The sequence below is a fragment of the Oncorhynchus gorbuscha genome, linkage group LG23 (assembly GCF_021184085.1).
Source record: "Oncorhynchus gorbuscha isolate QuinsamMale2020 ecotype Even-year linkage group LG23, OgorEven_v1.0, whole genome shotgun sequence".
NCBI classification, from domain to species: domain Eukaryota; kingdom Metazoa; phylum Chordata; class Actinopteri; order Salmoniformes; family Salmonidae; genus Oncorhynchus; species Oncorhynchus gorbuscha.
Genome location: NC_060195.1, coordinates 21,639,481 through 21,778,562, shown reverse-complemented (window position 1 = coordinate 21,778,562; position 139,082 = coordinate 21,639,481). Strand labels below are relative to the sequence as shown.

The following is a 139,082-nucleotide window of genomic DNA, read 5'->3' as shown; positions in this document are numbered from 1 at the left end:
TCTTTGTGTTGACCTCGGTGGCGAGAATGGCTATTTGTGCGGATAGGTCAGTGGATAGTGACTCCACCTTAGCCAGCACAGTCTGTCCAATTTGTAAGTCGCTCTGGATAAGAGCGTCTGCTAAATGACTTAAATGTAAATGTAAAATGTTCAGACTTAAGGATCGCTGCCATTACCTTGGCTAGGTCGGGGGGGATCAGAGTCGGTGTCCAGTGAGCCCGAGACTTCAGTAGAGGCCTGCTCTTTTGTGACTCGTGGCCGTGGTTGTTTCGACATTTCACAATGAAAAGGCCAAAAATTTCAGAATAAATTGCCAAATTAGTAAATTGGGTTTGATTCCAAAATAAATGTTACAAAATTAACATGGTAGGGGAGATGTTGGTCAAGTATTAATAGTAAATTGTTCACCCTGGACAGGAGCACTGAGAAAACGCATCTTCACATGTTGCTGCCCACCAGCACCGCTTCCCATTTATGCTTTTTGAGTTCATATTTTCATATAAAATCCATTAAATATAAACTGGTTAACATGTTTAAATGGTATTTATGGGGAACAGCCAAGTTGTTTTAAGATCTCTAGATCATTTAATTGCGACAAAAAATAATAATCTGTAAACACCAGGTTTAGCTGATTGCACTTTTAAGACAGTCCCTTAGCCGCCCATGCATAATATTCTCCCATTGAAACCAATATAAAGTCACTTTTTGAAAACGGAACAGAGAAGGAAAAAATGGCGGTACCTTGCTCTCTAGCATCATCTGATTCTAGATATATCACCCTAATCATCCTAGGACCTTCTGCCGAAGAGGTATTGATTAGCAAACTACAAATATCCAAACTGAAAACAAATTTAGCGTGGTATGTTGGACTAGAACACCAATTAATAAAGATTCTTACCTTCCACCTCCCCTGCTTAATCTGAGTCTGCAGTAGTGATAAGAATTAATGGAAGCAATGTTAATGCTTCTACACCTGCATTGTTTGCTGTTTGGAGTTTTAGGCTGGGTTTCTGTACAGCACTTTGTGACATCAGCTGATGTAAGAAGGGCTTAATAAATACATTTGATTTGATGGAGGCAGGGATGGGACGATATAGAATTGTCTGTCAATAAATCAGAATGAAATGTACTGTCAGCAAATATACAACAGATGAGTTGGACCTCCCAAAGATTGCTTAAGGCAGCCAGTCCAGTCTCTTCACAGCTGTTTTAAAGAGACTAAAGACAGTCCAGCACAGAGTTTCTCAACCTCTGGTCCGAGGACCAGCACTGGTTCCTGTGATGATGTTGGGATTGTCCAGCAAGGCCAGATTCTTATAGTGTTACTGATGCCCCCAATGGCACGTGCAAATGTTTAGAGAGCTACGGTAATGATTAAACTAACAGGCTGCCTCTGATATGTCAAGTGATAAAAATAACTGGCAATTGTCCTTGGTGACACCCAAAGTTACGTCAGTGAGGTAGGTATCAGGAAGAAGCTTCCATAGAAGTGTCAGGTTATTATACACTAGAACTTGGTCATTATTTTTATAACTTGTCCATATTTGTAGCAAAGTCCAATCACAAACTTCATACAGTACAGGGTGTTTTGATATTGTGCAATTAAGGTTTTCAAGAGTAAAATAAAAGTTAATGAATTAACATTTAAATTAAAAAATGTATCTTCACACAAGTCTTGTACATGAACAAATGACTGTTGAAAAGTGAAATGATGTGTTCCTTCCCCCTCCCCTGGTTAATAAGAATCTGCATAAGTGATAAGACTTCACGGAAGCAGGGATGGACTATATATAATAGTCTGGAAATGAATCAGAACTAAATGTACTGTCAGCAAATATGCAACGGAATGAGTTGGACCTCCCAAAGATTGCTTAAGGCAGCCAGTCCGGGTGATTTGCTCTTCCAGTGTCACCACTTTGTCGAAGTAAGTATTTGCACCTCCTTCCAAGCTATTCAGACAGGTGTCATGTTTCGTCAAGTCGTCTTTAACGGAGTCCATCTTTGTGTTGACCTCGGTGGCGAGAATGGCTATTTGTGCGGATAGGTCAGTAGATAGTGACTCCACCTTAGCCAGCTCAGTCTGTTCAGACTTAATGATCGCCGCCATTACCTTGGCTAGGTCAGGGGGATCAGAGTCCGTGTCCGGTGAGCCCGAGGCTTCAGTAGAGGCCTGATCTTTTGTAACTCGTGGGCGTGGTTGTTTCGGCATTTCACAATGAAAAGGACAAAAATGTTAAAAAAATATTGCCAAATTAGTAAATTGGATTTGATTCCAAATTAAATATTACAAAATTAACACAGTAGGGGAGATGTTGGTCAAGTATTAATAGTAAATATTTCGCCCTGGACAGGAGCACTGAGAAAACGCATCTTCACATGTTGCTGCCCACCAGCACCGCTTCCCATTTATGCTTTTTGAGTTCATATTTTCAAATAAAATCCATGAAATATAAACAGGTTAACATGTTTAAATGGTATTGTTGTGGGGGGAAACAAAGTTGTTTTAAGATCTCTGATCGATTAATTGAGACAAAAAAAACACAGTTTTTCTGTAAACACCAGGTTTGGCTGATTGCACTTTTAAGACAGTCCTTTAGCCGCCCATGCATAATATTCTCCCATTGAAACCAATATAAAGTCATTTTTTGAAAACGGAACAGAGAAGGAAAAAATGGCGGTACCTTGCTCTCTAGCATCATCTGATTCTAGATATATCACCCTAATCATCCTAGGACCTTCTGCCGAAGAGGTATTGATTAGCAAACTCCAAATATCAAACCAATATCCAAACTGAAAACAAATTTACCGTGGTATGTTGGACTAGAACACCAATTAATAAAGATTGTTACCTTCCACCTCCCCTGCTTAATCTGAGTCTGCAGAAGTGATAAGAATTAATGGAAGCAATGTTAATGCTTCTACACCTGCATTGTTTGCTGTTTGGAGTTTTAGGCTGGGTTTCTGTACAGCACTTTGTGACATCAGCTGATGTAAGAAGGGCTTAATAAATACATTTGATTTGATGGAAGGGCTTAATAAATACATTTGATTTGATGGAAGGGCTTAATAAATACATTTGATTTGATGGAGGCAGGGATGGGATGATATAGAAATGTCTGTCAATAAATCGGAATGAAATGTACTGTCAGCAAATATGCAACGGAATGAGTTGGACCTCCCAAAGATTGCTTAAGGCAGCCAGTCCAGTCTCTTCACAGCTGTTTTAAAGAGACTACAGAAAGTCTAGCTCAGAGTTTATCAACCTCTGTTCTGTGGACCAGCACTGGTTCCTGGGATGATGTTGGGATTGTCCAGCAAGGCCAGATTCTTATAGTGGTACTGATGCCCCCAATGGCACGTGCGAATTATTAGAGAGCTACGGTAATGATTAAACTAACAGGCTGCCTCTGATATGTCAAGTGATTAAAATAACTGGCAATTGTCCTTGGTGACACCCAAAGTTACGTCAGTGAGGTAGGTATCAGGAAGAAGCTTCCATAGAAGTGTCAGGTTATTATACACTAGAACTTGGTCATTATTATTATAACTTGTCCATATTTGTAGCAAAGTCCAATCACAAACTTCATACAGTACAGGGTGTTTTGATATTGTGCAATTAAGGTTTTCAAGAGTAAAATAAAATAAAAGTTAATGAATTAACATTTAAATTAAAAAATGTATCTTCACACAAGTCTTGTACATGAACAAATGACTGTTGAAAAGTGAAATGATGTGTTCCTTCCCCCTCCCCTGGTTAATAAGAATCTGCATAAGTGATAAGACTTCACGGAAGCAGGGATGGACTATATATCATTTTCTGGAAATTAATCAGAACTAAATGTACTGTCAGCAAATATGCAACGGAATGAGTTGGACCTCCCAAAGATTGCTTAAGGCAGCCAGTCCGGGTGATTTGCTCTTCCAGTGTCACCACTTTGTCGAAGTAAGTATTTGCACCTCCTTCCAAGCTATTCAGACAGGTGTCATGTTTCGCCAAGTCGTCTTTAACGGAGTCCATCTTTGTGTTGACCTCGGTGGCGAGAATGGCTATTTGTGCGGATAGGTCAGTAGATAGTGACTCCACCTTAGCCAGCACAGTCTGTTCAGACTTAATGATCGCCGCCATTACCTTGGCTAGGTCAGGGGGATCAGAGTCCGTGTCCGGTGAGCCGGAGAGTTCATGTAGAGGTCTGCTCTTTTGTGACTCACATATTACCTCAACTAACCCGTGCCCCCGCACATTGACTCCGTAAAGGTACCCAGCTGTATATAGTCTCGCTATTGTTATTTTACTGCTGCTCTTTAATGACTTGTTTTTTTTTTTTCAACGGTATTGTTGGTTAGGGGCTTGTAAGTAAACATTTTACTGTAAGATCTACACCTGTGGTATTCAGCGCATGTAACTAATAAAATTTGATTTGATTTAGCATTCACTAGAACTAGGTCATGATTTTATATGACCCTGGTTAGCCTATATAACAACTTCCTCTCAATAGATATGCAGAAACCCTTATAGTACTCAACGAACAGTGAATAGACTTGATTTTTTTTTAAATGTACAGACTATATTTATGGGTGTTGGTGACAGGCAACATTAGGATTTGTGTAGGCTACTGCTTTCATTCACTTGTAAGTATTGCACTTTACCCTATGTAATGCTCAATTTTCAATCCTCTGCCTATCAGAAAAATAGCATTATTATGATGTTGAAATGCAGTATTAAAAAAGTTCGATTTGATTAGTTGGTCAGGCATATCACAGTAAATTTTATATATTTTAGTACATTTTCAAACTGAAAGGATTAGGTCTACTGCTGTAGGTGTGAATATTTTAGTACATTTTCAAACTGAAAGGATTAGGTCTCCTGCTGTAGGTGTGCATATTTTAGTACATTTTCAAACTGAAAGGATTAGGTCTACTGCTGTAGGTGTGCATATTTTAGTACATTTTCAAACTGAAAGGATTAGGTCTACTGCTGTAGGTGTGTATATTTTAGTACATTTTCAAACGGAAAGGATTAGGTCTACTGCTGTAGGTGTGCAAATTTTAGCGTATTTCTCATTGTGATTATGGTTGCAGGCTACAGGTGTGTTTGTGATAGATAGTCGTAGACATGGAGAAGCAGACTGTGGACTTTGCCAGGGACGCTTTTCTAACAGGGAGGTCCCAGCCCCTGAAGTTCAGAGTTCAACAGTTGAAGTCCCTTCAGAAGCTGATCACAGAAAGACAAGGAGAGATTGCCATAGCACTCAAGCAGGACCTCAACAGGGTGAGAGTTTGAAAGTCATTGATTTTTTGTTGTTGATAAATAGACATACACTGAGTGTACAAAACATTAAGAACACCTTCCTAATATTGAGTTGCAAGGTGTCAAAAGCATTCCACAGGGATGCTGGCCCATGTTGACTCCAATGCTTCCTACAGTTGTGCCAAGTTGGCTCAATGTCCTTTGGGTGATGGACCATTCTTGATACACACGGGAAACTGTTGAGTGTGAAAAACCCAGCAGCATTGCAGTTCTTGACCAAAATGGTGCGCTTGGCACCTACTACCATAACCCGTTCAATGGCACTTAATTATTTTGTTTTGCCCATTCACCCTCGGAATGGCACACATATACAACCCATGTCTCAATTGTCTCAAGGCTTAAAAATCCTTCTTTAACCTGTCTCCATTTCCTATACACTGATTGAAGCGATTTTTAACAAGTGGCATCAATAAGGGATCATAGCTTTCAACTGGTCAGTCTATGCCATGGAAAGAGCAAGTATTCTTAATGTTTTGTACACTCAAATGTATCAACAAAGGGCATATATATATATACACCAAGCTTTTTAGATGTAATAAAGCCTTCATAAATCGTAATGCATTTATAAGACCTATATAGATGCTTCACAAATCATAAAAGTAACCAAGTGAATGTCTGAGTTTTCATAACTGTGAAGGAGAAAAGAGGGAGATACCCCTTACCATATTAGTAAAGTCCAACCACCTACCACATTTGAATGACTAATCCAGCATGTTTAGGCACAGAGTGTGTTGATAAGTAAATAATAACGATCCATATAGCCTCGATACAGACAGACATCACTGCCCTGTCGTTTTACAGAGCCAGTATGACACAGCCCTCTCCGAGCTGATTGGCCTGGAGAATGAGATCAGCCTGGCGGTGGGAAGCTGTCTCAGTGGGCTGCCCCTCGCCATGTGGAGAAGAACATCATGACCTTAACAGACCAGGTGTACATCCTGCCTGAACCTCTGGGAGTGGTGCTCATCATCGGGGCATGGAACTACCCCTGGGCCCTCACTCTGCAGCCCCTGATCGGGGCCATCGCAGCTGGTATATACCCCAGACCCTAGTTGAATTCAATTCCTTCAAATGTTCCCACTACAAGGGGAGCAGAGGGGTATACTACAAAGCAGGATCAATGAGTCACCTATGAGCCACCTAACGTTGATAAACAACCAGATATAACCACTTATTTGCAGGCTCGTTAATAAAGGTAACACATCTCTAAGTTTTTTGGTTGTTGAGTGAACTAGACCATGTATATACCAATATTTAATCAAGTTACCTGGCTAACTCATTGATCCTGTAATGGATGCATATTTAGTTTTCTAACTTTATCTCAGCAACCCTCTCACACACTGTTCATTCTTCCTCTACAGGGAATGCAGCAGTGGTGAAACCCTCTGAGTTGAGTGAGCACTCAGCCAGTCTCCTCAAAGCACTGCTCCCTCAATATCTGGACAAGGTCTTACATTTTGCTAACCTTGTATCAGTAATAAAATAAAACATCTAAATGTGTGGTTTTGGGGTAAACTATCACTATAATGTTGGGTTATTTTCCCTGACAGGAGTTATATCCTGTGGTGACAGGTGGAGTTCCAGAGACCCAGGAGTTGCTGAGGCAGCGTTTTGACCACATCTTCTACACTGGGAACAGCACAGTGGGGAAAGTGGTGATGGAGGCCGCAGCCAAACACCTCACCCCTGTCACCCTGGAGCTGGGGGGCAAGAGCCCCTGTTACATCGACAAGGACTGTGACCTCATCGTGGCCTGCCGGTAACAGCTACTTGCACCGTTGCTCAGCAACCCATTTTATCCATAGTCAAATGGCTCATATAGACATGTCTTGATACGTCATGTGTTTGTTTTTATAGCCGAATCACATGGGGAAAGTTTTTCAATGTTGGGCAGACATGCATTGCCCCTGACTACATCCTGTGTGAGCCCAGCATTCAGAACAAAGTGGTGGAGGGCATACGGAATACACTACAGGTCTGTTCCAGATCGGTCTTCCCACAGCAGAGTAGTCTATTACCATGGACAATATATCAGGGTTCTATATCTGTCTATTACACTGTGCGTATGGTTTGAGACCGCATCTAATCCTCGTTTTAGACAGCATCTAATCCCTGTTTTAGACAGCATCTCATCCTCGTTTTAGACAGCATCTCATCCTCGTTTTAGACAGCATCTCATCCTCGTTTTAGACAGCATCTCATCCTCGTTTTAGACAGCATCTCATCCTCGTTTTAGACAGCATATAATCCTCGTTTTAGACAGCACCTAATTAATGTTTTAGACAGCATCTAATCTGTTTTAGACAGCATCTAATCCTCGTTTTAGACAGCATCTATCTAATCCTCGTTTTAGACAGCATCTAATCCTCGTTTTAGACAGCATCTAATCCTCGTTTTAGACAGCATCTAATCCTTGCCTTTTGTTAATTCCAGGAGTTCTACGGCCCGGACCCCAAATCTTCCCCAGACTACGGTCGCATCATCAACCTGCGCCACTTTAGTCGAGTGATGGGTCTGCTGGAGGGATGCAGTGTGACACTAGGGGGAGAGAGCGACCCATCACAGTGTTATATTGGTAGGGAGAATCCTTATGTGGGAGATGATTGGCTGGACTCTTGCCAAGCTTCTTTATTTATGCAATGGGTATACAAATCCATATTGAATCAATTCTGGGATGAACTTTTGTCAGTGCTGTGATGTGCCGATGTAACTGACTGTACCGTCCTTGTGAATCTGTCAATAACAATGACTTTTCCCCCCCATCTGATGCTCCAGCTCCCACAGTGGTAACGGACGTGTCTCCTCACACCAGACTTATGCAGGAGGAGATCTTCGGACCTCTGTTGCCCATAGTGACTGTTGGTGATGTGGGTGATGCAATTCGCTTCATCAACGGGAAAGAGAAGCCCTTAGCGCTGTATGTTTTTTCCTCTGACAAGAAGGTAAGCTACTACCGTTGAAACAATAGGACTCCATATTAGGAGAGTATAGAGGATCACGCAGACTATATTATTCTTCTTTCTCTTTTTGCCAATGAGGTGATAAAGCGAATGATTGCCGAGACCAGCAGCGGCGGGGTGGTAGTCAATGATGTCATAATGCACTACGTGCTCAACTCCCTTCCTTTTGGCGGCGTAGGTAAGACCGATAACCAACAAGTATTTTAATAGTTTTGGCTAGCACATTGGTGAATTTTCCTAGTCTAATATCCTATCTTATAATGACCTCACTTGCTGCTCTCTGAACTCTGACCCCGTACAGGTCAAAGTGGAATGGGCAGGTACCACGGGAAACACACCTTCGACCAGCTCAGCCACCACCGGGCGTGCATGATCAAGTCCTTGGGCATGGAATGCATTAACATGGCCAGGTACCCACCCCAGGACCGCTCACGGGCACGCAGGGTCAGACAGGCCATGAGGAGCTCCCTGTGTGACCAATCTAAATCCACCTTCGTGTGGGCAGTTTTGGCCACCATCTTAGCCTGTGGTCTCCTTGTCGCCCTGATTGTAATTGTAGTCATGGGTGCCAGGTAGCCCAGGTTCTCACTACTGCAACTCATCAACTGGAAATTGTTTTTTGCATCAAATGCACTTCTTGAAGTTGCTATATTGTAATGTATCATCAATGTATTATGTCGATAATTCTGTAATCTTACTATGAGAGGGTTTACTATCTATAGATCAACCATGATTATCTATTTTATGACCTGATGTTTCCTTTTCTGTGGTTAAAAAGTAAACAAAACAAACCCCTCAGGAGCCAGAGATGAAAAACAAATCTTTACTTTCCATTAGTTCATTAGCACAGATTTACAAAAATATGTTAAATTATATGCACATGCCATGGATACACACAATATTTGAAATGTTGTTTTGAAAAGAACCAAAAAAACTTCAGTAACGTTATTACTTTCTACCTTTTGTCGTTAATGATAACATAAATAACTTCAATACTAGTCTATTGACATGGCTTTGATTTGTTCAGATGAAGTCCCAGGAAATGTAACATCCAAATGTTCCTAGTAACTTCATAATCTAGTAAACTGGCCCTAGCGCATTAACACATTTATTAATTCAAAGAGCAAAATGGCTTCCAGATGAGCAGCCTTGTAGGACAGCCTTTAGGCCAAAAGGCTGTTAATTTCCAGTGTCTGGACTGGAGGAGGAATGAGTTTCTACATAGAATACCTGAGGGTTAGGGCTCTGACCTTGTCAGGCACTGCAGCCCAGGGAGCTTCCAGCGGTTTCCATTGTGTATGCGCAGGTCCAGCCACTCTTGCTGTGCCACGGCCAGGTAGGACTCCTGCGGGGTGGAGGCCAGCAGCTCAGGGCTCATAGAGCCCTCTGCCTGGGCCAGGGCCTGTTGACATGCAGACTGTAGGTCCATGCTCTCAAAATTATTCAGACTGCTAGACGATTGGTCCACCATATTGGCACTACTTGGACCTGACGGGTAGAAATTACAAGATTGTCAACAAGAGAAACAGGCCAAATACATTGCTGTAAAGTGTTGTGGTACGTTTGACTTGCCTGTGTGGCTTACTTTTATAATTCCACTATAGTGGGATTCAACTAAAAATAATGTTATCAATGATGAAGGCACCCCCCCTGGTGGACACTTACAGCAGCGTCTGAAGGGCTCCCAGCCCCGCGAAGGCATGTAGGGCTTGGCCATGGGCTGCTGCAGCAGGCACACGATGGCGTTGTCCACCTGGTGGAAGACCCGGAGGGAGAGCAGCCTCTGGTGGATCTCCTCTGACAGGCTGTATTCCTCAGAGCGTATCAGGTTCCGGATCAAGTCAAAGTCTTGCTTCAGCTGTAGAGCCCCCTGGATACTGCAGAGAGAGAGAGTGAGAAGAGAGAGAAGAGAGAGGAGAGAGAGAGAAGAGAGAGAGAGAAGAAGAGAGAGAGAGAGAGAGAGAGAGAGAGAGAGAGAGAGAGAGAGAGAGAAAGGTTGGTGAATGGGTGTGTCTATCACTCCTCTTACTAGTGCCATGTTAGGAGATAACAGTAATGATAATCAGTATAATCACAGAAATAGAATCACTAGTATGGGCTTCCCAAGTCAGAGATTCTATGCCCATTCTAGTAATTGTATTTCTATGATATTCAGCACGGTTGTATTTGCTAATCTAAAATCAGGGAATACTGTACACATACCTGAACTTGATCTTCTGCTTGAGGATGTGCTCCATCCAGGCCTCCATGAAGGCTGTCATGGCCTCTGTCAGGGCGGGGATCCGAGCCTCCTCAGGCAGGGGCTGCACCCCCTCCAGTACCTGTCCTATTACACTCTGAGCTGCAGTAGTAGCGTAATCACTAGGGCTGCTGGGGAACTCTACAGATACAATAAGATGAAGGAAAAAATAAGCATCAATTATATTGGCTCCATACACAAAGTACAACAGAAAAAAACTCAAATAGTGGACATGTTTCTTATGTTTAGAATATAGGATATTTCAGTTCCATCAGTCTGTAATTTACCTGTTTTATAGTTCACTCTCCAGTGCTTTGCTGGGGGCATGGTCTGCAAAAAGATCTCCTCAGACATCCTCTTACAGTCCTTGGAGAAGATTCTGAGCACCAGTTCAGAGAATACCTTCAACAATGCAGATATAATAGAACTGAGTTTTTTTGAGTAATAAATTCAAATCGGTTATAAGAGATGACAGGTGGAACATTGGTCTAGAAATTGACAGATCAACCATTATATTGTCCCTCACCTGTAGATCTGTGACACTCTGAGTAAGCTGTGCAGCCAGCAGCTTGAGGAGATGATTTTCATTCACACTCAGGGCCTCCACATTCTGCAGTAGCCTCACCACTGATGCTCTCAGAACCTTAAAGCACAGAACACACTTATGTAAGTGCATCCCTCAATGTCAAAATAGGATTTCTCACTAAAGACAAGAAGAAAGATGGAGACCACCTGAAGCAAGGCCAACATACATTCAATAGCGAAATAGAAGATGTGTCCCCCAAATGTCATCGTATTCCCTATATAGTGCACTGCTTTAGACCAGAGCTCTAGTTCAAAGTAGTGCACTATATAGGAAGTCATTGGGAAGCATGTCAGAGTGAATCCTCACCTTGAGGTCTCCTAGGGTGACAAGCAGGAACTTGTTGAGGGACCAGGAGGAAAGGAACTGGTAGGCCTTTCTCATGACCCAGAAGGTAGAGGATCGGACAGATGCCACCACTCTGCTCAGCGATCCTATGTGAAGGGACCTCATAGTCCGAGCATTACTGTCACCTGATGAAGGATGAAAAGCAAGATGACTACCGTGTGGCCTGGTAGAATGTTTAAGAGGTAGAGAAGGAGAATTACCTGGGATATTTGGAGGTGATTTCCAGATTAATAAGCAGTTTAAATCATATGGATATGGGGGTTAACTTGGACCAGGTGGGCTGATATAGGTGTTAACTTGGACCAGGTGGGCTGATATAGGGGTTAACTTGGACCAGGTGGGCTGATATAGGGGTTACCTTGGACCAGATGGGCTGATATAGGAGTTACCTTGGACCAGGTGGGCTGATATAATGGGTTAACTTGGACCAGGTGGGCTGATATAGGGGTTAACTTGGACCAGATGGGCTGATATAGGGGTTACCTTGGACCAGATGGGCTGATATAGGGGTTATCTTGGACCAGGTGGGCTGATATAGGGGTTACCTTGGACCAGATGGGCTGATATAGGGGTTACCTTGGACCAGGTGGGCTGATATAGGGGTTAACTTGGACCAGATGGGCTGATATAGGGGTTACCTTGGACCAGATGGGCTGATATAGGGGTTACCTTGGACCAGGTGGGCTGATATAGGGGTTACCTTGGACCAGGTGGGCTGAAGTTTGAAGACACTGCAGCACTGTGAGGAGTGGAGGGGACAGCTGCATTAGTCTCTCCATGGTACATGTCATCACCATGCAGTTCTCACGCTCGACTCCTGGAAGACATTTATCTTTCAGTCCTGAGCCCAGTGACGCACACATCACTGCAAGAGAGAAATAAACACACACACAAAGATTAGAGGCAATACCTTAAAAGAAACCAAAAACATTGTGTTGTTATATTACTATAACTACATGATGCAGATGGATGTCAAATTACAGTGTATTAAGGATGTTTTAAACACAGAAACTGACCGTCATCCCAGTGCCTAAAAGCAGTGTTGGACAGGAGCTGTAAGATGAAGTCATCAACCACTCCTCTACACTCTTCAGGGATGAGCTCTGCAAGGCATTCAACTATTATTTATTGAAAGTGTCACAGTCACACATCAACTGATTAAAAACAGGCAGCATTTGTTACCTCCTCTACAGCCATGGTTGAGCCACATCACAAGCTGGAAAACCATCTGGTCGTTCCACTGGTTAACACTGCCCAAAGGGTCTCTCTTTGGCGGCTGGTGGAAGCGCTGAATGACGGCTTTGCCAAACTCCCTCCACAGCATTGTCCTGTAATGACCAAAGAGCTCCACACAGGCCCCAGACTGGACTGACTTGGGTCTCTTTATCTCCTGCCTGGCCTCATCTGTGGGTGAAGACTCTCCCTCAAAGCACCTTTGAGAATGTTCTGGGGTGTTGGTACACTCCGGCCTGGGTCTGTTGGGGATGTGTGGAGCCATCAGGTCTGTGGAGGACACCAGGGCCTGGAAGAGAATCTCTAGAGACTTTCGGTCCTGACGGATGAAGGCTATAAAGGGGAGATCAGAGGACCAGGAACAGGGTTTTCCCAACCTGGATTCATCTGAAGAGGGCCCAGGGAGGTTCTCCAGTGTGAGTCCATCAGGACTGGGCTCTGAGGGGTGTAGAGGGAAAAGCAGCGGGAATAACAGTTCTAATTTCTCCCACGTAGGGGCTGGGGCTCCAGTGTGCAGGGCCTGGGAGTGGAGGAAGCTCTGTTGGGAAGCCCATTGGTACAGCTGCTCTGCTGCGATCTGCCCCCTGTGCTCTGCTAGTATCCTCATCAGTTCAACCACTGGGAACGGTGCAGGAAGGCTACCCCTCCGGGTGGGCTGCCTACAAGACAGCCCAGGCCAGTCAGACAGCTGCAGGGTCTGAGTTCTCCACCGCGAGCCTCTATGCTGGAATTTCTGTTCCTCCAGTACCTGGTTAAAGACCTCTGCCCCAGCCAGCAGGTCTTCTAAGGCATCTCTAGGCACCCTGGCCAGCTGAGCTGAGGCCAGAGCGGAGAGGGCTGTATAGATACAACGTTCCATCAGAACCAGGGCCTGCAGTCCCAGCACTCTCAGTGTCCGCCGCATGACAGCAAGGGTCTCTGTCCTCTGGAACAGAACAGTTCTCAGCCAGACGTCAGACTGGGCTTTGGCACATAGAGCATCCCAATGGCTCACGTGGATACGTAGTTCCTGGCACAGGCCTCCCATCCCAAAGCTCCAGGCAGAGTTTGGTCGCTCCAGGATTCGACTCCTGTCCATCAACAAACCTAGCTCCCGCTCCAGCAGGCTAGTCAGTTTGTCAACGTACACAGTGGTGACTCTGGTGCGCCGGGCATACTCATGGAGGAAAAGGAGCTGAGCCCGCTGTTCCAGTAGGTACTGCAACTGCCCATAATGCTGGCTGAGGGTAGCGGCTGGAGGGTGGTGGTAGAAACTGCCCTCTGTAGTGAGGCCCCTGACACAACTCTGCAGCTGGCCTGTCCGTGGCCCCCGCAACACTTGGCACTGTGGACTGAGACCCAGCATGCCCTGGTCTAGCCGCTGCAGCCTGCTAGACGACTGAGAGGTGAGGTTCTGGCACGCTACGAAGGTATCCCGGTTCTCAAATTCCCACATATCATCACTTTTCTGCCTCAGTAGCCACCTCAGGCTGGGGTTGAAGCGAGTCCTCAGCAGGGCCTCCGCCTTCTGCAGAGACTTGGTGAAGGGGCAACTCTGGGACCAAGAAGCTGAATGAAGATGACAGAAAGTATAGTGCTACTGTAATGCCACACAAACAGCATTGTCCTCTTATCAATTTGTTTCTATTTACATAGCTCAGGTGTTAACTATCAAAACAGTAACAAAGAAGGTGTTGCCCATACCATCAAGCTTGTCCTTTGAAAGAAAGTCATCATCTGACAAAGCATTTAGTCTCTTCTGAAATAAGATGGTTCAGAGAATGGTCAATAATAAAACCATAACTTAATGTTTTTTACATTGACTTAAGCATACCACAAAATATTTCATTGAGAATGTTAGTCACTTACCTGTTCTTCTTCAGAAGAAAAGGGTTCTGGGTTCTCATTCACAGGGGATGTCTCTGTTTTATCTGGATGAAGACAAAGAGTAGTATCACACCACGCAACAGTGTTCCTATTCTGAAACAGAACACGAAGTAACAATAAACAACGTATTCACAATCAATGTCAGTGTAGACGTTAGGGAACAGAGGTGGTTACCTCCTGCCTTGTCCAAACCTCCATGCCCCTCTATTTCCAGAGCTTTCCCATTCTGGGTCACCTGGTAGGTGCATAAAATTTGAGCCATATCAAACAGGACGCAGCCTTCAGGGGTCTTTCCCAAAATGGCTCACATTGCTGTTGGAAACAACGTTATTAATAAATGCCCTCATAGAATAAATGAACACATTTCCAGGAAACAGCACTGAGCTTTAACGTTACTCAAGGTAACATGATCACCCTCTTTACATTTCGTATTCAGGTTACGTCTAGCTCTTAAACTTTAGCGATGAGGTCAAGCTCGCCTGCTGATGTTTTCTGATAGTATTCCTTGACAAGCTGTCGCCACCAAATACTCCATCTGTGCGATCGCTGATAGTAGACTATCGTATAGAAAGGCAACGATAGCCACCGTTCACATAACTAATACAGGTGTCTATTTGAAAACGATTTCACACTTGCCTGTCATTGCCAAAATCTATAGTGAGATTCATAACAACTCTATCACAGTGACACACTCCCTAACATGGTAGCTACGCGTTGGCCATCTGAAAAGTATAGGCTACTTACTGCCATAATAACACGGCAATAACACAATACCTGTGAAATCAGTATCCGGCGTAAAGGCCCAGTAAGAGAACCCCATTTAGCTGGCTAGTAAGTCTATGCTTCCTCTTCTTGACACCTGGCGTTGGCAAGTTCATTTGTCAACATTGCTTTTTACTCCACGTTGCTTGCCACTCTTGCTAGCAAATATTTTCTAGTTAGCAAGCGATGGCCAAAATGAAGAAATTAGCATCCATTGTTGCTAGCTACCGTTAAAGGTAAAACAAACATCACATTTGTACTTGAATACTTCCGTGTTTCACATCAACACTTGCTGTGAGGATTACAGCAGTCAACTGTTAGCAATTTAGCCAATCCTATTTTGAGTTTTAATCCTAGTGCTCACGAAAGTAGCGGGTTTGGTCCACGAATAGCATTGCTAGCTCAAAGCTCGCTAACCATCATGAGATACAAATAGCCAATGAAAAGAGAGCGTCCCTTGTTATGGTTAATACGGGGCGGAGCTATGGCGCTCATCCATGCTTCCGATAATCACTAAGTAATAAGTATTAATGTAATATGAAAAACTAGCTAAGAACATATACATTTCGCAGCTACAGCCAGGCAGAACGCTGAGAATGCATATACAGAAAACTGATCATAGAGTAAAATAACCTTGACGCATAACTTCATTTATTTTTTAAAAACTGCCTATAAAAATCTCAATGCCAACATTACCCTTCAAAATATAGTACAACATTGTATTTCAAAACAATTTACACAGGCTGCAAAATTCTGATATTTCTTTCTAATTGGTCATTTTTACCTACCACATCAGATCTTTTTCAGAGCTGATCTGATAGAGAAGAAAAATCTGATTTGGACTGCCTGTTTAAACGCAGTCAAATTTACACTCCCAACTACTCACAATAAATTTATTTTCTTAACATAAAGTCATTAACAATTATAAAATGCAAGCATCCACAGCACAACATAAGAAAATTGTAACTATATACAATTCAGGTCACTGACTTGAATTTAATCATGAATTTATCCTGGAATTTTAATTAAGCATTCAATCATTTTTTTCCAGCTAGGGTGATCGCCATGGATTGTCTTTCAATGCACAACAGTTAGGCCATGTCAAGATCAACTGATGCATCTATTTTCATCATCTTGCTGGGAGTCCCTTGGCAGGAGTCCTAGAACATAAAAAAAAGATCTAGATTAGTTTTATACTGAAAATGCAGCACAAAGTCACTCCAATTGTGTTTGGTAAGAGTCCAACAGTGCTTCCCAAAATGGCGTTTGAACATGGACCAATAGTTGTCTTCAAACATGCCAAGACTGGTTAAAGAACATACCGGTTGAGACGAAGAGGCATTGCTGACTTTAAGAGGCTGTGCGCTCGAGTCTGAATCCAGCTCAGGGAAGTCCAGCTCAATATCCATGACATCATCCAAGTCAACCTCCTCTCTAAATGATACATGAAACAAAGAACAACTGTATTACAAACTTGGTTTGAGTAAGCCATCTGGCACAAAGGTGTCCTCTCATGAAGGATTTTCCCTGAAACTAGGTAGATACATTTTTTCTACAGGATGGCTTTAACATATTTCCCAAATCCAATTGCAGGAGAACAACTTGTGCTTACAATTACTATATCAAAGGGAGTATAAAGTTCAATGGCAGGATATTTGAGGGGCTTACATGGCCTGCAGCTCACTGCCTTCCAGGGCTGGGGGATCCCACGCGTGAATCTTCACCTTCCACAGCTTAATCTGCTGGTCCCATGAGCGCCGGCTGTACTTCTTAAACTTGTTGGGAGTCTTAGGATGAACTCCCGGCTGCCGCAAATGCCTGGCAAAACAATGGAAAACAAATGGGTTAATATTAACTTTGATCTATTAGGGTGGTAGCTGAATGAAAACCAACACTATTTTACTCACTTGGGTACTTCCTTGATGTATCGGTCATAGGCGAGTGTGTTCTTCCCGTAGGTGATCTGTTTCTGCCTCCTCATCAGGACTTCCTCGTCCTCCTCCATGACCTCACCGGGGACAGGAGAGTCTCTGGACTCTGAGCTGAAGACAGGAAACAGATTAATGAATGAAATGCAAAGAATGGATGTACCCTGAGTGCCAGTCTGTTTGTGCTATCATGCCAACTCCTTGTCACGCACATTGTTTGTTTGTCTTGACAATGAGTGAGCAATGGAGTTGGCAAGAGCACAAAAATCTGGGACCAGGCTCTCATGCAAAACACAGTATGAGACATTAATTTTCAAACATACCTCCCAGAAGAGTTCTTTCGTTCCCTTGGACCAAAATCTGATGTTAGTATCCTTCGCCTGTAACTAAAAGAAACAATACCATAATCAATTGAAAGCTTTTACAAGCATATTTAACTAAAAGGGGAAACTCAGTGACTGCTGACCGTTGCATATCCCGACGGACACTTGAGCGCCTTTCGTCAGTCTCCACTTCACTCCCCCAATCTGCGCATCTAGGAACTGGACCTTCACTTTCAGGAGTGGTAAAACTGAAAGAGCAATGAAATGTACAGTTCAGTTATTATGAGATTTCTCTCCAGAAGATGTCTCAAAACACCTTAAGTTGGAGATGGCTGATGGTGTGAAAAAAACATTAAACACCATACATTTTAATTGTTTGTTTTTAACAGCATTATTCAGGGTGACATACATGGGGCACATTTGCATTTAGCAACCATGTCAACCTAGCCATTGTTCTCAAACGCACTTCCCTCATTTACGTGTCACAGGACAGTCTACTTAATTTATGGTTGTCAAGGTCTACATCCCAAATTGCTTGTCCCTATAAAGTGCACTATAAAGAAACCATAGGGCTCTGGTCAAAGTAGTGCACTATGTAGGGAAATTTGGGGGCTCAACAGAAAATCTACCTAAAATATTGGTTTGATTACTCCCAAGTGAGCAGTCTGAATCTTATCTTACCTAACAGGTCTATGGTTAGCATTCATCTTCAGATCACTGGTACCGGTTGAGTCCAAGTCCCCATTTGATCTCATACTGCCATCAGCTCCCCGTTTCCGGCAGTTGGACCACCTTGAAGGGCCCCTATTCCTAGAAACAATGATATATGGATCAACAAGACTGAAAGATCATGCCATTGTCAGGATCATTTTTCCGAATAACTTAACATTAAAACAGTACTAAAAATGCCTTGCTCCCTTTGATTTAGTTGATTATTGTCAATCACTACAGACTCAGTGGAGACACTAGTAGGTACACTAGTTGACTATGAGATATTTCAAGCACAGTACAATAGCTGCTTCGGCGCCATAGGATGCATGAGCGCGAAATGTTTTGTTAGTCAACCAACGTTACTATAGCTAGCTAGCAAGCAAGCTAACGTTAGTAGCTAGTTAGCTGTTGCATTTTAGCTAGCTACATTTTAAGGGAAATTGGTTGTTATAAAGTTGGCTGGCTAGCTAACGTTAGTTAGATAAACAAATTATTTGCACTTTCTATTTAGCTACTGTAACTAGTTACGGCAAGTTAGCAAGCTATTGTTAGCTGATTAGCTATCCAGCAGTAAACTTAGCTAGCTAACACCTGATCAAAATAAAGGTTAGGTATCTAGCAAACGCTACGTTACTGTTGGTAGCAAAACTAGTCAAGAATGCATAAGCCAGCAATGCAATAAATGCTCACATACTTATAACACGATATGAAACATACATTAGCTGGAAAAGCGTACCTAGAAACAATTAGCCAGCTAGCTAACCAGACCAGCAACAATTCCGGATTTCGCGGGAGAATGGCGCGAGAGAAAGCGAAAATAGATTTTTAAATATATTTTTGTCGCTAAATTACTTACAAACTCATGACAACTCACCTATTTTCATCTCCGTTATATTCAGCATTGGTGCGTCTGGATTTGTGGCGAAAAGACATTTTTTTCTAAACTTACAGAGGAACGAAGGGCTTGTAGCTACTTCCCTTAAAGCAGAGAGAGCTCTTTTGATTTTGATGTGAACGCGCCAAAGCTAAGGAATGGCGCTTCCCTGACGTCAGTCAACAATTGAAGAATTCATTTCGCATGGCCCGGTGCCCAAGGAGTGTAGAGATATCGGTTAAGGACCAATGGAATTGTCTAATTTCACAACCTCTGCTGTTCCGGGGCACCGTGTCATGTACAAACGAACATGCCCGTTGTTGTCACGTGACAGAAGGGGAGGGATTTGACGCACTTGTTTACAAAACCACAGATGGAACAGTGGTGGTTTAGTTATAGAGGCATATAATTTAGGGAGCTAGGCAAACTTTTAGAATATTATACAAACATACAAAGAGGCGCCGTATACATTCTGTTACATAGCATTGTTTAAATGTTCCTCGTGTAATGGTGAACTAACATGGCTGCCATAGAATGTTGTAGTGTCATGTAAATGCGTCATAATGCTCATTCTAGACAATCCGTTTTATAGCATTTTTTTAAATATTCCCCATGTTGTTAAAATGTGCAGCTAACGCCACGTCAATGTGCTATACTAGGAAACTCCGACATTTCCAAATTTTTAACTGGTAGTAGTTTTATACGTTCTGCGTTCAACAAATCAGCAAGTCGGAAATGTCGCGGCATAACATGGCTAGAATGTTGAAGTGTCGTTAATACATCATAATGCAGAAACCGCATTGGCCCAACTGTCTTGACGCATTCAAGACAACTGGGACCTCTGAAAAAATGGGGTCAAATCATGTCAATGACCTTCTGGTCAGAAAGTTAAGAGGTCTACAGAAATGGCAAAGTTTTCGACATGAAACTCACACTTAATTGGTAATTAGATACATTTCAGTTTTCTAGATCCGACTACCACGTGAATGCGGAATCATCTTTGCATCTGGGACAGCATGGGCAGCGCCAATGAGTAGAAACAAGTGTCCTGTACGATTGGCTGATCCCTCCTGATGACCCGATTGGACATGACTCCAGCAGGGTCACCAGGAAAGATCAGCCAATGAAGTTGGACGTCTCGCCCTGTTGACTACATTAAAATTGTGGAAGCCCCAATGGCGCTGCCCATGCTGATAACAGCATTTAGTCCGCTAGAGGGCTCTATATCATTCTCTTGGTTAAAAATAATTTCCCCAGTTTGAGCTCGTTTTTTTATCGAGCTCCCAGTTCTCTTGAACGCACTTAAGTCGGACATTTCCGAGTTCAAAATTGTTTTAAACGCGGCGCTAACACATGTTCTACTTATACATTTCGTTGATAAAAAAAACCTCATGTTGCCGCGTTCAAAACAACTGGGATCTCTGAAATCTGTCACTTCCAACTTCAGTGCGTTCAAGACAACTAGAAACTTTTAAAAAACGAGCAACAACTGAGAAAATTATTTAGAATGTTCATCCAAATCGGAAACTCCGGCATCTTTCTGGTACTCCGTCTTTCTGACTTGAATATCCCTGACGTCATGATTTGTCCCCAAGTTCCCAGTGAATGCGCCATTACTGTTGATTGCCACAAAGAGGCGCCCAAGACCGTCATGGTGGATCACTAGGCCCACTGATCAATGAAGTTCAGTAATTTCCTCATCCATTCTCGGCATTGTTAAAAACATGTTATGTGGCAATTCTCACACAACAATTCTTAACCTTTTTGTTCCCAGGTCAGGTTAGTTAATTTTCTGTTGACAAATCCTAATCGAAATGTGGTATCAAGCAGTGGACATTCAGCAACAAACAAAACAAATTAGAGGGTAGCTATATTTTAATAAAGGTAACATAATTGTGAAATTAAGTATATGGCAATTTTAAAAACCATGTACCACATCAGTTTTCCCCATGTCATCAACTGACTACTTCATCAATTATATTTTCATAGCCTTACTTGACAAAGTTCCGTAATTGCATAACAGACCGATGAAAGAGTGATAACAAAGAGATGAACAAAATGTTTCCATTACAGCACCCTTGAAAAAGAGACAGTAAAACAGAGTAAAGATATGTTGTGCCACACTGTCCAGAGCCTACTACATTTTGCCCCATTTGAGTCTCATCAGAACGATCAACTGGAAGATGTTGAAAACCACACAAGGTAATTCAAGGGGCAGACAAACGTTTAGGCATAAGTGACTCAGCGATATGACGTAGGTGCACAAAGTAAACAGCATAGTGGGTTGATTTCCACAACAACTACGAGCATTGACTCACGAGGCTAAACTTCTCAGCTGTTTTGGTTCGTACATACCACTCTAACAGTGTGACACGAACACGTGCACATGCACAGATACTGTGCGAGTCTTGCATCTCGCTCATCGCAATATCTTCGGTGCTGCTCATGGAAACATCATTTTGCTGAGACTAAATTTAACCTCTACTTAGCAATCTACCCAGCTTTAAAGTTCATGTTGTAGCCATATTGTGCAGGGAAAAATATTTGATCAAATCAAAATCATGAAGAGCAAAGTTAGAAAAAAACTAGAATATGCCAAGGTTTCCCATAGCAGAGTAATGGCACTAATGATGCAATAGAGACAAGGCACAATTAGAAAAGTAATCACAAGGGCTATCTGATGCACCAAACCACCAGCAGATTCCTATGCATATCTTTAGAATTGACTGAGAGGAAAACTGTATTGAGTGATCAGGGGACAACGCAGACATCCAGGATGCAGAACTTGGCCCTACAAGTGGGGCAAGGCACTCTGTTGCCCAACCAGGTCTCAGGTTTCTGCTGGTCCTGGCGGCTGGCAAACCATTTGCCCATACAGGTGAGACACCACATGGGTCTACAGTAGCACTGCTGGCACTCTCCTTCACCCTCCTCCTGGCATAGCCGTAACAGTTTGGTGTTGGCGGGCACCTGCATGCAACCAATGCAGGACTCCAGCTCCTAAGAACAGAGGCAGAGAAATATTGGGCATGATATTTCTAGTTTCTACTACACTGAGCAGAACACATTTTTTCATGACCATTTATCAAGCATGTTGGGAGAATTAATTTAAAGGTAGACTCAGCAAAATTATGTTGTCACGAGCAACACTAGAGATTGAGGTGAGCGCTTTGCGCTCACAGTCAAAGGGGGATACCAAGTCAGTTGTACAACAATGCCTTCAACTGAAATGTGTCTTCCACATTTAACCCAACCCCTCTGAATCAGAGAGGTGTGGGGGTCTGCCTTAATCGACATCCACGTCTTCGACGCCCAAGGAACAGTGGGTTAACTGCCTTGCTCAAGAGCAGAACAACAGATGTTTACCATGTCAGCTCGGGGATACGATCTAGCAACATTTCGGTAACTGGCCCAGCGCTCTAACCACTAGGCTACCACACACAGTATGTGCACAGGTTCACTTCACGCTGTGTCGTTTACTTTCTGCATCATATCGCTGAGTCTACCTTTAATGTTGAATACATTAAATGGTTCACCCATAGACAATATAACATGGGGGCACCTGTCCGCTTGTCAGCTGGTAGACTTGGTTCATTTCCACCTGGGATTTGAATGTTTCCAAGAAGAGGTCACTCATAGTCTGGTGAATGACCACGTTGGCAGCGTTCCTGATTGGTGCATGCAGCTTCTCTCGCAGTTCTGCATATTCTGTTGAATTGAGCCTACGCAGGTGCATAATTCAGAACTGAATATTTCACATACATAGTACAACAGCATTATGCATCAGAAAAACAATATTTGCATTAAACAGGTGTTACAATGGGAAATAAATATGGTAGTTCTATTTAAGGTTTTGAAAGGGGTTGGCATTTACGGTTTACTTCTCAAATGAGCTGACAAGACAACAGCAAGCTTAGCCTATAGCTCGTGTTAGCTACTGTACCTTATGTCAAACGGCTTGACGCTGGGGTTGATGCTAGCGACCCGGAGTGTCAGGATCTGAACAGGAGTGGCTGAGTCAGGGGAGAGCTGGTGTTGCCTTGAGTCTGTGACTGTCAAGTGAGTGTCTTGCTGCAGTGCAATATGTACATAATAGGTAGTGACCTTCATGATCCAGGTGTCAGTGATGAGAACCCTTGCACCAGGGGCACCCGTAGCAAACTTGTCAATGCGGCGAAATTCTGTGTTGACAGAGGAGGCAACTGCCCCCCAGCCGGACTGGGGCAATGCATGGGCTTTAAGGTTCTGCGATATTGGATGATTTCCCCATTTGTGCCGAGACCAGTAGATGACGAGCACCCAGCTAAAGAGCTGAAGAGCCAGTGACAATGTGAAGAAAGCCCTCCAGCCATCACTTATTAAGTGAACATAGGCCAGATACTTTTCTGGGGCAGCTATGCACATTCCCAAGTAGTACCCTGTTGGATACGGAACAGAAAGTTTGCTCAAATGTCTATAAACTTGACTTTTGAATGATGTGGCTAGCTACTAGCTAGGCAGAATTATCACAGATAAAAGAGACTAGCTATACTATAGTAAAAAACAACAACAATGCAATCAGTTAGTATGAATGATCACTTGACAGGACAGTGATCAATGTGGGTATTGCATGTCAATAGCTATTTTTCACTAGGCCCCTGGCAGCTAGTTAGCTGCTAGCTAAGTGACTTACCAAGTGGCAAAGTTGAATGAACTAGTAAAGTGACGCTCGTTCTCCTCACATGATACTGGATGAAACCAATATCTTCACTTCCAAGCCATCCTGAAAACAGATTTTGCACGGTGAAACCAGCTGATCGAAATTCATTTGGTGTGAATACAAAGCAAAACGCTAATACTATGTAGGCTAAAGAAAACGTTACTTCTGGCCGATCCATGTTAACAATGTATTTGTATCTAGTTAAGCTAACTGTCTAGCTAATTTTATTAACACATTAGCTAGCTAGAACTGAATAGGAAAAAAACAGACCAAAAAATGACAACATCCTGTGCCACGACTTTCGCTAACCCCTGAATTTTCAAAATAAAAGTCGGGTGCTGCAGTCCAAACAAGTTATTTCTTCCCTTTCATTTAGGGGATTCCCCGTTGAAACCGGATGCAGTTTGATTTCCATCTAAAATGAAGGTCCAATTCACTACTTTGCCCCCTCTGCCCTCGATTTAGATCAAGGGAGCGAGTGACGAATGTAGACTACTTATGGTTGATATGACCCACAATTCAATGCAAACGGTAGTTAAGCGTCATACTCCAGTGGCCGCGAAGTGTCACATTTTATCAACGTAGCTAGCTTTTAGGAATACTAAAATGTATTGGAATAAACGACCAAACTAAAAAACTATCTAGCCAGCTATGGGTAACTGTAGCTAGTTGTCTGGCACGAGTGCAAGCTAGCTACGTTAGCTTGCTAGGTACATTCATAGCTTTAAGTTGGTTGTTTTTAAGCTCAATTTCCAAGATTTCCACCAAGGACTTTGCCGCTCTGATCACCACTCTCCCTTGCTCTAAGGGCTCCCCAGTGGTGCAGTGGTCTAAGGCACTGCATCTCAGTGCAAGAGGCGTCGCTGCAGTCCCTGGTTTGAATCCAGGCTGCATCACATCCGGCTGTGATTGGGAGTCCTATAGGGCAACGCACAATTGGCCCGGGGTAGGCTGTCATTGTAAATAAGAATTTGTCCTTAACTGACTTACCTAGTTAAATAAATGTTAATTTTTTTTAATTGCTTGGGCAAGGGACATTTAAGGTACACTCAGACGTGATGATGTAAAACGTTATTCAAGGGCTGAGGGTTTGGACGGCAGCCTGGGTTTCGCAACAAACTTCTTCTGTGCATTTTATGGCACACTACAAACCAAAAAGCTGTACTGGGTAAAAAAATATATATATATCACATATGTGATAGGGAAACCTAACTTAATCAACCCAAAATAAAACAAAAAAACACATTGACAACACAAAAACCCCTACTTCTTCCTTCCTTCAAATCTCCATATCTTTCTTCTCGGGCTCTATGACCTGAGAGGGTGGTACGGCTTTTGACAATACTCCATGCAACCCCTCCGCCGAGAACTCTTTTAGAGCCAGGAACCGTTCCGCCACATCCACAATATCTATTTTCCTGGACTGTCTCTCCACCTTGGGAGTGCCATTAATCAACATAGCTATAAATACCACAAAGTCCACCTGCTTAACCTTGAACATATCTGGGTCCTGCTGTTGAAGGGCAACCCCCTGCAGCCTTCAGTGAAGGCCTATCCACCACCATGGACTCTTCAGGAGAACCATTTGAATCCTCAACCCTTTTAACAGGAGCTGCATATGAAATACTCTGAACAGCCCTGACTTTGGAAACCTCATTCTCTTTCACCCTTGTTGGGCATTCCAAAGACATGGCTTCATGGTTACCACCACAATTGCAACATGTCACATTTTCATCACTTTAAAACACATGATATGATCTTTTCCTAAACTTGAACATCTCGGTTTCTCCATTCTGCAAACACTTGAAACATATCCAAAAGCTTTACAATGATGGTCTTGGAACATGTTCTGGCTTGGTAGTTTATATATCCCAAATGCACTTGAGTAATGAGAGACTCCATATTTAAAAAACACAAGAAGACTTTTTCTTCATCAACCACATGATTCATCTGACGAGCATCATTCATTCCAGGAATATTTTTAATGACTGCAAGATATTACCCCCTTGAGGGATGCCCTGTTCCGAAGAGGCACACAGGACACATCAAACTTATCAAACCGGGTGAGAGGCAACACGCTCCCTCTGATCCTCAGAAGAACAAAAAAATCTAAACAAGCCCGCCTCTCGTGATCCTCACAGCCTTCACTTTACTCAGCACTCTCTCCACCAGTTTGGATATATCAAATGGATTCATTCATGCATTGTTGCGAAGCTTTGACATACAAACCAACAAACCATCGAACGGTCAGACAGGACACCGATACACCTGATGGTAATCATGGTCAGGATTCTTTCATTGTGGAAGGACTCGATGGACTAATGGAGTTGGATAGCACTGACCCTAATCCCCAGGCTTCCGGCTCACCTATAACATCTCCACCATAACCCTCCACCCTAAAACCCTTCCTGTTACCCTGTCCAGAGAGAATGGGAGAGGTGTCTCTGTGATCACTGGACAAATGGAACATCAATGGACACACACCAATCATAGTTTGACAATGCAGGAGAATGCCATTCGCAAACTTAGTGAATGTGTGGAGGCTCATCAGACAGATGTGCAGCGGAGGTTGGATGCTTACCCTCTACCTTCCCTGTCAAATGGAGGAAAACAAATTGTTCAGAGACAGAAATATTTACAAGATTCTCTGAAGCAGGATATTCAAGGGAAACTGCACCGGTTCAAAACACAAATGGAAACTAATCATCATCAAGTCATGATCTTTCTTGAGGAGGAACAAACACAGAGAGCAGAGGAGTCAGCCTCTGTTGTGAAGGGAGTGTGTTCTTATCTGAAGGAAGTTATGGAGGACATGAAGAACTCTCTCACAGGGGAACTACGATTTTTGATTGAACAGAGTCAAAAGGACACCGTTAATGAGGTGGGGAAAGCACAGAAGGCCACAGACCTTCAAATGGAAGAGCTGCACCAGGAGGTAATACAGTACTTTCCCTTCTGGACAAATCTTCTGCACCTCCCTTAGGTTTTACCTCTGCCACTGGCTTGGCCAGTAAGGGAATAGGAACAGGTAGCACTACAAAAGCCCCTCTGAAGATACTGTTAAACAATAGAACTCCCGCTGCCACTGTCATGTCTCCTCTAGAGCGCTCCCTCCCTATCAAACTTCTTTTCCCCACTTTTGGCAGCCCAGAAGATGATGTTGATCCACTGTTTTTCTTATCTAAGTTAATGATTTTCTTTCTATCCGGCCCCTTACTGACTTGGAGGTTCTTGCCACCCTCCGCAGTGTTCTCTATGATACAGCAAGAGACTGGTGGGAGATAGCCCGTAAACATGTGTCAACCTGGGAGGAGTTTGAAAAAATATTCCTCTTAGCCTTCCTCTCAGAGGACTATGGGGATGAACTGGCAGAACGTGTTCGTAACAGAGTCCAGGGTGAAACAGAGCCAATATGGGACTTTGCCTTCTCCTATCAAGTTCTATGTAGGAGATGGAAGGCTGACATTACTGAGCAGGAGATGGTAAAACTCCTTCTTAAGAACATGGTTCCCCGCCTTGCTAGTCAACTTCGAGAACGTGTGCAGAACGTGGATGATCTGGTGCTTCTTGGGACGTGGGGCTAAACCATCTCAGATATTTGTACCCAAGATCCAGGACAAAAGTCCAGTTATATGTTGGAGGTGTAAAGTCCAACATCCTCCAGATTCTTGCCCCCTCTATGTCTAGCATCAGGATTCAGGAAAAGCTCAGAAAGGACAGAAGACTGAAAGTCTAGACAGGCGTGGTGGCTTGCATACAATTGGGTCAGCTTTAATGCCCACCATAAAGCCTTTAGACAGCACAACTAGCGGTCTTATTCCTATTCTGCAACAACTATTGGTTCCTCTGACTGTTAGGAACTGGAGAGGTCATAATCGACACAGGGGCATCTTACACCCTGATGCAAGAGGCCCTTTGGCAGAACATGGCATTACCTCATGAGGAGCTACGAACATGGGAGGAGGGACCATTGTACTTGGCCAATGGAGAACCTACCACCCCCATGGGCTGGATTGGTATAATTATAAAACTGCATGGTGAGACTATTAACCTTCCTGTGACTATTCTTGCAGATTCAAGCCTTGCATTTGCTGTAGTCCTTAGACTAGATTTCCTGTTCTTCAATGGACTGACCATCTCTATGTCCAAACCCTCCTATCGGCTGCACTCTGACTATTCCCATTTCAACCTGGTAATGCACTGATTTCAGGCTGGAGCCTGTTACATTATGCAGAGTCCGGACAAGGTCAAGTCAGAGACAGAGAAAATATAAAGAGACAAAGACAAAAACATGTTCCACCAGTGAAGTCCGAGAACCCAACTATCACCCTGATTACCGCCGTACCCCCCCTTCTATCCGAGAGCAAAAGCAAACCTGATGCTGATTTCTACATCAAACAAGCGGTGGAACAGGCATGTCTTTCGGATGATGAAAGGTGTTAGCTCTCCCAGATGTTGGACATGAACAGTGAGGTCTGTACTCTTACACTCGGCCGTACAACCGTATTCAAACACAAAATCTATACCCGGCATGAGGTCCCCATTAAGCAGCGTCCCTACAGGCTGTCCCCTACAAAACTGGCAATTCTCAATGAACAGCTCAAAAGCATGTTGGAGAATGGAATTGTGGAACCTTCTTTTTCCGGATGGGCTTCTCCGGTTGTCCTGATTCCTAAGAAAGATGGTGGATATCGATTCTGTGTGGACTACAGGAAGCCGAATGCCATAACAGAAAGCGATGCTACCCCTCTACCAAAAATAAATGACATACTGGAATCTCTGGCAGGAGCATCCATCTTTAGTAATCTGGATCTGAACAGTGGCTATTGGCAGCTGTCAATGGATCCCGCTAGTCAGGACAAGACTGCCTTTGTCACCCCTGTTGGTTTGTACTCCTTCAAAGTCATGCCTTTTGATTTGAAGAATGCTCCAGCAACCTTCCAAAGGTTGATGGAGACTGTCCTGGGAGATCTGAGGGGTAGAAATTGTCTTGTGTATCTGGATGACATCATAATCTACTCCTCCTCTGTCGCGGATCATCTGCAAGACATACTAAAGGCTGCAGGTTTGACCTTGAACTTGAAGTGTTGTTTCTGTCTGCCAGAACTCAAGGTCCTTGGTCATGTGGTTAATGCTGAAGGTATTAAGTTGCAGCCGTGCAGGAATTCCCAATTCCCACATCCCTTCAGCGGTTTCTGGGTATGGCTGGATGGTACCACAGGTTTGTGCCTGACTTCTCAAAGGTTGCCGAACCCCTCAACCACCTTAAGAAGAAAGTTGTGAAATTCCAATGGACCCCTGTGCATTTGAAGCACTCAAAAACAGTCTTATTACTCCTCCAGTGCTTGGACATCCTAACCTGAATGTTCATTTCATTGTGTACACGGATGCAAGTCAAACAGGACTTGCAGCATTCTTGGCTAAACAAACAGGACTTGGAACAGAAGAAGGTCTATCTTATGCAAGTCGCACCCTTAATTCAGCCGAGAGGAATTATTCAACGAATGAAAGGGAGTGCCTCGCTGTGGTCTGGGCTTTGGAGAAATGGAGCTACTACTTGGAGGTGAAGATCTTCACCGTTGTCACATACCACGCTGCTCTGCAGTGGGTTCTGGCATCAGGCAAGACCAACAGCCGTGTTATTCGCTGATCTATCAGACTGCAGAAGTTTGACTTCATCATTGAGTATCGCAAAGGAAAACTGAACGTTGTACCAGATGCCCTTTCTCGGATTACAGAGACTGCCAATGATTGTCCTCCCTTATGCAGTACTTATACTACCGCTAAATGTCTGGATGATTCCTTTCCTCTGGATGATGAGAGTGTACAGAGAGCACAGCAGAAGGATGCTGCCATCATGGCGATCCACAAGAGTCTGTCTGAAGAAGACTCCAAGAGTTGCTTCAATGATAAGTATAGCATAATTCAGGATAAAGTGTATCGAAAAACTCCAAGAGGAGATGGAATACGCAGCACCCATTATCGTTGTCTTCATTCCCTCTACATTGAGTGACCAGATAATCCAAGTTTATCATGCTAATCCCATGAGTGGCCATCTTGGAGTTTTTAAGAGTTATCGAAGAATACAAGAGGTGGTTTACTGGCCAGGCATGTGGGTTGATACCCGGAAGTTTGTACAGCAGTGTGAAGTCTGCCAGAAATACAAACCAGACAATGGCAGACTTGCCGGGAAAATGCAGCAGACCGTGGTGAACCATCCAAATTAAATGTTGGGAATTGACCTCATGGGACCTTTTCCTCCCAGCCAGGGACCCAGAATTAATTTTTATTGGTGGTAGTGGACTACTACACACACTGGGTGGAGTGGTTTCCCCTCCGCAAAGTCACTGCATCAGCCATTGCTCTAATTCTGCGAAGGGAGGCCTTTACCAGATTTGGGATTCCAGACCAAATCCTCTCTGACCGAGGTCCGCAGTTCATATCAAGAATCTACAAAGAGCTCTGTACCTACTGGGGTGTAATTGCCAAGCTGACCACAGCCTACCATCCTCAGACCAACCTGACCGAGAGGGTAAACCGAACCCTGAAGGTGATGATTGCTTCATTCGTGGGGGATCAGCACACAAGGTGGGATCAGCATCTTCCGGAATTTCGCCTTGCACTGAACTCTGCCGTGCAGGAGACTTCTGGGGTCACTCCCGCCGAACTCCACCTGGGAAGACCACTAAAAGGTCCCGATGGACAGAGTCTTGCAAAGTTTGAATGTTTCACTTGACTGCCCAGCGTTTGATGCCACATGTCACATCATCTGTCAAAGGTGTCTAAGAAGTTCACTGCCAAGCTAGCTTTGAGATGGAAAGGTCCATACCGTGTAGTGCAGCAGTTGGGACCAGTGAATTACTTGGTCTGTTTGGAGGACACTGGGGAAGATGTCAGGACAGTGCATGTTGTTGACCTAAAGCCCTGCTACCCTACGGCAGAAGAGCTGGATCTCTGGCAAAAGCAACACCTGCAGGACCTCTTCGTGGATGACTCTAATGATGAGGACTTCCCTGGATTTGTGTAGCAGGAACATGAACAAAGCCTACATCCTCTCTGTTTCTACAGGCTTTGTTTTTTCATGGGGGGAGGAGTGTGGCGAAATCCTGCACGGAGCCTTCACCGTGGGCTGCCACTTTAAGAGAGCATCAGCAGTAAGGAAGGAGGAAATAAAGACAGCTTTTTCAGCTCTTTGGGGAGGAGCTCTTGGTTGGCGCGACAGTTTCATTGTGTGTGCTATGCTGCAGAAATTTGATTTATTTTCACCGTGTGTAGTTTATAAAGTATTTAACTCAATCATCGGTGTGACAGTTCTAGGTCGTGGTTGTTATCGTTTGGGACCGTGCCGGTTATGGATCGCATGGATTAGTAGCAACATTGTTGCCATGCTTTGACATACAAACCAACAAACTATCGAACGGTCAGACAGGACAGCGGCACGCCTAAAGACCACAGCTAAGATCTCTCTTGTTCTCTTTCTCTCCCCGCTATTTTCCAGTGTTTTACTCTGCAACCAGACGTTATTTTTTTCAAATGCAATTCCCATTGAAGTTCATTAGAGCTGGGCTATTATTGCCCTGCCACAAGTATTTGGGTGGACATTTGAGTTAAAAGTGAGGTTTATTGTAAGTTGTGTAATTGTTATTTGAACTGTATTGAGGTGGGGTGTACTAATGACATGTGGCCGAGAAGATTGTGGACATTTTTAAGGCCTTTGTGTCTATGAAGGGGTAGACACTCTACACAACTGTTATAGACCTATAACCATCCTTGCCTTACCTTACAGACTTAATAGCCTTGTTTTCTCAAATTACTGCCTCGTCTGGTTCACCAACTACTTCTCAGATAGAGTTCAGTGTGTCAAATCAGAGGGCCTGTTGTCCATACCTGGCAGTCTCTATGGGGGTGCCACAGGGTTCAATTCTTGGGCTGACTCTTTTCTCTGTATATATCAATGATGTCGCTCTTGCTGCTGGTGATTCTCTGATCCACCTCTACGCAGACGACACCATTCTGTATACATCTGGCCCTTCTTTGGACACTGTGTTAACAAACCTCTAAACAAGCTTCAATGCCATACAACACTCCTTCCGTGGCCTCTAACTGGTTTTAAATGTTAGTAAAACTAAATGCATGCTCTTCAACCTATTGTTGCCCGCACCCGCCCACCCGACTAGCATCACTACTCTGGACGGTTCTGACTTAGAATATGTGGAGAACTACAAATACCTAGGTGTCTGGTTAGACTGTGAACTCTCCTTCCAGACTCACATTAAGCATCTCCAATCCTAAATTAAATCTAGAATCGGCTTCCTATTTTGCAACAAAGTATCCTTCCCTCATGCTGCTAAACATACCCTCGTAAAACTGACTATCCTACCGATCCTTGACTTCGGCGATGTCATTTAGAAAATAGCCTCCAACACTCTACTCTGCAAACTGGATGTAGTCTATCACAGTGCCATCTATTTTGTCATCAAAGCCCCATATACTATCCACCACTACGATAGTGGTATGCTCTAGTTGGCTGGCCCTCACTACATATTCGTCGCCAAAACCACTGGCTCCAGTTCATCTATAAGTCTTTGCTAGGTAAATCCCCGCCTTATCTCAGCGCACTGGTCACCATAGCAACACCCACCTGTAGCACGCGCTCCAGCAGATATATTTCACTGGTCATCCCCAAAGCCAACACTTCCTTTGGCCGCCTTTCCTTCCAATTCTCTGCTGCCAATGACTGGAATGAATTGAAAAAAAAAATCACTGAAGTTGGAGTCTTATATCTCCCTCTCTAACTTTCAGCATCAGCTGTCAGAGCAGCTTACCGATCACTGTACCTGTACACAGCCAATCTGTAAATAGCACACCCAACTACCTCATCCCAATATTGTTATTTATCCTCTTGCTCTTTTGCACCTCAGTATCTCTACTTGCACATCATCATCTGCACATCTATCACTCCAGTGTTAAAACTAAATTGTAATTATTTCGCCTCTATGGCCTATTTATTGCCTTACCTCCCTACTCTTATACATTTGCACACACTGTACATATAATTTTCTATTGTGTTATTGACTCAACATTTTTGGGGGTAACCGTGTTGTTGTTTTTGTCGCACTGCTTTGCTTTATCTTGGCCAGGTCGCAGTTGTAAATGAGAATTTGTTCTCAACTGGCCCACCTGGTTAAATAAAGGTGAAATAAATAAATAAAATAAAAACTCCATATTAATGCCCATGATTGGTAATGAGATGTTCGATGAACATGTGTCCACAACTTTTGGTCATGTAGTGTATGTTATACCCACCTAGTTTTTGCCTGCTTGAACGGCAATAGCTCAGATACACATGAAAACATGAAATTACCCAGGGAATAGGTAGAACGTCGCTCAGAGATGCATAAAAACAATGGAACATTCAAAATGGGTGAACCTTTACTTTAAGTACTATGGAAGAAGTTAGTACAATGCTGCCACCTACTGCAGAAGAACACAAACAAATACAATTTTATTGGTCACATACACATGTTTAGCAGATGTTATTGCGGTGTAGCGAAATGCTTGTGTTCCTAGCTTCAACAGTGCAGTAATATCTAACAATTCACAACAATACACACAAACCTAAAAGTAAAAGAATGGAATAAAGGAATATATAAATATTAGGATGAGTGGCATAAACTAAAATACAATAGAATAGAATACAGTATATACATATGAGATGAGTAAAGCAAAAATATGTAAACATTATTAAAGTGACTAGTGTTCCATTAAAGTGGCCAGTGATTTCAAGTCTATGTATATAGGGCAGCAGCCTCTAAGGTGCAGGGTTACGTAACTGAGTGGAAGCCACCTATTGATGGCTATTTAACATGGCCTTGAGATAGAATCTGTTTTTCAGTCTCTCGGTTCCAGCTTTGATGCACCTGTACTGACCTCGCCTTCTGGATGATAGCGGGGTGAACAGGCAGTGGCTCGGGTGGTTGATGTTATTTTTGACCTTCCTGTGACATCGGGTGCTGTAGGTGTCCTGGGGGGCAGGTAGTTGGGCAGACCGCATCACCCTCTGGAGAGCATGCAGTTGGCGTACCAGGCGGTGATACAGCCCAACAGGATGCTCTCAATTATACATCTGTAAAAGTTTGTCAGGGTTTAAGGTGCTAAGCCAAATTTCTTGAGCCTCCTGATATTGAAGAGGCGCTGTTGCGCCTTCCTCACCACACTGTCTGTGTGGGTGGACCATTTCAGATCGTCAGTGATGTATACGCCGAGAAACTTGAAGATTTCCACCTGCTCCACTGCGGTCCCATCAATGTGGATAGGGGCGTGCTCCCTCTGCTGTTTCCTGAAGTCCACGATCAGCTCCTTTGTTTTGTCGACATTGAGTGCAAGGTTATTTTCCTGACACCACACTCCCAGGGCCCTCAGGCTACACTCTAGGCAGTCTCTTCTGCTGATGTGTGTGGGTCTGGTAGTGGTACTCTCTTATTCTACTCTTTTTTTTCTAATACCTGCCTGGCGCCCAACAAAATCTTTATCTTTACCCCTCTCAAATAAATACCGCCACAAGCCTTATCAGGTTATTTTGTTGAGTCTAGACAACCTATCTCTGCAGCAGTAGCATTATAAATTAGCAGAACCAAACCAAGAACCAATCTGCGTTCATAAACGTTATGTTGAATAAATATTGTAGCAACCCATCTGGGGTAGGGTGGGCAAACCATGGGCCAGAGTAGGTCACTCCCACTAAGGCCAACTTTGAGTGGTTAATATCCCCGAATTAGTGTGGATATAACTAGTGGGGAGAGCCCCATTTGGCTCTCTCGTGATTATCTCTCTGGGGGGATACTTCCCTCTGGACTGTGAGTTACGGTATGGCTAGTTAGGTTGTTTTGTGCAGCTCCCCATTACCTTGTGCAGTGTAACATTAAAATGGCTGTTGTTGGCATTAACTATGATTCTCTCTCCATTAATTTGTTCTTTAAGCTAGTAATATAATAAGATCGGGAACCCCGTAAACGTCACAATATATTCTTTCAGTATTAAAAACGAAAATTATGTATTTTTAAGAAGGTAATCTCATGGTCAAAAAAGTGAGACATAATAGCCAACTTTAAGTTTATTTCAACCTCTGTCTGCCAAGTGGTCTTGACCTTTATGACACATTGTAATGCTGGTTCAAGATCCACTCCTGTTCATCAATTGTCCAATAAAAGATAATTCAGTGTAATGTGACAAAGTAACAGTTAATATAGTATTTGTTGGAAAGAGGAAAACAAATGAACAAAACAATGTGCCTCCAAATGAGTATGATGAAAACTATATTTTAACTGTACGATCCTTACAAAAAAGTATTAATTACCTCACCAGAGCAGCACAGCAACAGTGTCAGCTGGAAATATTTACTCTTGAGACCTGGTGGCGGCCTGGCGTCAGCCAGGGCAGAGTACATGCCAGAGGAATTTAATATCAGGAGGAAGCAGCAGCAGGTCGCTCAGCGGCTGGCACTCTGCCCAGGAACAACTGGAGGCCTTTGTGTTAAATAGAAAATAAAGAAGAGCCCAAGCCTGTGTGTATCTCTTTACTCCCGAAAATGTTTATAACATTAAAGCCTGTCTATATATAAGGTCACTGCCTACATTTTTAATGTATTAAATAGTTATCTTGGATTACATGAAAGGCTGTATTTGTTCCAAATATTTTTTGAACTTCTGTGTGTGTACCAACCAACTGATCTATTTAGTAATACCTTCAAATATGACATTCACATTTTAGGCAGAAAGGGCCTACGTGAGAGTGACTTCCGGACAAGCTAAACACCTTCTTCACCCACTTTGAGGATAACACAGAGACACCAACGCAGCCTGCTACCAAGGACTGTGGACTCTCCTTCTCTGTGGCCAATGTGAGTAAGACATTTAAGCGTGTTAACCGTCGCAAGGCTGCCAGCCCAGACGGCATCCCTAGCCACATACTCAAAGCATGTGCTGACCAGCTGTCTGAAGTGTTTACGGACATATTCAATCTCACCCTATCCTAGTCTGCTGTCCCCACTTGCTTCAAGATGTCCACCATTGTTCCTGTACCCAAGAAACAAATGTAACTGAACTAAATTACTAGCGCCCCCTAGCACTCACTTCTGTCATCATGAAATGCTTTGAGAGGCTAGTTAAGGATCATATCACCTTACCTTACCTGACACCCTAGACTCACTTCAATTTGCTTACCGCCCCAATAGATCCACAGACAATGCAATCCCCATCGCACTACACACTGCCCTATCCCAGCTGGACAAGAGGAATACCTATGTAAGAATGCTGTTCATTGATTATAGCTCAGCATTCAACACCATAGTACCATCCAACTCATCAATAAGCTCAGGGCCCTGGGTCTGAACCCTACCCTCTGCAACTGGATCCTGGACTTCTTGAAGGGCCTCCTCCAGGTGGTGAAGGTAGGAAACAAGACCCCAACTTTGCTGATCCTCAACACAGGGACCCCACAAGGGTGCATGCTCAGCCCCTTTCTGTACTCCCTATTCACCCATGACAGTACTAGACCTGCTTACCAACAATAAGGTGACAGCCTACAGGGAGGAGGTGAGGGCCCTGGGAGTGTGGTGTCAGGAGAATAACCTTGCACTCAATGTCGACAAAACAAAGGAGCTGATCGTGGACTTCAGGAAACAGCAGAGGGAGCACGCCCCTATCCACATCAATGGGACCGCAGTGGAAATCTTCAAGTTTCTCGGCGTACACATCACTGACGATCTGAAATGGTCCACTCACACAGACAGTGTGGTGAAGAAGGCGCAACAGCGCCTCTTCAATATCAGGAGGCTCAATAAATTTGGCTTGGCACCTTAAACCCTGGCAAACTTTTACAGATGTATAATTGAGAGCATCCTGTTGGGCTGTATCACCTCCTGGTACGCCAACTGCATGCTCTCCAGAGGGTGATGCGGTCTGCCCAACTACCTGCCCCCCAGGACACCTACAGCACCCGATGTCACAGGAAGGTCAAAAATATCATCAACCACCCGAGCCACTGCCTGTTCACCCCGCTATCATCCAGAAGGCGAGGTCAGTACAGGTGCATCAAAGCTGGAACCGAGAGACTGAAAAACAGCTTCTATCTCAAGGCCATGTTAAATAGCCATAAATAGGTGGCTTCCACTCCGTTACGTAACCCTGCACCTTAGAGGCTGCTGCCCTATATACATAGACTTGAAATCACTGGCCACTTTAATGGAACACTAGTCACTTTAATAATGTTTACATATTTTTGCTTTACTCATCTCATATGTATATACTGTATTCTATTATACTTTATTTTAGTTTATGCCACTCATCCTCATCCTAATATTTATATATTCCTTAATTCCATTATTTTACTTTTAAGTTTGTGTGTATTGTTGTGAATTGTTAGATATTACTGCACAAGCATTTCGCTACACCGCAATAACATCTGCTAAACATGTGTATGTGACCAATAAAATTTTATTTGTTTGTGTTCTTCTGCAGTAGGTGGCAGCATTGTACTAACTTCTTCCATAGTACTTAAAGTAAAGGTTCACCCATTTTGAATGTTCCATTGTTTTTGTGCATCTCTGAGCGATGTTCTACCTATTCCCTGGGTAATTTTATGTTTTCATGTGTATCTGAGCTATTGCTGTTCAAGCAGGCAAAAATTAGGTGGGTATAACATACACTACATGACCAAAAGTTGTGGACACATGTTCATCGAACATCTCATTACCAATCATGGGCATTAATATGGAGTTTTTATTTTATTTATTTATTTCACCTTTATTTAACCAGGTGGGCCAGTTGAGAACAAGTTCTCATTTACAACTGCGACCTGGCCAAGATAAAGCAAAGCAGTGCGACAAAAACAACAACACAGTTACACAACAAAAAAACGTACAGTCAATAACACAATAGAAAATTATATGTACAGTGTGTGCAAATGTAGAAGAGTTGGGAGGTAAGGCAATAAATAGGCCAAAGAGGCGAAATAATTACAATTTAGTTTTAACACTGGAGTGATAGATGTGCAGATGATGATGTGCAAGTAGAGATACTGAGGTGCAAAAGAGCAAGAGGATAAATAACAATATTGGGATGAGGTAGTTGGGTGTGCTATTTACAGATTGGCTGTGTACAGGTACAGTGATCGGTAAGCTGCTCTGACAGCTGATGCTGAAAGTTAGAGAGGGAGATATAAGACTCCAACTTCAGTGATTTTTTTTTTCAATTCATTCCAGTCATTGGCAGCAGAGAACTGGAAGGAAAGGCGGCCAAAGGAAGTGTTGGCTTTGGGGATGACCAGTGAAATATATCTGCTGGAGCACGTGCTACAGGTGGGTGTTGCTATGGTGACCAGTGCGCTGAGATAAGGCGGGATTTACCTAGCAAAGACTTATAGATGACCTGGAGCCACTGGGTTTGGCGATGAATATGTAGTGAGGGCCAGCCAACTAGAGCATACCACTGTCGTAGTGGTGGATAGCATATGGGGCTCTGGTGACAAAATAGAAGGCACTGTGATAGACTACATCCAGTTTGCAGAGTAGAGTGTTGGAGGCTATTTTGTAAATGACATCGCCGAAGTCAAGGATCGGTAGGATAGTCAGTTTTACGAGGGTATGTTTGGCAGCATGAGGGAAGGAGGCTTTGTTGCAAAATAGGAAGCCGATTCTAGATTTAATTTAGGATTGGAGATGCTTAATGTGAGTCTGGAAGGAGAGTTCACAGTCTAACCAGACACCTAGGTATTTGTAGTTGTCCACATATTCTAAGTCAGAACCGTCCTGAGTAGTGATGCTAGTCGGGTGGACGGGTGCGGGCAACAATCGGTTGAAGAGCATGCATTTAGTTTTACTAGCATTTAAAACCAGTTGGAGGCCACGGAAGGCGTGTTGTATGGCATTGAAGCTTGTTTAGAGGTTTGCTAACACAGTGTCCAAAGAAGGGCCAGAGGTATACAGAATGGTGTCGTCTGCGTAGAGGTGGATCAGAGAATCACCAGCAGCAAGAGCGACATCATATATATATATACAGAGAACAGAGTCGGCCCAAGAATTGAACCCTGTGGCACCCCCATAGAGACTGCCAGAGGTACGGAAAACAGGCCCTCTGATTTGACACACTGAACTCTATCTGAGAAGTAGTTGGTGAACCAGACGAGGCAGTCATTTGAGAAACCAAGGCTATTAAGTCTGCCGATAAGAATGCGCTGATTGACAGAGTCCAATGCCTTGGCCAGGTCGATGAAAACGGCTGCACAGTACTGTCTTTTATTGATGGCGGTTATGGTATCGTTTAGGACCTTGAGCGTGGCTGAGGTGCACCCATGACCAGCTCGGAAACCAGACTGCATAGTGGAGAAGGTACGGTGGGATTCTAAATGGTCGGTGATCTGTTTGTTAAATTGGCTTTCGAAGAGGTAGGGCAGGATGGTTATAGGTCTATAACAGTCGTGTAGAGTGTCTCCCCCAGCGAAGAGGGGGATGACCGCGGCAGCTTTCCAATCTTTGGGGATATCAGACGATACGAAAGAGAGATTGAACAGGCTGGTAATAGGGGTTGCAACAATTTTAGCGGATAATTTAAGAAAGAGAGGTCCAGATTGTCTAACCCAGCTGATTTGTATGGATCTAGATTTTGCAGTTCTTTCAGAACATCAGCTGTCTGGATTTTGGTGTAGAAGCTAGATGGGTTTGGGCAAGTTGCTGCAGGGGGTGCTGGCCGGGCTAGGGGTAGCCAGCTGGAAAGCATGGCCAGCCGTAGAAAAATGCTTATTGAAATGATCGATTATCGTAGATTTATCGGTGGTGAAAGTGTTTCAGTGCAGTGGGCAGCTGGGAGGAGGTGCTCTTATTCCCCATGGACTTTACAGTGTCCCAAAACTTTTTGGAATTAGTGCTACAGGATGCAAATTTCTGTTTGAAAAAGCTAGCCTTAGCTTTCCTAACTGACTGAGTATATTGGTTCCTGACTTCCCTGAAAAGTTCCATATCGCGGGGGCTATTTGATGCTAATGCAGAACGCCACAGGATGTTTTTGTGCTAGTCAAGGGCAGTCAAGTCTGGAGTGAACCAAGGGCTATATCTGTTGTTAGTTCTACATTTTCTGAATGGGGCATGCTTATTAAAGATGGCGAGGAAAGCACTTTTAAAGAGCAACCAGGCATCCTCTACTGACGGGATGAGGTCAATATCCTTCCAGGATACCCGGGCCAGGTCGATTAGAAAGGCCTGCTCGCTGAAGTGTTTTAGGGAGCGTTTGACAGTGATGGAGCGTGGTCGTTTGACCACGGACCCATCACGCACACAGGCAATGAGGCAGTGATTGCTGAGATCCAGGTTGAAGACAACAGTGGTGTTTTTAGAGGGCAAGTTGGTCAGGATGATATCTAAGAGGGTGCCCATGGTTACATATTTAGGGTTGTACCTGGTAGGTTCCTTAATAATTTGTGTGAGATTGAGGGAATCTAGTTTAGATTGTAGGATGGCCGGGGTGTTAAGCATATCCCAGTTTAGGTCACCTAACAGTACGAACTCTGAAGATAGATGTGGGGCAATTAATTCACATATGATGTCCAGGGCACAGCTGGGGGCTAAAGGGGGTTTATAACAAGCAGCAACTGTGAGAGACTTGTTTCTGGAAAGGTGGATTTGAAAAAAGTGGACGCTTGAATTGTTTAGGCACAGACCTGGATAGTATGACAAAACTCTGCAAGCTATCTCTACAGTAGATTGCAACTCCGCCTCCTTTGGCAGTTCTATCTTGTGGGAAGACGTTATAGTTAGGGATGGAAATTTCAGGATTTTTGGTGGCCTTCCTAAGCCATGATCCAGACACGGCTAGGACATCAGGGTTTGTGGAGTGTGCTAAAGCAGTGAATAAAACAAACTTAGGGAGGAGACTTCTAATGTTAACATGCATGAAACCAAGGCTTGTACGGTTACAGAAGTCAACAAATGAGAGTGCCTGGGGAACGGCAGTGGTGCTGGGGGCTGCAGGGCCTGGATTAACCTCTACATCACCAGAGGAACAGAGGAGGCGTAGGATAAGGATACGGCTAAAGGCTATAAGAGCTGGTCGTCTAGTGCGTTAGATTCAAGGCATAATGTACATACAAGGGTATGGTAGGATGTGAGTACAGTGGAGGTAAACCTAGGCATTGAGTGATGATGAGAGAGGTTTTGTCTCTAGAGGCACCAGTCAAGCCAGGTGACGTCACCGCATGTGTGGGTGGTGGAACAAAAGGGCTATCTAAGGCATATTGTGCAGGGCTAGGGGCACTACAGTGAAATAAGACAATAATCACTAACCAAAACAGCAATAGACAAGGCATATTGACATTAGGGAGAGGCATGTGTAGCCGAGTGATCATAGGATCCAATGAGTAGCACTAGATGAGTCAGGGAGACAATACTGTAGTTGCTGCTACGCTAGGCGAGCTAGAGACACGGCGATTCAGACAGCTAGCGGGCCGGGGATAGCAGATGGGCATCCGGCGACATCCCAACGGAAGAGCCTATTGAGACCACCTTGGCCGGTTACATCGGCAGACCAGTCGTGATGGATTGGTAGTAAAGGGTCCAGGCCAATTGGCAAAAGAGGTATTTTAGCCAAAGAATCGGCTGGTTGACCTCTTTTGCTAGCCGGGAGATGGGCCTAGCACGAGGCTAGCTCCAGGCTAACTGATGCTTGCTTCGGGACAGAGACGTTAGCCAGGAGTAGCCACTCGGATAGCAGCTAGCTAGCTGCAATGATCCGGTGTAAAGGTACAGGATGGGACAAGACAAGACAAAGAAACGCGTCCGACTGCTACGCCATCTTGGAAGACCCATGAGTTGGTCTCTCCTTTGCCGCTATACTCTTCTAGGAAGGCTTTCCACTAGATGTTGGAACATTGCTGCAGGGACTTGATTCCATTCAGCCACAAGAGTATTAGTGTAGTTGTGTACTGATGTTGGGTGATTAGGCCTGGCTTGCAGTCGACGTTCCAATTCATCCCAAAGGTGATCGATGGGGTTGAGGTTAGGGCACTGTGCAGGCCAGTCAAATTCTTCCACACCGATCTCGACAAACCATTTTTGTATGGACCTCGCTTTGTGCACGGGGTCATTGTCATGCTGAAACAGGAAAGGACCTTCCCCAAACTGTTGCCACAAAGTTGGGAGCACTGAATCGTCTAGAATATCATTATGTTGTAGCGCTGAGATTTCCCTTCACTGGAACTAAAGGGCCTAGCCCGAACCATGAAAAACAGCCCAACAGACCCTTATTCCGTCTCCACCAAACATTACAGTTGGTACTATGCATTTGGGGAGGTAGCGTTCTCCTGGCATCTGCCAAACCCAGATTTGTCAGTCAGACTGCCAGATGGTAAAGCATGATTCATCACTCCAGAGAATGCATTTCCACTGCTCCAGAGTCCAATGGCGGCAAGCTTGGCACCACTCCAGCCGACACTTGGCATTGCGCATGGTGATCTTAGGCTTGTGTGTGGCTGTTTAGCCATGGAAACCCATTTCATGACGCTCCCAACAAAGCTCCCGACGTTGCTTTCAGAGGGAGTTTGGACCTTGGTAGTAAGTGTTGTAACCAAGGACAGGAGATTTTTACGCACTACAAGCGTCAGCACTCAGTGGTCCCCCGTTCTGTGAGCTTGTGTGGCCTACCACTTTGCGGTTGAGCCGTTGTTGCTCCTAGATGTTTCCACTTCACAATAACAGCACTTACAGTTGACCGGGACAGCTCTAGCAGGGCAGAAATTTGAGGAACTGACTTGTTAGAAAGAAAAGCAATGCATGGCTCTGTCCTCGATTTTATACACCTGTCAGCAACGGGTGTGGCTGAAATAGCTAAATCCACTCATTTGAAGGGGTGTCCACATACTTTTGTATATATAGTGTTACAATGGAGGCTGCTGAGGGGAGGGCAGCTCATAAAAATGTCTGGAACGGAGCGAATGGAATGTCATCAAACCATGTGTTTGATAGTTTATGATTGCGATAAAGCCGCTCTCACTACACTTGAAGTTAATAAGAATACGACTTTCAGATCGCGAAAACGTATATCATACATAGTCAATACGGGCCGATGTCATAACGCGGGAGGTTGTCTTCTCTCGAATGCGATATTCCCATCACGAAAAATTTGTAATTTAACAGAGGGTCTAACACATTTCTCCTCTCTGTGTGCCTCATCAGTCCAGGGTGCATTGCATTACCTTTGCGAATGTCAGACTACATTCGGCGAGGAACATATATCTGCAGGATGAACATGGTGAGATTGTAGTCCCCTAAATTGATAGTGCAGTTTGTTTAGGCGATTTTAGAGATAACTAGCTATTGACTTTGGTATTATTTTGTAGCTACGTTTGCGAGCTAGCTTGCCAGCCCGAGCATTGCATTGTGGGTTTTGTAGTCGATTTAGCTAACAACAGATTTCCACGATTTTTTCACTACCAAACTTATTATAGCGACCAAATTTTAAAAAAAGTGTTCACAAAAAATATTGTTATAACATGTTAGTGTTATGTAACACTAAATTATAGGAATGAGTGGTTTTGGGTGGATTTTTCCTGGACTGTCCCCCGTTGTCTGCCCTGTTCCAAAATCTTTCTTTGCTATCTAGACACATCAAAATAGTCTATGTTACACTGTTAGCGGTTACCATGTGCACCATTGTGCACTTAACTACAAGTTTTGCTTGCTAAATGAAGAACAAAAATAATATGATGGGTATGCTCCCCAGCTCTAGGAGGCTTATAGCCTAGACCTAAGTTGTAAGGCATACAGATTGTGATATAATAAAAAAAGTTGTTATTAAACTGAATTTATGACGATAATTATTGAAATGCAATTATAATTGTCCTTCTGTTGGCATGTCCATAAAAGTCACCAAGTAGCCATGCGCGTAATCAGTGGTTTAATATGTTATTACGCACGGCTAGAGATATTTTGGGCGGTCTCTCGCTGTCGGCGGCGTGGCGACTTATCTCACCGACAAGGGCTTCTATGTAAACTGAGGCAAAACTAAAACAGATGAAACTCAGAGCACATTCACAAAAAAATGCTGCCAATTTTGATGGCTCCAGAAGACGCGGAATCCACGGGAGAAACACGCGCCTGCACATGCGGTCTATTCTTTATTTGAGTTATTTAAAGTAAGCCTGTCGATGCTTTTAATCAGAGTGCTACATTGCATAGGGATTTGTCTGGCTATACTTTATTGATTAAGTTACAATATAATAGTATTGTACTTTTTCGCGATATTAATTAAGGCAGTGCTGTCGGTTTTCAATAGTGCCTTTTTTGTGTAGAAATGAGGAATCCACATCTACTCAGCGATGGCTGGAAGACAATCAATGCAAAGGATTCAACTGGGAATAAAAAGTTTAAACGGAAAGGTCGGGACCCCAAACGAGTCACCAGTGATGAAGTCAAACATTTCCAATATGATTCAATAATGGACGACGATTCTATGGGGGAACTGATGGAAGAGACATGTAGAAACATTGTCCAAAAAAGACTACAGGACCCTGGTTCAGTTCTATCTGTGGAGAAATCCATTATTTCATCTGGAAACCCGAATACTGCTCTTGACATGAGGATAAATGCTTTACCATCAACAGTTACTGGGAAGCTCCCATCATCACAGTCACAGCCTTTATCCGAGTCAACACCGACAAGCAGAGACTCTTTTCTCAGCACATTCCCGCATGTTACAAGTTATGACCATCAACAGTCATTTGGGACTGATCACACATTACAGTCCCGGATCGTCCTGTGCCAGCGCTCTGAGAAGTCCCTCTCCTCAGCCTCTCAGACACCCTACATCAATAGCAGCGACCCGGTTGAATCGCCAAAGAAACGGCTAGGAGAAACGTCTGGCGTCGTCACTGAGATCAAAGCCGTTCAGCAGACACGGAGGCTACTGGCGAATGCCAGAGAGAGGACCCGGGTGCATACCATCAGTGCAGCCTTTGAGGCGCTGAGAAAGCAGGTATTAACACTGAATTCACTAAACAAACAATCCGTACAATGACGCCTCTTGTTCAAAATGTGATGTTCATGCTGAACTCCGAGTAACGTTTTGCACTTAAATTCCCATTTCAGTATGCCACTGTATGGAGATATGGAAATTATTAAAATAACTGTGAATGTCATCATAATATATCATACTTGAGTATGAATGTAGGCTAATATATCCCACTTGAGTATAAATTGTATGGCCCCTTCTATAGTTTATTATAGTTTATTAAATTCATTTTAGTGTCAACAATTTACAATTTTGTATTATTGACATTATGTTCAAAATATGTGCTCAGTTTGCTACATTAAAGATACGAGAAAGAACAGTCTGTAAGACATGTCAGTCCAAACAGTTGAATTGTCACTCTGATTCTTATTCTGTTCTACATACACAATTATTTGTCTGGCCCCCCCAAAACTTGTTCCCCTTCTGCAGGCCTATGTAATAGTCTATTCATGTAATTTATATGCAATCAAAATATCAGTGGAAATCATATCCACAGGACACCTCTCACAATGACAGGAAAATATGTCAAATGCATATGAAACAGGGACCAGGCTTCTTAATGACAAAGCTCTTCACACTCCAGGTAGTCCAGTTGGTCTGATACTTGTAGGTGTAGTATGAAATATCAATATCAAATAAAACTAACTCTTAGTTGACCAAAACCAACATGGAATATCTATCCTTTGAAAACTAAATTAGAGAAGTCGTTGTGAACCATTTTTACTGGGTCATGTCATCACCAGCTGTTTTGGCACTTAGAAAGATATGTTGGAAAACTGTCACATGACATCACCTGACACCGGCAATTGTATCTAAAGAGCATGCATACCGTAGCTTAACTGAAAACTTCCTCAACTTGGTTCTACCATACTCTCATATCAGTATGATGGGCCTCCTTAGCCTAACCAAATGTTAACCCTATACAGGTGCCCTGCTACTCCTATGGACAGAAGTTGTCAAAGCTGGCTATATTAAGAATCGCCTGTAACTACATCCTGTCGCTAGCTCAGCTGGCAGACCTGGACTACACCCCAGATCACGGCAACATGAGCTTCAGAGAGTGCGTGGAGCAGTGCACCCGCACCCTGCAGGCCGAGGGACGCTCCAAGAAGAGAAAGGTAAATTGGATCTAGGGAAGAGGAGGAGGGAGGGGGATGCAGTATTTAGGCTACTGCCCTACGACGGTCTGGCCTGAGATTTTATCCTGTGCATGTCTTCTTTGGCTGAAGGCCTCATGTTGCAATGACTAGGTGGGGTGAGACATTGACATGGAAATGGACTCCTGAAAGTGAAAAATATTCAAGCACACGTTTGGAGACATTGCTGAGGCATTGCAATAAGTTTATTTAAAGTTAAAGGCTATCAAAAGAAGAGCATGGCCTCTGAGGCATCAGTAGTTACAGAGAGGGAATGGAAAGCCAAGTCAAAGCCAACTTCTCCTTCAAATGTGTTTATTGCAATATAGCATATCAATAACATGAAACATATTTCAGTGGATTCAACTATGCTTATAAACAAGGCCATTGATAAAGAGCAACCGGTGACCATACAAGGCCAATTAAATCATTGGTCATGGATATTTGACTTTAAAATAAAGCTACATGAATGGAGGTTTTCTTTCTGCTCATTTAACATCCTTCCTCCTACACTGTCATGTCACATACTAACAAATCTATCAGACATTTTAGAAGGACTGGTAAATTGATGACATAGCATTGAAAACTTAGCAGAATCGCATTATTGATTTATTTTATTTTGTTTGACATTTTGCAGGATGAAATCTCTTGACATGCATTCTCATTTTCAAGTGTCCAAATAAAAAAATAACTATACAAACTAACAACACTTAGTCACAATAATAATATGGCAACTACTGTCTAATAATAATAACAATGAAATAATACGAATGAAAATAAAACAACTTATCTTAACAGTATAAATAGTTGTTGTACAACTACTAATAGGCCTACAACTAATAAAAACTACTTCTACAACTGCTACTACAACTAATAAAATTTACTGCTACACCTACTAATAGAACTAATAAAACTACTGCTACAACTGCTACTACAACTAATAAAACTACTGCTACAACTACTAATACAACTAATACAACTACAACTAATACAACTACCAACACAACTAATAAAACTACTGCTACAACTACTAATACAACTAATACAACTACAACTAATACAACTACCAATACAACTAACACAACTACTAATACAACTAATACAACTACCAACACAACTAATAAAACTACTGCTACAACTACTAATACAACTAATACAACTACAACTAATACAACTACCAATACAACTAACACAACTACTAATACAACTAATACAACTACCAACACAACTAATAAAACTACTGCTACAACTACTAATACAACTAATACAACTACAACTAATACAACTACCAATACAACTAACACAACTACTAATACAACTAATACAACTACCAACACAACTAATAAAACTACAGCTACAACTACAGCTACAACTAATAAAACTACTAATACGACTACAAATACAACTAATACAACTACAACTAATACAACTACCAATACAACTAACACAACTACTAATACAACTAATACAACTACCAACACAACTAATAAAACTACAGCTACAACTACAGCTACAACTAATAAAACTACTAATACGACTACAAATACAACTAATACAACTAATAAAACTACTGCTAAAACTACTACTACAACTAATAAAACTACTGCTACAACTGCTACTACAACTAATAAAACTACTGCTACAACTAATAAAATGACTGCTACAACTAATAAAACTACTGCTACAACTAATAAAACTACTGCTACAACTAATAAAACTACTGCTACAACTACTAATACAACTACTAAAACTACGAATACAACTAATAAAACTATGAATACAACTACTAATACAACTAATAAAACTATGAATACAACTAATAAAACTAATAAAACTATGAATACAACTAATAAAACTATGAATACAACTAAAAAAAACTACTGCTACAACTACTAATACAAGTAATAAAACCTACTGCTACAACTACTAATACAAGTAATAAAACTACAGCTACAAATAAAATAAAACTACTACCAATACAACTACCAATACAACTAATACAACTACTGCTACAACTACTAATACAACTAATAAAACTACAGCTACAACTAATAAAACTACTAATATGACTACCAATACAACTATTACAACTACAGCTACAACTAATACAACTAATAACACTACAGCTACAACTACAGCTACAACTAATAAAACTACTAATACAACTACTAATACAACTACTGCTACAACTACTAATACAACTAATAAAACTACTGCTACAACTACTAATGCAAGTAATAAAACCTACTGCTTCAACTACTAATACAACTAATAAAACTACAACTACAGCTACAACTAATAAAACTACTAATAAAACTACCAATACAACTAATACAACTAAAAAAACTACTAATACAACTACCAATACAACTAATAAAACTACTAATACGACTACCAATACAACTAATACAACTACTGCTACAACCAATACAACTACAACTAATAAAACTACTAATAAAAATACAACTACTAAAACAACTAATAAAACTACTATTACAACGAATAAAACTACTGCTACAACTACTAAAACTGCTAATACAACTAATAAAACTAAGTACCTATAATATATGCATTCATTTTTACAAATATCTTCACATGGTGATGTTTCTATTAGTTAAAACACAGTTTGATTTTAATGCCCTGATTTCTATAGGTCAATTATTCCAATCATTTGGGCATTTGTATCCGGACGATAACCTGCTGCGTAAGTTCCCCTAACCTGCTAGTCAAAACTGGCAGATCTGCCCTGTCTACTAATGCAATACAGTGAAAACTTCCCATTGACTGATCAGGAAGCTGCAAATAGAAAAACATGGGGCAATGTGACAGACAGAGAGATGGTATTTCTAACAATAACGACAACAAAAGAGGGAAGAATACACTCTCTCCAATTAAGACGGGCATTCCTTTGCCTACTAAGGATCCCATTAAATTAAATCATCATCAACTCGTGTTTGAAAGGGAACTGGGTGTTTTGCCAGTTTTTTTGTCCAGAACAGAATAAAAAGTGCCCCTGATGAATAAAAGGGGTGATTGATGCCTTTGTGTTTTATGACACTGGGAGTCATGTAAACTGAGGCTGAACTTCCTCCAGCTCTCTTCTGGATCCACACATCTCCATGGCCTCTCTATAAATCAACAAGCTTTTTAATGCATGGATGAGACCCAAGTATGGAGAACATTCATTTACACATTAACTTCTTCACACTGATCTATCAATTACTGTCCTTCCAGTTCCTAATCTGTCCCCTGTCAGTCCTCTCCTCCAGTTCTTCATCTGTCCCATCAGTCCTCTCTTCCTCCCAGTTCTTCATCTGTCTTGTCAGTCCTCTCCTCCCCCAGTTCTTCAAACTGTCCCATCAGTCCTCTTCTCCTCCCAGTTCTTCATCTGTCCCCTGTCATTCTTCTCCTCTGTCACTTAATCTCTCTCATTTATTCTCCAGATTCCTCTGTCACCCTCTCATCCATTCCCCCCCTTTTCCTCCCATCTTTCATGGTGAAACAACATTATAAATGAATCTAATTTAATCTATAATTGTGTAGTTAAATCAAGGTTAAATAAAACAATATAATCTACATTTTAAACACACATTTAGCCATCTGTAATTTAATGTTTTAAATGTCATTTAGCAACTCACCTATTGCCAAAACCCATAACATAACATAGTAACATCACACAATAGGTTGATTACCCTGAACTTAAAAACTGTAAACAAGTTGTTTTTCACTTAAAATAACTACTGTAATCTATACATTTTGTAAATTGCAAATTACATCAAAGTTGATGCAAACATTTAAACACTTTTCTTAAAGATAAAAAAACGTGTCTAATATAACATAATGATGAATTAGGTGTTTGTTCATAGATTACATATCCAACATAATTACATGCATACAACTTTTCCCTGCACTCCCAGTTCTCTGCTCCCTCTAGCTCTCTCTTCCTCACTGGGAGCTAATGTGTTTCCCTAGCATGAAGCACATTCAATAGCTGAGCGGTTGTTTTCCTGGCAGTCCCAGACACCAGATGTTCGTAACGCTAGTTGGGAAGTCCTGCTGGCGCCACTCAGGGCAGAGGGCAGGGTGAAGGCACGCGAGCTGGGGCCCAGAGAACTCACTCGCTACAGGAATTGGCACATTCCCCAGTGCGGTACTGGCACATTCCCCAGTTCTCCCCTGGCCATCTGTTCCAAAAAAACACTTTGAAAAAAAAAATACACTGATCATCACTCTCTCAGGATACAGCACTGAGCAGCAGCTGTTACAGAGGCCGGGGAAAGAGAGGGAGGGGGAGAGAGGGAGGGGGAGAGAGGGGTGGGCTCTGTGAAAGAAAGAAATCCCTTTGTCAGAGAGAGCCAGTGAGTCTAAGGGGAAACTTTAGAGGGGATAAAAAAAAACTTTTTCCCAATGCATACTTATTAAAGACATTTAGAACTTATTCCTGCGCTTGCTTAAAGCCCTGCACTCTGCTCTGAATGACCTTATTGTCTACTTGTTGGAACTCTTTTCAATAACATTTCAAATCTAGCACTTAATTAATACTTTATATTTCACATTTTATCAACATGTTATTTAAATCACTGTTTTGTGGATATTCACATGCAAACTGGAAGACCTATTTTCAGAAGTATTTGGAAAACAAATGAATGGCAATGGAATCAGAGTTTTGAAAGTCAAGTCTTCAACGAACAAACATCAAGTCATAAACAAATGTTACAATTCCCTACCATGTGTTAAAGATGGGGAAGAAGGAGCTGTCTTTTTTGTAGACACATTAAGGAAAATATTTTGGTTGGTTTGCATCCAACGCTAAAGAGAGGGAGAAAGAATGTTGTTGTGTCCCACTCAGTTGTATACTACATCTGATCTGACCAAGCAGTTCCTTTACTGGTATGGGTTATATTCTTCTACCCCTTGTATTTACATAGACAACTCTGCACCTATGAAGTCATCGGATTTGCATGCTTTATTTTTACAGTTCTATTTCGTCTTGATATGCACCCACAAGAGATTGTGTTTTCAATGCCTGATACATTCTTTTTCGTCTCTTATAGGAGTAAAATTCTCACAACATCGGTGGCGTGAGCCAGGCTTTATAACAAGGCCCTTGAACAAAAGAAATTCTTTACAGCTCTGTTATTGAGGTTATTCAAGGTCACTCCTGGGGGAGACTACAACCAGTCACTTGGACATACAGTATGATGGACCTAATTTCATAGGCCTACTTGATACCTGTTGAGCTAGCAGAAATATCAAGAATCTCCAGTTATGGATATGTTTCTGCCCGTCGTGAGTTGGAATGAATCTCATTCGGTTGATGTTTGAACAGTTAAAAGTGGGAGACAGCATTGATGTTCTTTAAGCAAACAGGAAAACATGTCTGGTGGATGAAATCAGATTGTTCAATCATATGACAATTGGAGGCAGAGACAGCAGTGACTATAACCATTCATAACAGTGATTATAACAGTTTTATTCAACTATGAACCCCAATGCCTTTTCAATGACATACAGGTTTTTTTTATTTTATAGTATGATTGGTAATTTCTGCTTGATGGAAGCTAACTAGTGAAAGCTCTAGGAACATATATTTGATTACAAGATAACTTAAAATGACATAGCAATGGTATTTTATTCAGCAACTGTTTTTATGTGTTGAAATATTAATTAAGTTACATGGGTTATTGTCTGCTACCTGAGCTCAGTATTTTAAAATATCCCAGATTGACACATTTAAAAGTGACCTCCCTTTCAGCTGGCCTTTTCTAATGACAAATCTCTGACTGTTGTGTGCTAATCAAGCACTTTTTAACCAAAAATAAAGGAACTGTTGTTAATTTATTTCAATGGATATGCATGATCATTAAACACCTCTAACATCTTTAAATCATTATCTCAAGTACTGCCAACTTAAATCTCACACAACAATTACACGTTACACCTTTAAACAGCTTATAGCAGCTGTCAAGCTTCCCTCAAAACAAAGTTGTAATTATGACTAGGATCATGAAAGAACGTCATTTCATTTTCTATCTGAATCTACCTCGTGTATATGTGTCTAAATCTTGATGTGTTCATGTGTTGTGTTCTCTTAATCCTAGACTACAATACATATTTTTGAGGCACGTCATAGAAAGGACTTGTCAAGATCACCACTGTTGGTGGCCTACAAGATAATCAATCAGTATTTTCCAGTCCATTTAATAGAATTTGGTGACAGCTTAAAAATGTGTAATGGTAATTTGTATAGTCTATTTGCATAGGATACTGGATCCAAAGGTCAACAGAGAGGATTGAATGATGTTGTTCTGCATTACATTACCTTGTGCCTTTTCAACAAAGTACGTACTTTACATTAACAAGTTACAAATATTAAAATAACTTACTTTTCTAAAAGGGAACAAAAGTCACGACGTAATTGCAAATATATTCCAATAGATTAACTGAATGATCCTGTAATAAAGGGCCGATGTGCTGTATTATCAAGAAAATAAGTACTTAACTTTCACTTCTCATACAGAGGATAATTTGAATTAATAGTAGATATTTTATATAAATGAATAGTATATCTAACAACATTAGAAACAGGAAAACCTGGTTTTCAAGGTATTTACCCGAGCACATTGCTTTCACTGACAATCTGTTTTCTTCTAGCGTTGCTAAGCTTTGGAAGCTGGAAACCGTTCAGGCTTTTACAGTCCTTAAAATTGGGTCTGGAGCCGGAGAGGAAACACCAGTATCCTGTATATACAACTTCTGTCTGTCTGGAGAAAAAGAGGCAGAGCAAATGGAAAGCAAGCGGTGGCGGCCAGGAATCAATCTCATCTGAAAACAGTGATATACAAAACCAACACATTGTTGAATGTGTAGATTTAATTTAATAATGTTCCATTTTAAAGATAGTTTAACAATGTGCTCTCTTAAAAAATAAATGTATTCCCATCGTGATGAAGAGAACATTATGTATGAAATAAAAGGGGACATGTTTGCTAGTTTGGGACCCTAGGGAAAACTTGACCTGAGCGAACATCCTAAACACACACATCAATTCTAATGTTAATCATTATCGACTATAGAACTAATCCTGTGCTGGAACAGGAGCTTGGGATGATGAAAACAAGTTTTTGAAGCCCTAATATACACTGCTCAAAAAAATAAAGGGAACACTTAAACAACACAATGTAACTCCAAGTCAATCACACTTCTGTGAAATCAAACTGTCCACTTAGGAAGCAACACTGATTGACAATAAATTTCACATACTTTTGTGCAAATGGAATAGAAAACAGGTGGAAATTATAGGCAATTAGCAAGACACCCCCAATAAAGGAGTGGTTCTGCAGGTCGTGACCAGAGACCACTTCTCAGTTCCTATGCTTCCTGGCTGATGTTTTGGTCACTTTTCAATGCTGGCAGTGCTTTTACTCTAGTGGAAGCATGAGACGGAGTCCACAACCCACACAAGTGGCTCAGGTAGTGCAGCTCATCCAGGATGGCACATCAATGCAAGCTGTGGCAAGAAGGTTTGCTGTGTCTGTCAGCGTAGTGTCCAGAGCATGGAGGCGCTACCAGGAGACAGGTCAGTACATCAGGAGACGTGGAGGAGGCCGTAGGAGGGTAACAACCCAGCAGCAGGACCGCTACCTCCACCTTTGTGCAAGGAGGAGCAGGAGGAGCACTGCCAGAGCCCTGCAAAATGACCTCCAGCAGGCCACAAATGTGCATGTGTCTGCTCAAACGGTCAGAAACAGACTCCATGAGGGTGGTATGAGGGCCCTAACCCATCCACAGGTGGGGGTTGGGCTTACAGCCCAACACCATGCAGGCGGTTTGGCATTTGCCAAAGAACACCAAGATTGGCAAATTCACCACTGGCGCCCTGTGCTCTTCACAGATGAAAGCAGGTTCACACAGAGCACATGTGACAGACGTGACAGTCTGGAGACACCGTGGAGAACGTTCTGCTGCCTGCAACATCCTCCAGCATGACCGGTTAGGAGGTGGGTCGGTCATGGTGTGGGGTGGCATTTCTTTGGGGGGCCGCACAGCCCTCCATGTGCTCGCCAGAGGTAGCCTAACTGCCATTAGGTACCGAGATAAGATCCTCAGACCCCTTGTGAGACCATATGCTGGTGCGGTTGGCCCTGGGTTCCTCCTAATGCAAGACAATGCTAGACCTCATGTGGCTGGAGTGTGTCAGCAGTTCCTGCAAGAGGAAGGCATTGATGCTATGGACTTGCCTGCCCGTTCCCCAGACCTGAATCCAATTTAGCACATCTGGGACATCATGTCTCGCTCCATCCACCAACGCCACGTTGCACCACAGACTGTCCAGGAGTTGGCAGATGCTTTAATCCAGGTCTGGGAGGAGATCCCTCAGGAGACCATCCGCCACCGCATCAGGAGTATGTCCAGGTGTTGTAGAGAGGTCATACAGGCACGTGGAGGCCACACACACTACTGAGCCTCATTATGACTTGTTTTAAGGACATTACATCAAAGTTGGAACAGCCTGTAGGGTGGTTTACCACTTTAATTTTGAGTGTGACTCCAAATCCAGACCTCCATGGGTTGATAAATTTGATTTCCATTTATCATTTGTGTGGTTTTGTTGTCAGCACATTCAACTATATAAAGTATTTAATAAAAATATTTCATTCATTCAGATCTAGGATGTGTTATTTTAGTGTTCCCTTTATTTTTTGGGCCAGTTGTGATACTGCCTGGAATCAAATCAGGGTGTCTGTAGTGACGCACTGAGATGCAGTGTCTTAGACCGCTGAGCCACAAACACCACCACAGAACCAGGGTGTATGTAGTGACGCCTCCAGCACTGAGATGCAGTGTCTTAGACCGCTGCACCACTCGGGAGCCCATGTATGATACTTATAGCAGACTACTGTTCTTTCCACTCCATCTAATGGAAGAATAGAATTACTGCAGGGGGAATTGAACCCCTTTGGTCTACTACAAAGGCAAATGAAAAGGGTTCTGATATGTTCCATGACAAATATACATTGTTTAAGCCTATAGTTTGATAAAGACAGGGTGGATGGGAAATTTTATCACGCAAACCAGTCTCTCTACAAAGCACTAACTACCTGCATGTTAATCAACATGGTACAGATTGGTTTCCCACATTCTTGGGTGTAAAACAAGGAGATGCCTTATCAGACTATGTTTGCTATGTTTATGAATGATTTGGCAAAATAAATTAAACAGTAAAATATTGGAGTAAGATATGATATTTTAATGGCAGAAACCGAACAAGACCTACAGAAAATGGTATTATGTACAGTCAATTATTGCAAAAGATGGAGACGCATGATCAATCAGAAAAACATACAGATATTGCATTTTAGAAAACCGGGTACCAAGAGAAGCGTTTTTCAGGTGTGTTTTAGTGAAGAAATGCAAGGTTACTAGCCATTCTAAATATTTGGTCTTTATTTTGATGAACATATGACCTTTCTATACGGCACATCTGCCCGGGCCGACTCAGCAAGTAGAGCTCCTGGGGGAGTTCTAGGAAAAACAAAAGCACTCAAAGATATTGGTTATGCTACGTACTCCAAACTGTATCAGACATGCGTGTGTCCTGTCCTGGACCATTCAGCAGGAGTGTGGGGTGCTAAGAGGTATCTCAAAAATGAACACGTCCATAACAGAGCAGTACGTTATTTTTTTAGGTCTCCACAAGTTTGCACCTATACTGGAAATAACTGGGACATGGGCTGGGATTCCTGTGAGGTGAGATGGAAGGAGTGTATGGTGAGACTTTGGAATAGACTTTTGGATATGCCAATTGCCAGAATAGCCAGCAGCATTTTTCAATGGGATCTCTCTATAGGGGGAGCCTGGACAACTGAAATGTCTGACATTTTCCAACAGTCTGACTGTGAACAGTTGTACGAAAACCAAATGAAGTGAGACATAGACACTATTAAAACACAACTGATGATGCAATATGAAAATAAATAATTGGAGGAGATTAAATCATAAACCCTTTCATTAAGGGGGAATTTCTGTGTAAGAAATATAATGTACAACCTCCCGAAAAGCAAGAGATCGCTATGTAAGATTAGGGATATTGTCTCTGTGTATTGAAACAGGTCGGTATTGTGGTGGAATGGAAGAGGAAACACCATTTAACTATTGTGACCTCAAAGAAATAGAGAATTCTATTAATATGATCCTCTATGGCCCTTTCTACCACATTATGCACGTGTCCTTATTCCAGAAAGCCCACCAGATATACCCTGGCATTATGTGGCTCAGCCATGATGAGAAAGCCCACCAGATATAACCTGGAATTATGTGGCTCAGCCATGAGAATAAAGCCCACCAGATATACCCTGGCATTATGTGGCTCAGCCACGAGGAGAAAGCCCACCAGATATACCCTGGCATTATGTGGCTCAGCCATGAGGAGAAAGCCCACCAGATATAACCTGGAATTATGTGGCTCAGCCATGAGGAGAAAGCCCACCAGATATACCCTGGCATTATGTGGCTCAGCCATGAGGAGAAAGCCCACCAGATATAATCTGGCATTATGTGGCTCAGCCATGAGGAGAAAGCCCACCAGATATACCCTGGCATTATGTGGCTCAGCCATGAGGAGAAAGCCCACCAGATATAATCTGGAATTATGTGGCTCAGCCATGAGGAGAAAGCCCACCAGATATACCCTGGAATTATGTGGCTCAGCCATGAGGAGAAAGCCCACCAGATATACCCTGGAATTATGTGGCTCAGCCATGAGGAGAAAGCCCACCAGATATACCCTGGCATTATGTGGCTGAGCCATGAGGAGAAACTGTCCTTTGTGTATTTCCGTTTGTGGAATTCTTTAATAAAGCCTGGAATAAAATAAAAATGGTGACTGCTAATTAAATTATAAAAAATATTTAGCAAATGGCCCATACATTATAGTTTGTGTGTAGGCCTGCCTCCCATTTGAATCTTCTCTTTGTACCAAAGTGAGAGGTCAAATACTTATTTTCCACCATAATTTGCAAATAAATTCATTAAAAATCCTACAATGTGATTTTCTGGATTTTTTCTCTCATTTTGTCTGTCATAGTTGAAGTGTACCTATGATGAAAATTACAGGCCGCTCTCATCTTTTTAAGTGGGAGAACTTGCACAATTGGTGACTGACTAAATATTTTTTTGCCCCATTGTAAATATAATTAGTACCGGCTCCCATCTTAGTCCAAGTCAAGCATTGACAACATACATTATTATAATAAAAACAATCTAATAATTACAATAGAAAAATGTAAAAACACAACAAAATTCAGACATCTTGTGGACAAACTAAACATTCAACTTGAAATCGAAAGCATAAAAAAGGTAATGTTAATTATCTGTTGTTAGTACATCTGTTTATTAATCACAATATTTAAGTGTTTGTACACTTTTTAGCATCAACTTTATGCTAAGATTTAATTAAGTAATTATACATGATCTCTTAATAAATACAAAAAACATTTAAGTTTTGCAGTGATAATACTTCCCTTATAGAAGGATTTAGGCTTGTCGTTTTCAACTGCGCAGGGGAGAAGTGTACAGCTTCACTGTTCCCCATCATGTCAGCACATCTAGTCCATGCAGATTCAATATGCTGGCATGCACTAGAACATAGAAGAGTTTGCAGTCAAGTACCCAGATCCATAGACTCAAATCAACTTTTTGAATTCCAGGGTGAAAAGTATTGGAATGATAAGTCAGTGGAAGGTAGATCGTTGGTGTGTCGCTAGCTGCACTGCGGGCCCAGATCAGTCTCTTTCAGCTGGGGCAGAAGGTGCAGTGCAGGCCCCCTGTGAGGTCTGATACAGTCCCTTCCCTCACCAGGCTCCGGAGGAGAGCCCTTTCACGGTCCACGTTGTGCATGTTCTGCCCCAGCATAGCGGTCATGGGTATATTGTCATAGTAATGCAGGGGCGTCTCCTTCTGGCTGAGGTTGTAACCAAAGCCTGCTAGGCTGACCTCGTCACATAGGTAGGTGGCCAGGTTGAGGGCTGAGATGCCCATGGTGGGCACGTTCTGCACAAAGAGGAGAGCAAACAATGTCAAGTTAGAGGACAGTGAATACAAAATGTACACTGCTCAAAAAAATAAAGGGAACACTAAAATAACACATCCTAGATCTGAATGAATGGAATATTCTTATAAAATACTTTTTTCTTTACATAGTTGAATGTGCTGACAACAAAATCACACAAAAATTGTCAATGGAAATCTAATTTATCAACCCATGGAGGTCTGGATTTGGAGTCACATTCAAAATTAAAAGTAGAAAACCACACTACAGGCTGATCCAACTTTGATGTAATGTCCTTTAAACAAGTCAAAATGAGGCTCAGTAGTGTGTGTGGCCTCCACATGCCTGTATGACTGTATGACCTCCCTACAACGCCTGGGCATGCTCCTGATGAGGTGGCGGATGGCCTCCTGAGGGATCTCCTCCCAGACCTGGACTAAAGCATCTGTCCATTCCTGGACAGTCTGTGGTGCAACGTGGCGTTGGTGGATGGAGCGAGACATGATGTCCCAGATGTGCTCAATTGGATTCAGGTCTGGGGAAGTTCCTCTTGCAGGAACTGCTGACACACTCCAGCCACATGAGGTCTAGCATTGTCTTGCATTAGGAGGAACCCAGGGCCAACCGCACCAGCATATGGTCTCACAAGGGGTCTGAGGAGCTCATCTCGGTACCTAATGGCAGTCAGGCTACCTCTGGCGAGCACATGGAGGGCTGTGCGGCCCCCCAAAGAAATGCCACCCCACACCATGACTGACCCACCACCAAACTGGTCATGCTGGAGGATGTTGCAGGCAGCAGAACGTTCTCCACGGCGTCTCCAGACTGTCACATGTGCTCTGTGTGAACCTGCTTTCATCTGTGAAAAGCACAGGGCGCCAGTGGTGAATTTGCCAATCTTGGTGTTCTCTGGCAAATGCCAAACGTCCTGCACAGTGTTGCGCTGTAAGCACAACCCCCACCTGTGGACGTCGGGCCCTTATACCACCCTCACGGAGTCTGTTTCTGACCGTTTGAGCAGACACATGCACATTTGTGGCCTGCTGGAGGTCATTTTGCAGGGCTCTGGCAGTGCTCCTCCTTGCACAAAGGCGGAGGTAACGGTCCTGCTGCTGGGTTGTTGCATTCAAAAGTGACTAAAACATCAGCCAGGAAGCATAGGAACTGAGAAGTAGTTTGTGGTCCCCACCTGCAGAACCACTCCTTTATTGGGAGTGTCTTGCTAATTGCCTATAACTTCCACCTGTTGTCTATTCCATTTGCACAGCAGCATGTGACATTTATTGTCAATCAGTGTTGCTTCCTAAGTGGACAGTTTGATTTCACAGAAGTGTGATTGACTTGGAGTTACATTGTGTTGTTTAAGTGGTCCCTTGATTTTTTTGAGCAGTGTATTAGAAAACAGGCACGGCCCTCTCCTGTGCTACAGGTAAAGATTGCTGCTGGTTGCTAGCAGAACCATCAGTTTACAGAAAAGGCATTGACACATTTTTTACACCCACAATTTGAACAGTCAATATTGAGTCTCCTTTATCTTGCCAGGGGATGGCAAAGATAAACATTCTACCAATTGGGATGATTATGTGCATAGAATGTCCGACTAGTAGAGAACTCTTCCAAAACGGCCCATTATGTCTATACATCAAAGCTTTTTTTTTATTATTGTTCCTTTAATTTCAGTTTAGTTAGGGTATGAATATGTTTTGTAAGTCTTCAGTGTAATGGTGTAATATGCACTGTTTAACTGGTGAAAGGTTGTCTGACCTGGTCCCAGCCCCAGAGGCGTTTCTGTGGGGAGGAGTAGGCTAACAGGTCCATCGCCATCTGCCTGATGATCTCCAGATTCAATAAACGGAACTTTGATAAGTCTACTGGAATCTTCTCTGGCACCTTCTGCCAGAAAAACAGCCAGTCCCAAAGGGACTGAAACAAAAACAAATCTAATGTTAGGTAAAGTAGTAGGCAGTGTCTGAACTTGCATTTCAAATCACTCAGCCATGTCTGTGCTCCTTATTAAAATTTCAACAACTATGCCTACACATTACCTAATTTCATTCTCTTTAAATTAATATTTTGTTCATGTTTCTGGTGGTGGGCTTTACAACTCACAACTTTCTGTCTATTGATCATTGCTCTGATCCACTTGAAGTCTACAGCCTTGTAGACCACCGCCACAAACTGCAGCTCAGGGTCCACATCTTCCCAGACCTTGGGGCTTCCCTCTGGGTAGCTCATCCGGATAGAGGTCCGGTTCCCCACGTCTTTACTGTAGTTCCTCAAAGGACCACTATTGAGCCTGTGGTGCAGTGAACAGAATGTCAACGTGACACAGGTCCACTCATGTAACCAGTCACTCTTTGGATGAATCAACAATGATATACTATAACAGTTCTACCCTTCTTACTTAGAAATGTTATCATTATAGTGATGACTTCTGTTCCACAGAAAGTCTCATCCTGTTGATAAGCAGCAGGGGACGGCAAGTAACCTGATGGTTAGAGAGGCGAGCCAACAACCAGAGGGTTGCTAGTTCGAATTCTGGGTCAAAAGTGGAAAATCTACCGGGAAGTGAGCTGGCAACCTGAGGGTTACTGGTATCAAATTCTAGATGCCATTGCCTACCATTGTGCCTTGAGCAAAGCACTTAACACCCCCACAACAACTGCTCCCCGGTGCCTAGTGTGGCAGCTCTCCAAAGCCTGTATATGTACATGTATGTGTGTCTTACGGAGGGGTTGGGTTAAAAGCGGAAGTTATTTCGGTTGGACCTTGTATGCATTTGACCAATAAAGTGACCGTAATCTTAATGTGCGACAATAAATTGCCGGTCAAAGGTGAATTCACTGCCTGGTCTAGAGATGAGCCATTTGAAAATCCAGGTACACAAAGCAGGTATAGTCTCACCTAATGACAACATCAAACTGGTCAAGCAGGGCGCCCAGCTCAAGGCCACGGAGGATTCCTCCATTTCCCAAGACCACACAGCGTCTGCACTCTTTCTTCAGCTGCTCTGGTTGAGCAGGGAGGAGGTTGAGGACATCCTTCAGTTTGCCATGCATGTCACGGAACCCGAATGGTGGGGGGTACTTGAACATCTCTCGAGTCAGCAGTGTGTCCCGCCACAGGAAAGGATCAGTCACATGACTAGAGCTCTGGAGCCTTGCTTCTACTCCCTTTCTGGCAAAGGCTGGTCTGCACTGGTTCAAAAGAACACCCCGTACAAAAGAGTGCACAAGCTGGAAAGATATAATTGTATCAAATGCACCACTATAAATAAACACATTAAAAGAAGCTATCTACAATTGATAAATCCATTTTTGGTCTTTTCAATTCATGATAACGACACATTGATTCTTGAAGAATAACTTATAAATGCCTCATGAGCTTAGCTCAACTGTACTATACACCCCATCAGAACTCAAAATATAAGCTTGTTTTACTCCATTGTTTATAAACAAATACGGTATAGCCTCAAAACATGGTTAAAACTATAATTTTAACAACATGAATGGTTAGTCCTTGCACCCATATGGTTACATTTCTCCAGCCCCATCCCTGTGTTGTTTGAACAGCAGATTACCCCTTTATTTTGGGGCTCCTGAAGTTGCGCAGCAGTCTAAGGCACTGCATCTCAGTGCAAGAGGCACTGAGATGCCCTGACCTTGGTTCATATCCAGCCCGTCTCACATCCGGACGTGATTGGGTGTCCCATACGGCGGCACACAATTTGCCCAGCGTCGTCCGGGTTTGGCCGTTTGTAATGTTCACATTGTAATAAGAACTTGTTCTTAACTGACTTGCCTAGTTAAATAAAATTATTATAAAGTCAACGCTGAACGGTTACAAACATCGATGAAGAGCCTTACCTTTCGGTGGTTGGGATCCACGTGCCATGCCAAAGGCATCTGTGATTCAGTCTCAAACCAATTAAGGGTTACAACTGCCAGTAAGATCATCAACCCAAGGACCAGCAAGGGCAACAACAAACGTCTGCAAGAATAATATGGTCACTGTTACACAGTGAACAATGCTTCTTTATATATAATATCATACATGATCCATGATCATGACGTAATGCCTCCAGGACAAGTTATGTACAGTGTGCTTCTGAGCCAGGTAAGGAAATTAAGCTAGTATTTCTAAACAAATTTGTGGCTGCATGATGAAATGCCCATAAGCTCATTCCTGACACAGGGAAATGCAAGCATTAGTAGCCTAATAGTAACTGAGTAACAACTGAATAACTTATCAAGTAGGCAGTTGGAACTCTGTAAAACAGGGTTTCAATAGTCTTCATTTAGCTAGTGATTATTAATAAATAGGGTGAACAAGCTAACAATATGTACCTGTTGGAGCCACAACGCTTTGAAATCCTCATCTTGTTGTTGTCAGGAAGTTAATGTGCCTCCCTCTGTCCTTAGCGCTGATTAGCCTGTTCCTCATGGGACAGTTCCTACACCCAGTAGCAGGTCAAAGGTAATTCAGCACAGCCAATCCGAAACAGTACAGTATGTGTATGGGGTAAATCCATTAGAATTCAATCACTTTTTGAAAGCATCCCTTCGAATTTGAACGAAAGTTTCCATACACATTTGCCCATTGTAGCAGTGCTCAGAAAGTGACTCTTTGGACCTCAATGCAAAAACATTCAAGAGATAAAGGTGCTCAAAGTTTACCTATTTTGCATACCCCACCATACCATCTGACATCCATATCTTCATCACTGGAAAAAATAAACAGTTCAGATTTATATCACTTAAAAGTTTACAAACAATGTTATTCAACTATTTTATTATATATTTGAATACAAATGTTTTTTTGTTATATAAAAAAAATATGCATAAACGTCAATTTTTTTGTGTCATATTCGCATATGCTGTAGCTTAAACCCTATTTAAAATCAGCTGAGGTTTGTGTGTTGTGCCTGCCGTCGGTTGAGACACAACACCCTCTTGAATACAGGGTGGGTGTCATGTTTTGGCTGATAAAATGTACTAAAAGTGGAATACAATTGAAAAAAAATGTCTACTTTGAAATGGTACCACAAAGATGGTTGGAGGTCCACACAAGAGAATGTTGACTTGAATGGGAACATCTGTTTTAAATTATACTGTCAATACTCCATAGGAAAGATATTGAAATATAGATAATAGAATATAGAATAGACCACTTAAGTTTACATTCGACAGTGGGTGGACCAGCGGCCATCTTTATGCTAGAGATTAAAAGTAAAACTGTCCATTCAATTTCAAAATGGTACACCAGCTAAATTGCAGTGGTCTTAAGGGATAAGTCAATTCTTATGAATTATATTTATATGATTGAAATGACACTATATTGGATCACTCCAACATGGTAGCTTTCCATTCGGCAGGATACATTCAGAGTAAGAATTTCAGATTAGTCCTGTGTACCGGGTAGTGCTGCGGGGGAGTGCCGCCGCACTCCTTCCACCTCTTCCTTTTCACGGCTCATTACAGAGAGGATTTACTTGGTAAGAGCTCTGTTAGTGTACAGTGCATTCGGAAAGTATTCAGACCCCTTGACTTTTTCTACATGTTGTTATGCTACAGCCTTATTCTAAAATTTATTAAATTGTTTTTCCCCCTCCTCAATCCATCTACACACAATACCGGATAATGTCAAAGCAAAAACAGATTTTTAGAAATTTTTGCAAATGTATAAAAAAACAAACAGAAATATAATATTTACATAACTATTCTGACCCTTTACTCAGTATTTTGTTGAAGCACCTTTGGCAGTGGTTAGAACCTAGAGTCTTCTTGGGTATGACACTACAAGTTTGGCACACCTGTATTTGGGGGGTTTTTCCCATTCTTCTCTGCAGATCCTCTAAGCTGTCAGGTTGGATGGGGAGCGTCGCTGCACAGCTATTTTCAGGTCTCTCCAGAGATGTTCGATCGGGTTCAAGTCCGGGCTCTGGCTGAGGCACTCAGGACATTCAGAGACTTGTGCCTAAGTCACTCCTACTTTGTCTTGGCTGTGTGCTTAGGGTCATTGTCCTGTTGGAAGGTGAACCTTTGCCCCAGTCTGAAATCCTGAGCTCTCTGGAGCAGGCTTTCATCAAATCAAATCAAAGTTAATTTGTCACGTGCGCCGAATTGGGTGGTAGGACACACTGCAAATAGTCCGGGTAGCCATTTGATAATCGGTTCAAGTCTTATGGCTTGGGGACCAAAAGGCTTCTGTTGAGAAGCCTTTTGGTCCTAGACTTGGCTCTCCGGTACCGCTTTCCACGCAGTAGCAGAGAGAACAGTCTATGACTGGGGTCTTTGACAATTTTTTGGGCCTTCCTCTGACACACGCCTGGTGTAGAGGCTCTGGGTGGCACGCACTACCCTCTGTAGCGCCTTACGGTTAGAGGCAGTAATGCAACCAGTCAGGATTCTCTCGATGTTGCAGCTGTAGAAACTTTTGAGGATCTGAGGACCCATGCCAAATCTTTTCAATCTCCCGAGGGGGAATAGGTTATCATGCCCTCTTCACGACTGTCTTGGTGTGCTTGGACCATGTTAGTTTGTTGGTGATGTGGACGCCAAGGAACTTGAAGCTCACAACCTGCTTCACGACAGCCCCATCGATGAGAATGGGGGCGTGCTCAGTCCTCCTTTTCCTGTAGTCCACAATCTCCTTTGTCTTGATCACGTTGAGGGATAGGTTGTTATTCAGGCAACACCCAGCCAGGTCTCTGACATCCCTATAGGCTCTTGTCGTTGTCAGTGATCGGGCCTACCATTGTTGTGTCCTCTACAAACTTAATGATGGTGTTGGAGTTGTGCTTTGCCATACAGTTGTGGGTGAACAGGGAGTACAGGAGGGGACTGAGCACGCACCCCTGAGGGGCTCCAGTGTTGAGGATCAGTGTAAAATAAGCAAGGAGATAGACCAGATGCTTTTCAACTTTCTGTGGAGAAACCGTACCAATTACATTAGGAAAACTGTTGTAATGAATACTTGTGAGAATGGTGGACTGAATTTTCTGGACTTTACTACTTTAAATAATACTTTTAAGATCAATTGGATAAAACAATTCCTAAGAAGACCCACTTCTATCTGGAACTTTATTCCTCATGTCTTCTCTACTTTTGGTGGCCTTAACTTCATGTTGTTTTGCAATTATAATATTGACAAAATTCCAGTGAAACTTTCTGCTTTTCACCGGCAGGTTCTCTTGTCATGGTCCTTAATTTATAAACAAATTTTCTCCACAAAGATATATGGAATAATCAGAATATATTGTATAAAAATACTTCTTTGTTTTTAGAATATTGGTTCCGAAATAATATCCTATTGGTGAGCCAACTGGTAAATGCAGAGGGTCTTTTACTCAGTTATAAGCAATTCTTATCACTTTACAAGGTCCCTGTAACACCTAAAGATATTGCAATTGTTTTAGATGCCATTCCCTCAGGTGTTGCTCTGTTATTCAGGAACGTGTCAAGACCTGACCCTCAGAGCCTACCTTCCATTAACCCTGTTGACTCATCCGTAGGAAAGATTTGTTTCTCTTTTGGTCCATTCAACAACAGAGCGATAAGAACCTTGTTTCAGCAGGATGTTGTATACCTTATGTCATACCTTATTGGAATGGATTTATTGATAATATCTGTTGGAAAAAAGTTTGGATGTTGCCACACACATACCTACTCGTTAACAAAATTAAGGAAGTTTCCTTTAAAATTATTCAGAAATATTATTCTGCCAACCACTATATGAATTTCTTCTTCTTCTTTACTGAAAACATCAACTCAAATTTCTCCTTCTGTAATGACCACCCAGAAACAATGTTGCATATTTTTAAGAAAACTGTGGCAAAACATCAGATTTATAATTGAACACTTTTATGAAGGTCTTACACGATTGTGGAGAGATGTACTGCTTGGATTCTTTACCTACGATAGGAATAAGCCGAAACATTTTTTTGTTTAATTCATTTCATTATTCTTTTGTTCAAATTTCATATTCACAAATGTAAATTTACAAACAAAAAAACTAATTTTCTTACCCCACAAAAATAAATTGAACTGTATTTTAAGACAATTAAATACTCTACTAACAAAAAAGCTGTTAGAATTCTAAGTGTGTATGTCCCTCATATACTCTCTATATTGATTTGTTGTTAATGGAAGAAGAAAAAAAATATGTTGAAAGATGCCTCCGGTTCCGAGTTGGATTTTCAAGTCGGACCATTCAAAACGATTTTCTCCAGTTAGAGCTTGTATTTTTTTTCCGAGTTCCCGGCTTAAACGTACGATTATATAAACAAATAAGAGTTTTTTTAGACGTGAAAAGGTTTAAATGTGTATTTATTTAAATGATTTTCTAAATCGTTAGACAACCCCGTTGTACGCTTTTTATTGATAGCAAACGCAACCGTTTAGCTATATTTTCCAGTGATGAAGTATATCCATGTTTCATGGTATGGCGGTGTATGCAAAATAAGTCAACTGAGCACCTTTAACTAGTCCTGAATGTTTTGGCACGATGTCAAAAAACAATTGAATTCCAATGGATTTACCCTATGGCTTGACAGTTGGTTATCTACTGAAGCCCACAGCTAGATAGCAAACGTTAACGCCCTAAAATATGAGTGGGAAGATCACGTATTTAACGTAACATAGGAATCGAAAAAGTCCAAAATCCAAGGCAACTTGTTATTCTGACACTAACGGTTACGCGCTAGCTAACGTTAGCTAGCTTTTATCATACTATCTATCACCAGCAAGCGAACGTTGGATGCTTATTTAGCCAGCTACTGTAACTACTTACCCATCAGCGGACGTTTATAAGCAGTCATCTTGACAGTATAATGAATGTTCACGTTATCTGACGATATGTTATTTGATGTAGCCAGCAACAGTAACGTTAATAATCATGGGAGGGACGTGGTTGTCACGAGTAGCCACAAAGTCATAATTATGACTAACCCCGTCTATTTCTACAATGTATCTTCTTAAAACCTGATTTTAAAGATAAGCCTAATCACACTGCTAGCATTATGCCTAACCGTAAATTTACCCCAAAAAGCAGAGTCTTCATACAATTTTACAACAGCCAATATAGCGACTTTGTAACTGTGCTAACTAGTGGGAAGTCGTACTAATCTGCATAACCAATGAGCGGGGAGCAGATTCATAATTGCTTCCGGTATGTGACCTATCCTTCAAAATAAAAGACCACCCATAGCTTCTTATACCTCAGTGACCCAGAATGGATGGTCTGTGGATGTACACACTTTCATAGAATTACATATAATAGCCACAGCCATTATAACCTATTCATTAATACATTTTAATAACAACCTCAGCCACGCTCAAGGTGTGAAATGATATCATCACCGCCATCGATAAGAGACATTACTGTGCAGCCGTATTCATCGACCTGGCCAAGGCTCTCGACTCTTGTCAATCACCACATTCTTATTGGCAGATTCAACAGCCTTGGTTTTTCAAATGATTGCATCGCCTGGTTCACCAACTACTTCTCAGATAGAGTTCAGTGCGTCAAATCGGAGGGCCTGTTGTCCTCTGTGGCACCACCATAGAGGGCCAGTCTCTATGGTGGTGCCACAGGGTTCAATTCTCGGGCCGACTCTTCTCTGTATACATCAATGATGTCGCTCTTGCTGCTGGTGATTCTCTGATCCACCTCTATGCAGACGACACCATTCTGTATACTTCAGGCCCTTCTTTGGACACTGTTAACTAAACCTCCAGACGAGCTTCAATGCCATACAACTCTCCTTCCGTGGCCTCCAACTGCACTTAAATGCAAGTAAAACTAAATGCATGCTCTTCAACCAACCACTGCCCGCACCTGCCCCCTCGTCCAGCATCACTACTCTGGACAGCTCCGACTTAGAATATGTGGACAACTACAAATACCTAGGTGTCTGGTTAGACTGGAAACTCTCCTTCCAGACTCACATTAAGCATCTCCATTCCAAAATTAAATCTAGAATCGGCTTCCTATTTCACAACAAAGCATCGTTCCCTCATGCTGCCAAACATACCCTCGTAAAACTGACCATCCTACCGATCCTTGACTTCGGCGATGTCATTTATAGAATAGCCTCCAACACTCTACTCAACAAAATGGATGCAGTCTATCACAGTGCCATCCGTTTTGTCATCAAAGCCCCATATACTACCCACCACTGCGACCTGTATGCTCTCGTTGGCTGGCCCTTGCTTCATACTCGTCGCCAAACCCACTGGTTCTGCTAGGTAAAGCCGAGCCTTATCCCGGCTCACTGGTCACCCCCAAAGTCAAATTTAGCCGCCTTTCCTTTCAGTTCTCTGCTGCCAATGACTGGAACGAACTGCAAAAATCACAGAAGCTGGAGACTCATATCTACCTCACTAGCTTTAAGCACCAGCTGTCTGAGCAGCTCACAGATCACTTCACCTGTACATAGCCAATCTGTAAACAGCCCATCCAACAACCTCATCCCCATACTGTATTTATATATTTTGCTCCTTTGCACCCAAGTATCTCTACTTGCACATTCATCTTCTGCACATCTACCATTCCAGTGTTTAATTGCTATAGTGTAATTACTTCACCACCATGGCCTATTTATTGCCTTAAGTCCCTTATCTTACCTCATTTGCACACACTGTATATATACTTTTTCCCCTACAGTGTTATTGACTATGTTTTGTTTATTCCATGTGTAACTCTGTTGTTTTTTGTGTCAAACTGCTATGCTTTATCTTGGCCATGTCGCAGTTGCAAATTAGAACTTGTTCTCAACTTGCCTACCTGGTTAAACTTAAAAAAAATATATATATATATAATCTTTTATCTTTATTTGGCCCACCAGAGTGCTAAATACAATTCATACAAATAGGTTCCAATATCAACAGCTGCTTCTGGTATGGATACTACATGGCATGCATTGGTCTTCCTTTAGCCTTAGAAACCAAAGCTATTTTGACTCCACACCCAAACAGACCGTGTTATTCAAATGTATTCAAATAAAAGAGGCCATACAATAACCACTTCAATACACATTTAATAGTCAAATACAAGACAACATACAACAAATAAAAAAACAGTCCCATTCCTCATTGTCATAACAATGGCACTTGCAGTGAACTGGTGCGTTCACTTCCTTCCTTTGAAATATCTAGACATGGAGGCTATGGGTACCTGATGCATTTAACAACATTTATTGCAATGGCTGCTTCAGATCAAAGATCCCAGTCCCTCCTTTTACAACCTTACCCACCACTATGCAAGCTGAGGGAGAGACCAACTTATCACGGGAGCCTGTTGAGAGAGCAAAGATCAGACACCTCGTTAAACCAACAACTGATGAGGGGCAGACCATGTATTGCTCCATTTATTTTATGATGTATTACGTCTCCTGTTGTATTATGTGTACAGCCTACAGATGTTTTGTGTAATAATGCCTACCCAACATAGTGGCCTGCTTCAGGAACTTGTAGCTCGTCTCGAAGGTCATCTGTTGCAGTGGAGAAGAGTTGGACTGAATGGCGAAGCGGTTGAGAGGTTTGTACACGCCCTCAAAACACATGTAGTCTGCCACCAAGGATAAATGCCTGGGGTCCACCTCAATACCTGAAAAGGAAAGGATAGCAGAGACAGAGGAGATCACACAGCTCTCCAGAACCTGTTGTTGGGAAATGAGTAGATAGCTAAAGAAGTTGTGAGCCTGTTTGTACCGTAGACAGCGAAGACATCTTTAATTTCCTTCTCAATGACTCTCAGGGCCACCTCAATGCCGTACGTGTTTGCCATGGCGTGGACCTCATTGGAGTACAGCCGATTCACATCAAGAATCTGAGATTAAAACAGCATAGCATAGAATGTATAAACAAAGATACCCACATTAAGAAATTATGTTATTACTGTACAAGTACTCTATACATGTGAAAGTTTGTGGATTTACTTCACTGTGGTTAAACAGCTCGTGCATGTTGATGCCCTCAGTTTTGAGCTCCAGCTCCTTGGAGCCATCTTTCTTAGTGACCTCACTGAGCAGACATCTGGTGATGCCCTTAGTCTCCATCACCACTGCATTTTGGGCCACGGCCACCACCAGCGACGTCAGGTCAAAGTGCACCTTGCTGACAGGCAGGATGAGCGTAACCTGACAAACAGAGAAATGCAAAAACTCCACTCAATCCACATTCAAAACATTTATATTCAAGTCAAGTACTTGGTTTCGTGAGAAACAATGCAGACCATCAATGAGGCAACCATTGGCTGAAATAAGTATTTTAGTATCTTAAACCCAGAAAGTAATATTCCAAAATCAGACAGAAGGGCACAGACTGGGGGTACATACCTCACACCAGAGACCCTGCTGGCTGTCATAGGAATAGCCCTCGATGCTGGAACTAGTTTCCAGCACAGTGTTGACCCTCATGCTGTCCTGTGTGTGTGTGCTTTTCTGCTTCGACCTCTTCCTTGCCCCAGCACCACCAGGCTCTTCAGTGGCCAGGTCACCGGGCACCTCATCAGGCACCTCTTCAGAGTTCTCCTCTGCCGGCTCCTCTTTTTCCTCCACCAGGTCCTCTCCCTCAGCATCCTCTCCCTCCTCACTCTCATAATCCACTTCTTCCTCCTGATTCTCTCTCCTTTTCGCATCTGAGGCGTCAGCGTCTCCCTCATTCCCCACATCGTCCACAATCATGCTCTCCTCCTCCCCATCCCCTTCTCCACTCTCCTACAACAAAGAAATTACTTAAACAAATTAAGATTGGGACAAAAGTAGCATAATTCTACATTTAAGAACAATGGTCACTTTGTTAATGATTAAGTCCAGGCTTTAAAGCCAAATGTAAAGTTATGGCTGAAAGGAACAGATGAATAGGGAAAAGTCCATGCTAGTTTAACACACCTGTCTAGCTGAGGAGTCCCCTACATCCTGGTCATTATCTCGTACTGTAGCCTTGCGTGTTTCCACTGCGTTGATAGAGGCCAGCTTGGTATTGCGCTTCTTAATGGCCTCCAGTAGTAGGCGGAAGAATCTGGAAAAGACAAGGTAGCAAAGAATGCCTTACATTGGTTCAGACCGACAACACGGAAGTACATTTGTCGGACTCGTAACCGTGATCTGATTCTCTCTCTCACACACACACACACACACACACACACACACACACACACACACACACACACACACACACACACACACACACACACACACACACACACACACACACACACACACACACACACACACACACACACACACACACACACACACACACACACGGGTTGTGTTGGCAAGAGAATGTGTGGGCCCAGCGCTGGTTATAATAGCTCACCTGTTCTCCATGTAGTGGAGGATCTGATGGGGAGTCAGCATCTTGTCTTCCTGGTAGCGCTCTGGGGAAAGAAAGCGGAAGATGATCTTGAAGACGCGGTCCTTCTGTTGTTTGTTCTTCACCCGGAGTGTCTCCAGGACATCCACTTTGTGCAACACCTTTGAACAACAATGGACAGAATAATGACTCTCACTCACAATTCATTGAAACACAAGAATGGAGTGATAACCAAAATGTATTATATTTCTGTGGTAGTAACGATTGAATTACTTTGGGATGTAATGGTTCATAAACAGTAAGTAAATAGAGCCAATATAATAACCTCAGCTAGACACACGCGAGTCAGCTTCTTCCTTAGTGTCTTCACCCGCTTGATGGCTTTTTTACTGTTTAACACAGGAATACTCATCATCGGAGTCTTGATGCTGGAACTGGCAATCATCAATATTTCTCTAAGCCTGTGGGTGAAGGAGAAAATATTCAGCCACTAATGTCCAGAGTTTGTACATTTTATTCTGCCAAAGAGTCATTGCACCGTTATATTCCAGTGGAGACCATACTGTACCTTGGGATACCGAGGGTAACGTTCATCTCCCCCCTGCCGGCAAAATGGAAAGTGTTGAGGGTCATCTGGGTGGAGGGCTCTCCGATGCTCTGAGCAGCCAGCAGACCCACCGCCTCCCCTGGGTCACACAGGGCTCGCTGCCACTTCAGCTGCAGCAGATGCTTTAGTCTGCATAGACAGAGTGGAGACCATGACATAACCTAAGCACTCAGTAAAAAATACAGTAGCTACAATGGCTTCTAATATTATGTACAACAGCCCAATCTTAGTTTCTACACCTAAAGTTTGTCATTTTTAGAAGACATATTATTCTTTATTTTACCTTTATTTAACTTGGCAAGTCAGTTAAGAAAGAATTCTTATTTACAGTGATGGCCTAAGAATAGTGGGTTAACTGCCTTGTTCAGGAGCAGAACGACACATTTTTACCTTGTCAGCTCAGGGATTCGATCTAGCAACCTTTCGGTTACTGGCCCAACTCTCTAACCTGCCGCCCCTCAAAAATGTAAATTTACGTAAATGTCCATTTAGGTAAATACTATATGCAATATAGACGATCTGGATTGAAATCTCACCTTTGTGCATCAAGGTTCTTCGAGCTTCCCTCAGGTAACTGCTTGACTTGGATGTCCTTTAGATAGGACTCCACAATGCTTTCAAACGTCTCCGACACTGACCCAAATGAGATGTCAGGCCTGAACAGGCTCAGGCAGGGCTCAGGACAGTGTGAAGTCTTCTTCAGGTACTTAGATCTGCTGTCCTGGTCTAGAGAACTCCATCTATCCACCAACTAAGAAACATGGAAGGTAACATATTAGAATGTTTAACAAAACAGCAAACTACCAGAGTTTGATATGATACATTGAAAAAGTAGAACGACAAACAATACATCCCAAAAAACTGGTATATAGTTGTAGAGGGATATTTCATCTGATAACATTGCAGGGTTGCAGCAGTGGGACGACACATTACCTTCAGAGTGGCAGTATCCCTGCCATTGGCCAGGTTCTCTAGAGCCTGGCGCTCTGCCTTCTTCAGTTTCTTCTGGGAGAAGAGCAGGAAGGCCCCCTCCCTGGGAGAAAGATGCTCCCTCTTGGCTTTCCACTTCCTGATGGCTTTGAAATGGTTGGTGGCAGCCTGAGGGTCCAGTTTGGCCAGGACCTCATCCAAGCACTTGGACTTTCTGATGACCTGTGAGTAACAGGAAATTCTAAATGGGTGCTGCAAAAAGTCATCTTTAAAAAAAGAATGGATGCAATGTTTGCCATGCACGGTCTTGAAATAAAGACGTGCTTTCAGTCTCAATAAACACTTTAGAAAACAGGATCAGTTGACTTGAGCAGCTGCAAATCCTACCTCATAGTTGTCCTGTATGAAGGGAAACTGCCTTGGCTGGAGGAACTGTGTCTTGGGGACGTCCAGACCATCCTCTCCATAGAGAAACTGGACCACGCTGCCATCACTGTCCCTCACAGTCAGGTCATACTGAACCACCAGGCCCTCCAGGTGTTTGATCACACATCTGGAACCATTCAGAAAGGGGGAAATTTAAATATTGTGTGAATCCCACAGGACTCGAAAGCTGTGTACTATATAGGGAATAGGGTGCCATTTGGGACGTAGACATTCACACTTCTGTAAAAACATTCAGACTTCTGTAATGCCAGCTCACCTCTGAAGGTACCCTGATCGACTGGTCTTAACAGCTGTATCTACCAGACCCTCCCGGCCAGCCATGCAATGGAAGAAAAACTCCTGCAACAATGAATCATGAACATTCAGAAACTTTCAATTATGAAGTGGAACAATAAAACTCCTGCAACAATTAATCACGAATATTCAGAAACTTTCAATTATGAAGTGGAACAATAAAACTCCTGCAACAATTAATCACGAACATTCAGAAACTTTCAATTATGAAGTGGAACAATAAAACACACAACTTGGGGCAGAGAGAAGTCACGTACCGGGGGATTGATTCCTGTCAGGAACCTGCCAGACACAAAACCTCCAGAGCGGGGCGAACTTTCATACGGCTGGAAGCATGGCAGAGATTTCCCAGAAGGCATCAGGGGAGGACGTCGACCCTCCAGCTCAATCTGACCCAGCAGACAGGAGATCTAAAAAAACAAAAAAAACGTACTCATCAAATTGCGATTGGTACACAGAGACAAAATGCATATCGGTTGTGTGTCTTAATGGTTCGATGTCTGCTTGGTTCCTTAAAGGAGTACCTGCATGGTATTGACAGTGGAGCCTTTAGCCCCAGACTGCACCATCAGCTGGAGGTTGTTCTCAGGGAAGCTGCAGTGGAGACCCAGGGGCATGACCACCTGGCAGGAGAAACCGTACAGCAGTTAACAGTGTTTTCTGCTACCAGGAACTCCTATCAACTTTCCTATCAAAGTCCATTAGAAATATATGCAGAAACTTTAATCCAAAGTGACTTATAGTGATGTGTGCATACATTTTTTTACGTATGGGTGGCCTCGGGAATCGAATCCACTATCCTGGCATTGGAAGAACTATGCTCTACCAACCGTGCTACAGAGGACCACTAAGGAATATATTCTTCTTTACAGTGATAGCTTGACATTCACACGCAAACAGATGATGACTACCATCTGATGGTAACCTCTTCACAAAACTGAAGGATGAGCAAATCAAACAATGCAAACTCCCATGTAGCTCACCTTGTTGATGTCGTTGTTGACCTGATTGGCCACCTCCTTAAACTTGAGGTCCACCATGTTGAAGTCTCTCTGGTCTGGGTTGAGGTGGGCGTCCTGCCAGCGGCCCCTAGCCTCACTCTCGTCCACGGTGTCAGGCAGGTTAAAGGCTGCCTGCAAGGCCTGGGTTACACCAGAGCAAACAACTGTTACTGCCACACTAATGCAGGTCATTCAATTTGTTTATTTGTTCCTGGAACATGGATCAACTGATTGATACTGGCATCTTTACCTTAGTCCCACACGTGACAGACTCTTTTATGATCTGCTTTCTCTGTCTGTTGGCTCCTCGTTTCACCAAGATATCCTCCACACCTGAAATGCAGTCTATAAATAACTCTTCAATTTTGAGAGAGCCTTGTGATGGATCCATGAGTCTGTTCAGATAGATCTAGAACAACTGTTAGTATGTCCCAAATAGCACCCTATTCCCTATATTGGGACCTACGTTTGTCAAAAGTAGTGGGCTATATAGGGAATAAGGTTGAAGTTGGGATGAAGCCCATGCCTTACCCATAGTGAACCCCCGGTACAGCTGGAGGTAGGCAGTGAAGAGGCGAGCCAGGCAGCTGAGGAGTTTACCACTGGTCTCTCCTCCATATAGCTCATAGCAGCAGTGGACCAGGCCATATGCTGAGCTGCCATAGTGGGCCTTGTCCAACACCCCCACTAGCAACTCTCCCTGACGGAAGATCACCTGCAGGATCAGACACAGTTAATGGCAAAGTCTAGAACTAGGTGTGCATTGCACAAAGTTTCTAAAAAAAATGGTTTAACATACAGCTAATACAAACTATGACACTAATAATAAAATAAATCAAATCAAGGTGGGTACATGTGCAACATTGGTAAGTTGAGTAGTACTTTTAGTGAACAGTCTGACCTGGGAGTCACACATGGTTTCAGGCTTGTAGCCAGGAACACAGCGTGGAGACTCCTTGATCCAGACCTTACTGGGGATCTTGGCCTTCCCTGTCAGGTTCAGAGGGATGTGGTTTCCTGGGATGACGTTCATCAGTAGTGTAGACACCACCTGAATGACAAAGGACACCTGTGTTATTACTTGTACAATTATGAATTATGACCTACTAAACCTCTCAACCCATGGGTAGGTCCTTCTGCACCTGTTTCCCAGTCCAGAGAGGGAATGGTTTGAGTATGGCGGGCGGCAGCAGCTTGACTCTGCCGACCTTGTCGGTCAGACCTCGGTAGACCAGCTCAGTGTACTGGTCACGGGAGAAGAAGCAGCCGCGGATGGTCATCCTAGTGCCTGACACCATGTGATCCTGGATCAGACCTGCCAGAGGCTTCCCATCCTGGGGGACATAGACAAGGCAGTGAGGCTGTATAGCAACAGTAGGTGTTGAGGGTGAGAAAACAGTAGCTTATCTTGCAAAAAAAAAAAATACATTTAGTAAGGCTGAGCAATGAGCATTCACCTTGGGCACAAGGTACTGCTGGTCAGTGCTGACAAGTGTGTAGGCCTCAGCCCTGCCCAGTTCACTCTGAGGGAAATGGGCATTCATCTCATCCCCATCAAAGTCAGCGTTGTAGGCCTTACAGTTAGCGTAGTGAAGCCTTAACACTTTCTCCCCTGGCAGGATGCGGGCGCAGTGAGCCTGGATGGACGGCCGATGCAGTGTTGGCTGCCGGTTGAGGAGCAGGACGTCACCATTCTTGATGTGACGATTCACCTATGAGAATATGAATATTGCTCAATAGATGGCAAATATAATAGAAAGATGAAATGGAAGATTAAAATGTCACTTCATTAAAGATGATATAACTAGTGGGAAAGTATATGAGATTACAATAAAAAATGAATTAAGGAATCAAGGTTAATAAGGAATCAAGGAACCATTAGATAGGGAGAGGAAACGGCTGGTGTAAGTGGTGTTAGAAAGATAGGCCTTACTATCTTCATGGGCATCATGTGCTGCCCGGTGCAGGGTGTGAGGAGCTGCTTGGCGATGGCCTCTCTCTGGGTGAGGTTAGTACTGCTCAGGATGGTGCGGGAGCCGTCCTCGTTAATGACCATGGAGGCCCCAGGGTGAACATTGGGCCCGTTCAGAACTGCCTGCCTCAGCTCCTTAACATTCCAAGGCGTCACAGGTTGGGGGTAAGTCAGCTTTGTGGCAAACACCTGTAGCAAAACAGATGGAGTTTATCATGCGAGCTCACACAATGCTCCAACTATCAATGGACATGCAGAATGCAGGCAAAGGCAATGACTCTTACCATGGGTACTCCAATCTCATTGGTCCCAATGTACATGTCAGGACAAATAACAGAGCGTGCTGCATAGTCCACACGTTTGCCCATCATGTGCTTCCTGAACAAACCATCCTTCTTCTCTAAGATCTGAAAGAGAAAACAGGGACAGCATGAACAAAAACAATGTATGGGTTGGAAGATGAAAGTATACTGACATTTTTCACTCCCTTTGGCTAAAAGGCTGCATTTATGGAGCAGGTGGCAAGAGATTTCCATGGGAAAACATACCTGACGAATGCCAGGGTACTTCTCCGTCATCAGTTTGTCCATGTCACTGTCAAAGACTATATTGACGTGACTCTGGAGCCGAATCCAGGTGTTGTAGAGTTTATCTGTGAGTGTGGCACCGGGGATCCCTGCCAGGAAGGCCTGGTCTGTCTGAGAGGGGTCGGCTTCCTGTACCTTTAAATTTAGAGTACAGAGGAATGGCAACACTTTACACACAATTGGTTAACTTTATTTCATGCAAAAGACCCAGATATATATTTCTAGGAATGTGGAGCCGTGTTTGTGTCTTGACTTAATATAATGTTTACATACCTTACATTACTCATCTCTTATGTATATACTGTACTCCATACCATCTACTGCATCTTGCCATCTTTATGTAATACATGTATTACTAGCCACTAAACAATGCCACTTAATATAATGTTTACATAACCTACATTACTCATCTCATATGTATATACTGTACTCAATACCATCTACTGCATCTTGCCTATGCCGTTCTGTACCATCACTCATTCATGTCTTTATGTACATATTCTTCATCCCTTTACACTTGTGTGTATAAGGTAGCTGTTGTGAAATTGTTAGGTTAGATTACTTGTTGGTTATTACTGCATTGTCAGAACTAGAAGCACAATCATTTCGCTACACTCGCATTAACATCTGCTAACCATGTGTATGTGATAAATGAAAATTTGATGACTTTGCTTTTGTTGTTTTTCCCAAATGTTCTGTACGTTTCTTACATTTCTTAAGACTTAGTGAGGTAAAAGAGAATCAAATCAAAATACAGTACGAGATGACAAACTAATAAAATGTTAATTTATAGACATACATGGAAAATCAAGTGTGTCACCTTTGACCTTTTCATTCCCTCAAAATAATGTTTAAAGAGCAAATGCGACCCCACTCCATCAGTTCACATACCTCCTCCAGCTGCAACTCCTTTTCCTTCAGCTTCTCTCCAGCTAGAAGTGCTAGGAGCTTCTGGATAACGCCACTGTCCTTCATCACTGCCTGCATGTTAACCGTCTGGCCGTTAGTGAACATCTGGTCTCCCAGACGGTTAATGGGCCGATACCTGGGGAAAACAAGAGGGTTACTCTCATAAGTTACTGGAAAGCGTCACAACTAGGAGGTTTTTGTGATGCAATTCCAGACACCATAACTAACAGAAGCAAACAACTACATTCAAAACAAACCCACAAATTGTAAGGCTGTTCTCTGAGAGATTCCTCACCTGCATGGAGGGACCACCATAAGCTCCATGAAGAAAAGGTCAGGGTAAAAGCCACTGGGTGAGCTCTCCAACTCCTCCAGTCCAGAGAACAAACACTTCAGGAAGAAACCTTCTTTATCCCAAAGTTTGGCGATGTGATCCCGTGCCGTGCTAGGGGTCAAGTATCCACGTTTTCCAGCCATCCCATCTTCTGAAAAAGGAGAAGAGACCAAGGGCACTCATTCAAACTTTCCAATTCAGGACAACAGAGTTGCAGAAATGTCAACATCTTTTAGTCCTCTACCATATTACCAATCTTGAGGCAGAAGACTGAATGGTATGCATTACCTTCATCGGGTCCCTTGATGGCACCATCTTTATACATAGCCGCAGGCAAGGTGACAATCAGTTTGCTGTTGTGCTCCCTGCGCACTTGTGATCGGCCACTCCTATTTGGGAATAGTAAAAATCAGCGTGAAGCTTCACACAGGGGACAGAATTGCTATGAAATAAATGGTAATTGGCCAGAATGGTATATACTTACTTGCAGTGAGGGCATTTCCTGGAGTTCATTTGGACCCTCCAGAAGAGTGTTATAAGCTTGTTCTTCTTCTCACAGATATGCTTGATCTGAGAACACAAAACATTACATTTCATCACATTGGCCTGAATTGTGATGTTCAGTTTCTATGACACATTCACAATCAGCTCTTACTGGTGAGCTGTGATCGTCGCCTGTCTTCCGTTTGTTGACATGAGCACAGTAGTCCTCTAACACCACCTGGATCTCAACCCCAGAAGCTTGGACATTGCCTTCCAGGAACTGCAACAGAGATAGGGTCAAAACCAGTTGTGTGAGTGATTCAAACTCAGAACTTGGATGAATTTTATGAATCAAACACTATCAAATCAAAAGACATGCATACATTACCAGAAACAGGAGTGTGATTTCAGAGACATCATTATTTTTGAATATTACCACTCCTGTCTGTGTGATGCTCACCTGGTTCAGCACATGCTCCAGCTCATAGACCTCCTGTAGAGCTCCCACATCCAACAGCTTCAGCTGGTTCAGCAGGAGATGGATCGCTGCTCTGGGGCAGGACAGCATGTGGCAGTTCAGACATGACCCTCGGATCAGCAGGTACAGTTTCTGGTGCCAGAGTAGAAGTGAGAGAGGGTATTACTTTAAAAGAAGACTACCACACTGTAACTTGTAGCCTATCGACTGTGTTTTGGATCGTGTAGCAGTTTATCTGGAAACAGGCCATGTACTTGTAATAACTACTGGGATAAGCGTGTTCAATGTTGTTCACTTACATCAAAGAAGAGTGGGTTGTATACGGGTAAGGGTAGCTCGATGTGCCCAAGGTGCCCAGGGCAGTTGTTGAAGTCTTGCATACAGGTGGAGCACACCTCTTTGGAATCAGCTGGGCCCAATGACAGGTCATAGAGGCCATTGGGGGCAACATTACCAACATTATCCAGGAATCTGAAGTTGGTTATGTTCTTGACACTCAACTTTCTGTGGAGAAATGGGAACATGACATGATAACGCTACAATGACTGAATGCAATATGTTATCAGTTAACGAGTAGCATAATATCAATAGTAGCAGTACCACAAACGGACAGTCCAAGAACAGTGAACACTAACCAGTTATTAACTATAGTTAGCTAGTCCAACACACTCCAATCCAAACGCAAAAGTCATGCAGGGGCATGTTATTATGGCTTCAGAGCATATGCACTCATAACAACTTGTATTCTTACCTTATTTCTTCTGCAGTGTACATTCCAAATGTCATTCCCTCCAGCCGCCTCCATGGTACTTCTTTCCCAAAAAGCATACTTTAGAAATTCCAAGTAAATTGTTTCTATGAATGTATGCGTTTCTTACTTGAACTGTGTAAAATCCACATGCGCTACGAAGTTACAATTCTCCAACACGTGGGACATTCCTCTTCATGGACGGTACCATTAAGAGATAGGGGTGAAAAGAAAGCACGTATTCTCATTCAACTGAACATGTGAATACATAACCGGTTAATTGATATGAGTAATTACAAAATATGTATTGTGTCATTCACCATAACCAAAGCTACCTAATCAATCACATAATAATATCCGTTGGTGGGTGTTACTGCAGCTCCCCCCCTATGAACACTTAAATCGTAATTCCTTACCATGAGCCTCCGGGGTTGTTTCCAAAATGGCGGCCCCCGGTAAACACGTAGGGCATTACATTTACAAGAATGGTCGCTTTCTTCTAAGTAATTTTGAACAATTCTGTTTTCGGAGGTAAGTTTTACTTTACGCTGGAATTGCAGTGACAGCTGTTAATGTATTGGTTGTGTGTTTGTTCCGGTGACTGACAAGACAGATCATTATAATTTGCTTTGTCAATGAGATGAGGTCACATAAGTAACTGCTAGCTTGCTGTTAATGCACAACCGAACTATTTTCATGAACCTGATTCTAAATGTGTTTATATGATTGATTAATGCATCATTAATTTCAGGAACTTTGGATGGAGTGTAGTCGTTTGTCAACAAAATGCATCAACTGAAAGAGGTACATTTAAATCCAATGAATGGCACCCAGTAAAGTATCTCAAGCACAAAGAGCCAGACCAGGATCATGTACTTCGTAGATGGTGTTAATTGTAGAATCCTTCTTTTTCTAAATATATTACAGAGTCTGCAGAGGCAATTGTCATTCCCAAAAAGAAAATGTGGTATGTTGTATTCAATTTATTTGAAATTACTCAAGACCGAGTTACCAATTTGATATTGTGACGAATAATAACCATTCTTGCTCTGACAGGAGCAAATGGGCTGTGCTGCAGGCTCTTGCATCCACTGTCAACAGGGTAAGAAGTCTGCATTGCATTTCCATGTATATTTTGACAGAAGTAGTAGTAGGCCATGATAGCCTAAACAATGCACAATCATCATTTTCAGGACCCCACTGCACCACATTACATGTTCCAGGATGATCCTTATCTTACTCCAAGGACGTCTGCAGAGTTTGTAAGTAATGGACAGGAGTTATTTGGAACTGTGCTGCTTCTTTTTAGCCAGTTTGCACTGATGTTTTTTTTGTCTTCTATTTTTTTGTCCTCTACAGAAATTATACTCCCTCTCCCAGGAGTCTGGCAGAATGGCAGCTAACCACATTGTCAACAAAAACCCGAAGTTCTTCCAGAAAGACTTTGCTGAACCACATATTCCAGTAAGTTTGGTTCTAGTGTGTTATTTTGAATGAGGAAATCTGCACGATGATAGATAGGTAATTGAGACTGCTGTGTGTATGTCCTACAGTGCTTAATGCCAGAGACCATGGAGCTGTGTATTGAGGAAGTGAGTGAGGCAGCGCTGCTGGAGCGCATCATGCTGAGGAAGGTGAAGGCTGCAGTAGACATGTACGATCAGCTGCTACAGGCAGGTAAGTCACCCACATTTCTATTAATTGTCATGTATTATTTACAGAGTACAATTGACATTGGGGGTGTATTAGGGGGGGGTTCAATAAGACTGTGATTAGAAATGTTTGTTTGGCAAGTGTCTCCCTGTTCTCTCTATGCAGGCACCACCGTGTCTCCTGATGCTTCTAATGACCTGCTGGACCTTATTTGTCTCTATGGAGATCGTGACCCTGTGCAAGATGACAAGCCAGAGGCAGAAGATGTGGTAGGATATTATTTATGTGGCCTCTACTTGTTTATATGGTCCTTCTGTAGCTCAGTTGGTAGAGCATGGCACTTGTAACGCCAGGGTAGTGGGTTCGATTCCCGGGACCACCCATACGTAGAATGTATGCACACATGACTGTAAGTCGCTTTGGATAAAAGCGTCTGCTAAATGGCATATTATTTATACTTTTTTTCCCCCCTTTTTCTCCACAATGTCGTGGTATCCAATTGGTAGTTAGTCTTGTCTCGTCGCTGCAACTCCCGTACGGACTCGGCAGAGGCGAAGGTCGAGAGCCGTGCGTCCTCCAAAACCCAACCAAGCCGCACTGCTTCTTGAAACAATGCCCACTCAACCCGGAAGCCAGCCGCACCAATGTGTCGGAGTAAAAACCTGGCGACCGTGTCAGTATGCACTGCACCTGGTTTGCCACAGGAGTTGCTAGTGCTGGATGGGACAAGGACATCCCTGCCGGCCTAACGCGGACGACGCTGGGCCAATCGTGCACCGCCCCATTGGTCTCCCGGCCGCAGCCGGCTGCGACAGAGCCTGGACTCGAACCCAGAATCTTTAGTGGCATAGCCTTAGACCACTGTGCCGCTCGGGAGGCACTGTTGTTTATACTTTATGGCTAGTTCTTCTGTTACAGCTCAGTGTTGTTTATCTCTGGACCTCTGTTGGTTTTCCCTCAGGCTCAGGAGGTGCAGGAGGAGGGCAGGAGGAGGAAAGGGAGGCTGCGGAGAGCCTCCGACTTAGTGAGGATAGTTTGGAGGTTAGTTGTTTGAGTGGCGTTACGTTTAGAGAGAAAACGTTGCAAGTAATGCCTTTATTGACATACACTACCCTATAAACGTATCACCCCGTCATGCAGGGAGAACAACAATGCAGAGAGGATCTTTAACCTTCTTCCAGAACGTGACACACGAGCATACTCGGCTTTGATCAGAGGCATGGTGAAGGTGCGTCAGATGTTGAATTGGACAATGTTTTCTACATAGTCGGTTTGTTTCTAAGGTGTTTCTGATTACATGTGTGCATTAAATCCCCAGTATGGAGCTCATGTGAAGGCATTCAATACATACACAGACATGCTGAACAACAGACTGACTGGTGAGTATATTTACAAAGACAACATGCCAAACAATACAACTTTATTGTCCATGCGAACAACTGAATGTATCTTCCTACTCTCATTATTCAACGAGGGAGAGAGAAACACTCTCTTTGTCTGCCATGATGGATGGCATTTACAATTCTGATTACTGATGATAATACTTGGTGTGTGAATTGGAACATTTCTTGTCGATACCACCTCCAGCGGATGTCCACACCTTCAATGCTCTGATCTCTGCGGCACCAGAAGTCCGGGAGAGGTACACTGAGAAATGGGACCTGATTGTTGTAAGTGTATAGGAAGCAACTTACACTGTTGAACCTTTTCCTGTTGTCTAAGGACTGCCCTGTTTTTATGTCAATCTCATATCTTTCTCCTTTTTTTTCCTTCTCCTCCTTCCTGGGTTCTTAGGACTTACTAAATCAGATGAATGAGCAGAAGGTGAAGCCCAATCTGCTGACGTTTAATGCTTTGCTGAAGGCCCTTCGTCGCTGTGGCTCCTTAGCCAGGGCTCAGTCTCTGCACACGCTCAGTGAGATGAAGGCTATGGGCATTGGTGAGTAGGAAAATGCATCACTGACCAGTAACACTCCTGAAGGAAATGAATGTCAGTATATGTGACTTATAGCAGTGTCCTAACAGATGATTTTTTTTCTTTTAGCACCCAGTTTGGCTTCTTTTGACCATGTTCTGGGCATTTTCTACAAAGCAGGTGAATACCTACAGTACCAGTCAAAAGTTTGGACACTTATTCATTCAAGGGTTTTTCTTTATTTTTACTATTTTCTACATTGTAGAATAATAGTGAAGACATCACAACTATGAAATAACACATATGGAATCATGTGGTAACCACAAAAATATTAAACAAATCAAAACATATTTTAGATTCTTCAAAGTAGCCACCCTTTGCCTTGACAGCTTTGCACACTTTTGGCATTCTCTCAACCAGCTTCATGAGGAATGCTTTTCCAACAGTCTTGAAGGAGTTCCCACATATGCTGAGCACTTGTTGGTTACTTTTCCTTCTCTCTGTGATCCAACTCATCCCTAACCATCTAAATTGGGTTGTGGTCAGGTGATTGTGGAGGCCGGGTCATCGGATGCAGCACTCCATTAGTCTCCTTGGTCATATAGCCCTTACACAGCCTGGAGGTGTGTTTTGAGTCATTATCCTGTTGAAAAACAAATGATCGTCTCACTAAGTGCAAACCAGATGGGATGGTGTATCGCTGCAGAATACTGGGGTAGCTATGCTGGTTAAATGTGCCTTGAATTCTGAATAAATCCCAGACAGTGTCACCAGCAAAGCACCATCACACCACTTCCTCAATGCTTCACGGTGGGAACCACACATGCAAAGATCATCCGTTCACCTATTCTGCGTCTCACAAAGACACAGCGGTTGGAACCAAAAATCTCAGATTTGGATTCATCAGACCACATAATAGATTTCCACCAGTCTTATGTCCATTGCTCATGCTTTTTTGCCCAAGCAAGTCTCTTCTTACAGGTGTCCTTCAGTAGTGGTTTCTTTGCAGCAATTCGACCATGAAGGCCTGATTCACGCAGTCTCCCCTGAACAGTTAATGTTGATGGGTCTGCAGTTAATTGGCCATTTCTGAGGCTGGAAACTCGAATGAACTTATCCTCTGCAGCAGAGGTAACTCAGGGTCTTCCTTTCTTGGGGCGGTCCTCATGAGAGCCAGTTTCGTCATAGCGCTTGATGGTTTTTGCGACTGCACATGAAGAAACTTTCAAAGTTCTTGAAATGTCCATATTGATTGATTTATTTGAGCTGTTCTTGCCATAATATGGACTTGATATTTTACCAAGTAGGGCTATCTTCTGTATACCACCCCTACCTTGTCACAACACAACTGATTGGCTCAAATGCATTAAGAAGGAAAGAAATTCCTCAAATTAACTTTTAACAAGGCACACCTGTTAATTGAAATGCATTCCCGGTGACTACCTCATGACGCTGGTTGAGAGAATGCCAAGATGCAAAGCTGTCATCATGGCAAGGGGTGGCTACTTTGAATAATCTCAAAATATATTTTGGTTTGTTTAACACATGATTCCATGTGTTATTTCATAGTTTTGATGTCTTCACTATTATTCTAGAATGTAGAAATAGTCTAAAGAAAATCCTTGAATGAGTAGGTATTGTAGATATTTTGTCTTGATTTCTATTAAACAGTTTCTTGATTGGTTTGAGGTGATATGTTAGGGGGAGAGTGGTTCCATGTTTCTGTTACTATCTTTTTCTCTCGGTCCTGTCTAGCGTCTCCTTCCCAAGGGCAGACTGATATCCTACAGGAAGTGATGACTGAGGTGGCAGGAAGGACATTCGTTGCTCAGGATCCAGATGATGGTATGCCTGTAGCATTTCGATCTTAAAGGCTGATAGAGGTCCATACATCAATAACTTAATTGACCAAGTGATTCATGCCATTTTGAATGTAGCTTTGACTTTATTTTCCCTCCCAGTAAACTTTTTCTCCAGTGCCATGAGAATTGTAAGTAGTCTAGAATACATCTATATATGTTTTTGAATATTTTAGTATGTTTGTGGTGACTGTTTAAGACCTGATGTCTCTGTTCCCAGTGTCTGGATACCAAGGACATTGAGGCAGCGTACAAGGTGCATGACCTGCTCAGTGTGGGAGAGAATTGGAGGATGCTGGGAGATTCCTTCCAACAGAGTATCTATTAGTGAGTAAACCTTCTAAAAAATGCTTGCAAATCCACATCGGAGAGTAGCATTTCTTCACCTTATTTCTGGTGGTTTTGCGCCAATACACTGTCACCTCTGACCTCTTGTTGTTTGTTCAGTGGCAGAATGTTCAACCTGCTCTGCATGATGGAACACATAGATGTGGTGCTGAAGTGGTACAAAGAACTGATTCCTTCTGTAAGCACTGACATGGCAACATTGACATGTACATTTTATTCATACTCACATTCATTCTAAGACTAATGTTCTGAACTTTTTTGGTCCATAGCTCTATTACCCCAATCCACAAGGAATGAGAGATCTGCTCCAGGCACTGGACACTGATAACAGATTGGACATGATCCCACAGATATGGAAAGGTGGGTTGGAAGTAAATGTACTGCCTGATTCATTAACTAGGTTTCCATCCAATTGGTAACAGATTTTCATGCAAATATTACAGAATCTGCATAAAGAACATTTTCCCACCAGTGGTATGTTTCCACCAAATGGACTAAAAATCAGTTTGTGATAACGTAGAGCAAACAAAATATACATTTTCACGTACCGAATAAAAGTTCGTGTTTCAATCGCATGATCAACTCTACCAATACTTTTGTCACCACTGTTGCGTTACATAGCAAATGTGCTCTACCCAACGGCTCGTTGATTATTTACATTTCTCAAACGGCAGTCAAGCATCATGTCACCAGAATAGGACCCTCGATATTTTTTGGAAAGGAGCATCAAGATCACACTGCACTTTCACCACCCTGTGAAGTTCATCATTTACTTCATCTGTAGCCTAATAAACTGCATAGTTTCCAGAGTTGTAGTGGGAGGACCGCACACCATGTCATCGTGTGCCTCCAAATTTACTTAGATATGTTATTCTATCAATATTTTCCCAAAGCTGTTTCCACTGGCATTTCTTGCATAATTAATTTGAACTGAGAAAGACCACAATTGTCTTCATTCATTAAAGTACGCCAAAACTTCATTGCTGTCGTGATTAAAAATATACGATATGACTTCACTCAAATACTGTGGATGGAAACATGTTTATAGTAGAGGAATGAAAAATACAAAACAATAACCAACATGTGGATTGTTTGACAAACCTCTGCTTTGGTTTCCCCCCCCACCCCAGACATCCGACGGATGGGGCATGACAACAAGTCTGATTTAGTGGATGAGCTGCTGTCACTAATGGCCAGGGACAAGCACAGCCCTGAGGTGAGGCATGGGGAGACAGACACCTAGCTAGAAAATAAACTTTCTACAGTAAAGTAAAATGGTAGTCTATTCTACATTCTGACTGATCTATTGGGATTCATGCAGATCCAGGAGTCTTTTGCAGTGTGTGCGCTGGATGTTAAGAGCCTGTATGAGCAGGGTCAAGGAGCCAGGATGGCTCTGGAGTGGACAGCCACTGCCATGACCAACATAACCTCTGTCCTACTGGCAGCCCAGAAGAAGCAGCAGGCATGGTGAGTAGACCTGGACACAAAGCCACAGAGTACTTAGTTGGAGCCAATTGACATGAAACATTCAGTATTTTAATCCTTCTTTTAAATCTAGGGATATGTTGAAGCTCTTCAAGACCAAAAACAGAGTTCCATCGTAAGTCTATTTTACATAGTATTCACTTAGTGTTTACATTATCTAGGCACCCTAGTTCTGACCCATCTATTAACTGTACTCTTGTAGTGAGGAGCTGATGGAGGAGTTCCTGGCCAGCATCAAGAGCAGCAACGACCCTCGGCACGCCATGGAGCTGGTACAGATCTCAGCTAGCTTCTGTCTCCCCAGCACCCCCAAACTGGCTGAGAGGGTACTGCAGGCGTTTGAGCTCTCTGAAGAACAGAAGTATGACTACGTAGTCGATTTTTCATGTGTTAGCAACTCTTTTTGGCACCAGATGTCTTATGTCCTTGTTCCCTTTCCCATGTAGGACTATTCTGTCCGAGCTGGAGGTCTCAACTGAAGTCAGCGAGTGATGTGAAGTCTAATACAGAATCCAGGACTTAATCTACAGGTTGAGCCAAACCTGACATCAATACCATTCTGAATGGCCACAGAGGTTGAAATGCAAAATATGAATTGAACAGTAACATTTAGCTAACACCAGTACTACAATTAATTCATTGTAAATGCAGAGACTGTGCTTTTGAAGCTAAGCGTATGTGAAAATTGTGATTAAGTGTACAACAGACCAGATTAATAAATATGTACCAACTCACGCAACAGCCAAAATTTATTGATATCCAATATTAACAGGGAGGAAATAGCATGACAATTGATTCTGCACAACATGATCAAATTGAACAAAGCAAGAAACACATTGTGAGCTGAAATGGTGAAAGAGGCTAGTGAGAGACAACTTACAGGACCAAGGTTCCAGCTATCTAAACCAGTGGTTCCCAACTCCAGTCCCTTCAACAGTACACATTTTGTTGTAGCCCCAGACAAACTCACCTGATTCAACTTGTCAAGCTTTCAGGTGAGTTTGTCTGGGGTTACTGGAGTTGGGAACCACTGACGTAAACAGCACACCCAGTGAGGGATCTCATCCATTACACCTGCTGAGACCACAGGTACATTAAACGCATTAGTACTACTCAGTAAGTCATTCTTGTAGATGCTTGGGAAGGTTCTAAAGAAAGGGCATGTTTTAATACATTTCTGGGATACACCCATCAGTGGTATAGTGGTGCTTCAAACAGATTTCCTCTATTCATAAATTAACTCTTCATGGAGAGGGCAGAGCTTGCTGTTGATGCAGATGGGGACACTCCCATGACCTGGACTCAGCTAAGGTGCCATGGTAGTGCCCAACCCCACTGCATTGGCGTATGCAGACAGGAGGCTGACCACCTGTTTCGTTTCTAGTGTGAGCCGGGCCTCTTTGAGCCAGTCCTGAGCCACCCTGCGCGACTCACCCTTCAGCTGGTTGACAAGCTTGGCGGCCAACTCCAGGTCTCCATGCTCCAGGCTGTAGGCAGCGTAGGAGAGCAGCTTGAATGTGTCGAGATCTTCGGCAGACAGCTTGGCGGGGGGAGCCTCCTGTGCCTTCTCAAAGAGCAGCATGGCCTGCAGGTAGGATAGGAAGTACTGGTAGAGGCTGTTGCGGGTCTCGTCAATCAGGGCCACACGGCGGGCCAGCTGGCGGATGGCGTAGAAGCGGGCGCGGAGAGAGGCCTCGCTGTAGACGCCTCGGCTGAGTGATTCTGAGGGCAAGGCAGTGGCCAGGGCCTGGGCAAACTCATCCTCGGCACAGCTCTCCTTGATCGCCTGCACGGCACCCTCTAGGGGCTCGGTGGGGTCGTTTAGGGCAGCAGTCTTCAGAGTGTAGTTCAGAGCCTCCACTGAGAGCCACAGCTGATGGGCCTTACGGGCCTCCTCCTCTGCTATAACATGACCTGTAGAGTAACATGACTACACTTTAGTATCTCATACAGAACCCACCACAAAAGTGTGTGTGTCTCACTCACTGTCAATGGCCTCCTCCATGCCCTTGAGCCTGGCGTAAGCTGCATTCATGTCCAGGGTGAAGCTGTCCAGTTGGTCCTGTGTCAGACGACGGTACTCTGTCTCCTTCTCCATCAACGAGCTGTTCAGGATCTGGAGACAATTAAAATAATGTTCATTCAGTTAGCATTAAATATGATTAAGGGTTCTTAATGTTTGCATTGTTAAATATTAACAGGAAGTAGTTCAGCTGTAGCAGTGACAAGCACTCAAAACAATGAATAAACTGGTTTGTTGGATGGCTAAACTTATCTCCTGGATTTCAATATGAAGGATGTTTGATAGGCTGTGGTTATGTGTCACAGTAGATGGGATGTTTAATATGGATATACTTGCCTCCTCTGCCTCGGAGCGCAGTTCCTGCTCCTGCACCTTGAGGACGTCACGCAGGTGGTCTGTGTGTGCTGCAGCCTGCCTACGCAGCTGGGTCCGCATCTCTGCCTCCATCACCTCCCGAGTCTCCTCTACCTGGTGATGGACACAGATGGGTCTCATTCTACACGTGTGTCCAACAGAGCAAACATTTAGCTAGATTGCTACAACCTACTGTGCGAGGAAAGGAAAAGTCCAGCCATCAAAACAGATGAACGCTGCCCTGTAACAAGGCAAAGACCTTAGACAAATAAAGAAAGGCCCTTGAGCTAACCTTCTTCTCCTGCTCCAGACGCATCTGTTCTCGGTTGTGTTCCAGGGCGGTGGAGATGGCCACCTCCAAGGCCTTCTTGTCCTCCAGCTTCTGCTGCTCTAGGGCAGAGTCGATGTGGATCTGCTCCCTCACCCTCTGCTCAGCCAGCTCTCGGTTCAGCTGGTCAATGCGTCGGTGGGCATGAGCAATCAGGGAGTTGAGGTCATCTTGAGTCAGCTTCCCTGCTGGGAGACGGCCGAGGCCAGTCCGTGAATTTAAGAGCCGATTTATCCTGTGCCCCCCTCTCTCCATGGTTCTATAGCCTAAACCAGTTATATATCCTCTCATCTCAAAACTCGAGGGTGGGGGGCTTGAACCTTCTCCAATATGGTTGAGAAGAAGAGTCACAGAAAGACTAACTGAACCTAAGCATGTTATTGATGCTGTGCAAAGTTTTTCAAAGGCTTACTGCAAAGCCGAACTGTTAAAATGTGGGTGGGTAATGGGAGTAAGATGTAGGGGTGAAGCTGACTTACTGAGTCCCTTCCAGTTGGCCTGGATCTCTGGAGTGATGCTGTTCAGCTCCTTCTGGAACTGGGCCTTGGCCTCGTTCACCAGCTCGCTGTACTGGGACACAATCTTAGCCTCAGACTGGGCTGTCTGGACCTGCAGTAACGATGCACCATGATAGGTTAAACAGACATCTAACCAGAAAGACAAGTATGCAGAGTATGACGTAAGAGAGACAGTATTGATCATTCCATGTATGTGTCCAAAATAACACCCTATTCTTCATGTAGTGCACTACATTTTTTTTTTTTTTTTTTTTTTAACCTTTATTTAACCAGGCAAGTCAGTTAAGAACAAATTCTTATTTTCAATGACAGCCTAGGAACAGTGGGTTAACTGCCTGTTCAGGGGCAGAACGACAGATTTGTACCTTGTCAGCTCGGGGGTTTGAACTCGCAACCTTCCGGTTACTAGTCCAACGCTCTAACCACTAGGCTACGCTGCCGCCCCTTTGACGCGAGTGGTTAGAAACAAAAAGATAAAAGCAACCATTTAAAAGATTTTACTGAGTTACAGCTCATAGAAGGACAGCCACTGGGGAGCCAGGCCCAGCCACTGGGGAGCCAGGCCCAGCCACTGGGGAGCCAGGCCCAGCCACTGGGGAGCCAGGCCCAGCCACTGGGGAGCCAGGCCCAGCCACTGGGGAGCCAGGCCCAGCCACTGGGGAGCCAGGCCCAGCCACTGGGGAGCCAGGCCCAGCCACTGGGGAGCCAGGCCCAGCCACTGGGGAGCCAGGCCCAGCCACTGGGGAGCCAGGCCCAGCCACTGGGGAGCCAGGCCCAGCCACTGGGGAGCCAGGCCCAGCCACTGGGGAGCCAGGCCCAGCCACTGGGGAGCCAGGCCCAGCCACTGGGGAGCCAGGCCCAGCCACTGGGGAGCCAGGCCCAGCCACTGGGGAGCCAGGCCCAGCCACTGGGGAGCCAGGCCCAGCCACTGGGGAGCCAGGCCCAGCTACTGGGACTGAGTTTTTCCCCACAAAAGGACTTTACGAAAGAGAGAAATACTCCTTAGCAGCCCCCCCCCCCCTCACCAGACGATCCCACAGGTGACCAAGCCAGATGTGGCGGTCCTGGGCTGGTGTGGTTACACGTGGTCTGTAGTTGTGAGGCCGGCTGGACGTACTGCCAAATTCTATAAAAACGACATTGGGTGATGGCTTATGGTAAAGAAAGTAACATTCCAATTCGCTGGCAACAGCTCTGGTGGAAATTCCTGCAGTCAGCATGTAAATTGCACTCTCCCTCAAAACTTGCGGCTTTGTGTTATGCGATAAAACTGCACATAGAGTGGCCTGGTCTCCAGCACAAGGTTTACCTGTGTAATGATCATGCTGTTTAATTAGCTTATTGATATGCCACACCTGTCAGGTAGATGGATTATCTTGGCAAAGGAGAAATGCTCACTAACAGGGATGTAAACTAATTTGTACACAAAATATGAGAAATAAGCTTTTTGTGATTATGGAACATTTCGGGGATCTTTGATTCGATCTATTGAAAAAAATGGGAACACTTTCATGTTGCGTTAACTTTTTTTCAGCATATGAAATAGGTTGGAATGCAACCCATGTGTTAACAGTGTAAAACAGGGCCAGTTTACCCTGGTCACCACGCTGTCCAGATCTACCACCATGCTGTGAAGGTTCTCCTCTGCAGCGAGGATAGATGGCCGGGCTGCAGCAATCTTTAAGTGCTTGGCTCCATCGATCACTCCTCTCAGCTTGTCCAGCTCAGCCCTAAACACCAGAGATGCAGAATTAATCCCTCTTGCACAAAGCTAAACATAGAACGCACAGAGTCATTGATCCTTTAAAAATGTAGTTTTCTGTTGTATAATTTTATAAAATAATATATACAGTACTGCAAAAGTTTAAGGCAGGTGTGAAAAAAAAATGGTGTAAAGAATGCTTTCAAAAATAAACATGTTAATAGATTATATTTATCAATTAACAAAATGCAAAGTGAGTTACCAGAAAAATCAACATCAAAATCAATATTATTTGGTGTGACCACCTTTTGCCTTAAAACAGCATTAAATTCTTCTAGGAACACTTGCACAGTTTGAAGAAACTAAGCAGGTAGGTTGGCCCAAACATATTGGCAAGCCTGAGGTGCTTCTCTCTCTCTTCTAATCCCAGACAGACTCGATGTTGAGATTAGGGCTTTGTGGGGGCCATACCATCACTTCCAGGACTCCTTGTTCTTCTTTACACTGAAGATACAGCGAAAGTCATTAAGAACCGTTTGGGGTCGTTGTCATGCTGCAGAATAATTTGGGGGCAAATCAGATGCCTCCCTGATGGTATTGCATGATGGATACGTATCTGCCTGTACTTCTCAGCATTGAGACCATTAATTCTGACCAAATCTTCAACTCCATTTTCAGAAATGCAGCCCCAAACCTGCAAGGAACCTCCACCATCCTTCACTGTTGATGGCAGACCCTCATTCGTGTACCACTCTCCAGCCCGTCGGCAAACAAGCTGCCTTCTGCTACAGCCAAATATTTGACTCATCAGTCCAGGGCACCTGCTACCATTTTTCTGCACCCCAGTTCCTGTGTTTTCGTGCATAGTTGAGTTGCTTGGCCTTGTTTCCACATCGGAGGTATGGCTTTTTGTCCGCAAGTCTTCCATGAAGGTCACTTCTGACCAGACTTCTCCGGACAGTAGATGGGTGTACCAGGCTCTCTCTTTGCAGCTGGTAATCAAGCCCACTACTGTTGTGTAGTCTGCAAACTTGATGAATGAGTTGGAGGAGTGCATGGCCACGCAGTTGTGGGTGAAAAGGAAGTACAGGAGGGGACTGGGCACACACCCTTCTGGGGCCCCAGAGTTGAAGGTTAGCAAAGTGGAGGTGTTGTTTCCTACAGTCACCACTGGGGGCGGCCCGTCAGACCAGGACCCAGTTGCACAGAGCGGGGTTGAGACTAGAGGTCGACCGATAATGATTTTTCAACGCCGATGCCGATTATTGGGGGACCAAAAAAAGCCGCGGCCGATTTTGAAATAATGACAATTACAACAATACTGAATGAACACTTATTTTAACTTAATATTATACATCAATAAAATCAATTTAGCCTCAAATAAATAATGAAACATGTCCAATTTGGTTTAAATAAAGCAAAAACAAAGTGTTAGAGAAGTAAAAAGTGCAATATGTGCCATGTAAGAAAGCTAACGTTTAAGTTCCTTGCTCAGAATATGAAAGCTGGTGGTTCCTTTTAACATGAGTCTTCAATATTCCCAGGTAAGAAGTTATAGGTTGTAGTTATTATAGGAATTATAGGACTATTTCTCTCTATACCATTTGTATTTCATATACCTTTGACTATTGGATGTTCTTATAGGCACTATAGTATTGCCAGTGTAACAGTATAGCTTCCGTCCCTCTCCTCGCCCCTTACCTGGGCTCGAACCAGGAACACAGACAACAGCCACCCTCGAAGCAGCATTACCCATAGCTCCACAAAAGCCGTGGCCCTTGCAGAGCAAGGGGAACAACTACTTCAAGTCTCAGAGCGAGTGACGTTTGAAACGCTATTAGCGCGCACGCCGCTAACTAGCTAGCCATTTCACATCACATCATTACACCAGCTTAATCTCGGGAGTTGATAGGCTTGAAGTCATAAACAGCAGAGCTGCTGGCAAAACGCATGAAAGTGCCATTTGAATGAATGCTTATGAGCCTGTTGGTGCCTACCATCGCTCAGTCAGACTGCTCTATCAAATCATACTTAATTATAACACACAGAAATGCGAGCCTTAGGTCATTAATATGGTCAAATCTGGAAACTATCATCTCGAAAACAAAACATTTATTCTTTCAGTGAAAGACGGAACCGTTCCGTACTTTATCTAACGGGTGGCATTAATCAGTCTAAATATTCCTGTTACATTGCACAACCTTCAATGTTATGTCATAATTACATAAAATTCTGGCAAATTAGTTCGCAATGAGCCAGGCTGCCCAAACTGTTGCATATACCCCGACTCTGCGTGCAATGAACGAAAGTGACAATTTCACCTGGTTAATAATGCCTGCTAACCTGGATTTCTTTTAGCTAAATATGCAGGTTTAAAAATATATACTTCTGTGTATTGATTTTAAGAAAGGCATTGGTGTTTATGGTTAGGTACACGTTGGAGCAACGAGTCCTTTCTCGCGAATGCGCACTGCATTGACTATATGCAACGCAGGACACGCTAGATTAACTAGTAATATCAACCATGTGTAGTTATAACTAGTGATTATGATTGATTAAGTTTAATGCTAGCAACTTACCTTGGCTTCTTACTGCATTCGAGAAACAGGCGGGCTCCTCGTGAGGCAGGTGGTTATAGCGTTGGACTAGTTAACCCTAAGGTTGCAAGATTGAATCCCTGGGCTGACAAGGTAAAAATATGTCGTTCTGCCCCTGAACAAGGCAGTTAACCTCTTGAACCTCTGGGGGCAGTATTTCATTTTTGGATGAAAAAATATCTGGTTTAAAACGGGAACATTTGTCAAGAAAAGATGCTCGACTATGCATATAATTGACAGCTTTGGAAAGAAAACACTCTGACGTTTCCAAAACTGCAAAGATATTGTCTGTGAGTGCCACAGAACTAATGCTACAGGCGAAACCAAGATGAAATTTCATACAGGAAGTGAGACAGATTTGAGGCGCTGTGTTAGAATGTCTCCTTATATGGCTGTGAATGCGCAAGGAATGAGCATACACTGTCTTTTCCTCAAGGTGTTTGCAGCATTGTGACGTATTTGTAGGCATATCATTGGAAAATTGACCATAAGAGACTACATTTACCAGGTGTCCGCTCGGTGTCCTCCGTCGAAACTATTACGTAATCTCCAGGTGTGTGCATTGTTCCCTTTTGAACAGTGGAGAAACCAAACTGCCACGAGTGACTTATCATCGAAAAGATATGTGAAAAACACCTTGAGGATTGATTCTAAACAACGCTTGCCATGTTTCTGTCAATATTATGAAGTTAATTTGGAAAAAAGTTTGGTGTTGTAATGACTCAATTTTCGTTTTTTTCTTAGCCAAACGTGATGAACAAAACGGAGCGATTTCTCCTACACAAATAATATTTTTGGAAAAAAATTAACATTTGCTATCTAACTGAGAGTCTCCTCATTGAAAACATCCAAAGTTCTTCAAAAGGTAAATTATTTTATTTGAATGCTTTTCTTGTTTTTGTGAAAATGTTGCCTGCTGAATGCTAGGCTTAATGCTATGCTAGCTATCAATACTCTTACACAAATGCTTGTGTAGCTATGGTTGAAAAGCATATTTTGAAAATCTGAGATGACAGTGTTGTTAACAAAAGGCTAAGCTTGTGAGTGAATATATTTCTTTAATTTCATTTGCGATTTTCATGAATAGTTAACGTTGTGTTATGGTAATGAGCTTGAGGCTATGATTACACTCCCGGATACGGGATTGCTCGACGCAAGAAGTTAACTGACTTGCCTAATTAAATAAAGATTTTTTTTAAAGGAAAGGCAAAATTACCGATTGTTATGAAAACTTGAAATCGGCCCTAATTAATCGGCCGACCTCTAGTTGAGACCCAGGGCCTCCAGCTTGATGATGAGCTTGGAGGGTACTATGGTGTTGAATGCTGAGCTGTAGTCGAACAGCATTCTTACATAAGTATTCCTTTTGTCCAGATGAGATTGGGCAGTGTGATGGCAATTGCGTCGCCTGTGAACCTTTTGGGGCGGTATGCAAACTGAAGTGGATCTAGGGTGGCCAGTAAGGTGGAGGTGATATGATCCTTGACTAGTCTCTCAAAGCACTTCATGATGACAGAAGTGAGTGCTACAGGGCGGTAGTCATTTAGTTCAGTTATCTTCACCCTCTTAAAGCATGTAGGGACAGGGAGCGATTGAATATGTCCGTAAACACACCAGCCAGCTGGTCTGCGCATGCTCTGAGGACGCGGCTAGGGATGCCGTCTGGGCCAGCAGCCTTGTGAGGGTTAATGTTTAAAATATTTTACTCACGTCGGTCACGGAGATGGGGTGTCGCAGTCCTTGTTAGTGGACCGTGACTGTGGTACTGTATTATCCTCAAAGTAGGCAAAGAAGGTGTTTAGTGTGTTCGGAAGCGTGACGTCAGTGTCCATGACGTGGCTGGTTTTCTTTTTGTAGTCTGATTTCCTGTAGACCATGCTACATGCGACTCGTGTTGAATCCGTTTGTCACGCCTTGGTCATAGTATTTTGTGTTTTCGTTATATATTTGGTCAGGCCAGGGTGTGACATGGGTTTATTTTGTTGTGTTTCGTATTGGGGTTTTGTAGGCATTGGGATTGTGGCTGATTAGGGGTGTGTCTAGCATAGGCTTGGCTGCCTGAGGCGGTTCTCAATCAGAGTCAGGTGATTGTCGTTGTCTCTGATTGGGAACCATATTTAGGTAGCCTGGGTTTCACTGTGTATTTTGTGGGTGATTGTTCCTGTTTCTGTGTAGTTGTTCACCAGACAGGCTGCATAGGTTCTCGTTCCGTTTGTTGTTTTGTATTTGTCTAGTTATTTCATGTATTCGCTATTCGTCATTAAAGAACATGAGTAACCACCAAGCTGCATTTTGGTCCGACTCTCCTTCAACAAACGAACGCCGTTACACCGTTGAATTGCGATTCCACGTTGTCCCTGTACTGGCATTTCGCTTGTTTGATTGCCGCGGAGGGCATAAATACACTTTATATTCAGCCATATTTCCGGACCTCTTTCCATGGTTAAATGCAGTTTGTGCTTTGCGCGAATGCCATCCATTCACGGTTTCTGGATAGGGTAGGTTTTAATAGTCACAGTGGGTACATAGTCTCCAATGCACTTCTTTATAATCTCACTCACCGAGTCAGCATATAGGTCGATGTTGTTCTCCAAGGCTGAAAGGAACATATTCCATTTTGCGTGATCAAAACAATCTTGAAGTGTGGATTCCGATTGGTCAGACGTAGAATGGTTCGAGTCACGGGTACATCCTGTTTGAGTTTCTGCCTACAAGACGGTAGGAGCAAGATGGAGTCGTGGTCGGAATTGCCGAAGGTATGGCCTTGTATGCATCGCGGAAGCTTGAGTAGCAGTAATCGAGTGCATTACCCCTTCGCGTAGTGCAATCAATATGCTGATAGAATTTAGGTAGCCTTGTTCTCACATTTGCTTTGTTAAAATCCCCAGCTACAATAAATGCATCCTCAGGATATATGGTTTCCAGTTTACATAGAGTCAAGTGAAGTTCCTTGAGGACCATCTTGGTATCTGCTTGAGGGGGAATGTACACAGCTGTGACTATAACTAAAAAGAATTATTGGTTGGTAAAATGACCAAGATTTGATCGTAAGGAATTCCAGGTCGGGTGAGGACTTCAGTTCCTGTATGTTATGATTACACCATTAATCATTAAGCATACACCCCCCGCCCTGCCTCCTCACAGAGAGGTGTTTATCTCTGTCAGCGCGATGCATGGCAAAGCCCGGTGGCTGAACCTATTCCGAAAACATATCCCAAGAGAGCCATGTTTCCATGAAACAGAGAATGTTACAATCTGATGTCTCTCTCGAAGGAAACCTGTGCTCCAATTTAATCTACCTTGTTGTCAAGAGATAGGACATTGGCGAGTAGTACACTTGGCGAGTAGTACACTTGGGAGAGGTGGGCGATGTGCACGTCTACGGCGCCTGACCAGGAGACCACGCCGTCTGCGGTGCCGTTTTGTGTCGGCTTCTGGAATTAGATCCATTTACCTGGGTGGTGGTACAAAGAGGATCCGCTTCGGGAAAGTTGTATTCCTGGTCATAATGTTGGTAAATCGACGTTGCTCTTATATCCAAATTTTCCAGCATATTTTGCAAATAAATTCATTAAAAATCCTACAATGTGATTTTCTGAGATTCCCCCCCCACCCTCATAGTTGAAGTGTACCTATGATGAAAATTACAGGCCTCTCTCATAATATTTTTAAGTGGGAGAACTTGCACAATTGGTGGCTGACTAAATACTTTTTTGCCCCACTGCATACCGGTACCCCAGCACATAAGACTCCATACCCCTTGTGTTTAGCCTCGCTTGTTATTTTACTGCTGCTGTTTAAATATTTGTTACTTTTATTCTCTACTTAATAAGTTCAGGAAAAAAAGTGGTAAAGGATTGTTGGTTAGGGGCTTGTAAGCAAGCATTACACTGTAAAGTCTACATCTGTTGTATTCTGCACATGTGACAAATACAATTTGATTTGAAATATGCGGATTAAAATAAATTTACATTGCAATACTTCTGACAGCCAACTTTCTAACTCCGCCCATAATTTAAGGACTTTATAGCATTCCCAAAAGGCATGGACTACAGAGTCATTGTTAGTCATTGTAATGTTCAATCTGGATAAGTAAATGTAAGCGGTGCGACACATCTGATTAATAAACCTAGATTTACAAAACCTAGATTCATTTAAACCATGCTGGTGCAACTCTTAGATTGTTTTGTGGTCCACTGTAGTTCATGAGTTATGCTTTTTCTTATTGCCATCATTTCATTTTTTCCACCTGCATGTTTTATCCTGAAAATATTTTTAGGGGGCATTGAGTTTTCAATATTGGTCAGGTACAGCAGGAGATCTGCTAATACATTTAGTTTATATTTATGTTTACCAATAACTGTTACGTTTGGTCCGGTCTAATTATTTCTGCAAGCGGTTCAATTGCCAAGAAGGGGGAGAGGGGACATTCTTTCTTGTGCCCATTCCTAAAGCAATTTCATCAGAAAATGCATCATGTGTGTATATTTTTTCTTTAGGACAGTTATCTTTTTATACAATTAATTTCAGCTGGAAAGTTGAAAGCTTCCAAAGTTTTGAATAGGAAAATCCATTAAAGCCGGTTGAAAGCCTTTTCGGCATCAACAACCATTATTGAGATACATCTCTTGTTTTTTTAACTAGAAGTTCATTTTAGTGAGCATAAAATAGTAAATACACCACTTCAAACTTTAATATCACCAAATGTATTATCAAATCGGCTGAAACAAAATAAAGTAGTGTATACTAGTGACCACAAAATAATGTTAATAAATTATCAAGCGGCTCTTACTTGGCCCTGAGGACGGCTGCTCCAGCCTCGTCTACTGATCGGCTGCGTTCACTCAGTGCATCTTCCAGGACTCTCCACTGGGTAGACTTCTTATCAGGGGGTGCCTAAAAAAAAAAGAAATTCACATCATGAATGATTCACAATACAAATGTTTGGATTAGGGCTGGGCAATATATTTAATTATTAAAATCACATTTATGCACATCCATATGATATAGAAATAGCCATATTACAAAAGGCTGCAATATTCACTCTGCATATCTTTCCAAACATGATGCAGAGCGTAAAAAAATAATGCTGCTTTCAAATAAACAAACATACATGTTCTGTATGATAACGTTTGTTCTTAGGGGTAGCCCCCTTTTTTAAAATTTTCACCTAAAATGAGACACCCAAATCTAACTGCCTGTAGCTCAGTCCCTTGATGCAAGGATATGCATATTTTTGGTATCATTTGAAAGAAAACACTGAAGTCTGTGGAAATGTGAATGAGGTAGAATATAACACAATAGATCTGGTAGAAGAAAAACATTTCTCTTCTTTTTCTACCACCATCTTTGAAATGCAACAGAAAGGTCCCAAATCTAGCCATCACCCTGCTTCTAATTCTGATGGTGTCAACAAGATGGCAGCAGTGTATGTGCAAAGTTTCAGACGGATAACTTGAAGTATGAGCAAACTACATGACATTTAGTGTGAAGTCACCCAGGTACATTTGGGGAAATCGTGAAGGAGACATTTACATTCACATTACATTTTTCTGCAAGAATATCGTCAAATCTGTATACTTGGACTTTGATTTTGCTTTTCCAGTATTAGTAGCCATATTTTAAGTTCAACATTTGCAAAACACCCAGTTTTCATAACTCTTCATATTCTTATAATTCTTGTCCAAAAGGAAAAGGCTCACTGTCGCACAAGGTTAGCAGCTACATTTAGCCACAGATACAGGGTTTCCGGATACTCCCGTAAAGCCCAACTCATTGGCTATTTAGCTAGCTTAGTTTGAACCAGATTGGTGCCTATTTTACAAGGTTAGTCGATCAAGTGAACACCGGCCGCGTCATCAGCGTGCCATGAAAGCGTTGCTCTCTGACCAAATGTGGTGTTCTATAGGATATACTACACCCCTAATGATATAGTGAAGTCTGGTTACGTTCTAGGATCTCTGAGGAACGCATACAAATGTGAACGGTTTGAAACAACAATTAGGGTAAAATTTTCATAGATTCCTTTCTTAGAAAATTGAACGAGTGGAAATACAAAAATGATCGTGCATGCTATAATGGACCTTTTTAGGATATGAAAAATGATTTAATCTAACAAAACGTCATGTTCTCTCTGGGACCCTTTGGATGATAAATTAGAGCAAGATTTCAGAAGTACACATTTCACCTTCAGAGGTGAATTTATCAAACCTATTGCGGCAAAAAAATTGTTTTGTTGTTAGCGCTCCTGAAACAATAACATGGCATTTTTTTATAGCCATGATAGCTACTGTAAAATAGTCAGTGCAGTTATATTAACAAGAATGTAAGCTTTCAGCCGATATAAGATACTTATATGTACCGACATGTGTTGTTTTTCTAAAATCTACGATCAAGACAAGGCACTGCATGATTTACAACTGTCCCGTTGACGGGACGCAGATCCCTAAAGATTTATTCTCTTTATCTTATTCTCTGAAAATAGGAGGTGCGAGTTGTGGTGGTCCAGATCTACTGCAGCATCTCATTTGTGCAATGCCCCATTTTGATAGAGACTGGGGAAGCATGTTGGGATGGAAAATAACTCATCCCTGCAGCATTCTCTCTTTGTCATGCCCAACAGCACTATATTCCAAGAGTTCACCCAAGCGTTTTGCAACATTGCAACTCATTTCGGTTTTGCAAAATGTGAAAAAAATATAATTGCAATATGATATTTTGGCTATATCGTGCAGTGCTATTTTAATGTAATGAAAAACTGCTAGACTTGAAAAGCTAGCAGAACTCCCTTTTCACACTTGAGAATATGTTCACCCCCCTCGCCTCAGCCCCCTCCCTTGCCTCCGATGGCTAACAAAACAAACATCTACAAAGGATTTGGATTTAATTAGGGCATCACAACAGTTTGGGTTACACTTTTTCAGAATGTGTACCCTTGTCCCTTCCTCTCCTCAGACACTGAGGCCTTCTTCAGTTTCAGGGCCACAAAACAAACATTCGCAACAGAATGTGAATGTAATACGAGGCTAAAATCTTGAAAAATCTTGCCAGTTAAAAAAAAAAAAAGATATGTCCCTTCCTCACCTCAGCCTCCATGGCCTCCCTTAGTTGGTGGGTGTGCTGGGCAATGGCCTGCAGAGCTGCCTCCTGAGCACCGATGGCCTGCAGGGTCACCTTGGCTGTGCTGCCCAGAGCATCTTCCAGATTGGATGACAGAGCTGCAACAGTACACACACACACACACACAGCCTTGTTACCTTGTTTCTCAATCATCATGCCATATAAGCAATCCCCATGTCAAACCTGCACTCCATAATGTAACAAGACCATGCATCAATGGCAATCTGCTGAAAATAACCATGCGTCCACTGTACTCATTGACTCATGTATTGCATTTGTCTTCATTGTACGTAATGTTTAAGCCAGAGTAAATGCATGTTGTTACGGTGTATCAGGCTCCACAACTCATAGCAAAAGGTGACAGGGAAAGATGAGACACCTACATGTCAGGAGGTCCTGCTCAGCCTTATCCTGCTCAGCAAGACGGGCAGCCACTTCACCCTCAGGACGCTCCTTCACTGCAGGCTCATGTTCACACTCAGTACATTTGGCTGCCGCTAGGGGAATACAGAACACACTCAGTACATTTTGCTCTGCAGACAAAATCATGGCCACAAAAACACATGCCCTACATTCCATTCACACATACATGTAGCGCTTACCTGCTACTACAGATTACACTGTACAGTCGTGGCCAAAAGTTGAGAATGACAAATATTAATTTTTACAAAGTCTGCTGCCTCAGTTTGTATGATAGCAATTTGCATATACTCCAGAATGTTATGAAGAGTGATCAGATGAATTGCAATTAAATTGCAAAGTCCCTCTTTGCCATGCAAATGAACTGAATCCCCCAAAAACATTTCCACTGCATTTCAGCCACACCACAAGGACCAGCTGACATGTCAGTGATTCTCTTGTTAACACAGGTGTGAGTGTTGACGAGGACAAGGCTGGAGATCACTCGGTCATGCTGATTGAGTTCAAATAACAGACAAAGCTTCAAAAGGAGAGTGGTGCTTAGAATCATTGTTCTTCCTCTGTCAACCATGGTTACCTGCAAGGAAACACGTGCCGTCATCATTGCTTTGCACAAAAAGGGCTTCACAGGCAAGGATATTGCTGCCAGTAAGATTGCACCTAAATCAACCATTTATCGGATCATCAAGAACTTAAAGGCTTGCTCAGGAATGGCAGCAGGCATGTGCATCTGCACGCACAGTGAGGCAAAGACTTTGAGGATGGCCTGGTGTCAAGAAGGGCAGCAAAGAAGCCACTTCTTTCCAGGAAAAACATCAGGGACTGACTGATATTCTGCAAAAGATACAGGAATTGGACTGCGGAGGACTGGGGTTAAGTCATTTTCTCTGATGAATCCTCTTTCCGATTGTTGGGGCATCTGGAAAAAAGCTTGTCCGGAGAAGACAAGATTAGCGCTACCATCAGTCATGTGTCATGCCAACAGTAAAGCATCCTGAGAGCATTCATGTGTGGGGTTGCTTCTCAGCCAAGGGAGTGGCCTCACTCACAGTTTTGCCTAAGAACACAGCCATGAATAAAGAATGATACCAACACATCCCGAGAGCAACTTCTCCCAACCATCCAGGAACAGTTTGGTGACGAACAATGCATTTTCCAGCATGATGGAGCACCTTGCCATAATGCAAAAGTGATAACGAAGTGGCTCGGGGAACAAAACATCAATATTTTGGGTCCATGGCCAGGAAACTCCCCAGACCTTAATCCCATTGAGAACTTGTGGTCGATCCTCAAGAGGCAGGAGGACAAACAAAAACCCACAAATTCTGACAAACTCCAAGCATTGATTATGCAAGAATGTGTTGCCATCAGTCAGAATGTGGCCCAGAAGTGAATTGACAGCATGCCAGGGCGGATTGCAGAGGTCTTGAAAAAGAATGGTCAACCCCTCAAATATTGACTCTTTGCATCAACTTCATGTAATTGTCAATAAAAGCCTTTGACACTTATGAAATGCTTGTAATTATACTTCAGTATGCCATAGTAACATCTGTAAAAATATCTAAAGACACTGATGCAGCAGACTTTGTGAAAATTAATGTTTGTGTTATTCTCAAAACTTTTGGCCACGGCTGTAGTATGGCATGAACAGGTATAGTAAAATACCCACTAACATGAACAACTCACTCATTCACAGCATATAACCTCTAAATACAACAAATTGCAGAGTAATACAGATACATATCATATGCATTACAAGCTAGTGCAATCTAGGATTAAGGGTTTTGTGAGGGTTAGTGATTAGTTTAGGGGCTAGAAGAGGACAGCATGAAGAGTCTTTATGCAGAGGTGTACAGTAAACAGAGGTGAAAGGGTGAGATGGCAAATAAAATCACCAGGAGAATAATGAACAGGAAAGAAAAACAAGTATTAGAGAAGAGCAGACATAGAGCCATGCACCCTAGGACCCCCTATATTAGTGAAAGAGAGAGCGCCATGCACCCATGCAGGGGAGACTGTATCCACCCGGTTCTGACCTGCCGGGACCCCCTTGAGGGCGGCTGGGGGAGGCACAGCCTCTGCCTCGTGGGTTCCAGGGGCTGGCACAGAGGGCACCTCGCCGATGGCTGAAAGGATTTGTGCCACTTGAGCAGAAGCTTCTGCAACAACACAGTGGAGCTCAACATCAGTGGACTGACTGGTCTTCTTGGCAAGGCCATGTTATGGTAACCAACAGGACATATGGAACTGGCACACAAGAACACAGCAGCAATACTGACTCATAGCATAGCTGTAGATAAGAAGGCAAAACTCTAAAGTAACACAGGCAAGATACCCATTATCTCACTCCAGTGATTTACACTGACAGACGAGATCGGTCACCTGATCGTCAACCGATCTTCTCAAAACCCACAGCAGACATGTGACCTGCATCACATTCCTCTACTTCAGTACTGAAGACTCATTAAGTTGAGATGATAGGAACTAGGAACTGAGTATTTCAACAGTCACGTCCTTCACTGGTTTGATGGGATCCCAATTTGATCAACACCACAGACAGACTCAAGGCCCTTAAACAAAAAATAGTTAACCTAGCTAAATAACATTGAAAGTTCTGCAGAGGTCTAATGACCACCTTGGTAAAGCCATCAGCTAATTAGGAAACTTGCCACATGTCAAGATATTGAACAATTAGCTAAGAAAGAAAATCATGAGTAAATGAAGGACTTTATCTCCAAAAAGATACCCATTTGAGGGGAAAACTAAGATTATATAATCACATAAATAGATCTAAAGGCATAAAATACCATGCGATTATGCACTGTTCAGTGATTTAGAGGATGACTCTGCTAACGTGAAAAGTGTAATCATGCATCGATTGATAGCAAGAAAACTTAACAGTTCAAGTCCATTTGTATTTGTAAGAACAATGAAGTAAACCATCCCAAGTACACAACACAATTTCAGCAGATCATTTCAGTTCAACAACGGAGAGAAGACATGGGTTTGTTGTGAAAAATTTGATTCCAGAAGCATGCAACGTCTAATGGATGATATTCCCATTAAGCACCTGATCCCTCTTAATTTAATAGTCTTAGAAACAATGGTGTGCCAACATTCTTAGTACTTGACTCACAAGATAATATTTTTTCAACACCTCAGAGAGCATGAAGTACATCAGCTCTCTCAAGCACAGCTGTAACTCACCCTCTAGGGTCTCCTGAGGTGCTGGAGCAGGGGGTCCCTCAGCATCTGGCTGCTCTGCTTTCTTCTCAACCTCTTTGGCCTTTGGCTGCTTCGAGTCTTTCCACACTTCAGACATGGAGGAAATCTGAACAGGTTCAACCTTTCTCTTCAGGACAAGTAATAGAATAATAGTGTCAGGGAAGATTGAATTGAATGTGAACATCTGTATGTGGTTATTTTGTTAGATATGCTAGCTTGTGTTTGACAACAAACTAAGTCAAATTATTGACACGAATGACAAACTATGACTCCTCAAAATGTGCTCTAGAACACGGGTTGTTTGACTTACTGGTTTATTTATAACAGGTGGAGGTGCTGCTGGGCCGAGAGCCAGTCCAAACACTTGATCTGAGTATGGTATGGATTTCTCAACATTGGCCCTGAATTTGGGATCCCAATTGGCATATAGAATTGTGCCACCAACTCCTCCACCCACAGTGAAGACACTGGCAGCTACAATCTTTCCTGCAGAAGACCTGCAAGTACAGTCAGATGTAAGATACTCAAAACACACAAGAAAGCAAACAAAGCAGCTGCCATTCAGAATGATAAAAGGGAATATCACATTGATAAGGGCTTTAGTGCTTGTGTGCAGCTTTAGGGTAACTTACTCCTTCATCTCTTTGATTTATTTACAAGCAAGGGTCAAGGACAGTAAGGTAGCTGATCTATCAATTAACATAAACAGCTCAATGCAGCATTTGGCCACTTAAGTAACTCAGCAGGAGGCAAGTCACCTACCCTGAGCCTCCTGAAGTGTAGCTACGACATTGCTGGAGGGGGTGAAGGGGGACACCATTCCCACACAGGCATTTCTATGGAAAGGAGAAGATCAGCATACACATACACTATCCACAGGAGCACCACGTGTCTATTATGGGACCTATACAAAATACACAAGCACTTGTTCCATTAAAATAGGATAGCTGACAAGAAAAGCTCATTAATCAGTTATTACATGTGTGCAATGGAATCATTTCCACAAACAAAAGCTACTTTCTTCAGGTCATTCTATGAACTAAGAATTTGCCAAGGTCATGCCCCCTTGATATGAATGTGCATGTGTGCTTTCTTTTTCAAGTAGCTAGTTGAAATGAAACGGAATGTGCTAGGAAACAGTAGCAGAGACCGCATTTCCCCTACACATTAGATACTTGAACGTGTAGAACAACAACTTGACTACAACATTTGCGTTATCACACATGTCCACAACATGAATACAAAAATGATCATACAAAAACCGAGCCCCGCCTCCAATTCTACGGTGTGCATTGGTGCGCGCTCGTGTCACTCTCGAGTCTTTTTTTATTCGGAAGGCAGTGCAGTCAATCAATAGAAATACGCCTCTTTCCACTACGTAATTACGTGATTTGCATTAAATTACAAGATTTGCGTCAAGTTACGTTCAGTAGCCTAAGTTTAGCGCAGCTTTCTTTCAATGAAGGCATTTAACATGACACTTTATGTTATGGCATTGAATTCCCACCTTTCCGTACACTATATGTTGTGAGGAGAGGTCGTAAAACATGTCTGAAGACGTAAACTGTTTATTTCTCCCAACAACAAGCACAGTGGTGTAGGCCCTGTCTCTGGGTCACTGAATGACCGCTCGGCTAGCATAGCTAGCAGGCTAGCTAGCTAGATGTTCCATTTAGAACACAGTGATACTTACCCGCGCTGCAGAATTTGCCCCTTTCAAGCAGACACGCAGCATTGTTGTTGGTACTCCCTTTCTTCGTTATTTATGACAAACTGTTTCAATTCAGCAAAGCATGATAAAAACTGTCAATCTCAAGCATTGAAAACCCACAAGATACTAGCAAACACCGTTTCGCCGAGGGTGACACACAGTCGAAGGGGTGCGCATGCGCAATGGGTACGGCCATAGAGCTAGATAGAGGCCCAATTTTTATATCTGTGTCATTATGGCGTACGTGACAGCCCGGGCAGCACCATTGAGGTTAACTTCAATAGGAATCCCCACCCAGTTGACTACTATGACTCCTGTAAAATGGCGGAAGCTTGTTTGGAAGCCCTCAATGGCGTTGCTCATGCTAAAATGGCCTTTTGGCCACTAGAGGCCTCTATTATTCTCTACGAGTACGCCCAACTGCGAAAAGAAAGCATTACGTCACGGATTCATAGCTCTTTCGTTTAAAGCTGAAGAACACATCAATATATATGCATCATATTTTTGGTTACCATTGGAACAAATATTTCACTTTAAAAAAAAAAATTATTGCAAAGGCATATAAAACAATGTATGACGCGTTCATAATGAGCCCTTTCCCACAAAAATCTATGGTGTTGCAAAAGCTGTCAACATTTCGGGCTCCCGAGTGGTGCAGCGGTCTAAGGAACTACATCGCAGAGCTAGAGGTGTCACGCGGTCAGGGTATGAGGGGTTTGGCCGGGGTAGGCCATTAATTGTAAAATAATAATACTTCGCAAGTCGCCTAGTTAAATAAAGTTTAATATTTATAAAAACATCCCTATCATACTTGAAAAACAGAACTAGTGACATTGCAACAAATTATCTTTGGCAGAGGAATGTCGCGTTCAAAAACATTGGGAACTCGGAAATCTCTAACTTCCGACTTCAGTGCGTTCAAGAAATCTGGGAACTCGGAAAAAACATGCTCCGACTGGGAAAATCGTTTGAACGGTCATCAACCGCAATTTCAAATCGGAAACTCAGGCATCTTTCCAGACTTACCGACCTGAAGATCACTGACGTCATGAGTTTATTTTTTTTCTCCGAATTCGAAGTTGTCTTGATTGCAGCATTACTCCGCCAAAATGTCCTGGTGAGATAAGCAATTTCGTTATATGGATGCATATGAGTGTCGAATGCCATACTTATTCGCACGTGGCATTCAGGTGTTTTGCCGAAAAATCTCGCCCCTACTCTTCACTCCGTTGACAGTTTAGCCTACATTTCACTGATCTTAGTAGCAGAAAGCATTTTTTCCAAAGCAGCTGTCAATGATTCCGTTAGGCTGCCTTTCATTTTTTATGTCTGTTTGATCGAGGAGAAACTAGTTCGTAATGTCGGCATTTTTAGATTTGTTTAAAGTGTATTAATCTATAAATAAATATCTTTGCCAAAATTCGTCATCTCTCATGTCTTATTCGACAAGTAGTTGGTCTGAAATGTGTATTGCTTGACTACAATTTACTCCCTCCTATAAGTTTAATATAACACACATACATTAATTATTAATTTCGGTTGCCTACGTGAAGTTTGTTCTATAGAAAGTACTTGACTCGTGATAAAATTAAGGAAATTAGAAGAGGGAGGGAGATTTCGGCAAGGCCATTTTGCCTGCCGAAATCCTCCCCTACCCCCTTCTATCTTGGGAATGCAAGGCCTGGCACACTTCATAACATTTTGGTAGCTCTTGTTGACCAGTATTGTGTGCCACAGAAAGTATTTGACTCTAGCCACAAAATTAAGGAAATTAGAAGGGGGGGGGGGGGGGGGTTCGGGAGGCAAGAAATTGGCCTTGCCGAAATACCACCCCTTCTAATTTCCTTAATTTAATTTTGTCACTAGATTCAAATACTTTGTGGCACACATCAGAGTCAAATACTTTCTATAGAACAAACTTCGTCAGGATAGGCAACCGAAATGAATCAGTAATGTGTGTTATATTAAACATAGGAGGGAGTAAGATGTAGGCAAGCAATAAACATTTCAGTTACTAGTCAAATAAGTCATGAGAGAGATGATGAATTTTGGCAGAGATTTATTTACAGACTAATACATTTCAAACAAATAGCCAAACCGAAAACTGCAGACATTAGACATTAGGGAGATTTGGCACAACACTGGCAGCTTTGGGGAAAACGACTTCGTCGTAGCTGTTGTTCACACGCGCATCTGCCCACTCATTAATCTCTCATGTACAGAAACTTTCGCAAGATAATTTTACTGCAGCGTAACGTGTTTAGCCACTCATAGTTTTTTGAATGTTTTATTTAACTAGGCAAGTCGGTTAAGAACAAATTATTATTTACAATAACAGCATACACCGGCCAAACCCTAACCAGGACGACGCTGGGCCAATTGTGGGCCGCCCTATGGGACTCCCGATCACAGCCGGGTTGTGATACAGCCCGGGATCGAACCACGGTCTGTATTGACACCTCTAGCACTGTAATGCAGTGCCTTAGACCGCTGCAACACTCGTGTCCAACCTGATCTTGCCTGCATTCAATAATCAAGGACATGCATTTCCATTGTTAGAGTGGTCATTCAACCATCTTGTCAATATAATAGATAATCTTCGGTTATTTTGTCATGGTTAGTGCTGTCCAGTATCCTAAGGACATCCCTACCGTAAAATCTAACCATTTTACTTCAATGGGGCGAAGTCAGAGTTGGACATCCGTTTACCAAGGAACATTTTGTCATAGGCTGAACCGAAATGGCAAACGTGTGGTCTTAACAAATGTTTGCTGGGAGATAACTGTAGTTACTTAAACTGTACAACCGGTACCTGGTTTCTGGGTTCAGGAATGGGAAATCCAGCAAATACCAACCGACAAGAAATTCCACATGAACATTTGTTGTTTATTTTAATGAGTAACATGTTACATGTCAACACTTCCAATTCTCTTTTCAAACTCCAACAACACAGATGACAAGAACAAGTGAATAGACTTGTTGGGGTCCCCTACCTACATGATGTTAATCTGTTAAAAAACACAGACAAGAGGCATTGACATGCTCCAACGATACATGAAAACGGAGTCAGCAGAGCTGCATAGCACATCGCTTCAAGAGTCATTCCATTATGAACAAAAAACTTTTTCGTGCTGCAGGGTAAGAGAATGCACTGATACAATTAACCTTAAAAACCAAATCACATGCCTGAAATATAACTTTCTAAATACATCTGGGAATGATTGGCTTCAAGGCCCATATATAGAATTCTTAGGTAGTAGAGCAACTCAACATCAGATTGATACTGATCATGAATAAAGTAGACCATGTTGATAGACAAGATTGTGCAAAGAGAGGACAAAATGTATCCTACTTGGTTTCCTGGTGATTTCCTTGTTCATAACAGTTCTGAAACTTTTGTTTCTCCAAATGACTTTTTGGGGTGGGGCAAAACATCAAGATAGGGCATTAAGGTCTCTTCATGACATAGATGATCAAAAATGCATTTAAACTATCTGAACAAAAGCCAGATTTAATCTATTATTTAAGCTATTATTATTGAGACTAGTAGTATTAGAAATAAATTTCCCCTTGCAACAGATATACCCTATTGTGTGTAGGTTTGGTTTACACTACCAAAATGTTTAATGAAAACCAACTACAAGGATCCAAGGACTGACGATGGACACATCAAGTATTTCTATAAGTTAAGTGCAGGACAGGAGGCAGGTTGGCAGACAGAAACATTCTGCTATTCCTGCTGCTCCAGTAGGTCCAGACCAGATGATCTAACTGGCTTCCTCTTGTAGGATGGCCCCCTGCACACCGGGCAACAGTGCTGTCCACCTGCCAGCCAGACCACAATGCACTGCTGGTGGAACACGTGGGCACAGGGCAGTCCCATGACAATGCAATCAGTCTCAAAGTTCTCCAGACACACAACACACTCTGTGCAGTGTATCATGTCACTGGGCCATTGGGACCAATCCGCTTGTTGCTCTTGTGCTTCCCTTTTCATGCATGGTACATCCCCTCCATTTTCAGAATGACAACATGAATCAGCGGCACAAGCTCTCTCTTTACCACAGCCATGTTCTTCATGCTCACTGTTTAAGCCTTGGGTCTGTCTTCCTGTAGTGTTTTGTATGTTGCTGTCCAGATCTCTGCCGCTGTTCTCTTCAGAGTTTGGCCCACAGACCTGTGTGCACTTGAACCTCCAGGTGGGCAGGTTGTTGATGTAGTCAATGGGGATAAGCGGGTGAAGCCAGAGATCGGGAAAGGCCAACCTCTCCAGAAGGAAATTGGGGTCATCATCCCAGTCAGACTCATTGGGGAAGTTATGAAATGAGGTTATGGGATGGACCAAGTAGCTGGTGTACCAATCCCAGAGGCTGGACAGCCACTCCAAGTTATTGGGGTTCTCTTCTTCATTGTTGCATCTCCTCTTCTTCTCAAAGTAGTCGATGAGAAGCCCGTGTGCCAGGTAGGTGCTGAGGAACAGGGCAGGGTGGGAGGAGTAGAAGGTCCAGTCGGTCCTCACCCAGGAGGCGATGGTGGTGGTGTCTGCATAACGCAACAGCTTGAGGCTGTAGTCGTAGAAGCCCTCCAGATATGGCAACTGTAGGAACCCCAGGATAGGCAGCCAGGAGATGATGAGCAGGGAGTTGTAGGTCCCCAGCGTACTGATGAGAACCACGAAGCGCTTGATGGTGGCGCCCTGTGTTATGAACAGGTCCAACCAGGCCATGAGGTTGACCATCACTAGACTCAACACAAACAGGTCATTGACCTCTGGCTGAACAGAACGGAGGAAAGTGTCCATGGCCTGTAGGGAGATGAACTCTCCAATGCTGTTCCCATATCTGTAGATGCCCTCCGGCATTTTCAGGATGTACGATGGCAACTGTTGCACACCTATCTCTTCCAAGGAGGTTATATTGTCCCAGCTCTGCACATCTACAAAGATGAACTCAATCCGACCTGTGAACTTGACACTGAGTGCTGAAAAAAAGGCTGGAGGTTGTGCCAGCTTGGCAAATAGGAACATCTTTACTGGGTGCTTCTCACTGGGGTGCCACTCTTCAACAAGCTGCTGAGACATGCGGATGGTTTTTATACGGGACGCTACGTGTGCCGTCATCCACTTGAAGATGTGCTCTGTCTCAATGCGTCTGCCATTGTACTCTTTCAGCATAACCTTTCCTTTTGAAGCATAAGTCTGAGGCACAGACATTATAAGTGTGGATTTCATCCAACCCCGTTTACGACAATACCTGCAAGAGATAACAGGATCATCATCAAGGCTACTAATATGCAAATACTGATGTGGCCTATACCAGAATGCAACTTGAAGAATTACCATACACCTTATGGAACAGGGGACTGTGAAGCAAAACGAACATAGGCACATACACACATGATAACATACACACACGTACACATTCATTTTGTGTTGTAGATATGTGGTGTGGAGTAGGGACCTGAGGGCACACACCTAGTGTGTTGTGAAATATGTTATGAATATATTGCAATGTTTTTAAAATTGTATAACTGCCTTAATTTCGCCAGTCCCCAGGAAGAGTAAGCAGCTAATGGGGATCCATTAAAAAAAAATATATATATATATGTTACTAGGCAAGTCAGTTAAGAACAAATTCTTATTTTCAATGACTGCCTAGGAACAGTGGGTCAACTGCCTTGTTCAGGGGCAGAACAGATTTTTTACCTTGTCAACTCGGGGATTCGATCTTGCAACCTTTTGGTTACTAGTCCAATGCTCTTACCACCAGGCTACCTAAATACAAATAGCATGCACTTAAATCTATTTAAGTATTATGCAGTTCAAGTATGCATCCAACTTACCTTGAGTCACTGGAGCAGTTAAAAGTACCAGTGCGAATGCCAAACTGAGAAACCTTTTGGACCATTTTACCCCAGTTGGCTTTGCTCAAAAGAGCATCTCTGTCTTGGGCAATTACCTACAGAAAGAGAAAGGATGAGATGTTAACATTGGCGTTTAATGTAGGAATTGTATCATTTATTTCACTGCTTGATGTTTTGTGTTAATGTATCTTCATCCTCAATACATGTGAAAAGTAGCAGACATTGAGGAACAAAGTACAGTGTTAGAGTCAATACCACAATTACTTATTTTAAGTCTAAAAATTTCAACAACATTTTGAACATTCAAAAATGTTCCTTCTGGAAGAGCTCCTACATTTCTGTTAAATTGTAGCTATGTGAGGTAATATATAAGATTCTGTATTACTTTTGGAAGAGGTCTAAAGGGGGCATGAAATAAAGCAATCATATCCACCTACCTGGACCAACCAAATGCCATCTTTGGTGTCCTCCACCAGCTCATAAAAGTGCATCTCCCCACTGAAGGTAGTGCTGGACTCAGACTGGGACTCAGCTTGCTCCTTTTCATTTTTGATGGCAGAGTACAACTCCCCTTGCATCAGGTCACCTAGAAGAATAAAACACAGTTATGCGAGGAGTACTGTTGCAGATCGTGATATGTGAGGAGTACTAGCAGATCATGATACGCAAATACTAGCAGATCATGATACGCGAGTACTAGCAGATCATGATATGCGAGTACTAGCAGATCACGATACGCGAGTACTAGCAGATCACGATACGCGAGTACTAGCAGATCACGATACGCAAGTACTAGCAGATCACGATACGCAAGTACTAGCAGATCACGATACGCGAGTACTAGCAGATCACGATACGCGAGTACTAGCAGATCACGATACGCGAGTACTAGCAGATCATGGTAAGTGAGGAGTATGAGTGAATCATGAAACCTGAGACAACTATGACCCACTTTCTAGCAGCTTTCAGAATGACAAGTGCACAGATACAGTCAGACAGTTTTTCCACCACCAATATTGATTTATTTGTACGGAATTTAAAACAAACCAGAGTAGATGAGATCACTGTATTTGCAAGTGTTTTGATAACATTGGTTTGTCATTAAAGGCTTTACCTGACTTTTCAACTAGTTCTCTGACATCCCTCTTCTCTGCAAGCCCAGAGTATCCCAGTCCTCGACATTCTAGAATGGTCTTTAACTTATTGAAACTCAGGGTTACAGGATCAACCAACTGGGTGGCAAAAAGACCAGTTTCATACCAGACAACTGCTTCAAAAAATCTGGCTAAAACGAATAACACCATAAAATACAGTAGGATAAAAAATAGTTTTAACCACATCTTACACTGTAAGAGGGTTACTGTCGTTACTGGTGTAAATAGCAGGGTCAGAACCCGTATCTTTTCATTGGTGTCTCCAGGTTTTGTTTAGCCTACTCGATGTAGCAGTTGTCACTCACTGCAACTTATGTTACAGTAAACAGTTAGGACAACTTCAAGGCTTATCTAGTTAGCTATATGTATCAGGGTACAGACGCTCAAAACAAGGCCGATTTTAGGCAAATACACTACCCGATGCCCTTAGGGCAAACTATTCGTTCTCGGTGTCCACCATTTTCACAAATAGTTTCGGTAGCTAGTTACATGCATCTTGAACGCTAGCAAATTAGACGTGAGAATTTCCTTAGCTAGCCAGGTATTTTCGGCCCTGACAGCACAGCAAAATAATCACGAGAAAAGCAATGTCACCGGAAGGATAAATAAAGTCCCCCACTCGTTAGCTCATTTCGCAAAACCATCTGATAGATTATGATGCAGTCTGGTGATCGCTGTAGTCCTGACGATCGTCGTCTTTACGGCCAGATCAGCTGGTGTACATAACAAAGTGACGCTGTCACTATACACGTCATAACAGTTTCCGGTTCCACCCCCACGTGCCGGTTATATAACAATATCCTTGGTTCTAACTTAAGTCCCTGTCGATAATTACAAAAACCATGGTGTCCTATTGTACCGTGCCGAAAGACTCTGAATGACAGGAAAGTAGAGGAATTTAATATTTTGATGCTGTGGAACAAAAATAGTGTTGCTGTAAATTATAGGGTTGTACTCTTATTGCTACATGACTATGGGCTACAGATTGTGCCTGGCCCCAGAACCAATTCACCAGATTCCATCTGGCCCTATTCTGTTGCCATTAGATTATGTATGTGGTCCTATTGTGAAGTCATCACATCAGAAATTCTACCCCCAGAATTGGTCTGTCCGTGCTGTGATGTCATCTGAATCCTTCTGGCCCAAATGCCAGAGTTCTGTATGGCTCTTGATACTATTCAATACAGTATCAGAACCATCATTACAGAACTGTACAGATACCATTCATTTTGCTCATCTGGCCCAAACGGGATGTTTTTTTATCTGTTCACTTTGCCTTTGGATATGTACAACGTCATACACCCAATGGTGTCACAAACTACGTATATGACCTGAACAGAACTTTCATATTATTTCTAAGAAGGTCAACTGTGCAGTTATAATGTTCATTGTGTACTGCGTATGAATGAGCATGTAAACACTTGAGTTGCATTCCTGATTTGAGTAATGTTACTTAGATTTCTGCAAATGAAAAAGACAGGAATTGATAGATTGACCTTTTTATTTCAGAGTTTAAACAGAAGGTCCACTGGAGTAGTAAAACATTGTTTAGGAACATTTGTGACATTTATAAAACATTTGGTTGATGAGAGAGTAGACGATTTACTATTAACTCTGTGTTTACTCCAATACTGGAGAGCTACTGTCCTTAAGGTTAACTCCACAGAAGGTTAAAACCCACAGAAGGGTAGCTCTCCAGGAATGGTGTTGGAGAGCCTGCTCTGACACAATATCCCCCATCTAAACTTTTGTAAGAAGTAACAGGTGTATAACATGTTAGAGCAGGGGAGGATCAGAAATAATAAGAATATTTCAATGTGGGGCAAGACAGGTTTGGGGGAAAGATATGAACATGTTAAGATAAAGTGAGGCACATCTTGATCAAAGCCTTTAGTCCTAGAATAAAAGGGTGAAGGCAACAACATGGAGAAAGATGGGTTGAGGAGCACAAAGTGTGGAATCATGCTCGAGCTTTAAAAGACATCTATACCCATTTATCCATATAAACAATATTCTATTTTTTACATAAAACTATTGCCATTTCAGTAGCACCTCATTGTAAGTGTATGGATATGTTACAAATGTATCCTTCAGGATTTGTTTGACTATTTGAGGTCATCAAATTCTACTGCATAATTTGAAATTATTTACAAATTAGAAAATGGAATCCTTTTCCTGTGAGGATGAGTTTCTGTTTTAGTGGCTAGGTATTGGAATACTTTTCAAGGTATCGGTCGTAGGCATCATAGATGGCTTGCCTGTAAGACAAACATACCAAATAAGTATTTCAGAATATTACAGAAAGACAACAATGGGCATCTGTCTCTTTGTGAAATTGTGGAACCATTTACTCACCGAAAAAGTCCCTGTTTGAAGAGATAGGCGCTGACATGGCCACCGTTGAGATACCGCACCTCACAGCCTGGCCAGATCTCTTGTAGACTGCGCACACCGGTGCGTGGAATATAAGCATCTTCCTTTGCCTGTATCAGAATGATTAGACTGGGATCCAACGGCACTGGAAAACCAAGACAGCCATGCTTGAGTGTTACTCAAATGAGCTAAACAAGTTCTACTGCACAACTACAGCATTTTTTTGGGTCCCAGCTCTATAGGAATCTGTCAATTCTCACCTGAGAAGTTAGCGATGTGTGTGCACTCATCCATGACACCCTTCATGAAGTCCAGAGACTCAGTGTGGAGGGACTGGCGCTGCCGCCCACTGCCCTTGTTGGTATGCTGCATGTTCACAGAGGAAAGCATCTGGTCCAGCCCATGATCGTGGTCCTGTCCATTAGCTCCTTCCCCGGCCCGGGAGTGCAGGGCAGAGGTGCGCATCCCCATGCGGTCCCTCTCGGGGGAATGCAGACCCAAGATGTCCGTAGAGAGATCCAGACCAGAAAGAGTGTCAAGTGAGCTCTTTAGAAACTCCTGACCCATCTTGAAGGAATCAACCTGAAATGAAAGGTTGTCTTGTCAATTATGAACCAATTGACTGCACTAATTATGTATCAATTATTAAAGAATTAACCAATCTGTAAAGCCATTTATGACAACTGCTGTAAAAAGGGTTGATTGAATTGACATCAAGCTATAAAACAGATGGTACGATATGTATACCTAACATTATGTTATGGAATTAAGGTTTACCCCACAGTACTCCAACAGTCTGATGATTTCCTGTTCGTACACAGAGTGCATTGCATACTGCTTCTCCAGTTCCCTCCAGTTCACAGCTTTGCTCAAAACACCCTGTAAAACACAAAATATGTATTTCAGAGCATAGCACTTAACAAATTTGGGCAGTTTACTGATTGGCTTTTAGTTTTTAAAAATAAATTGAAGACTGAGAAATGGGCTTTGTAAATTTGAGATGGATAAAGGAATACTTACTGTTGTAAAAACATTGGAAGCTGTGGTCCAGGAGAGACAGGGAATCAGCGGTATGGGCTTTGGCCAGTTGGTTACAGCTAAGGATGCCATCTGTGAGAAGATGAGAGCTTCCATTGATTGTTCTCCTTTAAGAATGAACTTAACTGATGTCTACTTTTGGTAACAGAATGAATGATTGTGTGGTGTGTACTTACATGCCCTCCCATTGAGATACCAGTCATGCCAAGGGGCCAGTAGTCCTCCCTCTCCAGCCAGTGGAGCAGCACTGCAGACTCCAGGATGAGTGCTGCTCCCATCACAAAGAGGTCAGACACATTCCTCAGACTGGAACGACTAGACAAACACCAAGCATAAAGCACAAATAACGACATTGCCATGACATTCGAATAACGGTAGATGTTTTGAAAAAAACAAGACAAGGTTATGGGGATGACTTACACTTGTTCTTTTGGTTTCCGGTATCCATGTACAAGTCATAGTTAAGGAATTGGAATAAGAATATTTAAAAACAATTTACAATGTAAATAGTATATTAATACTTATTTGACTATTTCTCTAATTAAAAGGATATAATAAGGGTTTTCCAGGAGAAGTGAAGCCATTCCGGCCTCCTTTATCATGGGTCTGGCCATGAGGGTCCGCCTCTTCCAGAAGAACTGAAAATAAAGCTATTTTCTATGAGAGGTTGTACATCAAAGAAGGTTGATACCTGGTTTGTGCAGTTGATCAGGGGAAGCTATGACATTTGATTGACAAATGTAGCTACCCTGTTAGTGCAAATAATATTATGAAGCATTTAGTAGCTAATGTAACTTACATGATCTCCAGTCCCAGCCAAGTGAATACATACTGGCTTGTGGTTTTTCCACTTCTTTGGAACTATAAACTGGAACCTTAAAACACAAACAAAATAGGCCTTGGGATTAGTGTCTGCTTTGATACCAAAGACTAAAAATGGGACCCAATGCCTCTCTGCTTGGCTGTTTAGAGATGGATTTGGGGTGAGGCCCTGCGATAGCATCCTGTTCGGAGGGAGAAACTACCCTATGGGCTGTTCTGGCTCAGACAAGGCTTCTTACTTTACTTAAATCTGAGATCTGCATAAGGTGAAACAGCAACACTGGTCAACTTTTTGTTGTTGTATTACTATATATTTTACAGAATTGTATTTTTTACAGGCCAGGAGGAGGATCCAGCATCATGGGAAAAATAAAATAAATCATAGTAGAATACTGTTTTTCTGTCAGTTTCACCGCTATCGATTCCAGCTTTGACAAAAAAAACTGCATAAAGTAAACTCTGAAGATCAAATTGATCATAGACTTTTCCCGAGTAATAGGAGACATGGTCTATTATTACTATATGGCAATCTGCAAAATTTGACTCATTTAGTGACAGTATTATTTCCATTACCTGGCTTTGATGGACTCTGATGGCAAGATACCAGGAACAATGTGGTCCAGAGGAGATATGAAATACCCATTGTGTATTTTGCAGTCAGACTGGTCTTCTACCTAAGACAACAGCAAAAAATATATACAACGGCATGATGTTTCACCATAAAACAGGTTGAGTCAATGGCAATGTGCATATTATTAAAATGTGAAATGGCTCACTAGGCTACAGACCAATGAAAAAAAAAATAGGAAAGGCACTGTAAGAGTTCAGACCAAAATGCATTTGTTAAGACTTTAGGGAGGGGTACCTTGTCAATAAACACAGGATAGTCCTTGGGTACCAGCTCCTTACACTTCTCTCTATTGCCAACAATTTTCCGTAACTCAAATATTCTGTGGAAATATGAAAAGGTGGTTAAATTTACACTGCCAGAAAAATAAGAATTAGGTGAAAATGTACCTAGTGATTGCCATGCCATATGGCATATTTTAGGCTAACCCTAACCCATATGGCATATTTTAGGCTAACCCTAACCCATATGGCATATTTTAGGCTACCTTTTCAGATCATCAGGCTTTCCCCAACCTTGGATGAAAAGCTTGGTGAGGAGAAGCTTTCTGTAAAGAACATCCAGCCGGCTCACACCCATTGACAAGTATCTCTCATCTGAATGATAAGCCAGAAAATAAACCCATTAGATTTCACTTAATTTCTACCAGAAACATTTATTCCTGAAAACCAGAAACACAGGCTCTCTCGAACCCCGTGGAGTTCACACAACAAGTGACAACAGGCACGTTTAAGTGTCTGAGATCCTTTGTACGTGTAAATTCAGATTGCCATCCTAGCGTCACCTTCATGTTGGTGCTAACAAGCAGCCTAGATAGTGCTAAGAATCAATAGTCAATCCAGTAGGGGCTGGAAACTATAGTGAGCTTTGAATGGTCAATAGCAACGTGACGTCCCAAAATGCAAGACAAAAGTTAAGATTTCCCCAATTTGGGTCCAGCCCTGTTCATGCTCTTTGGCCATACTTGCAGCACCCAACATCCCCCGGCCCACTTAATTGAAAATGAATGGGGCTCCGTTATTTCATAACGTCCCATGTTTTAGACCAGGGGTGGGCAAACTTTTGGGCCCCGAGGGCCACATAGGGATTAAGACATTCAATGGAGGGCTGCATTTTTGGGGGGACCAAATGTTTGTTAAAAATCTATTGGTGGGGGTGACGCAGAAATCTAAGGCACTGCATCACAGTGTTTGAGGCATCACTACAGACCCGGGTTCGATCCCAGGTTGTGTCACAGCTGGCAGTGACTGGGAGACCCATGAGGCTGAGCACAATCGCGGACCGGGCGCATGCACGCTGACAAGGTCGCCAGGTGTACGGTGTTTCCTCCAACACATTGGTGCAGCTGGCTTCCGGGTTAAGCTGGCATTGTGTCAAGAAACATTGCGGCTTGGCAGGGTCGTGTTTCGGAGGACGTACGCCTCTCTAGAGTCCGTATGGGAGTTGCAGCGATGGACAAGACTAACTGCCAATTGGAAACCACGAAATTGTGGGGGATTTTTTTTAAACAAAAATTATCGTCCCGCTGGCCGTACTTTGCCCCCCTTGTTTTAGACGAAAGTCTAGGAGTGAGCTCTGCGACAGCCAAACACAAATGGGTTTTTACAACTAGGCTCAGACCAACATGGTAGTGTTGGCATTGTTTATACATTTCATCTTTATAATGTCGAAATAAACATAGCTTCAACTCCCATGTCACAAACTCAGTCCCAGAAAATAAAGTGTATAGTAGCCTCAAATGTAACTCTATAAATGAAACGCGCCAAAGTTGGTTCCTGTTCCAGTCATGTCTTTGGTCACGTTCGCGAAGTCAAACAAAAACACCCTAATGATTGGTTGACAATAGAGCCTCCCACAATGCAGGCGACGGCTGCAGGATGAAGTTGGTAAAGAACATTTAGAGACACTTGCAGTCTAAACTTCATGACCTTAGATCACATGATTTATGTCAAATTCATGCAGCCGCAAGTCGGACAATGATTAAATAATACACACGTTGTAAGGCTATGATGATCACTGACTTGACAAAAGTGATCCACCCGAACACGCCCAACGTTAGCTATCGTGAATTAACATGTCTTACTATTAAATTAATTGTTGTATGCCGACGTAACGCCTAAAGTAATCACGAGAGACAACAAAAAAAGGCATTAGAAAGAGGATATTATACCTCAAATTGAAACGGAGTGTGGTGGCCTTTCGCTGATAACTCAGACTTGGAATTGTATGGTTATCGTAGAGGGCGAATTCCACTACCGCTGGGCTCCCCACGTCCCATCGTGCCATGCGAATTGTGAAACGGATGTAGCTTTTTCTTTTTCTGTGGTGTTTGTAAAAGTCACTTGGAGATTGCTGCCACCTTTTGACAAGGAATAGTGACAAAAAAATAAATGTATACACTACTCATACAGAGTTTACTGGTGCAAAATAAACTGTTGGATGACGAAACAAATTATGTATTTTGATGTCCAAAAATGTTATGATGTGACGAATGATATAAATATAATTGGGTGTGATGTGACCTATTGGATACATTGAGGAGTGGCATGAACTCTTGTTGATTGTCCAGCAGGTGGCGGTAGTACTCAATATTCTGCCTGGGTTTGTGTTCACTAAGCTAGCTAACGTTACATGTCAACAGAAGGCATCAGGAGACAGGAAGCTATTCGTCACTTGCTAACTAGTTGGCTTTGCTAACGTTACTGTTTGCTGACTGATGTACATTTTGAATTCGACACATAGTTGGAAATGTTACTTATGTAGCTAAGCACTTTTTTATTTTTCAGTCGGTCTGCAACACTCAGCCAGTTAGCTTACCCGAGTTGCCTAGCTAGCTAGCATTAGCTGGCTTGGTAAGTAGCTAGTTTGTTAATCGTCTTTACTACAAGCTACCATTTCTGTCACTGTGTGTACGTCGATAATTGATCATAACATGAATGTGTCAACGTGAATGTAGCCAGCTATTTCCACGAGCCAATGCAGTCCTATGTTATTGCCTCTTTCTTTCTGAATTGACTCTGGTGATTGTGGTTGTGCCTAGCTAGCTAATAATACGGACATTGTAAGCTAAATCACAACTTTGTGATTGTATTTGTAGGGCAGTCATCAGCTGTAACAACTCTGAATACTTGTTTGACTCACATGTTTATTGTGTTTTGACTGTTTTAGGATTATTTTCACAATGTACTCGCAATTCTGCTTGTTTCTGCCAGTTGTACAATGTCTTGTTGAAGTAAAAAAAAATATATATATATTTCTCATCATACGAACATATGTTGTGCACCTGTCATTGCAGACGTACATAGCTATCTATAGTTGTAAACAGTCTGTGTTGTCTGTTCCATGTTTAGATTGCAGCAGTATCAATCATGATGAGTCCTACCCAATGGGATCTGCCCCCGGAGCTGTGCTGCCGGCCCATGGCCTTTGTGGCCCTGACTGGGCTGGATGTAACTTATAACGCCATCCATAGGGCAATATGGGATGCCTTCTGTGCCAACAGGAGAGCTGACAGGGTCCCCATCTCATTCAAGGTCCTTCCAGGAGACCATGAATACCCAAAGTGTAGGACCAAAGTAAGTGCTGCTTGATGAGGTTACCCACTTACATCATCTGTTCCCAAACACAAACATGTGGGGCGTATACACTAAAGCACAACGGTAGCAAAACTGTGTGCAATGGAAAACGTAAAAAAAGAGATCAGATAGTAGACGAGGCTACCTTCCCTTTTCAACCTGTATTCTTCAGTTTCATGCCTACAAGTGAATACGAACCTGTTGTTGTTTTCTCAGAGAACCTCCTATGAGTGGTACATCCCCAAAGGGATCTTGAAGACAGGCTGGATGAACAAGCACCTGAACCTGGTGCCTGCCTTGCTGGTGCTGTTCTATGAGCTGGACTGGGATGATGCAGTTTGGAAGGAGAAGCAGTCTGAGTGTGCCACTAAAGTAGAGATAGTCAGGTACAGTAGTACTACTCCTCTTCACTGGTCATCAATGAAGATCTATAGTGGGTTTGTTGAGTTGAAGCAATGTATATCATGAATATGTCATGTCATTCACAGAACAAGCCTTCAAGGAAGAAACACCAAGGTTGCAGTTGTTTTAATTCAGAAGAAAACCCCTCTTCCTCCAGGTAATTGCATCTACAGTTATACAGATCATAGATGTTGATTGTACTGTTAGGTTTTATGATCAACATAGCCACAATATTACATCTGTAGGACTGACAACCATGTCAGTATTGTAGAGATTGTATTGTGTCATGCAATGTATGTTTAGGCTGCATACTTGGACTCTGACTGAATTTGTGCTGCTGCTGTCTGCCAAGGTGAGGACCTGGTGGCTTCAGAGAGGGCTGCTTCCCTGTGCAATGCCTGTGACCTGTCTGGGAAGTCTCTCTTCGTCCTCCCTCACACTGATCACCTCGTGGGCTACATCATCAGGTAAGTAATTCCTCTTGGTGGGACCCAGGATCAGATCAAAGGCCCTGAGCAAAATTACCGATAGCCGTGTTGACGCCATCATATCTTAATATATGACATGTACAGTACCAGTGAAAAGTTTGGAAACTACTCATTCAAGGTTTTTTTCATTATTTTTACTATTTTCTACATTGTAGAATAATAGTGAAGACATACAAATGATGAAATTACACATATGGAATCATGTAGTAACCAAAAAAGTGTTAAACAAATAAAATATAAGTAGCCACCCGTTGCCTTGATTACAGCTTTGCATTCTATTGGAATTCTCTCAACCAGCTTCACTTGGAATGCTTTTCCAACAGTCTTGAAGGAGTTCCCACATATGCTGAGCACTTGTTGGCCGCTTTTCCTTCACTCTGCGGTTCAACTCAACCCAAACCATCTCAATTGGGTTAAGGTTGGGCGATTGTTGAGGCCAGGTCATCTGATGCAGCAATCCATCGCTCTCCTTCTTGGTCAAATAGCTCTTACACAGCCTGGAGGTGTGTTGGGTCATTGTCCTGTTGAAAGACATATGATAGTCCCACTAAGTGCAAACTAGATGGGATGGCTTATTGCTGTAGAATGCTGTGGTAGCCATGCTGGTTAAGTGTGCCTTGAATTCTAAATAAATCACAGTGTCACCATCACACCTCCTCCTCCATGCTTCAGTGGGAATCACACAGGCAGAGATCATCCATTGACCTACTGTGTCTCACAAAGACACTGCGGTTATAACCATAAATCTCAAATTTGGACTCATCAGACCAAAGGACAGATTTCCACCAGTCTTATGTCCATTGTTTGTGTTTCTTGGCCCAAGCGAGTCTCTTCTCATTATTGGTGTCCTTTAGTAGTGGTTTCTTTGCAGCAATTTGACCATGAAGGCCTGATTCATGCAGTCTCCTCTGAACAGTTGATGTTGAGATATCTGTTACTTGAACTCTGTGAAGTATTTATTTGGGCTGCAATCTTAGGTGCAGTTAATTGGCCATTTCTGAGGCTGGTAACTCTAATGAACTTATCATCTGCAGCAGAGGTAACTCTGGGTCTTCCTTTCCTTTGGCGGTCCTCACGAGAGCCAGTTTCATTATAGTGCTTGATGGTTTTTGCGACTGCACTTGAAGAAACTTTCAAAGTTCTTGAAATTTTCCACATTGACTGACCTTCATGTCTTAAAGTAATGATGGACTGTCATTTCTCTTTGCTTATTTGAGCTGTTCATGCAATACTATGGACTTGGTATCTTACCAAATAGGGCTGTATACCAACCCTACCTTGTCACAACACAACTGATTGGCTCAAATGCATTAAGAAGGAAAGAAATTCCACAAATGAACTTTTAACAAGGCACACCTGTTAATTGAAGCTTGTTGTAAGAATGCCAAGAGTGTGCAAAGCTGTCATCAAGGCAAAGGGTGGCTACTTTGAAGAATCTCAAATATAAAGGATATTTTGATTTGTTTTACACTTTTCTGGTTACTACATGAGTCCAAATGTATTATTTCATAGTTGTGATGTCTTCATGTGAGTCAAACATTATTCTACAATGTAGAAAATAGTCCAAATAAAGAAAAACCCTTGAATGAGTAGGTGTGTTGAAACATTTGACTGGTGTTGTATGTTATCACGAAGCCTCCCTAGTATGTGTTGTGTACTTATTTTCAGGCTGGAAAATGCGTTCTATGAGCATGCACAGACCTACTATTACACAGAGATTAGGAGGGTCAAATCCCACAAAGAGTTCCTCAACAAAACAACCCATCAGGTGAGACATGACAGAAATAATGTATGTTTTCCTGGTTCCCTATGATCACCACCACTATGTTAATCAATGACTCCTCCAAGTCTCTCTGTGTCATTTTTATTTTAATGACTTAATTTGCAGCTAAGCTAATGCTGGTTATATCACTGCAATGTCATCAACCGGTGCATGTTGTTGTTGCAGTTGCTGTTTGTGAGACACCAGTTTAAGATTGCATTCTTCAGTGAGCTCAAGCAAGACACACAGAATTCCCTAAAGTAAGTTCAACACAGCTCTACTGGCTTGTGGTGTGTGTGTGTGTGTGTGTGTGTGTGTGTGTGTGTGTGTGTGTGTGTGTGTGTGTGTGTGTGTGTGTGTGTGTGTGTGTGTGTGTGTGTGTGTGTGTGTGTGTGTGTGTGTGTGTGTGTGTGTGTGTGTGTGTGTGTGTGTGTGTGATTGGTCTTACAATGCATCTCTCTAGTGCTGTCTGTCTGTCTGACACATCATTAGTACTGTTTCTGATGCAGGTACTACAGGACTGCCTACAGCCTTGTACATGAGCTGAGAACCCACGAGACCAACATGCTGGAGATAAAGACCATGGCTGGATTCATAAACTACAAGGTGCTTTTGGATCATAATGAACTGGAATGCAGACATTGCGCTCCCAACATATAGACTGTGCTGTATACCCTGTTGAGTTACATGTGTAACAGAAAACCTCCTTTCAGATCTGCCGACTATGCTTCCAACACAACACACCTTTGGATGCTATTGCTCAGTTCAGGAAGCATATTGATCTGTGCAAGAAGAAGATTGGTAGTGCAGAGCTGGCATTTGAGCACACAGCATGGATGTCCAAACAGTAAGAAGTCAATACCCACTTCCCTACCATTCTTCCCTACCATTCTTCCCCGATGCCATCCTTGATAATAACCCATCTCCACCCATTTTCTCACTCCCAGGTTCCAGTCTTTTGGTGATCTGTTTGATGAGGCGATTAAGCTGGGTCTGACGGCCATCCAGACTCAGAACCCTGGCTTCTACTACCAGCAGGCTGCCTACTACGCCCAGGAACGCAAGCAGCAAGCAACTCACCTGTGTGCCCATGAGGTACATCAATGGATGTGTGACTCACAGCTGTCTTTCACAAGACTGCAGAAGCTTGAGAGGGGAAAAATGTATATAGAGCCACTATTGCTGCACTTCCAACTGAGACTTACCTCATACTGGTGTGCCTCAAGGGTTTTATGTTAATGTCAGCGTTAATGTAATTGTGTGTCCATCAGGAGTGTGACACTAAAGACTTAGGGTGAGCAGAACCTCTGCATCATCAAGACAGTAGTTTTGTGAGAAGGTGTTAGAGTTCACAGTTAGCCATTGTTATGTAAATGACGGCGGAAAGTACCAGTGGCCTGGCTTTGTCCCCAAGTAAGAGCAGGGCCTCTGCAGCCGTATGGCCGAGTGAGACACGGGTGCTGGCCCATGTAGATGGAAACAGAAAAGTCTGAGCCTTTTGGGTAAAACAGTGGGGGAGATCTCAGATGGAAACTCAATATATGAGTATATAATGTGTAATGTATGGCATTGATATGGACTAATATTTTTGTTGATGTCTGCATCGTAGATTCTTCATGCAGTGCAATCATTCCAGTTTACACACAGCACAACAATCGCGTCAGAAGGCCTCTATGCCCCCTCATGGCATCCCCCCCCATGACCGTTATCACATGTTGATGGACCGTCACTGTATTTCCCTTTCGCAGGCCAGTGTGAGCTACCCCACCCCAGACCACCTGGAGACGCCCAGCGGGGCTCTGGACTTCTATGGGCAGAGAGCCTGGAGACAGGGCCACCAGAGTGAGTATGCCCTTCTCAACACTAATCTTTCAGCATTAAAAGTAGCTTTTACAGTGGGGGGGAAAAGTATTTAGTCAGCCACAAATTGTGCAAGTTCTCCCACTTACGATGAGAGAGGCCTGTAATTTATCATAGGTACACTTCAACTATGACAGAAAAAAAATCCAGAAAATCACATTGTATGATTTTTTATGAATTTATTTGTAAATTATGGTGGAAAATAAGTATTTGGGCAATAACAAAAGTTTATCTCAATACCTTGTTATATACCCTTTGTTGGCAATGACAGAGGTCAAACATTTTCTGTAAGTCTTCACAAGGTTTTCACACACTGTTGCTGGTATTTTGGCCCATTCCTCCATGTAGATCTCCTCCAGAGCTGTGATGTTTTGGGGCTGTTGCTGGGAAACACTGACTTTCAACTCTCTCCAAAGATTTTCTATGGGGTTGAGATCTGGAGACTGGCTAGGCCACTCCAGGACCTTGAAATGCTTCTTACGAAGCCAGTCCTTCGTTGCCCGGGCGGTGTGTTTGGGATCATTGTCATGTTGAAAGACCCAGCCACGTTTCATCTTCAATGCCCTTGCTGATGGAAGGAGGTTTTCACTCAAAATCTCACAATACATGGCCCCATTCATTCTTTCCTTTACACGGATCAGTCGTCCTGGTCCCTTTGCAGAAAAACAGCCCCAAAGCATGATGTTTCCACCCCCATGCTTCACAGTAGGTATGGTGTTCTTTGAATGCAACTCAGCATTCTTTGTCCTCCAAACACGACGAGTTGAGTTTTTACCAAAAAGTTATATTTTGGTTTCATCTGACCATATGACATTCTCCCAATCTTCTTCTGGATCATCCAAATGCTCTCTAGCAAACTTCAGACAGGCCTGGACATGTACTGGCTTAAGCAGGGGGACACGTCTGGCACTGCAGGATTTGAGTTCCTGGCGGCGTAGTGTGTTACTGATGGTAGGCTTTGTTACTTTGGTCCCAGCTCTCTGCAGGTCATTCACTAGGTCCCCCCCGTGTGGTTCTGGGATTTTTGCTCACCGTTCTTGTGATCATTTGGACACCACGGGGTGAGATCTTGCGTGGAGCCCCAGATCGAGGGAGATTATCAGTGGTCTTGTATGTCTTCCATTTCCTAATAATTGCTCCCACAGTTGATTTCTTCAAACCAAGCTGCTTACCTATTGCAGAGTCAGTCTTCCCAGCCTGGTGCAGGTCTACAATTTTGTTTCTGGTGTCCTTTAACAGCTCTTTGATCTTGGCCATAGTGGAGTTTGGAGTGTGACTGTTTGAGGTTGTGGACAGGTGTCTTTTATACTGATAATAAGTGGAGTACAGAGGAGACTCTTAAAGAAGAAGTTACAGGTCTGTGAGAGCCAGACATCTTGCTTGTTTGTAGGTGACCAAATACTTATTTTCCACCATAATTTGCAAATAAATTTATAAAAAATCCTACAATGTGATTTTCTGGATTTTGTTTCCTCATTTTGTCTGTCATAGTTGAAGTGTACCTATGATGAAAATTACAGGCCTCTCTCATCTTTTTACGTGGGAGAACTTGCACAATTGGCGGCTGACTAAATACTTTTTTGCCCCACAGTATGTGTTTAGACTTGTGTGTACAGCTCAAATCAAATGTTATTTGTCACATGCGCCAAATACAACAGGTGTGGTAGACCTTACAGTGAAATGCTTCCTTACAAGCCCTTAACCAAACATGCAGTTTTAAGAAAAATACAGGCGTTTAAACCAAGAATGCTGTTTTGATCAGTCTCTCAGGTTCTAAATATTGATTGAAATGTCTTATTTTGTATTTGCAGGTATCGATCCCCCACACATGGAGAAGGAGAAAGGAGGGATCCTGGCGCTGCAAATGAAGGAGAAGGATGTTCCCCACTCTGTTAGTCCACATTCACTCACTCATTCAGCACGACACAGCCATTCTCATGTTCTACTAACGCTGAAGCCTCTTTCAGTGCATGAAGGCTACATTGCTACACAGGGTTGGGCTTGCGCATTCCATGAGTGTAGACCTATAGTAGGTTAATGGATAGCAAGCTCTCACCCTCATGGTAAATTGCGGAAGAAGGCCATGACAGGTTTTCAGGTCAAAGGAGGTTCAGTTTTATGGTGTATGATGGTGAATAAAACCACTAAGCAGATCAAAAGTGAATTCTGGATTTGGATGATACTGCAACATTACAAACTGAAATGACCGATTTGCTCCATGAACAGTGAGGATGGAATATTTATTAACAGCGTTACCATATTGCCAGGTCTGTTGTTCAGTGGACGTTCATTTGAAAGGCCAAAGTTCCTACTACGTAAACAGAAGGTTCAGTCTTGTGGCATCCTTCACTAGTGATGTAGAGCAGTATCTGGTAATATATGATTCACTTTTAGTAAGAATACTATGAGAACCGCACCGGAGTTTTCTGCAAAATACTGATTCTTCTTGGTTAAACTTGGTTTATTATGCCAAAAGTGTGTGAGAGAGAGTCTCCCATTGTTCTGTTTGCTGTATTACAGGAGCTAATCATTGCTCTGCTCAGCAACGCTGTGGCTCAGTTCAAGAAATACAAGTGTCCTCGGATGAAGAGCCACCTGAGTGAGTTTTACCCTGAGCTGAAGGGGAACAGTGCATTTGGAGCATATTGTTACCATAAGCATCACTTTTGTGTGCGTCTACATGCACTTGTCAAAGTTTGTCTGTCTGTCTCCAGTGGTGCAGATGGGAGAGGAGTACAACCATGCCAAGGACTACACCAAAGCACTGAAGTAAGCCTGACTCAGCAGACACAGTGGGACAAAAGTCAAATGTGTTACTAAGTCAATTAGAGTATAATAACAAATCCCCACTGTCATTGGGCGCAAACCTGACTTCCAGAAAATTACTGGACCAATTGCAACCATTGATGGCGACTAGATTATCGGCAACGGATCTCCTATTATACCACAAACAGGCGCTAAAATCACTTGCACAGCTAATCTCAATTGCAACCAAATCGACCATCGATTTACCTCTCCCTAAGTGAATCTCGGTGTTTACTCTTAGTCCTGTTTGCATCCAACATTTGTCAAGAAATTTCTCCCTCTTTTGGCTATTATCATCGGAACTATTGAGTCCTGCAATTTGAGGAGACTAAGGGCAATTTGTCTATTTGACAATCATTATGTACAATTGATATAAAGTATTTAATTTCCTTGTTTACCATGGCAAATCTACTATGGCAAGGTAGCTTACCCTACACATTTTATGAATGGAAAGAAATCATGGTGTCAGATACATTTATCGCTTCCAATTTATGTATCCATTCATGTTTTTAGCTTATGGCCATTTCTTATCAAGAGGGGAAGGACGTATTTCTGAACTGTAGGCAACACATTTGAAACTAAATTATAATTGTTTTTTAAATAAAATTATATTTTATTCTAATAAAGCTATTTTAAAGTTGCACAAATTATATTATAATTTTTTTAAGTAAGGTATTTTAAAGCTTTAAAAAACACAACAGACATATAGCATACAGTTTTGTCTCTACGTCATTGTGATGAGCTTGTTCATGGTTAAGCTGGTAGTGAAGAGTAACATTTCCTATGTTGTGTGGATGGCAGAGATTATTGCTTTATTTGTAGAACAGTGTGATGACAATGAGTAGTGAACCTTTTATATGTTCCTACAGGACTACAGTAATGAGGCCTGTAGAGCTACTGTGGCGTATTAACTCGCTATTATTTTGGCAGTCAAAGCTGAAATATTATAAATGTGATTAGATTGAATAATTAAAAGAGGATCATTGTGAAACTTACCTATGTTGGTCTGTGTGTCTATATGCAGACTGCTGGACTATGTGATGTGTGACTACCGTACAGAGCGCTGGTGGAGCCTGCTCACCTCCATCCTCAGCACAGCGCTACGGTGCTCCTACCTGATGGCCCACGTCAAGGACTACATCACCTACTCCATGGAGCTGGTCGGACGAGGTACAGGATGGTATAGTACAGGACACTCTTCAGCTGCACCCAGCTCTCCCCAGATTACATTTTCTGCTTCTATGGGCTACTTAGTCAGTTTAATATGTTGCTTATTTACAATGTTCAGTTTGTTTACAGCCTGGCCATCACCTTATCAACAGCAGCAGAAGTCCATCGTCATTTACATTTTTCCTTAAGTTCCCTTTTGTCTATTTCTCCAGCTTCTACTCTACGGGAGGAGCAGAAATCCAGGATTGAGAAGAATCTCATCAAGGTCCTGATGGTGAGTTGAAGAAATGGCACCCGTCACATCACCCGATGTTCATGTGACTGTGTAGCCCCTGTTCTGTGGATGTTAACGCTGAGCCTGTGTCTGTGTTCATAGAACGAGGTCCCAGAGGCAGAGCCAGATTGTGACCAGGCCTCAGCCAAGGCTGCCCAGGCCCTGTGGAGCGACCGCATGTCTCTGGCTGGCAGCAATGAGTTCACCATCGAGGTGCAGGACTACGTACCCTTTGGTTAGTACACTTCTACAGTATACCTACCGAGATCATACAATTATGCATCAAGATCTTAAAAGATACAAGAGAGATTCTGTGAACAGCTACTTAACATATACCACACATTTGTCTTTCCAGTCCAGTGTAAGGCCAAGTTCCTGTCCCCTAGTTTCCACGTGGATGACCCAGTCCAGCTGCATGTCTACCTGAGGGCTGACTGCCCTCACCCTGTCCGCTTCTCTAAACTGTGTGTCAGCCTCAGCAACCAGGTACAGACCCACTACATAACTCTACTACCCCACCACAATCCATGCAGGTACAACCACTCTCTGTTGACTCGGACTCTCTGGTGGCTCTCTGTCCTTCTTCAGGAGTATAACCAGTTGTGTGTGGTAGAGGAGCCGTGTAAGTCTCAGGATGTCCTAGAGGCCTCCAGTCAAGAGAACATGTGCCTGGTCCCTGGCAAGACACGCATATACAGCTTCAAGTTTGTAGCTAAAACTGAGGATGTGGGGAAGAAGATAGAGGTAAGAGAAAACGTGTGTCACTCTGGGTGTCCTAAACTGTGCTGTACTGGCATAGCAGACACAGATTTAACATAACCAAGAGAGATGAAGAGCATCACCTTTTTTACCTGTGATCTATCTTATGTGTGTGTGTGTGTGTGTGTGTGTGTGTGTGTGTGTGTGTGTGTGTGTGTGTGTGTGTGTGTGTGTGTGTGTGTGTGTGTGTGTGTGTGTGTGTGTGTGTGTGTGTGTGTGTGTGTGTTAGATCACAGCGGTGGACCTGATGCTGGGCAGTGATAACGGCCGCTGCGTCTTCCTCAACTGGCGAGGTGGGGGAGGAGATGCTGCCTCGTCCCACGAAGCTCTGCTGGCGGCCAGGTCATTTAAGAGCAGGGGGCGTGTCCCAGAGCAGCATGTGGAATGGGACACCGTGTCTATCCAGGCCAGCACCATGTGAGTCTCCATAGTGTTCAGTTTCACACTATGTCACGTCACTGATTTACAAGATCCATGTATGACATGCTTCACTGTCTGCACGCCAAGGTAGAGAGACATTTTCCATAATGCACTGCAACATTTCAAGTAACGGGAGCTGTGATGCTGTACCTTGCCATTGTGTGTATCGCATTGTTTACTAAATCTCTGGTTAAACTAACCAGTTAAAACTAAGGTAATTAGCTCACAGCATAGAGGAAAATGTCGCCCTCAGTTTTTTCATACTGTCATAACTTCAAAACATAGTTGAGTTGGTAACAGATGGTGTGTCATCCTAATCTGACAATGTGTTTTGTTCTTCAGGATAATCTCTCGCATTCCCAAGATCTCTGTTCAGCTTAGTCACGAGCCCCCTGCTCTGAACAACGAGATGTACCGCATCACTGTCTCCATCCAGTCCAACGAGGAGACAGTGACCAAAGATGTCAAACTCACTGCCGGACTCAAACCAGGTAGGCAGCATTACACCAGAACTGTTTGACACAGCACAGGATCAAATCAAATGGTATGTAGATGTAGGTAGAGTTATTAAAGTGAATATGCATAGATGACAACAGAGTAGCAGTGATGTAAAGAGGGGGTGGGGGCAATGCAAATAGTCTGGGTAGCCATTTGACTAGATGTTCAGGAGTCTTATGGCTTGGGGGTGGAAGTTGTTTAGAAGCCTCTTGGACCTAGACTTGGCACTCCGGTACCAGGGTAGCAGAGAGAACAGTCTATGACTAGGGTGGCTGGAGTCTTTGACAATTTTTAGGGCCTTCCTCTGACACCGCCTGGTATAGAGGTCCTGGATGGCAGGAAGCTTGGCCCCAGGGATGTACTGGGCCGTTCACACAACCCTCTGTAGTGCCTTGTAGTCGGAGGCTGAGCAGTTGCCATACCAGGCGGTGATGCAACCAGGCAGGATGCTCTCGATGGTGAAGCTATCGAACCTTTTGAGGATCTGAGGACCCATGACAAATCTTTTCAGTCCTGAGGGGGAATAGGTTTTGTCATGCCTTCTTCATGACTGTCTTGGTGTGTTTAGACCATGTTAGTTTGTTGATGTGGACACCAAGGAACCTGAAGCTCTCAACCTGCTCCACTGCAGCCGAGTCGATGAGAATGGTGGCGTGCTCGGGCCTCTTTTTCCTGTAGTTCACAACTTCAGAACCAGAAACTGCTTGACACAGGATAGAACAGGAAACAGACTTCTCAGAATGGGATTTAAATGGGAAATCTCAGTTTAAGGAATTCTATTTCTATGGTCCTTACAGCATTGGGAAAACACTGACATACGTTGGTTAGGTACCACAAGCTTTGATATTTGTCCCACCACCTTAAGGTCAGGATGCAAACCTCACACAGTCCACCCATGTGACCCTGAACGGTTTGGAGATGTGTGACGAATCCCATCCTGCACTGCTTCCAGACATTGCCATTGGAGACCTCCAGCCGGGAGAAAAGGTACATCCCCCACCCACCCTCAGGCCTGCACAACCTCACTGTCCATCATGAAAAAAAGCATGGCCAATGGAGAATCTCCATTAATATAGCTTTTTGGGCCAGGACTAGGCTTCATCTGTGTCTGGGAAACCGGGCCCCCTTGTTTTGCTGAGATCTCTTGAGGGACATCAGCAGTGTGTTGTTTGTACTAATCGTTCTCTATTGAACAGGTTGAGAAGTGTTTGTATGTTCGCTGTGTCACCACTGGAGCCAGAATCTTCCTGTTCCATGTTGCCTATGCCTTGAGCACCAAGGTGGAGGGCAAAGACATCACCTGCAGGTGTCACAAAGTGAGTTTGTGCACTGAAACATCACTCATTGCTAGTTTCAGTATTTGTGACTTGTGTCCATAAATATGTCTGAAATTAACTGTTTGTTGACCATAGCTTTCTTTTTTGTAGGATGAAACCGTTACCATAGAAACCATTGTTCCATTTGAAGTTGCTGTGAAGTTTGTATCCACAAAGGTTTAACTTATTTTCCCTCTGATGTTGTTGGCATTGTTGTGCAAATGTAGTTTTGAGTGCTGTTTTAATGGTGTTTTAGGCGCAGTTTTAATGTGGTGTTGAATGCAGTTTTGAGTGCAGTTTTTTTGTTCAATGTTGGTAAGTCAGTGCTTGTCAGTGCAGCGACTTCAGTGATAATGGATCATGTTGTGTTTCAGTTTGAGCCCCTGGATAGAGTGTATGTGGACATCCCCTTTCTGCTGATGACGGACATCCTGAGTGCGTCCCCTTGGCCTCTCCACCTCGTGACCAGCCAGCTGCAGCTGGCCCCCACCATGGCTGCCATGGACCAGCCCCAGTCCCAGGTGGAGCAGGGTATGACACCACCGTCTCTATGGTCGCGTCCCAGTTGGCACCCTATTCCCTCTGAGGTGCCCTATGGACCCTGGTCAAAAGTAGTGCACTATATAGGGAATTTGGGATGCACACTAAAGCTCCCTCTGACATAGCTCTGCAGGGGAAGCCTCAACATCTCCCATCTAAGACCATATATTCTAATGACCCCAGTCGTTGTAGTTTCAGTGTGTGTTAGTAGTTTGTAGCATAGAAACACACCTGAGTTCCTTGTAGCCTAACCTTCAGGTTTGGTTGTTGTTTTCCACCAGTGGTGCTGCAGACAGGGGAATGCGCCAGCGAGTGTTTCAGCCTTCAGTGTCCCCCTGTGCTCAACGGGACGAGCAGCGTGGCGTCTGGACAGTACCTCATCTCCTGGAAGAGGTGTGTCTGCTTGACTCCAGCCGGCCATTCTCCTGTTCTCTACTCTGACATTTCTCCTCCTGTCAAGCACAATGGAAAATGCACAAGGTCAAGATGTTTTCTTTTCCTGAAGCTTTAACTCATTACATTTGTATTGCTATTTCAGGAAATCTTGGTGTGCAGATGCACCTGTTGTGACGACTGTTGCCACCCTCCCCCATGTGATGGTGGAGACCATTCCTCTATATGTTCATGCAGGTACAGCATGTCTTGATCTGAATGATGTATTATTTTCACAGTTGAGTCTAAAAAAAATTCTGTCCCATTCAGATGTACATAACAATGGTTCCCTGTGTTTGCTGGTTACAGAGCTGCCGTCGTTTGGAAGGGTGCGGGAGTCTATGCCAGTGAGGTACCACATCCAGAACCGGACGGGGCTGGTCCAGGACGTGGAGATGTCTGTGGAACCCAGTGATGCCTTCATGTTCTCTGGCCTCAAGCAGGTAGGTCTCTGCAACATGCCCCCCCCCCTGGTAAACACATGAAAGAAACTGTAAAGTAGCACAAACATATTACTCACTGGCTTTAACTGCAACCGTCATTTGGTGTTTATTTCTGTGCAACTCAGCGACGAGTCCACTACGAGCCTGATACAATCTTGAGTACTATTGTGAGATTCCATACAGCCTGAGACAAATTGAGTGACAGTGCAATAGTTACAAGCAGACAACTCTCTACTACACTCCTTATTGTTGTCAGTTCAACATGCAAACAAAGGGTACAAAGCCAGAGTTCGACTTGACACTGGTCTGTTTTGAGGCTGGAGTTTCCACCATTATTTGTATTCCAATTTAAACTGCTGCCTAACAACACATGTAGTAGAGAACCGATGGTTTTCATTCAGAATTAGACTAGAATAGACCATACCATTTGAGGACCCGTGCGGTCTCCAGTCTCTTGCTCTACATGCCCTTAGTGTCACGGTGTTTCCCCAGGTGCGTCTGAGGATCCTGCCTGGAGCGGAGCAGGAGATGTTGTATAACTTCTACCCTCTGATGGCAGGGTACCAGAACCTTCCCCAGCTCAACATCAGCCTGCTGCGCTTCCCTGCCGTGTCCGGACAGCTGCTTCGCCGCTTCCTCCCCTCACGCATCTTTGTCAAGGTACACTTAGCTTAGAACACAAATAAATCAAATGAGGGGACTTCTTCTCTATTCATTCTAATTCTATGTTAACAGCCACTAGGCTCTTTCTAACCACATGGCATATTCTGTAGATACATCTCAGTGTTAGCTGCAGCGCTGTTAACTGACAGTAATATTGAAACATATTTACATAGAATACAGTTGCAAAATTAACCAACTTAAACTCACCATTTAAACTTAACCAACTAAATTCACCTTCCATCAACCAGTGAAGTGTTCATATAATTATGTTTGAGTAGACTGTAGTGCAAAATCAGTAAACTACCCTAATACTTATTTTTAAAAATATATTTCAGCCCCAGGGCCGACAAGCAGAAGATGCCTCCATTGCAGCGGCTTGAGATCCATAACAAGACCTCACCCCTAAGTGAATACTAGTTTACCTGAAACACATCTCTCACCTATTGGGCTCAACTGGAAAATGTTGTACCACAGATGCATTCACTTTTTGACCTCCTGTAAATCACGCTTTTAAAAGGATGCTTAACTACAATAGTTTACTTTATAATCTTGATTGATCCGTAACTGATTAATATTGTAGCTTGCTGATCTAAAACCTTAGGCTTTTGTTATCATGTCATGTAGCTGTTACACGGGGTGTGTTTGTAAATTCACTCCGGCTATTTACTCCGATTTCAGAGCACTCTTGTCTTAGTGTGCCAGAGCGCAGAATAACTGATGGATTTCTGAACGAGCAACACACACTGAATATGATCAGTGTCAGTAAACGTAGACAAAAAGTGTAGTTAAATTGTTGCCAGCAGTAAGTTCGTCACCAACACTCTGGATAACATGAAAGCCTAACCAGCTCTGTTAGGGTGAGTAAAATAGTCAGAGTTAGGTGTTCTCTCATTTGTGTCTGGAAGTAGCTAGCAAGCTAGCCAACTTCAGCCAGTTAGCTTGGATGCTTGCCATTGTGAGGTCAGAACGCTCGGCTCATCCCTACTCCTCGGCCAGAGCAGAGCATCCAGTGTGCACTCTGAACACTCCGAGAGCGAAACGCTCTGAATTTACGAATAGTGTGCACTCTGGCACTCCAGTGAATTTACTAACACACCCACAGTAATTTCCCTCAAATTTTACTTGATCAATGATGCAGTTCCTCATTAATCTTCAAACTAAAACATTTGGGTGAGTTATGAATGTGTGTGTGTCACTGACTGTCAAATGTAATGAATACAGTATAACTAAGACGGCATAGTATTAAAGGTTTTTGTGAAGATTGTACAGCCTCTCAAATGCCTTGTTTTAACTTGAACCAACTGTAATGATGTGATGTCATCAGGCCTGCCCTTGAATTCAAAGTTCAGGGATGTTTCAGCATTTAGACAGGTTAAATCCAACTCTGCTGTGGGTGATCCTTTCTACTTTTCCTGAGAACAGTCAGGTAGCAGGTGATGGCTAGTGGTTCAAGTAGTATTTAACAGAGTTGGTGTCATTTCAGAAAATATACTGAAATTCCAGTTCTCTTAAATGCTTTTCAATGAAGAATTAGAATTGGTTTTAATTTCTAAATTGACTGGAATTGAAATGGAATTCACCCCAACCCTGGTATCGGATTTATGGGGAATGATACTCATCATGGGATAAGTAAAATATTTGCTTCCATCTGCCAATTTATTGGTGTGCCATTGGAAGTTCCCACCTTCAACAATGTTTGGAGTATTTGCTCAGTGGTAATGTGGAAGCAGGTATCACACATTGAGAAGAAGGGTTGCTCTATTGCAGGGATCGACAACAGGCAGTGGACGATGTAATTTCACACAAAGTTCTGGGTTAATTTTTTGTATACAGTACCAATCAAAAGTTTGGACACCTCATTCCAGGATTTTTCTTTATTTTTTACACATTTCTACATTGTCGAAAAGTAGTGAACACATCAAAACTATGAAATAACACATGGAATCATGTAAAACAAAGTGTTAATCAAAATATATTATGTAAGTAGCCACCCTTTGCCTTGACAGCTTTGCATATTTCCCTGATCTCTGGAAATGTCTGCATTATCATTCTCACGTTGTGCCTTTCCACAGTGGAATCTGGTGTGTGACGATGCATGTATTGCTCCTTTCACCATAACAATATTATTTTTGAGAGTGCTATCTGGATTTCTTATGTCTGGAATTATTGATTTTTAAAAATTGAATTCTTATTTACAATGGCGGCCTACCCCGGCCAACTCTGTGCCAATTGTGCACCGCCTTATGGGACTCCTAATCACGGCCGGATGTGATGCAGCCCAAACCCAGGACCTCATACAAAAGGTGAAGGTGTGTGTTGTGTTCTCAGTCTGATCTTCTAGGATATCATTACAACTG

The 139,082-nt window shown here is 42.9% G+C and overlaps 11 protein-coding genes and 1 pseudogene across 22 annotated transcripts; 4 read left to right on the top strand and 8 right to left on the bottom strand.

The window, feature by feature from the left end:
- Positions 1-1,876: 1,876 nt before the first annotated feature.
- On the top strand, positions 1,877-9,266 carry LOC124010784 (annotated as a pseudogene).
- ccdc142 (coiled-coil domain containing 142) lies at positions 9,078-15,807 on the bottom strand. Of its 2 annotated transcripts, none has more exons than XM_046323442.1 (13): positions 15,312-15,807; positions 14,712-14,849; positions 14,520-14,581; positions 14,355-14,409; positions 12,621-14,219; positions 12,455-12,541; positions 12,139-12,303; positions 11,400-11,563; positions 11,034-11,150; positions 10,795-10,909; positions 10,471-10,648; positions 9,934-10,145; positions 9,078-9,756 (listed from the first exon to the last, which is right to left on the bottom strand). In XM_046323442.1, exons 2-13 carry the CDS (start codon positions 14,797-14,799, stop codon positions 9,506-9,508), a joined length of 3,093 nt encoding a protein of 1,030 aa, XP_046179398.1. In that variant the 5' UTR covers positions 14,800-14,849; positions 15,312-15,807; the 3' UTR covers positions 9,078-9,505. The 2 variants fall into 2 exon arrangements, with proteins under 2 accessions (XP_046179398.1, XP_046179399.1); XM_046323443.1 differs by having other exon boundaries at positions 9,078-9,670.
- Positions 15,808-15,928: 121 nt separating this feature from the next.
- On the bottom strand, positions 15,929-19,411 carry LOC124010785 (stem-loop binding protein). 2 transcript variants are annotated; one of them, XM_046323445.1, is made up of 8 exons: positions 19,136-19,411; positions 18,232-18,360; positions 17,694-17,798; positions 17,551-17,613; positions 17,207-17,341; positions 16,968-17,117; positions 16,622-16,733; positions 15,929-16,459 (listed from the first exon to the last, which is right to left on the bottom strand). In XM_046323445.1, the coding sequence occupies exons 1-8, from the start codon at positions 19,192-19,194 to the stop codon at positions 16,391-16,393; spliced, it is 822 nt and encodes a 273-aa protein (XP_046179401.1). In that variant the 5' UTR covers positions 19,195-19,411; the 3' UTR covers positions 15,929-16,390. The 2 variants fall into 2 exon arrangements, with proteins under 2 accessions (XP_046179401.1, XP_046179402.1); XM_046323446.1 differs by having other exon boundaries at positions 17,551-17,607; positions 19,136-19,392.
- A 1,581-nt stretch (positions 19,412-20,992) lies between these two features.
- On the bottom strand, positions 20,993-24,655 carry tmem129 (transmembrane protein 129, E3 ubiquitin protein ligase). Of its 2 annotated transcripts, XM_046323671.1 has the most exons (5): positions 24,105-24,655; positions 23,808-23,897; positions 23,079-23,553; positions 22,698-22,857; positions 20,993-22,135 (listed from the first exon to the last, which is right to left on the bottom strand). In XM_046323671.1, the coding sequence occupies exons 1-5, from the start codon at positions 24,118-24,120 to the stop codon at positions 21,887-21,889; spliced, it is 990 nt and encodes a 329-aa protein (XP_046179627.1). In that variant the 5' UTR covers positions 24,121-24,655; the 3' UTR covers positions 20,993-21,886. The 2 variants fall into 2 exon arrangements, with proteins under 2 accessions (XP_046179627.1, XP_046179626.1); XM_046323670.1 differs by having other exon boundaries at positions 23,808-24,655.
- An 18,175-nt stretch (positions 24,656-42,830) lies between these two features.
- Positions 42,831-53,274, top strand: atoh8 (atonal bHLH transcription factor 8). 4 transcript variants are annotated; one of them, XM_046324158.1, is made up of 4 exons: positions 42,831-43,129; positions 44,169-44,851; positions 45,814-46,005; positions 52,678-53,274. In XM_046324158.1, exons 2-4 carry the CDS (start codon positions 44,171-44,173, stop codon positions 52,684-52,686), a joined length of 882 nt encoding a protein of 293 aa, XP_046180114.1. In that variant the 5' UTR covers positions 42,831-43,129; positions 44,169-44,170; the 3' UTR covers positions 52,687-53,274. The 4 variants fall into 4 exon arrangements, with proteins under 4 accessions (XP_046180114.1, XP_046180113.1, XP_046180112.1 ...); XM_046324157.1 differs by lacking the exon at positions 42,831-43,129 and adding an exon at positions 43,202-44,012; XM_046324156.1 differs by lacking the exon at positions 42,831-43,129 and having other exon boundaries at positions 43,206-44,851; positions 52,678-53,272.
- A 1,978-nt stretch (positions 53,275-55,252) lies between these two features.
- st3gal5 (ST3 beta-galactoside alpha-2,3-sialyltransferase 5) lies at positions 55,253-67,171 on the bottom strand. 3 transcript variants are annotated; one of them, XM_046323989.1, is made up of 8 exons: positions 66,863-67,171; positions 62,419-62,525; positions 61,939-62,062; positions 60,977-61,308; positions 60,182-60,368; positions 59,837-59,995; positions 57,880-58,074; positions 55,253-57,662 (listed from the first exon to the last, which is right to left on the bottom strand). In XM_046323989.1, exons 2-8 carry the CDS (start codon positions 62,448-62,450, stop codon positions 57,645-57,647), a joined length of 1,047 nt encoding a protein of 348 aa, XP_046179945.1. In that variant the 5' UTR covers positions 62,451-62,525; positions 66,863-67,171; the 3' UTR covers positions 55,253-57,644. The 3 variants fall into 3 exon arrangements, with proteins under 3 accessions (XP_046179945.1, XP_046179943.1, XP_046179944.1); XM_046323987.1 differs by having other exon boundaries at positions 55,253-58,074; XM_046323988.1 differs by lacking the exon at positions 66,863-67,171 and adding an exon at positions 62,749-62,795 and having other exon boundaries at positions 55,253-58,074.
- A 1,923-nt stretch (positions 67,172-69,094) lies between these two features.
- polr1a (RNA polymerase I subunit A) lies at positions 69,095-80,544 on the bottom strand. Its single transcript, XM_046324610.1, has 32 exons — positions 80,185-80,544; positions 79,733-79,937; positions 79,416-79,565; positions 79,128-79,235; positions 78,957-79,042; positions 78,761-78,861; positions 78,434-78,623; positions 78,121-78,274; positions 77,191-77,364; positions 76,927-77,049; positions 76,604-76,831; positions 76,128-76,382; positions 75,813-76,004; positions 75,572-75,721; positions 75,202-75,385; positions 74,921-75,003; positions 74,653-74,811; positions 74,194-74,292; positions 73,927-74,079; positions 73,632-73,714; positions 73,316-73,481; positions 72,932-73,150; positions 72,535-72,749; positions 71,960-72,127; positions 71,717-71,852; positions 71,395-71,552; positions 70,965-71,094; positions 70,410-70,790; positions 70,011-70,211; positions 69,784-69,901; positions 69,515-69,679; positions 69,095-69,367 (listed from the first exon to the last, which is right to left on the bottom strand). The coding sequence occupies exons 1-32, from the start codon at positions 80,259-80,261 to the stop codon at positions 69,267-69,269; spliced, it is 5,112 nt and encodes a 1,703-aa protein (XP_046180566.1). The 5' UTR covers positions 80,262-80,544; the 3' UTR covers positions 69,095-69,266.
- A 29-nt stretch (positions 80,545-80,573) lies between these two features.
- ptcd3 (pentatricopeptide repeat domain 3) lies at positions 80,574-88,179 on the top strand. Its single transcript, XM_046324615.1, has 24 exons — positions 80,574-80,712; positions 80,933-80,985; positions 81,109-81,148; positions 81,238-81,283; positions 81,375-81,443; positions 81,541-81,645; positions 81,735-81,858; positions 82,000-82,103; positions 82,796-82,875; positions 82,975-83,062; positions 83,153-83,213; positions 83,422-83,504; positions 83,629-83,773; positions 83,879-83,929; positions 85,505-85,594; positions 85,711-85,739; positions 85,829-85,935; positions 86,056-86,134; positions 86,226-86,316; positions 87,087-87,172; positions 87,278-87,426; positions 87,518-87,559; positions 87,647-87,805; positions 87,891-88,179. Exons 1-24 carry the CDS (start codon positions 80,624-80,626, stop codon positions 87,934-87,936), a joined length of 2,016 nt encoding a protein of 671 aa, XP_046180571.1. The 5' UTR covers positions 80,574-80,623; the 3' UTR covers positions 87,937-88,179.
- Positions 88,176-107,761, bottom strand: immt (inner membrane protein, mitochondrial (mitofilin)). 3 transcript variants are annotated; one of them, XM_046324613.1, is made up of 14 exons: positions 107,424-107,761; positions 106,493-106,566; positions 106,041-106,227; positions 105,713-105,857; positions 104,542-104,664; positions 102,469-102,582; positions 102,050-102,183; positions 99,759-99,862; positions 92,262-92,397; positions 90,629-90,758; positions 90,114-90,334; positions 89,804-89,935; positions 89,431-89,560; positions 88,176-89,358 (listed from the first exon to the last, which is right to left on the bottom strand). In XM_046324613.1, exons 1-14 carry the CDS (start codon positions 107,463-107,465, stop codon positions 88,751-88,753), a joined length of 2,280 nt encoding a protein of 759 aa, XP_046180569.1. In that variant the 5' UTR covers positions 107,466-107,761; the 3' UTR covers positions 88,176-88,750. The 3 variants fall into 3 exon arrangements, with proteins under 3 accessions (XP_046180569.1, XP_046180567.1, XP_046180570.1); XM_046324611.1 differs by having other exon boundaries at positions 90,114-90,337; positions 107,424-107,760; XM_046324614.1 differs by lacking the exon at positions 104,542-104,664 and having other exon boundaries at positions 90,114-90,337.
- Positions 107,762-109,485: 1,724 nt separating this feature from the next.
- On the bottom strand, positions 109,486-115,196 carry rnf103 (ring finger protein 103). Its single transcript, XM_046324360.1, has 4 exons — positions 114,418-115,196; positions 113,741-113,889; positions 113,283-113,398; positions 109,486-112,693 (listed from the first exon to the last, which is right to left on the bottom strand). Exons 1-4 carry the CDS (start codon positions 114,641-114,643, stop codon positions 111,172-111,174), a joined length of 2,013 nt encoding a protein of 670 aa, XP_046180316.1. The 5' UTR covers positions 114,644-115,196; the 3' UTR covers positions 109,486-111,171.
- A 744-nt stretch (positions 115,197-115,940) lies between these two features.
- On the bottom strand, positions 115,941-121,627 carry abhd18 (abhydrolase domain containing 18). Of its 2 annotated transcripts, XM_046323590.1 has the most exons (13): positions 121,489-121,627; positions 119,806-119,914; positions 119,556-119,640; positions 119,264-119,364; positions 118,668-118,743; positions 118,422-118,506; positions 118,289-118,316; positions 118,045-118,183; positions 117,851-117,940; positions 117,608-117,709; positions 117,091-117,412; positions 116,813-116,975; positions 115,941-116,715 (listed from the first exon to the last, which is right to left on the bottom strand). In XM_046323590.1, exons 2-13 carry the CDS (start codon positions 119,895-119,897, stop codon positions 116,661-116,663), a joined length of 1,338 nt encoding a protein of 445 aa, XP_046179546.1. In that variant the 5' UTR covers positions 119,898-119,914; positions 121,489-121,627; the 3' UTR covers positions 115,941-116,660. The 2 variants fall into 2 exon arrangements, with proteins under 2 accessions (XP_046179546.1, XP_046179545.1); XM_046323589.1 differs by lacking the exon at positions 119,806-119,914 and having other exon boundaries at positions 121,489-121,623.
- Positions 121,628-121,917: 290 nt separating this feature from the next.
- Positions 121,918-137,991, top strand: trappc11 (trafficking protein particle complex subunit 11). The gene is made up of 30 exons (XM_046324248.1): positions 121,918-122,170; positions 122,669-122,893; positions 123,110-123,279; positions 123,382-123,452; positions 123,648-123,762; positions 125,452-125,551; positions 125,732-125,805; positions 126,055-126,151; positions 126,259-126,392; positions 126,493-126,640; positions 127,294-127,387; positions 129,217-129,296; positions 129,926-130,004; positions 130,120-130,174; positions 131,235-131,380; positions 131,593-131,654; positions 131,757-131,889; positions 132,010-132,140; positions 132,243-132,398; positions 132,643-132,830; positions 133,176-133,324; positions 134,197-134,318; positions 134,528-134,647; positions 134,759-134,824; positions 135,022-135,178; positions 135,469-135,580; positions 135,726-135,817; positions 135,929-136,062; positions 136,555-136,722; positions 137,061-137,991. Exons 2-30 carry the CDS (start codon positions 122,687-122,689, stop codon positions 137,103-137,105), a joined length of 3,405 nt encoding a protein of 1,134 aa, XP_046180204.1. The 5' UTR covers positions 121,918-122,170; positions 122,669-122,686; the 3' UTR covers positions 137,106-137,991.
- The last annotated feature ends 1,091 nt before the right edge of the window (positions 137,992-139,082 follow it).

What these genes read in the sequence shown, in the direction of transcription:
- st3gal5 (XM_046323987.1), bottom strand. Translation starts at nt 62,450, where the DNA reads ATGAGGATTTCAAAGCGTTGTGGCTCCAACAG. An exon ending in TGGATCCCAACCACCGAAAG is followed by an intron (nt 61,309 to 61,938) that starts GTAAGGCTCTTC and finishes ATATCTTTCCAG; the next exon opens with CTTGTGCACTCTTTTGTACG. An exon ending in GCCTCTGGGGCTGGGACCAG is followed by an intron (nt 58,075 to 59,836) that starts GTCAGACAACCT and finishes CTCTTTGTGCAG; the next exon opens with AACGTGCCCACCATGGGCAT.
- ccdc142 (XM_046323442.1), bottom strand. Translation starts at nt 14,799, where the DNA reads ATGGCTCAAATTTTATGCACCTACCAGGTGACCCAGAATGGGAAAGCT. An exon ending in TTTCTTCTGAAGAAGAACAG is followed by an intron (nt 14,410 to 14,519) that starts GTAAGTGACTAA and finishes ATCTTATTTCAG; the next exon opens with AAGAGACTAAATGCTTTGTC. An exon ending in TTTTAGGCACTGGGATGACG is followed by an intron (nt 12,304 to 12,454) that starts GTCAGTTTCTGT and finishes TCTCTCTTGCAG; the next exon opens with TGATGTGTGCGTCACTGGGC.
- polr1a (XM_046324610.1), bottom strand. Translation starts at nt 80,261, where the DNA reads ATGCTTTTTGGGAAAGAAGTACCATGGAGGCGGCTGGAGGGAATGACA. An exon ending in AGTACCCTGGCATTCGTCAG is followed by an intron (nt 77,050 to 77,190) that starts GTATGTTTTCCC and finishes TTTCTCTTTCAG; the next exon opens with ATCTTAGAGAAGAAGGATGG. An exon ending in TGACAGGAATCAATCCCCCG is followed by an intron (nt 73,715 to 73,926) that starts GTACGTGACTTC and finishes TCATTGTTGCAG; the next exon opens with GAGTTTTTCTTCCATTGCAT.
- immt (XM_046324611.1), bottom strand. Translation starts at nt 107,465, where the DNA reads ATGCTGCGTGTCTGCTTGAAAGGGGCAAATTCTGCAGCGCGG. An exon ending in GGGAGGCCATGGAGGCTGAG is followed by an intron (nt 99,863 to 102,049) that starts GTGAGGAAGGGA and finishes TTTTTTTTTTAG; the next exon opens with GCACCCCCTGATAAGAAGTC. An exon ending in TGGACAGCGTGGTGACCAGG is followed by an intron (nt 90,759 to 92,261) that starts GTAAACTGGCCC and finishes TCGTTACTGCAG; the next exon opens with GTCCAGACAGCCCAGTCTGA.
- tmem129 (XM_046323670.1), bottom strand. Translation starts at nt 24,012, where the DNA reads ATGGATCGGCCAGAAGTAACGTTTTCTTTAGCCTACATAGTATTAGCG. An exon ending in TCATTCAACTTTGCCACTTG is followed by an intron (nt 23,554 to 23,807) that starts GTAAGTCACTTA and finishes CGTATCCAACAG; the next exon opens with GGTACTACTTGGGAATGTGC. An exon ending in ACCAGCTGACAAGCGGACAG is followed by an intron (nt 22,136 to 22,697) that starts GTGCCCCCATGT and finishes CTCTGTTCTTAG; the next exon opens with GAGCTGGAGTCCTGCATTGG.
- atoh8 (XM_046324158.1), top strand. Translation starts at nt 44,171, where the DNA reads ATGAGGAATCCACATCTACTCAGCGATGGCTGGAAGACAATCAATGCA. An exon ending in TTGAGGCGCTGAGAAAGCAG is followed by an intron (nt 44,852 to 45,813) that starts GTATTAACACTG and finishes AACCCTATACAG; the next exon opens with GTGCCCTGCTACTCCTATGG.
- rnf103 (XM_046324360.1), bottom strand. Translation starts at nt 114,643, where the DNA reads ATGTGGTTAAAACTATTTTTTATCCTACTGTATTTTATGGTGTTATTC. An exon ending in AGAACTAGTTGAAAAGTCAG is followed by an intron (nt 113,890 to 114,417) that starts GTAAAGCCTTTA and finishes TTATTCTTCTAG; the next exon opens with GTGACCTGATGCAAGGGGAG. An exon ending in AACTGCTCCAGTGACTCAAG is followed by an intron (nt 112,694 to 113,282) that starts GTAAGTTGGATG and finishes TATCTCTTGCAG; the next exon opens with GTATTGTCGTAAACGGGGTT.
- trappc11 (XM_046324248.1), top strand. Translation starts at nt 122,687, where the DNA reads ATGATGAGTCCTACCCAATGGGATCTGCCCCCGGAGCTGTGCTGCCGG. An exon ending in GACACACAGAATTCCCTAAA is followed by an intron (nt 125,806 to 126,054) that starts GTAAGTTCAACA and finishes TTTCTGATGCAG; the next exon opens with GTACTACAGGACTGCCTACA. An exon ending in GCAGGACTACGTACCCTTTG is followed by an intron (nt 131,890 to 132,009) that starts GTTAGTACACTT and finishes TTGTCTTTCCAG; the next exon opens with TCCAGTGTAAGGCCAAGTTC.
- ptcd3 (XM_046324615.1), top strand. Translation starts at nt 80,624, where the DNA reads ATGGCGGCCCCCGGTAAACACGTAGGGCATTACATTTACAAGAATGGT. An exon ending in TGCTCAGGATCCAGATGATG is followed by an intron (nt 85,595 to 85,710) that starts GTATGCCTGTAG and finishes TTTCCCTCCCAG; the next exon opens with TAAACTTTTTCTCCAGTGCC. An exon ending in CAGAAGAAGCAGCAGGCATG is followed by an intron (nt 87,427 to 87,517) that starts GTGAGTAGACCT and finishes TTTTAAATCTAG; the next exon opens with GGATATGTTGAAGCTCTTCA.
- abhd18 (XM_046323589.1), bottom strand. Translation starts at nt 121,604, where the DNA reads ATGGCACGATGGGACGTGGGGAGCCCAGCGGTAGTGGAATTCGCCCTC. An exon ending in ACACTCCGTTTCAATTTGAG is followed by an intron (nt 119,641 to 121,488) that starts GTATAATATCCT and finishes ATATTTCCACAG; the next exon opens with AATATTTGAGTTACGGAAAA. An exon ending in GACTGTTGGAGTACTGTGGG is followed by an intron (nt 117,413 to 117,607) that starts GTAAACCTTAAT and finishes CTTTCATTTCAG; the next exon opens with GTTGATTCCTTCAAGATGGG.
- LOC124010785 (XM_046323445.1), bottom strand. Translation starts at nt 19,194, where the DNA reads ATGTCTTTTCGCCACAAATCCAGACGCACCAATGCTGAATATAACGGA. An exon ending in GGCAGTGAGCTGCAGGCCAT is followed by an intron (nt 16,734 to 16,967) that starts GTAAGCCCCTCA and finishes TGTATCATTTAG; the next exon opens with AGAGGAGGTTGACTTGGATG. An exon ending in ATGCCTCTTCGTCTCAACCG is followed by an intron (nt 16,460 to 16,621) that starts GTATGTTCTTTA and finishes TTTATGTTCTAG; the next exon opens with GACTCCTGCCAAGGGACTCC.